At 33.9% G+C, this 144,179-nt stretch overlaps 3 protein-coding genes and 1 long non-coding RNA gene across 6 annotated transcripts; 2 read left to right on the top strand and 2 right to left on the bottom strand.

Annotated features, from left to right (window-relative positions):
* Window positions 1-417: 417 nt before the first annotated feature.
* Window positions 418-3,365, bottom strand: LOC126830269 (uncharacterized). Its single transcript, XR_007683783.1, has 3 exons — window positions 3,282-3,365; window positions 1,419-1,576; window positions 418-803 (listed from the first exon to the last, which is right to left on the bottom strand). It is a non-coding gene; the product is annotated as an uncharacterized LOC126830269 (long non-coding RNA).
* Window positions 3,366-8,070: 4,705 nt separating this feature from the next.
* Window positions 8,071-37,662, top strand: LOC126830258 (uncharacterized). Of its 2 annotated transcripts, none has more exons than XM_050560614.2 (9): window positions 8,071-8,292; window positions 26,498-27,216; window positions 27,429-28,615; window positions 29,085-29,202; window positions 29,881-29,982; window positions 33,035-33,167; window positions 33,757-33,863; window positions 34,563-34,868; window positions 36,033-37,662. In XM_050560614.2, the coding sequence occupies exons 2-9, from the start codon at window positions 26,500-26,502 to the stop codon at window positions 36,048-36,050; spliced, it is 2,688 nt and encodes an 895-aa protein (XP_050416571.1). In that variant the 5' UTR covers window positions 8,071-8,292; window positions 26,498-26,499; the 3' UTR covers window positions 36,051-37,662. The 2 variants fall into 2 exon arrangements, with proteins under 2 accessions (XP_050416571.1, XP_050416573.1); XM_050560616.2 differs by having other exon boundaries at window positions 8,071-8,296.
* Window positions 37,663-76,159: 38,497 nt separating this feature from the next.
* LOC126830264 (vesicular glutamate transporter 1) lies at window positions 76,160-90,622 on the bottom strand. Its single transcript, XM_050560625.2, has 12 exons — window positions 90,360-90,622; window positions 88,356-88,561; window positions 87,184-87,275; window positions 86,479-86,572; window positions 84,471-84,616; window positions 83,659-83,746; window positions 83,352-83,441; window positions 81,054-81,187; window positions 80,507-80,656; window positions 79,122-79,254; window positions 77,711-77,946; window positions 76,160-76,815 (listed from the first exon to the last, which is right to left on the bottom strand). The coding sequence occupies exons 2-12, from the start codon at window positions 88,552-88,554 to the stop codon at window positions 76,657-76,659; spliced, it is 1,521 nt and encodes a 506-aa protein (XP_050416582.1). The 5' UTR covers window positions 88,555-88,561; window positions 90,360-90,622; the 3' UTR covers window positions 76,160-76,656.
* Window positions 90,623-90,689: 67 nt separating this feature from the next.
* LOC126830259 (amyloid-beta precursor-like protein) lies at window positions 90,690-143,738 on the top strand. Of its 2 annotated transcripts, none has more exons than XM_050560617.2 (11): window positions 90,690-90,907; window positions 101,260-101,421; window positions 108,068-108,191; window positions 121,069-121,296; window positions 132,920-133,149; window positions 134,083-134,178; window positions 135,705-135,857; window positions 136,280-136,508; window positions 136,888-136,995; window positions 139,212-139,348; window positions 141,104-143,738. In XM_050560617.2, the coding sequence occupies exons 1-11, from the start codon at window positions 90,833-90,835 to the stop codon at window positions 141,356-141,358; spliced, it is 1,797 nt and encodes a 598-aa protein (XP_050416574.1). In that variant the 5' UTR covers window positions 90,690-90,832; the 3' UTR covers window positions 141,359-143,738. The 2 variants fall into 2 exon arrangements, with proteins under 2 accessions (XP_050416574.1, XP_050416575.1); XM_050560618.2 differs by having other exon boundaries at window positions 90,691-90,886.
* Window positions 143,739-144,179: the final 441 nt, after the last annotated feature.

The following is a 144,179-nucleotide window of genomic DNA, read 5'->3' as shown; positions in this document are numbered from 1 at the left end:
GGTCTGCCATTGAGTCAACTAGCGTGGTTTCGATTTCCCGGTTGTAGGTGACAAGGAGTAGGGTCGCCTGTCAAACCTCGTGGGTTTTCTCTGGGTCCTCCGGTCCCCCCCCCCCCCACTGACAAAGACCCCTACACGCAAGTGAATTATTGAAATAAAATTGAACCATATGTTAGTCTCGAAATGATCTAGTTTGTGTCGATTGGGCGTTAAACCCCATTTCTCTCTCTTCTCTCTCTACAGCAAGTGACACATTTTCTGCCCTTTTTTTTAGCTATAAATATTTCCTTTTATATTTACGAGACTCCAGCTACATCGTGGGGGGGGGGGGGTGTCCTTTTTTAATAACACCCATGCCTTTTTCATCAGAGTACCACAGATGTGTATTATTGATTTTGATAGAGAATAAAACAAAAATTGAAATCAAATGTATTATATTATTACTATAAGCTACATGGATATGTATCAGCTACATTCATTTATTACTAGCAAGCGGTTATAACTATTTGATTTATAATTTAAATCTTTCACAGCTTTTCACCTAATTTTTGTATCGCCAAAACGTGTAATCCTTCGGACTCTTTCCTGGTTTAAATCCCCAATTGTCGCGGACAATTTTATCTTTACCAGCGTGAGTTGACGTTCTATAGCCGGTCAAGATGGCGACATGTTTACCATTTGAGAACACGTCACCTTCTTCCGGTTGGGTTTTCACCAATTCCCAGTTGTCATCGCCCAGTAAAAATTCCGATTTTGGATCTCCCCACTCTTTTACTCCAATGGGTCCTCCTATTCCTAGCCACCTATAAGTGAAAAATGCATATTACATTTATTAATTACTAGCACATTAATCTTTTTATAAAACATCAACAATCAAATTACTTATCAATCTGCTTAACCTACATAGAAAATGCCCATTATCTAACTTCAAACCACGTTTCATCACTCTCGATCAATTCTAATCAGAATTACCGTGTTCCAAAGCATCGAGGTATTGAACTATACGACATGATTCATCACCGTCACTCTTTTATAATAAGCCTCGACTAATTTTATTATCTATCTCTGAGCAGAAAATGTTAATTTTTGAGCTTCGTCGAGGCATTAGGTGTATTAAAACTATAGACCAAGTTTCAGTACTCTCGATCAATTATAATCAACGTTGTCGTTGTCTACGAATATGAATTCATTAAATTTAGACTAAATGATAACGTTTAACAGTAAATCGGTATAGGACCAATCGACACAACTAATCCTGTACAAATAGACCCGATAACATACCCAGTCTCGATAAGGGAGTGATAAAATTCAGGAATTTTATCCATTGCTGCAGCTATCTTTGCACAAGTCAAATTGGGGATGGTGGATATAGTTCAAATCTATCGCTGGGAGTACTGATACTGTCCCTAGTGTCTTACTTTTTAGGTACACTTCCGCCAGCTTGTTCAATAACATCAGCCACAAAAAAGTGGCATTTATCAGTTCCAGGTCCTGTTTCAGACGATGAATCATTACTCCAGTCATCAGAACCAATATGGCTCTCGGCAATAGACGATATCATTTCACCTGTCACAACCTACAGATAATAACAAGTTGCCTACATTTTCTTTATATTTCTATCTGTGATACAGTTGAACACCAAAGTAATAGGGTTTGTTGGTTTAAAATTGTATGCATTGTCGCGTACAAGTTTGACTCATTGACGCCAATACAAGGTTCGTACACTGCGTAATGCTATATATACTATAGAGGTTATTTAAGTTCTCTAAATAATGCTCTATTTAATGTATAGAAGTCGTTAGCTAGTACAATTGACAACGAGAACTGGACTAATTAGATATACTTTGTAGATTAAAATCGGGCAATAACATCTTAACCTAGTAATCAAAATATGGTATCCCACGCTTTAGAAAAGTTGGCACACGTCATTCGCCCCTCCTCCTTGTTGTGTTTAAATCCAGGGTAGCTTATAAGCAGCTGACCAATCAGATAAAGGATGTACCTGGTCAATTGTCCGGGGCCAGTTTACGGCTCACGTATTTATCCTCCTTATAAGAAAGATTGAGGTTTAAGTTTCTTCAGACATCATTCAAAGAGACATCATCGAGATGTGCTAGAGGGACGTTTAGCCGCCTCGGCTTAGAGGCCGGGATACAGACATCATTCAGACATCATACGCAAGACATCATTGGCGTTCCTAGAGGGACGTATAGACGCCTCGGTTTAGAGGCCGGGATAGAGACAGCATGTAGTGTTTCAGCCGTTAGGTCTGAGGTCAACCCTGTTAAATTCAGACTGTCGATATTATGATAACTCATAACGTACTATCATAGATGTTGTAGTTTCCTGTATTTCATATATAAACATAGTTATAAAAACACAGTGCTCCAGAGTTAATTGAACTTTGAAGTTTTATACACAACGTGGAAGTTCAGAGTTAATTGATGCATTTTGGATAACAGATAGTGTCAAACACTGGTGGAAATTGTCGGCTCACAAATAAGATGGACAAGTCATGGACGTTTTTAAAAATATCAAATATATTCAAAACAAATCCGTTTTAAAACATGACATCAATAATTTTTTTAATGATTTGGTTAAATTGGATACTAGTTTTAAAATATCAGAGCAAAAAAAAAAAAAAAAAAAATGCAGTAAATTTTAGAGAAGATGTTGATGTTATGATCTTTAAAAAAGGTTATCCTTTTAAAAACCAATTAAATCATGCGAGGGTTGAAAACAAATAATCTTTCGAACAGTTTTACAGGGTTTGCAATGGAAAGATAGTGTTCTTTTTATTGAACAGGATCAATCCTCTTATATCATACATGTTTCCAAGAACTTCTTCAACAACTTCTTCAAAATGCTAAAAATAGGTTAACGGACATACTTGAAGACAAGTATAAATTTAGTCAAGTGACAAGACGATTTTAAAATGGTGGAGCTACGTCCAGATTATTTAGGGTAGCGCCGAATTAATCATGAAAGTGGGATAATAAACTGACCTTATCATTTCAGAGGATTTTGATCAAACTGATACATTTATATCAAAGAAAGATCATAATTGAATAAATATAAGCTTTGATCGAACTAATATCATAGTTAATATACATCAGTTTTCACCAACCAGTAATATTTATATCAATGAAAGTTCATACTTAATTTTATCAATAGATATCATATTTATATCAATGAAGGATCATATTTAATAGATATCAGATTTGATCAAACTAATAATATTAATAACAAAACAATATCATTAAAATTTTTAATTATCTTACCATCTTAAGCGGTTATACGTGTATAACTTGCTACTTGATTCAAAACTGGCTGACAAAATTATTAATCAATATCATAAATATTAATGAAATTCATTCGGCAACGAGAGGTAATTTTATACATTTTCTATTTATTGATATACTTTATCTACATCCGCTGTTTAGTATTTTAATTTAAAAAAGGCCCTGGTCGTGACTTTAGCGATAAGCTCTTGCAAACTGCATTATTGTAAAAATTGAATTTCTATGCTGCCATTTTCGTAAATGATACACTTTACATTTTCTCTCTTCTTTTTCTTGTCAGAATCTGGCGACAAAACAGATGTATATTTCTGTCAAGTTAAACTTTGCACCATTTAGCAATCTAAGGTAGACTGATCGCCAATTTATTATTACAAGATTGTTCATTGTCGGATTAAGTCATGAAATTCTAACCCGCCAGCAGCCATGTTAACGTATTCACGCAATTGATGAGTCTGTTTGATTTCTTTACTAAATGTTAAATAATCAATCTAAGTACATTAACATGGATAAAGCATTGATCTTTTTGATATTTTCTGAAAATGCAAATTACGCACCATTACTAATTTCATTAACATTTTCCACCAAAAGAAGACTCTGGCGTTCTACGAATTTGGGGATCATTATTTATCCTCCTCCTCAGATCACTTGACTATTAATTTAAACAGGTATTTAGTTTTATATACTATTCAAAAAAAGTAGGGGATATTTGATTTTTAAGTGTTATTAAAGTCACCTAATGAAACTGACGAAGAAACAAATGACAAAATGAAATGAAGTTCACATTCATCGATTTATTCCAAATGATCGTTAGACTAAGTAAGGCACAGACTGACCATTATAAGGGTAAAATGATACCCGGGGTCAAACAGCAAAGTTACCACAGCATCACAACCAAGTCAGTAACGGGTAAATCCTCCTCTGTTTGCCAAACAAGCATTGATCCGACGTGGCATACTCCTAATGAGACGTCTAAGGTCATTTTGGTCCAGATTGTCCCATTCCTGTTGCAACGCAGCAGCAAGTTCTTGGACATTGGCAGGACGTTGTTAACGTTGACGTAACCTCTGTCCAAGCATGTCCCAGACATGCTCGATGGGGGAGAGGTCGGGACTCAGTGCTGGCCAAGGTAATGTGGTGATGTTCTGTTGTTGGAGGTAACCTGTAACGATCCTGGCCCTGTGACATCTTGCGTTGTCATCCTGGAAGATGAAACGGCGGCCATGACGTCGTGCGAACGGCACAACATGGACTGCCAAGATGTTGTCCCGGTAGTACTGGCCTGTAACACGCCCTGCAACAACATGTAAAGCCGTTCTTCCAGCAACAGTGATGCCACCCCACACCATAACAGAACCACCCCCAAATCGATCATGTCTGATGACGTTAACGTCTTGGAAGCGCTCGTTTCGACGACGCCACACCCTCCTACGTCTGTCCAAAAAATCAATAGTGAACCTTGACTCATCTGAAAACATCACATTACTCCAGCGTCGATTATCCCAGTGTTGACGATCCCTACACCAACGACGTCTTGCCTGAATGTGATGATCTCTCAAACAAGGGATCACGCGAGGACGTCGGGCGCGAAGGTGACCCCTATGCAGTCGATTCCGAATCGTCTGGCCACTCACTCTCACACCAGTGTCTGTTTGAAGACGAGCGCTGATCTGATTTGCTGTGATGACACGATTTCTCAAGGCCAAGGTACGGATAAATCGATCCTGGACTTGAGTTGTCGCCCTTGGTCGACCTGAGCGTGGTCTGTCCTGTACAGATTGTGTATCACGGTATCTGGACCATAGCCTGCTTATGACAGACTGAGAAACATTCATCGTCCGCGCCACAACCGCCTGTGTTGTGCCGATCTGTAGCATGCCAAGGGCACGTAACCTTTCATTTTGGGTAAGCCGACGCATATCAAAATTTGTTTTCTGGTCACTAAAACAATTAAACTGATGTTTCCACCCTGGAATTCAATGCCACAAACATTCAAAGTCAGAGTCGTGCAAATCTTGGGTTGGACCCCCATGATGATCCCAAGCATCACCTGCATTCCATGCGGTAGCTATTGGTGCGTTTGGGCGTCACATGTAACTGGAAATGTTTCTTCTGTTAGGTTCTATAGTGACTTTTTTCGTAGTCATTTGCATATTTTAGTATTATGCCCCCAAAATCAAATATCCCCTACTTTTTTTGAATAGTAGATTATTTTCATCTCGTTTCTTTAAATGAATTCTTACAGTAAAGGTCATGCAATGAGGTAATTTTGCCGCGACAGCTGTATGAACGTCCAATGGTTCGTTTACATGCAGGCCAATCTGTCACACACACACACACACACCAGTGTGTACACAGCAACTTGGCTTTTCGTTCCCGACGAGCGGAGACCAGTCTGGAAAACCACGAGGAAGTGTTTCCAACAACACCAACATCGAAAATGGGATTACCGTGCGCACTTTAAAATAATCTTTAAGAAATATATAATAATGATTCATGATTTTGGGCGCCATTTATAATAAACAAAGAAAAACATATCGCAAGAGACAATGCTGAAGTATAATTAGTAATGGTTGTTTCACAAAGGACAAAATAATAATATTGAAACGTGTGAATGGACTAACCAGGCGTCACCGATAAAAAAATTGATAATAAATTACAATAATATTTTTATAAATTGAATATAAATCGCCCATAATACATTCAGATTTACGTTTAGACCCATTTTCGTCTATTTTAACTTTCCGACGAATAGATCCCTGCGCCCTTTATCATTTAATGATAAATATAACCAGAATGTCTTTCATAGAGCTTATATGTATGGTTGCTGCGTTGAACAAAACTATACGCTCACATTTTTTATTAAATGTATAATTATTTCGTAGAGAAATGTTTCTAGATTTCATCAACACCTTATAGAGAGTATGCAGAGCTAGCCGTTTAGATAATAAAAACATTACTTTTGTGTTTACAAAAAAATCAATACGTCCCCAAACATCAAACAATGCTTTTCATTGAAAAATATAGTAATTTATTTTAAATTATCGACAGTTTGTAACATACATAACACGTTTATTATACTAAAATTTGTGATCTAACCACTTCGTTTATTTCCGTATACGAAGTAGCAAATCAAGAGATTGGGAACACTGTTAATCGAGTCACGTCAGCATTTCAAAAACATTACTATGAATCGAGAACCTCGATTTGTGACGTTATCAGTCACCTCGGAATTCTGACGAAAAAACAGGAGTCCAACAAAGGCTGTTATTTTCTTTTATTTTCTTTTTTTTAAAAAAGAAAATTTTACTCGCAGAACAGGCAGAAGGCTATAGACCCCCTCGGAGTGTCGCGCTTCGAGTTCTAGCTGACCTCTGGCTTGCCGTCCTGGTTTCGATCTGAAGTGAGCGTATGTGGCTTGGAGACACCTTCTCAACCTCGTGGGTTTACTCCTGGTACTACGGTTTCCTCCCACCAAAAAGTAGAGGGGGGGGGGGGGGTAACGTCCACTCGACACAAAATAAGTCACTTTGGGACTAACATATGGTTCAATTTTATTTCAATAATTCGCGGAGATCCCAGAGGAAACCCACGAGGTTGGAGACAGGCAATCCTACGTCACGTACAACCAGAGAATCGAAACAAGCCAGTTGACTCAAAAACAGACCTTATGATACAGCGCGCACGTGCTAACCATTCAGCCATCCAACCCCCTCGACAAAAAAGGCCCCTACGCATGCGCTAAGATAATAAAATAAGAATTGACTGCGATATCACCCTTGGTGGAAGTGGACGTTAAACACCAAGAACAATAATCTGGTTGTTCTGACCGGTAAGCTTTATTTAGCCTACACTGATCGGGGACAGCATAGTTAAAACAAGATTAGCTGCTGTTATTATCAATTACATTATAACTGTACCCCAAGCATCTTGTCTGTTTTAAAGCACACCACTATACGTATGCCAGTTAATTGAATTTTAAAATACACTGATATTACTGTAATAACCACACACAGTCATAATAATATAATAATACAAAACCTCCTGATAGCTTATAATTCAAATTTCTTTGAGGATATATTTAGTTACGACGAAAAGGCATGCTATTCATCTATGAATATTTGTAAGAACAGTTGAGCTAAGAGTAAACCCTGTTTAAGGCCGGAGTGACGCAAATGTTTGGACATAATAAGGCCACGTGTAATGAATATCATTCACTAAGTTTTTTAACAGCAAAGTTTCAGTGAAGTTACTTTCATCGTTCTCTTATTATGTATAGTTTAATGGTCGAGTGCGAGGCATTAAATAATATATTGATATTTTACGAGTGCGATAGCAGTGGAAGGAAACCGGAGGACCCGGAGAAAACCCACGAGGTTGGACAGGCAACCGTACTCCTTGTCACGTACAACCGGGGATTCGAAACCACGCCAATTTACTCAATGACAGGCCTTATGATACAGCGCGCACGTGCTAACCATTCCCCCCCTCTTAAATATTGCTAATGCCCTTCAAAGATATTGTCTCTGAAAGTAAGTTACAAAACATTCGATCAAAATAAAGAAAACGATATTTAAAAAGCTTTATGGTAATCTAGGAAAAAAATAATCAAAATCTCACCGACAAAGTGAAAGTGTGTTTAAAGTTAAATTGAATGTTATGTGTCGTCTTTAAATATATTTACGGTAACTGGTCGTATAAAGGTGTTCAGTTATAAATAGTGCAGTATATATTTATCAAAACAGTCATTCGATTCCTCGAAAAGCGTGATGGCTTTGTTGGGTGTGGATACGCGATTATCTAGTCCGTTTTGTGCATAATTTTATATCCTTTAGTATACATTTATAACTTGATCTCGTCTATACGCTATGATATAACAGTACATTTTAAGTTGACACTCCGCACAGTTGACATGATTAACACGGTTCCCCGTTTAACATTGCCTAAGGATTACTTATCGTGAATATGTAAATAGAGGGAATATAAAATAAAGGTAGGTATGTTAGTTTGATACTAATATAATATAACCTAGATAAATAATTGTAGTAATAAATGTATATATTCCTAATGAATTAATCGTACTCGTTGTACAACAATGTCGTGGACTGTGACAAGCCCCATCTACCGTAATCCGTCAGGTATATGAAGACTGCATTCATTCTTTTGGTAGAGATGCGTACCTTTATTAGTAGACCAGTTATCAAACCAGATTACGTTAGAATCTAATTTGGTCTAAGATCATGGCTGCAAACTACTGTATGCAAAGCTAAGACTTTGGCGCTGTTGGAAAAGTATATTATTTAATGTGATTTTGTTATGCTACATGGATATAATTGGATTAAATATATACAGTGATATGGGTATATAATTCCCACATAACGATATATCAATTAATATACCATGTGTCTTATATTAAACAGTAATGATTTATTCCGTGTCTATTTCTTGATAACTGACACAGAATTTAATACTATTTTGCTTCACTTCGAAATCTGGAGTACTCTATAATAATAATAATATATTTATTTCGTACTAAATTGAGTACACAATACACAGATACTTACAAAACTATGAGAAAAGTAATAAATATACAAAAAATATACATTCTCATAGTTAAATGTCTAATATGTGGACAAGTGATGAATAATTTCATTTAAATTGTTTTTATCCGTTTTACAAAACGTTTGATCCCTTAATAAAATCATATCATTTATTGCACTTACAGTTTGCATAGTAACATCATCAACATTATCGATTGATGTTAGTTTCTGTAGTATAGTATGGACACACAATTTACCTATGTCGTACTTATTGATATTATATCTATATGAAATTAAATTCAAGTTATTACATGCAGACGACAAACTACCATTTAAAGCTAACTGACCACATATAAAAGTAGCCTGATTCTTGCTACAAAGTACTGTGTGAATAAATTTAACAAAACGTTTCAATAACTGAACTTTTATAGGATAATCCGAACATATCAGATTTAATAAGTTACTGTGGGCATGTTGAGGTAAATTCCATAATCGTCGAATGCACTTTCTCCATGAACAATACAGCTTACCAATTAACTTATGCGAATAGTCTAACAATTGGGATCCATACAGAGGCATGCAATAAGTTTTGAACAATTTATATTTAAGAGAAGAGTAGGCATATCGAAATTCACTTAAAGTTATATTGACCCGTGATAAAAAATTATTGATACATCTATTGACTTGAGATTCTTTTGTATCGTGATCAAGTAAATCACCTAGGTGAATTTCAGATTTGACTAATTCTATATATTTTCCATTGAACAATATTCTGTCAATATTTATATCGTCATTCCTGGTTCTATCGTGATTCAGAAAAACAAGTTTACTCTTTTCTGGGTTGAAGTTTACATCATACTCTTGAGCATAATCATTGGCTATTTGCAAGAGTTTTGTCAGGGCATGACGAGATGGCGTAACAAGCGTCACATCATCTGCATAAGCCAGAGCTCCAGTATAAACGTGACCGACATGACATCCAAATTTGCTGTTTCTTAATCGAGACAACAATTCATCAAAATATATACTAAATAAAATTGGGGAAAGAACTCCACCCTGCTTAACACCATTTGAGACACAAAAAGGCTGTGTTGTACATTGAGCCCAACGGATTTGAACATTTTGAGTGGTATATAAATTTAACAATAAGCGAGCAATTAACGGGCATATACCTCTTTCGACAAGTAACTTAAAGAGCTTGATAAAATTTAAACGGTCAAAGGCCCGACTATATGGGAACTAGGGGAAACTTCCTTAATCTTTTAATTTATAGTTTAACTTTCCTGTGTCTTCGTTATCTTTGATAGGATAATATAGAAGTCATGTTGAAGGATTTCATTTCAATTTTTATCTATCGACGTTAAACATGTATTAAGATGACCTTTTTATTACATCGGTTTTTAAACTCCTAACAGGTATATTATACTACATCCTTTACCAATAACTTTATCTTGTTCCGGTTCACTACTATAAGATAATGTGAACACGTTTCAGGGACGAATATATGTAATCATACACTGTCAAACATTATATTACCTTAAAGTGAAAAGGGTAGATCTACGGGTATTTAATGCGATTTTTATGAGCCGAAAGTCACTAAGAGCTTTTCTAAACTATGTCAAATTTATAAGCAGTAAAGGTAATATTTTGGGTACATTGGTATCTTCATAGGACGTTCATATCTGTTCATTTTGTGTCCCTGAGTAATGATACTATTAACAAACTGAACAGGCAAATAATAGCTGCCGCAAAGTGTGATTAATGTAGTAAAGTGGTGAAAAAATGAAGCTTATCACAAACGGTTTATCGTCCAACACCGGATATTTGGCTTCTGCTGTTAACGTTGAACATCATGAATTCGTTTCATGGAGGTCTTTAGACTCATTTGATATTTATGTCAACACAACGTTACATCACAATGTTTTTAGAAATTAGATACTAAATTTTCTGATAAATGATATGGGTAATGCAGGGTGAAATATTAAATGTGCGCTGGCTGGGAGATGACATCCAATGATTTTATTTTTCCCAAATTATCTCGATCGATCGACTTAGTTATCTCCATCTATCAAATTAGTTATCGCGAACGATCGACTTATTATCTCGATCGATTGAGACAGCGTATCCCTGTCCGGCTTTGCTCCACTCTCTCCATCGTGAGTAACGGTGACACATTCTCGGCTACCACCCTTCATCTCAAACCTGCGGCTCAACGAAGGTGACGAGAAGAGTAGCCGGGAACTCCAGGAAACGCACTTCGTAGCCTTCACTCAACCGCCATGTACGTAACGCGAATCGCTCGTATCGCGACTCGCGCATCTTGGGAAACTCGCCCAACAAGATTTCCGCCTTTGTTAGCCCCTGTCGCAATGTTGCAAATAGAGAAAGCGTGTATCCGACGTGTTTAGAATTTTGGGTGGAGGTTCATGTAAGTTGTCAATCGTTCGTGACACAGTTGGCATACATTTTATTTGTTAGTAGTTCGTAGGGGATCTCTGAGGTGCGCTAGAATCTGCAGAAAATTTAGAACATGTTTTAGATTTTAAGCCGGCATCCGTCACCGCGTCTCCCTGTCTTAGAGTGAAGGACAGACGAGAAACCTCGAGTGTCGTCCCGAGGAATCCCAGCAGTCGAGAGGGTGGAGGCTACTAGGACGCACTTAATCGCTGTCAACGCGAAAAAGCTCGATAGCGTGGCTCGGTGACGAATCAGGCGCCACCATGAATTCCACGGGCCTGATAGCGCGGGTCGTCTCTTCCACGTATCTCTCTCAAATTTCGAGACTGGCCCTTACTTGTCCTCTCGGCCAACAGTTGGTCTCAAGACGGTCACTGAGTTTTAGAACTTTACTGATTTTTAGAACTGCATTGTGTCATTTCGTAATTCTAAATTCAAACATAACTTTTGAGTTTTTGTGGGTTTGTCCATAGATATTATTGCACATGTATTAATTGCTACCAGAAGCCTTATAGCTTCAATAAAATATGATATTTCTTATCACCTGGAAAGTAAAATGATAAAATGAATAGTAACCTTACATTAAGGAATATACCTTTAGTTAAAATCTCCCGTATGTTTGTTTTTTTTTTAAAACTTTTTAATAAACAAACAACATACTATGTATTCGTCGCGCGCTTTAATTATTTAGCATCAAAATAAACATTAAATTTTGAAAACAATATATTCAGCGTATATTTTCTATATGTGACATAATTAATTTTGTCTGAAATAACCCGTCATCAAACTGTTTGATATATGTATCCAGCTGGATCATGTGATAAAATAACTCTCAAAATATATACGTATGTAACTTTTCAATTCGGTGATTGTATGTGAATCGGGTTGTATATGCAGTTTAATCAAGTTTATTCCAAAAAAAACATATTTTTATTTTTCTGCTAGTGAGTACGTCAGTCCGTCTTGTTTGAATTACAAATGTGGAATCCCTTGTTATTTTGCCGGGAATTATCGACTGGGAGAATTTGCGACTTGTATTAGTAATAAGCGCAGATGCTATAATATCCTTGAGTTATATGGCTTCTTTACCATGGGACAAGGGTTGAGAAATCCAAACCCTAACGTTTAGCCTTGAAAACCTTTGATTTTTGGGGTGTTTTTTGTATCCGTGTGCCCATTAGGATAGAAGATACTATATTTTATTATTTAAAAACCCGAAAAGACATAGATTGTTTTATGCATGGGACACAGTATCTACACAATAATATTACATCCTGTTTAATCAATGTAATTGAATTCAACATTAGATATTGAAAAAAACAAGAATTAGAACAGTATGTTAACAGTCTGGGAAAACTTACTCATCCTTAAAGACCATTGTTTCGAATATTTTTTTTTTTCTGAATTTTGTTAGTCTTCTGGTATCTTTATTATACAAATTACCTTTAAATATAAGATAAACTGCACCCACAGAACAATTCGTTCTAAGAAATACGATTCAAAACATCCTGTCAATTAACTGATACACAAATCCAGTATTGGATCTAAGGGAGGAGGTGAGCAATGTGGGCAAATGCCCCATCCCCACCCAACACACACGCGCGCGCGCCCACACGCACACACCATCACACACACAATTTAATTTGATAAGTACAATATCAAAAGTTTCATTGGATGTCCGAGAGACTCTAATTCAGATTTGAAACTATGACGTTCATGGTCAAATCCCTTCGAGAGATTCTGTATTGATACGAATAACTGGGGTTCGTAACAATCCACTGTTGGCTAAGGGTTTCTCATATAACCCTGTATTAGCGACTGTTTGGCTTTAAACATGACTGACTGGGTTTCAATATTTCCAGAATACACGAAATCGATTCTAGTTTTCAAACTGCGTATTTATTTCCTGCATAAATGATCTACACGTATATTATATGTTTCTATAGATACACGATCTGCAAGAACTTTTGGTATACTGGAAGGGGATGGGAGACAGATCAATTGTTCAGTCAATCTTTTTTTATTATTATTATTATTCTTACAGCATATTTATGGTGTGCCCTTTCATATACGGTGTTTAGAATCATTTTACAAAGTAACAATTAGCCCTATGATTAACATTTAATTAACCAATCATTGTTGATGTTTCTAGTGTGTTACCCACGATGCCGTGCACCTTACGCCAAACACTTGCTTAACAGACCGTTTCATTGGTTAATCCCTCGCATCACCCAGATTCTAGTGTAGTAAAGAGAAGTAAAACGAAATTTTGAACAATAAAAAACGATACGAAGATCAAACTCTTAAAATTGTGATGGGTGACTGAATCTTGATTTATTCTATATATAAAGTAAATAGTACTTGGAAAATATCATCCTAATACTTTTCAAAATCTCTGTTGCAAAAATTGTATAACTAGACGAGAAAATGTATACATTTTTAAAATGAGATGGGTTTGTTTTCAAATTTAAAACATTGTATTGCTTATCGGAATTATTCTAACCCCCGAAAAACATGCAGACACCCCAGTCGGAGTGGCCAGTATCCCAAAGGTAATGTTTCTGTGCTTTCTATCATGGGGGAATCTGATTAGCTATATGGTGTGTTCCTATAAAATGCATGGGTGCCGAGTGTTGAATGGCAGGAGGGATATGTTGACTTATTCCGGGATCCCTGGTAGGGATGGATTGGGGAATATACAAACGCTGTTGGATGAAATAAAGGCGTATTACTGAGCGCAACATAAGTAAATGTTATGTCCAAATTTAATTCTTAAATACTTTTCAAACATCCAATATACACAGTGCACAAAAATGTCCTAAAATCAAAAACACGATTCGAGCATTAGGCTTGTCATAGCTCTTAATCTTGATATACAAGTTTATTCTGTATTTTTCAAGTTTAATAACATGAACTTGTACTATATGTACAAGAAAGTCGAGCGAGGAGAAGAAATGTCTGTGAAACACCACAGACCCCACGAGCTTGTTGGGATTTTTAAAAGAACTGAAATTCTAAAACAGTATATTATATGAATTCATAAGTAAAATGGAAGAAAACGACATCGTATTGCTACTGTAGGACTACTCGAAAGTAACGACCTCAGTTTATCAGACAAATGGTTTGTTAAAAAACACAACACCATTTATAGTGCTTGGACTAGGTGGAAATTAGCAATTTTTCCTCAAATTTAGGAATGCGACCCCCACAGACAATACAGTTCTGTTGAAGAGAATCTTGTCATCAACTTGTCAAAGACAATATGTTGTAGCCTAATTATCTGTTACAGATGATGTGGTGTTTAGGGCATTACACTGCTCTATATTTAGATGGGTTTAGATCAGTTTCTATTTGAGACTTAATTCACATTCAAATTAAATGTAGAAAAAAAACAAAATTAAAATAAAAATTTAATAAATAAAATAACATTTGATTCAAATATTACATAAAGTTATACTAAGCTTTTTATATTTTAAATTTGATGTAATAGAAGAAACTTTATTGCATAAAAAAATTACAAGGTTATCTGCATATACAAATAAAAATAATAGAAAGATACATGCAGTAAGCAAAGATACATATACATGTACATAATTATAAAAAGATACACAAGACATGAACAAGTTGTATACAAAAGCTCCCAAACATTCTAAAATGTCTACATTTCTATTGATCATCAGTATCTAAAATTGTTGAGAGCCACGGTTGCTAAGTGGGTAAGACACTGGCTCGCTAGCCTGGAGGTCGTATGTTCGATCCCTACATTGGTCGAGAAAGTTCGTTGGGATTTTCCGGCCTGGCTTCTTTCTTGTCAGTGGTGCCGGACAAGGACTGACAAAGACAGCCGTCCAGTCGTTCAGATGGTACCAAAACCGGCTGCCAGGGTATACATTAGCGTGCACGTAAAAGATCCCTTGGCAGTAGGAATTCGATATAAGAGTAAGCCATGGTGCAGCTGCCTGGGCAAAATTTCTCTCATAGCACATTGTATGGCATATGTCCGTCTTCATTAGATGGACAGAACAAGCTTACAAAAAGGCGTTTTTTGGTACAATCAGTGGTCATAATCCAGCAAGTTACGGTCTGAAGTATCAACATTAGGAACCCAGATCTTTGGGATATAAATATATAACTGGATGAAAATTGTGACCTCTAGAGGATCCTCAAGCTAAAAACGAGACCCGGTCTGGTACATGTCAATATCGAAAGAAACCAAGATCTTTGGGAGATATGCCCATATTTCGAGTTCTGTCAACATCGGATAACAATTGTGACCTGTTGGGTGTCCACAAACAAATTATGGCCGGACAAATGGACAGTGGCGACAGCAGTATACATCCACAAGAACATGTAGTCGTATGAAAATCAGGACCGGATGAAATGAGCCCTCTCAAATTAAAATAACAGCCCTGGTCTGGTATCTGTGTTCTTCCTTGAATAAAAAGAATATGTTATGTATTGGGTTGGTTAGAATATTGGTTATATGACAATCTCCATATGTAACAGTGTTAAGCTGTTATCTATCAACTTCATCATTAAGTTAATTCACCATATTTAAAATGACAGTTTAAGAAATGTTACTTTAATTTTCAAATGAAATGCGCAATTTAAATTTTATCTAGTTAAGTATTTGCAAATTCTGTACGAAAATACACACTACTACAGCATGTACTTTGTCTCTGGTTTAAACATGCAAATCCTTATCCAATTAAACTAAATAATACATATGTTCTGTTTTCAGAAAGAATATAATTATAAATAGCTCACCTTTATTGAAAGATGTCAATTCTTTATTCTGGCATCAACTACCATTCTTTTTAATGATAAAACTTGGTTTTTGGAATAAATAAACAACTGATTCCCCAGAAATGATACCGATTATAATAAATGATGTCATTTGATACTCCTAATAACAGGCAGGTTTATAGTTGTCAACATATAAGGGTAATAATGCTATCAAGTCGGACATGTTGTTTAGATTAGCATACCAGCCAATTAAATGTCAGTGAACTGGACACAACACAGGCATCCAAAATTTAGCCTCTTTTCTGGAGCTGGTCTATACACTGTATATGGAAAACAATCACTGGTTTATACACATATAGCACGACGTTTCTCTCACGGTCCACTGCCGCTGGTAATCCCCGTGTTATCAGCTCTTGATTTTCTTGGCATTTTTTAAAGGGACAATAACACTCTTACTGGCTTGACAGCTCCAGAAAATAAAAAATAGCCTTATTCTAAGTACTAGATGTGTAGTGTCCTACCTGTTGTTTCAATTATCCATTAAATCCTATTTTACTTGTCCAAAGGGTTCAAAAATATTTTTAAATCCAAGTCACATTTGAATTTTTCCAATTTTTTAAATTAGGTGTGTTAAGATGAAATTTGTATCATCAATTTATTGGAATATTGTAAAATAGTACAATTTGTTGACCAGAATAAAGATTGGAACATATTATTCAGTTACAACAAGAGTGGTATTGAGCCTTTAACCCGATATTTTTAGGGACAAAACCTGCTATTTTGTCTTCTATTGTTATAATAATTGGTAATTAGTTGATATACTATACTTATAAGTTTCGGTCTTGAAAAACGTTTTACATTTCTCTCTTACAAGATATTAGCCTTCCAAAGGTAAAAACGAAATGCTATATGTATTTGTTTCCAGCAGCCATCTTGCCAAAAGGGTGGTGGTGGGAGGAATCATATGGTCTGTTATTGAGTCAAGTGGCGTTTTTTCGATTCCCAAGAATGTTATAAAATGAGAGCTTTGAGACAATGTCTTCTTATTTAGACACATACATATAATTGGGTATATAGTGAAGTGGGGCCCAAACGACGTTACTGGGGGAAATAAATAATGAGGGATACGCGTCTGCTTATTGTAAAAAGAAGTTTTTTTCATATACATACATGTATATGTTTCTTTATCTTATTAGTTTGGTTTGGGATCATTGAATTTAAACATTGGAGGACATCACAGGAACACGGAGGATATCTGTCAGGTAAAGATAGCATGTAGAGTGCCTTGCCTAACCTTGGGAGTTTTCTTGGAATACAGCAAGCGATTATTGACATATAAATATCCCACCTGTCAGTTTCAAATGCTCTATTGATATACACTGCAGATATATGTACAAGAAAATCGTTTCTTCCCCTAAGCATACCAAGGGTCACGTGAAGCTGTCTATAGATGTGATTTGTTGATGTTATGCCCAACCCCTTAACGACACCTTAGCTCACCATTTGCTTCAGATTTGTTGCAAGATTGCTTCATAAAGTGTTGCTGGTGAAGTTGTATGGGCTAAACCATAGTTGATATTATTAAATTATTATACAACAACTAATGTATTTAGTTTTCGGCATAATTCAATAAAAATGTTCTAATGGAGATTACAAAACTAAACACCTGTACAAGTATTAAAAACAAACAAATTCATGGCCATTGTTATTAATTTTGAAATTTACTTTTAACTTTAACCTCACAGAAATAATTACTTCACTAGATGTGGATATTAAACTGTAAAAGAAAGATTTGTAAATTGTAGATAAAATACATTTTACAGGAAAACAAATATCACACAAATTACCAAAAGACGGCAGCTTTTTTCTGTAAATGAGAAATATTTTACGTGAGAAAGAGGGATTGACAATCTTACAATAAAATTATCATGCATCTACTTGACTTTTAAAATAACAGATTCGTTTAACTGCTCAAAATAATAATAATATTTTTTGTGGACAACAACTACAGATCCCAAAAATTATTTAGAAAAAAATGAGCTATCGATTTAGAAATTACAAACTATATCTTTAGTGGGAATATATTAATTTTGGTTATTTTTTTTTATCAAAGAAGCGACAATATTTTATAATATTGCACGATTTTAAATTCTGTTATCGAAATAAGAATTTAAAAAATATCAATTTTTAGATATAAATTATGATAGATTTATATATATTAAAATTAAACTACTATAGTACGCAATTTATTTTTTGTTATGTGGAAATTCACATCTTATATAGTTTTGATGAATAATAATATGTATTATATATTACTCTATTGCATTCACATTTATTCTACGATGAATGTAATTCAAATTATGCTCGTGTATTTTTATAACATTACAAACATTGGTGCATAGTATTTTTTTTTTAAATCGGGTGGGCTGATGGTTGTACCATAACATGATTTTGACAAAATCTCTTGATTAAGTGTGACGCATTTTGCCTACCGACTTTTAATTACCAATAATTTATATGTATTTAGTCATACTTTCCTCTTTGGTATATTTGTAAATTAGGATGGATTATTATTTGAATTTTTTTTTTACTTTTTTATTATTTTTTTTTATTCATATACCGCCTAACGTGAAATGGTTTTTCTTTTACCGTTATCTTTGAAGATTTCCTCGATATATATTCCCCTATAGAGTTTCGAACTACGATTTTGGGATTTTGAATATTGAGTTTATAGCCATACACAAGTTCCGTTTTCATTACTAAATTAGTCCAGTTGAAGCAGAATAGTTGGACGTTAAACCCCATTTCATTTCATTGAGCTTATAGTCTCGTAAAGGTAAAATTGAGCTTAGAATTGTCAAAAAGCGAGTAACTACCCTAATGCCCGCTTTCCATGTACACGTCAATCGGTATAATGAAAATGTAAATGTAAGAGCGTCACGTGGATAATTTTAAAAAGTCATCGTAGACTCGTGTAGCGAAATTTAGTGAGTGTTGCCACTAGTTGACGGAATCTAGAGTAGTGAACTTTGATCCCAATTATTTAATTCCAATCCGTTTCTCACCTTGGTATTATTATATCTACTGAAAGAGAATCGGTTTCAAACGAGTTATTTGCCCCTGAGTTAGAAATTGGAATCAGACCAGTTATTTATTAATCTCGCTTACGAACATGGACGTAACAGACTTTAGACATAAATAAGATATTTATGAAGCTTATTTTAGGGGAAAAAAATCACCAAAAAATCATTCAAGTGTTATAAAATTGACGCTAGCTCCAAACTAGACCATGCGACTTACTACCCGGTTTGGTTTGACGGGTGACATATACATGTACTTAGTCATAGCTTAATAAAATAAAACCAAGTACGAACAATCCAAACCATATTTTACAGGCGCCTGTGGGTTATTATAAAAGGGCGGCGACTGAGCGTTAACAATGTCGGACTCCATGGTGTAAAGAGAAATCCTAACATTTGACGTCATTTACATGGGATTACCTAAACGTTTCAGTTATTTTTCTGTACACATGGAAATGCAAAAAATCGCGAGCGGAAACGCTGCGTTTTTCCGCTGGCGAAAACGCGTACATGCAAAGTGGGCCTAATTCAAAACACAGCAACTCAAAATTTATTCAAATTCGTCCGTCGCTACACTTTATTTATTAGTTTTTAGCGTTTCCCGAATTTTATCCGGGTTAAAATTATTTGACGTTCTAACTCATGACACCAACTGGTAGATTATCGCTATCATTTTTTTTTTTTTTTTATGTTGAATATGTCTGTGTAGTTTCTGTCTTGTCAACAGATTTGTCTTTTCGGTTTGCGTGCAGTGCGGTGCTGGGCTCCTGCACTTACAATTAAAGTTTACATTAGTTTTAGGCAGCTACGGTGGCTCATTGAGTATGACGTTGGCTAGCTAACCTGGAGGTCCAATGTTCGATACCTGCGTTGGCCGAGAAAATTCATTGGGATTTTTCGGTGTTGTTCCTCCTTGTCAGTGGTGCAGGTCTGGCAAGGGACAATGTATAGTCGTTCAGATGGAACAAAAAACAGAGGTCACGTGTACACATTAGCGTGCACGTAAAAAAAATCCCTTGGCAGATGGGATTCGATATAAGAGTAGGTAGGTCATGGTGCCGCTGTCCCGGCAAAATTTCCCTCGTGGCACACTGTAATATAAATGTAATTACTTTTGTTAAACGTATTATACAATTCGTAAACAAAAAGTTAATACATTTACATCGTGGATAACATATTTTAAAGTTTGCGTTTGCAATCTAATTAGGACGTGCTCAATCTATTATCTAAATGTATTGTCAAATTGAATCAAACAAAATATTATCATCCTACGAAGGCTCAAAGATCGTTATTGTCTCGTTTAGAGTTAATCTAACCCTCTCTTTTATTTTTAACACAGAAAATTGTTCAATTGATTGCATAGCCATTTGTAATTTTGACTATGTATTCTCTTTGTTGGCAGTTTATATTTATACGACATGCATCATGGCAACTGATAAGGTCACAAAGCTAGTCACCAGTAAATGATGTTGGGTTTGTTATCTAGATTTATTTTTGTATATTTGTTATTTATCTTCCGTAAACATAGACGTATATACTTGTACTTTTGTACTGCAATATCCTCTTCATAGAATTTGATATTTAGGAATGCTCCGTCATTTGATGACCTAATATAAAATTCTATACAAATCATTAAAAGCATCTGCTATAAATGAAATGAAATGAAATGGGGTTTAACGTCCTATTGTTCTGCTCCGAAATGGGTTAATGAAGACGGGCATACGTCATACATTGTGTTATGAGGGAAATTTTGCCCGGACAGCGGCATTACGGCCTACTCTTATATTGAATTCCAACTGTCAAAGGATCTTTACCGTGCACGCCAATGTGTACACGGGACCTCCGTTTTTCGTCCCATCCGAACGACTAGACTACTCTGTCCTTGTCAGGCCCCCGTCCCGCATTACTGATAACGGGGGGCCACGTCGGAAAATTTGGATGAACTTGCTCGGCCAATGCAGTGATCGAACACCCTTGCTATAAATGATTGAACCAGTTTGATACTGAGCTATCTATTACAATTGCATGATAATGTGATGTTCAAATATTTTCTATTTATCTAGTTTCGTAAGCCGACATTTGATTTTATGTGAGCGGTATTTCACTCTGAATACCAAATGAATTGAATCGTTTTTGTACAGCCTTCATTGTACAAGGTTACAAATTTAGTCACGTGTCACAAATATGACGTTAATCGAAAAAGCGTAGAATTTAGGGTAACCCCCTTACCGTAAAACATTTATAAGATGCACTGCATAGAATATGGCTTATAGTGTCGTTATATTTTCCATTTTTATACTCCCACATTTCAGTGTAGGGATCTTATGTCGTCACCCTGACCGTCGGTCCGTCGGCTTGTGAACGCAATAGATATGGAAAACAAAGCAGCTCTTTATTTCATGTGCTTAATTCTTAGTTCTTAATTCATAGTTCTTCATTTTTATTTCTTGATTTGTTATTGTATTTCGACATTTGTACACTAAAATTAACATTTGTATCTTAAAATCAATATTTGTTTTACAAATCAGGCATTTGTAAATTGTATCTTTGCTTAATTCAATTGTATTTTGATAAAATGATAAAATCATTTCATCAGAAACATACAACGAAAAACAAATTTCGAACAACTAATTTCAAATGAAACGGTCCGTTACGGCAAGTTCTTGGCGTGCGATGGACGGAACTGTGGGTAAACCACTAGAAACGTCAACGCTGGTTGATTAATCAATGTCTGACATCATAGGGTAAAAGCCGCTCGTATGACCTCTGACGCGAACCCTGCTTTGTGTACACAACAGAGTAAAAATAACCCGATCAAGCACGTGTTTTATGTAATTGGCAAGATGTCAACTTCTGCCACTCCAGTAAAAGCGATATATAATATGTGGTAGTGGGTAATATTGCAATACATTCTTTGCCATTGTAAACTGTCTAAAATTTCAATCTGTTTATCTTTCAAAACAAGATTAGATACTCCTAAATTTGTCTTCGCAAACAAAACCGCCTCTGTGAAATTATATTTCATGGGCGCCGCCATATTGAATAATTAGATGACTATTTTGTGATTCGGCTTTGATTAGTTTGACATCTTTCATACACAAAGCGGCTAAATAAACATATATATTTAATTCCATTCAGTATGGACGCTCTAGAGGCTACAGTTAATATCCGATTGACTTTAAATTTATACACAGTGTTTAAGGTCATGAGACGAAGAAGCCTATTGATTTTTAGCGATTTCCGATAATTACTGCCAGAGTTTTGGCCCTTGATCACTTCAAATAATCTTGTGGACGCTCTAGGGGCTAAAGTTAATATATGATTGACTTTAAACTTATAGTGTTTAAAGTCATGAGACGAAAAAGCCTTTTGATTTTCAGCGATTTTCGATAATTACTGCCAGAGTTATGGCCCTCTAGATGTCAAAGTTAATATCCGATTGACTTTAAATGTATACACAGAGTTTAAGGTCATGAGACGAAGAATCCTATTGATTTTTAGCTATTTCCGATAATTACTGCCGGAGTTATGGCCCTTGATCCGTTCAAAAAATCTTGTAAATGCTCTAGAGGCATGTGTACACAGTGTTTTGAGTTCATGAGATAAAGAACCATATTGATTTTCAACGATTTCCGATTATTACTGCCAAAGTTATGGCCCTTGATCACTTTGAAAAATCTTGTGACGCTCTAGAGGCTAAGGTTATCATCCGATTGACTTCAGATTGATACACAGAGTTTAAGGTCTTGAGACGAACAAGTATATTGATTTTCAATGAATTTTGATAACTTGAACAGCTAAATCCATGATATTAAATGTTTCGTACACTAAACGTTAGCATGGGGCAGAACTTTATAAAAACCAAACAAAATCTAATGGTTTTCTGATAATTACTTAATAAGTTGTTATTCGTAATCAGATTTTAATGTATTATAAATGTTTCATTACCGAAAAAAGTAAAAATATGCGACAACTCTTGTTGACTGCCCGAACGATTTAGCTGCTATGGGCGTATGTTTCGTTGACTGACAACCTATCGTTGATGGATGTTTTTAAATATTCAGTGTTTGATGGAGTTACCCCATAGGAAGTTATTAACAATAAAATCAAATCTGGTTTGAAGCTTTTGGGTCATACAGGGCGAACCATATCGATATCAAGCCTTCTGTGACTTTCCGTGTTAGAGGTACCCCCGTTCCTCGTTTGTAAACGCAATAGAGGCTACAGTTTTTGATGGATGTTTTTCAAATATTCAGTGTTTATGGAGTAACCGCCCTTTGGCGAAAACCTTTTCAACACGGTACAGGCTGTAGTTTTTAACGGATGTTTGGAAGCATTGGTGTCATGATTGGATGAACCCTATTGATTTTCCGCTTTCCGCATCGTTTTCATGAGAGGAGAAACACTATCACTATTCAGTGTTGTGCAACTTTTCGTTCAGGAGTTATCTACCTTTGTCGAAAATATTGTCAGGCTATACTTTTAAATGTATTTTTGTAAAATTTCGTGGTAAGCATTGGGGTTATAAGTGGATGAACCCCATCGATATTCAAGTCTTTTAAATTCGGTGGACAATATCGGGGTCATTAGAAAATCATCCCTATCGATCCGCTGCCCCCGCCCCACCACCACCTTGCCGAAAACCTTTCAAAGTTGGTAGGAAGCACTGGGGATATGCGTTCCGCGACTTTTCGTTCAGGGGTTATCCCCCTTTGTCGAAAACCTTGTGGCCGTGATATTCGGTGTTCTTCGACTTCTCGTTCCGGAGTTGTCACCCCTTTTCAAAAACCTTGTGAAACCTTGAGGCTATAATTTTTAACGGAGTTCTTTCAAATTGGGTGGGAAGCATTGGGGTCACGAGAAAATGAAAGCGATCAATATTAAGCGTTCTGCAACTTTCCGTTCCGGAGTCGTGGGAGTCAGTAAATTTGCACAACATTTGCTATATTTTATTTACATTAAATTCTGAATAAATACTCAATATGTGCTTACCATTTTAATAATAAATAATAGATTTATTTATTTCATTTTATTTATTTATTTGTTTTGTTTTGTTTTGTTTGTTTTGTTTTTTTTTGTTTTATTTTATTTTATTTTATTATTTTTTTTATTTTAACGTCCTACTTTCTGCACAAATCGGATAATAATGACAGACATGCGCCATGCAGTGTGTTACAAGGGTTCTTTTACTAAATTAGCTTTAAGCATTTCAAAATATTTGATTAGATCATGATACCAACATCTAGTGAAATAGTAATGGATATTCTCAGTACATGTACATTTTAATATCTCGAGCGTCACGTAAATTTCATATTGTAACTGGATATGAGCCTTAAAATACTAAATAGCCGGATGAATTTATTTCATGGAAAGGTTAGAAGAAGAAAATTTAGGGGAAGTACCGGTAAAATCCTTAGCTACCTATAGTTTCGATGTCATAAAAGAGGTGCTTATACAAATAAACAATGTTATAATTGGATATTTATTATGGCGTTAGCATAGAGAATATAGATGACCAATATTAAAAACATGCGTAAAAGACCCACAAGACGCAGTTTTCTAAAGCGGGCTAAAATATAAGGTATAATATATATGATCAGAAAGTACACATTTGATAAAATTCAACGCCTTTGTAAGACTGTTATACATGTATTCTATGTCGAAAGATTAAATGAAATGAAATGAAATGAAATGAAATGGGGTTTAACGTCCTACTGTCGAAAGATTCAAGATTATGTTTAAGGCAAACGTTGAAAAAATAACACATCGTTTTAATGTTTTTGTATCCCATTTTTAATGCATTTAACGTATGTACATAACAGATAGTATTTAAACCAAATAATTGAATCAAATGAAATATATGTTACAGCTTTATTATTTTATATTTTAACAATTGTTATTATACCTTTAGTTGTTTTTATTTTATGTGCCCTTCTTCATTATATCGACTGGTGCCGTAAAGTAGGTCGTTAAATCCCATTTCAATTATTTATTTATATATGAATTAGTTATTATAGCTTTTCCCGGATAAGGGAAAACGTATAGTTGCACGTACAAGAATCGTTGACAGTTTGAATTCGATATGAGTAGACCGTAGCGCCGCTGTACGGGCAAAATTTTCTGCATAGCACACTGCATGGGCATGTCTAAATCGGAGCAGAACTGTATGGAAGGGTATCGCTGCCAATATTAAATGTTCTGCGACAATGTCGTTTCCATTGATTATATGTAAAATGTACAAGGTACAAAATCCTAATACCGATATTGATAAGGTCAAAATACCTCTAAGGCAAGAGTTTAATGTAAAACGTCAAATGTTAAGTGTAAAATGACAAATGTTTTGTGGGAAAATGCTTTTTTTGACGTTTTTACATTTCTCTCATTAGATTTTACATTTGTGCTCTGCCACATACCATTTGATTTGTCCTTCACACTTTCTACATAGCAACTTTCCACAGCATCAACTTCATATGGAAATGTAGTATATCACGTGACTTATTAACATAAACGGAAACCCGGCACACTAGATGGTCATTTTCATATGCAAATGTTTGATATCACATGACTTATTAACATATACGGAAAACCCGGCACACTGTAGATGGTCCGAACATTGACCTGAAAGTGAAGTGAGCAGTGTGGCCAGCGTCGAGTCTTCCAAGCGGCTGGTTCCTCTGAGCTGACGTGAGTCGTGGCATGCTGCTGACGTTGTAGTGTGAATGATTAAACCGGTCCCGGTGAACAGCAAGTGCAGCATGGAGAACACATTACCATCTCAGAAGTCAGGTTGCGTTTTTGAGAACGTTTCCTGGGTTCAATTCTGTGTTTGGGAAGGAGCCTTATTGCTCAAGTAAAGTTGGAGATGTGTTCACAAATATACAATAAAAACATTTGAGAAGTTTTATGCAATGCGTCTATTTAGAGTAACATACCAACCTGGCGTTTCTTTTGCTGCTTAGTATATTTATATTTTTACTGGTTTTTATTTATTTGTTACTGGTTTTTATTTATTCATATTTTACTGGTTTTTATTTATTCGTATATTGGCTAATTGTTATATCTTTACTGATTTTCATATGTTTGGGCTAATATATAATCTTTACTGATTTTTATTTATCTATGTATGAGCTAATTGTCGTAGTTTTACTGGTTTTTATTTATCTATTTATCAGCTATTTGTTATTTACTTGTTTTTATTTTTAAAAAATACAGATTTAAAGCAAATGAACCTCTATAGATTTATAATGGATTGTTTAGAAATGTCAGATCATGGTTACGCCCAAATAACAATTGTGTTTGCCTCCCTGGACATAAAACTTATTCAACATAAAACAGGTTATTTCTTATGTTAAAGTATGCATGATTTGTTTTTCAGAAATGGAGAATGATAGTGAAATAGATTGCGGCGAAGTTACCCTTGTCAAAAGTCCAATCAATGGATTGTGTGAAATTGAAAAGCATTGGTTTGACGACACGAAGTGCCAGAAGACTTCAGGAGGATCATCTTTGGGAGAATCATCTCTGAGTAGCTCCAATGGATCAAATTGTGACCATCTGCTACATGACGCTTTATTATCATCAACATCTGACTGCGACGACGATAGTCTCTTTGGATACGGGTCACCCACAAAATGTAAAACACGTATTAACAATGGTCAAAACACTTGTGGTGTACGTGACATTCCTGGAGTTATATTGGTAAGCGATATCAATAAAGATTTTACTATGGACGGTAGAGAAGGAAGTATTATCGAGCCAATGAAAACACTAATGAATGATTTTTCCAGTCTCAGCTTAAAGCGAAATGTGATAACCAAGGATGGCTCTGATCAAGTACGTGATGTCAATAAAGATTCCACGATAGAAGTTAACGAAGTAAGTAATTGCCAGTCAATGAAAACACTAAGGAAGGAGTTTGCCGGTCTCGGTCTGCAGCAAAATGTGATAACCAAGCAAAATGAGTCGTCAGAATATAACGACGGCTCAGATCAAGTAGAGACAACCTTAGTAATGAACGAAAAGCCATCAACTCCCGATGAAGAGACTGTCTTTTTGTGCAGAAAATTAAAGGAAGAACTTGATTTAACCAATGAGGTACATACTTTTTTTTTGCATTACAGTTATTTCTTTCTCAGATTTGCGTGGTTAGGAAGTATGTGTAATTTTCAAATTATACTTTAAATAGATTAAAATGGCACTGTCCTGTAGTTAAATTTTTAAAACCAGTTTACATGTGTTACGATATATGTAATGAGTGTCTCCTTAACACAGTATTTCCGTAATATTTTTATTTTTTTGTATTTTAGACAAGAGGGCCTCATCCGATTAATCCCTATCCTAAAACAGGACACCATCAGTCGTCTACAAACGTCAACCTGCGAACTATCAGAGGACGTAACGCACATCTTCCTAATCAATATAACTATAACACTCAACTAGAAACAGACGATGTAGCAACCCGGAATATTCTTGTTAATCACACGAACAGTACTGAATCAATTCACACGCGCCCGTCCTGTCTCCGCGGACCCCCAGACAATGCAATAGCAATCGTGTTTCCTGCCCTTGAAACAGTAGATAAATTTATGCAGGAATATCCTACAAGTGATAATTCATCTAGGTCTGTTGGTGTTACTTTACCGAAAAATCCCCAAGGAATTCCTCCTCTCCCTTCCATTCATTCATTTTTTCCGACAGATATAGACCACCGCCAGTTCACATATAATGGTAGTGGTCTGTCAGCAGGCTGTGGATTCTCTAACCAAAGCATATCACATCCAACAAAATTGATGTCTAACGAACATACGCCATATTTAACAAGTGTTCAAAGCCCTCCCATTTGTTCAGATATTGGGTTCAACACATTTACTAATTCGTCCAATTGCGCGGTAATGCATAACATGACAAATTATGCTTATTGTAATCCAACCATGCTTACTAATAACAGAAATGAACAACGACAAATGAAAATTGATTTCCGGGTTTCTCACACAGATTCTCCTGTTAACCAGAAAGGGTCTAGAAATGTCAGTGTCCAATCAACTACTTATTACACTCCCAGAAATCACGAACATCCAATGGGCAATATACCTAATATGATGCCGGGAAGAACTCGAAGTGGATCAACAAGTTCCCAAAGCTCTTCTTCAACATATCAAAGTTCAATCCGTTCTCCTGGGTATCCATCTGACCCATCAACTGCAGAAATGTCACCGCCTTCCATAGCATCAAGTCATGGTTCGCCTGGTCCTTTCTGTGATTTCGATCCAAATTCGCCCCCTTCTCTTTACAATCCACATAACCCCAATTTGGCCGACTCCCCAGTTAAAACAAGAACGTTACCACTGATAAACAGTATCCCAGTTCCTGCACGTTTTAGGCACATTCCTACGCAAAACAACTGTGCAGAAAATACAGTCGTCGAAGACGAACCGGATAGTATAGTTGTTGAAGACGAATCTGATACTGAAAGTGAACCAGATTATGGCAACAAGTAGGTTAAATGCTTACTATACGAATTCTAAAGGCATAGGAAATCCTCTCAGTTACGCGTAGTCAATTTTAAAATCTTTTTAAAACTTAAATGTATGTTTCTGTTTTTAACACAAAACAGGAACACAAATAATATGGGTTAACTTTCTGACAATGTCTAATCTAGAAAGATACAACATACCATGACAGAAGATGAAGCGGCATCTAGCGAAGTTAGAATATAACACATTTGTGGGAAATGTTTCTACATTTAATAGGCCCATATTGTGGTCGTTTATTCTCATCGTGTTGACCCATTCACCAAATACAAGAAATGAGTTATCCATGAACCTTTTCAATCGTTTTGAGAATCAAAGTATTTCGCAATTATGATAGTTATCGCCTTTGCCATGAACAACTATTAAACGCGTCAGAAAGAAAGTAGGTTAGTCAATTAATTTTTATAAATACCTTTTATGCATATTTTGTAGTCCTCTCCATGACTTATCTCACATCACAGATCCAGTAGAACGAAACAGTATCATCAATAAGCAAAAATGCTGTCCAGATTTTAGAAAAAATATCGACGCGCTCAACAAATTGAATCAGGTATTGTGCTCTCACAATGTAATAACTCTTAAAGGGACAATATCACTCTTGCTGGCTTGAAAGCTCCAGAAAATAAATAATATCTCTATCTAAGTACTAGATGTTTAAGTGTCCTACTCGTTGTGTAAATTATCCATTACATCCTATTTTACTTGTCCACAGGGTTCAAAAATATTTTTAAATCGAAGTTTCATTTGAAAAGGTTTACGTTAGACGTTTCACACCATATGTTGAATTTTTCTAAATTTTTAAATAAGGTGTGTAAAGATGAAATTTGTATCATTAATTAATTGAAATATTCTAAAATAGTACAATTTGTTGACCAGAATAAAGATTGGGACATATTATTCAGTTACAACAAGAGTGGTATTGAGCCTTTAACAATGACGATAGTGGGTATGTTATAATATACATGTACATAAGATAGTAGAGTGCTAAAACTGAATAATCCTTAGAGAAAATATTATTAATTTATGTTTGTGGACAAAGACCATTACAACGAATGTCTCAAAATTATTGCCCAAGGTGCCATACATTAATCCATATTTCAATACAAATCGAAAACTGTTTGGTTCCTAGTTTTGATTATTTTACTTTAATTTCTACACATATCATTTAAATATTAATTATAGCTGTGCCAGTAACGATAGATTAATTTCTCCATATTTTATATTTTAGACACCCCTTTACCTTGCTGTTAAGTGCCAGAATAAGGACGTTTGTGATTATTTATTGACGAAACAAGCAAACCCAACTATATTATGCTTTAGAAGGGACACGGTGAGTCTGGATTTATTTATCACCATCTCCATTGGCCTAGTTGATGAATTATACTTTAGCGTATTTTTTGAAACTTTGATAGTGTAATAATTCTAAAAAGAGTTGTGGCGGTAGTTCGTAATTGAACTCAATTCGTGACTATCAGTATAAATGTCATTTGGAATGCCTGATACTACTCCCTATACCCTATACATGGTCTGGATAAGTTAATTAATGTCTAATTAATAATTTAGATAACATTTCAGGTCTAAAGAAAGACCTGTAATAGACAGATTTAGCTCTTGATTAATGTATGTTTAATGATTGTTTGGAAAGTATAATAAGACTTCATAGTTGTTTGAAATGTATAAAACTTAATGGTTGTTTGAAATGTATATGATTTGAAATGTATAAGATTTGAAATGTATAGGATTTGAAATGTATAAGCTTTAATGGTTGCTTGAAATGTGCAAGACATGATGTTGATGACTGTGACGTTTTATACGCCCACATTTTTATGTGGACGTATATTGTCGTCGCCCCTGTCCGTCCACAATTGTTTGTGGACACTCTACATGTCACAATTTTTATCCGATATCAACGAAACTTGAAATATAGGTTTATCTCCACAAGATCTCAGTTCCTTTCGATTTTTGCATGCATCGGACCGTAGATTGATGGATTATGGTCCCTGATTGTACAAACAATCGCGTTTTTAACTTGAAATGTGATCGTATATTGTGCCCCCCCCCCCCGTCCGTCGCTTGTGGGCGCTCTAGAAGCTAAAGTTAATATCCGATTGACTTTAAATTTATACACAGTGTTTAAAGTCATGAGACGAAGAGGCCTATTGATTTTCAGCGATTTCTGATAACTACTGCCAGTGTATTATAAATGTTTCATTACCGAAAAAAGTATAAATATACGATTTAGCTGCTGTGGGCGTATGTTTCGATGCCTGGCAACCTATCTTTATATGATTTTGTTGAAATTTGAAATTAAGTTTATAACCAAAGGATTTTGGTTGCTTTCGATATTCGCGCATATCGGACCGTAACTTCCTGAATTATGGCCCCTGATTGTACGAAAAATCACGTTTTTTTAGCTTGTGGACCCTATGGAGGTCACAATTTTATTCCGATGTTTTAAAAAAAACCGTTTGAATATATCACCGCTACACCTTAATGACGGTTGAGTTCGAATTTCGCGAAAATCGGACCAAAACTGCCGGAAAAAATGGCCGTCCCTCGAACGCAAACAGTGTAAAAATATTGTATATCAAGGTCGTGGACCCTCTAGAGCTCACAATGTTGATCCGATTTTGATTAAACTTTAAATACATGTTTATAACCCAAAGATTTTGGTTGCTTTCGATATTTGCGCATATCAGATCGTAACTTCCTGAATTATGTCCCCTGATTGTACGAAAAATCGCGTTTTTAGCTTGTGGTCCCTCTAGTGGTCACAGTTATTATCTGATTTACAAAAACGTTCAAATATATCACCGTTACACAGTAATGTTGGTTGAGTTCGGAGTTCGGACCAAAACTGCCAGACAAAATGGCCACCCCTCTACGCAAATAGTGTAAACATCTGGTATATCAAGGTTGTGGACCCTATAGAGGTCACAATTTTGATTCGATTGTAATGAAACTTGAAATGCATGTTTATAACCCAAAGATCTTGATTCCTATTGATATTCGCTCATATCTGATCGTACCTTCCTGAATGATGGCCCTTGATGTTACGAAAAATCGCTTTTTGTTTAGCTTGTTCTCTATCCATCTCTTGAAAAATGTGGGCGTATCCTGCCCTGCCTGGGAGCGGCTGGTTGTTATTTTTCAAGACTTACTGGTTGTTTAAAATGTATTAGGTTTAATGGTTGTTTGAAATGTATAACGCTGAGTTTCGAACCCTGGATGTATATTTTTCCGTTTCCGCCCTTCCCCCCCCCCCCCCACAATATATATTTCACGGCTACGTTGCGACGGTACCAGCATACCCAGTTGTTGACACCCATTACATCACTCCTGTCTAACAAATCATAAAGCTGTGGTGTTACGGTGGCGGCATAGTATTTCACCGTAACACCACAGCCACTCTAACCATTCATAATACATCTAACTATCCCTTTACAGCACTTCACTCCCTACACATTTCCCCTCGTCCTACTTTCCCAAACGTCAACAACACATCTCATACATCCAGTTCGCTGATTAACCCTTGTACCACGTCTACTGGATGACCTGGCGCCTGGTACGTTCGGGCATTTTTATGCGCGAACTCTTAGGGTTTTTTTTACTCTGTTTTTGCGACCAATTATGTGAGAAATACCATACTGACATTCGGTTTTTAAAAGTTGTACGCGAACTAAATGCGTTTGTTAGATACTGACAGAGCAGCCCCGAGTCGAACAATCGCCGCCCGAGCTGTCTTCGTCAGCTAGTTTCACAATATCGTGCAATAGGTGTATTAATGTGATTTTTAGGTTTAACCCCGCAAACAATGCCAAAATAGTGTTTTCACTGCTTACAGAAAACTGAAATTTAAAAAAAAAAATTTTTATGAGGGTGACCCTCCCACACACTCCCTATCGAGCTGCCGCTCGGTCTGCGCAGCCTCATGCCTGGCACATACTGTCAACATTGTATATTTTTCCGTTTCCGCCCTTTCCCCCCACAATATATATTTCACGGCTACGTTGCGACGGTACCAGCATACCCAGTTGTTGACACCCATTACATCACTCCTGTCTAACAAATCATAAAGCTGTGGTGTTACGGTGGCGGCATAGTATTTCACCGTAACACCACAGCCACTCTAACCATTCATAATACATCTAACTATCCCTTTACAGCACTTCACTCCCTACACATTTCCCCTCGTCCTACTTTCCCAAACGTCAACAACACATCTCATACATCCAGTTCGCTGATTAACCCTTGTACCACGTCTACTGGATATTCCAGTTAAGAATCTAGTGACCTAAACGCTCGACTACCACGACCCCTGTTTAAGGCAAAATAACTGTTTGGAATGCATAAGTCTATTATAGAATTATTTATTTTTCTAGAGAAAAATAGAACGTAGTTTCCACGAGAATGCTCTCCATTTGGCTAGTGAAAAGGGATATTATGAGATTGTAGAAATGCTCTTGAAATATTACCAAGGACCAAATTTCATAGACAGTAGAAGAAAGGGAGATGGTATGTTGTATGTTTTAATAGTATTACTTCCATGAGATCGTTTTGTTTTATGAAAACCACAATATTTGTATTACTTCCGATGACCTGACATGATTCCTTATTTGAGATACGAAATGAAACTTCTGATAAAAAAGTTTTAACAACTATTTTGATTTTCCAGTATATTTGACTCCGCGAAGACCGAAGGTCTAAACTAACTAAACTTAACAGAAATGCGTGAAATTTGCTGTTCGTGATTACTATTGTGTCTGATGTTAATATAATATCTTTCTTAAAATTGATATCATGATGTATAAACATCACGAATATCTTCTAAACTAACTGCATATGTCACATATCAATTTTAAATTTATGCTAGTTTGTTTTGATTTTTATAAGCCCACATTTTCACGTTGACGTATTTTGTCGTCACCCTGTCCGTCCTTCCGCCCGCAATGTAAAATTGCCCTTCTACAAGATACGTCTGAAATTACTGGAATTTAAAGAAGAATAAGAAAAGTAATTATTGAATTAGACCATATTGTCAACTTTTTTTCAATTCCGTTTGAATCAGTCTATTTCAATTTCATTTGAACCTGTCTTTTTTCAGGCATGACACCATTACTTTTGGCGATAGCTGAACACAGTTCAACACGAAGAAACCATAGCAATATAATCCGAATCCTTGTTGAATACGGCGCCAATTTATCCATCAAAGTATGTCCCATATATATTTTATCATAACTCAACGAAACTGGATAATTATATGTGGATTACTCGTAGAAACATTTACCCTGACCATGTCTAACTATCTGGGGGTCTATGGGTTTAACGCGTACACTTTAGATCAAAGGGTCGGTCATTGATTCAAGTGGAGTGGTTCCGATCTAAAGATTGTACGTCACAGGGAGTAAGGTCGCTTTTCAAATCTCGTTTGAATCTCCGTTTGCCCCCACTGGACAAGGAGTAGGGTCGCCTGTCCAACCTCGTGGGTTTTCTCCAGTTCCTCCGTTTTCCTCCCACTGCTAAAGACCCCAACGTGCAAGCGAATTAATGAAATAAAAATTAAACCATGTCAGTCCCGACTGGGCGGTTCGATGGCCGAATGGTTAGCGCGTGGGCGCTGTATCATAAGGTCTGCCATTGAGTCAACTGGCGTGGTTTCGATTCCCTGGTTGTACGTGTCAGGGAGTAGAGTCGCCTGTCCATGTCAATCTTTTGTTTAAAAAATTAAGTTGATGGATGTTGAATACATGATTTTTATTTTATTTAGAGGATTCACCCACCTCTCTCTCTCTCTCTCTCCCCTACTGATAAAGACTAATACGCACAAGCGAATTATTGAACAAAGTTTTAGTCCCGAAATGATCAGTTTGTGTCGAATTAACATTTAAAGCCTTGTTGGTTTGCTTTTAGGATAATAAAACCGGCAGTTTACCTTTAATGTTGGCAACAAAGAAACACGAACTAAAGCTTGTCCTCGAGTTGTTGGATGACCTAGATGCAGGGAAACGACGGGAGCAAGTTCTCGAAAAAGATCGCAGTGGTAATACCTATCTTCACATGGCGGCTCAAATTACTAACCACAATACCACAGAAGATTTAGCTAGCGTCTCAGATAGTGATATACAGGATTTTTGTATGAGAATCGTACAGTATGGAGGCGATGTTGAAGCTAAAAATTGTGAAGGGTTGATGCCAAAAGATTTACGTCATAATCTGGTAAGATGAGTATAATGCGTGTATCAGACAAAGAGCTGTTGGGGTTTTTTTTCTAGAATGTAATTAACCAATTTAATTCATTTCATGGGGTATTAAATGAATAAAGAAGATCAAGAATATATTTACTTTCAGAATCTTAAGCGAAAGTACTAGGTCGATTACAGGAGTAATGTCAGATATATTGCACTGAATAAAACTGTGCAATCATGTGCGAACGGCTCATTTAATTTGAAGCTCCAAGATAAGTTTTCACAGAAATATCAATGTCCATATAGCTCAATATTTGACGCTGAAAGGTATGGGCAAGGTGAACGGCATATTCCTGAGGCAATGGCCGGAGAAATCCAACTCTGGTCATTGCTGGATTGGCTTCTGATACTTGAGCTTTTATGGGAATGTGTCTATTCTTCCCGTTCAATCAAATCTATCCCAAGTACAGCAACATGACAGCCCTTCGTTTAATCTGGGGTCTTCCCTAAAACTTTGGACAGTGATTAAAACGGTGAAAGTATTGTTATTCTCCAAACAGTATTGTTTGTATCCGGCATATTCCTGAGGCAATGGCCGGAGAAATCCCTCTCTGGTCATTGCTGGATTGGCTTCTGATACTTGAGCTTTTGAGGGAATGTGTCTATTCTTCCCGTTCAATCAAATCTATCCCAAGTACAGCAACATGACAGCCCTTCGTTTAATCTGGGGTCTTCCCTAAATCTTTGGACAGTGATTAAAACTGTGAAAGTATTGTTATTCTCCAAACAGTATTGTTTGTATCCGGTTTGATAGCATTGTTTGTCACACAGTTAGTTTTTCTGCAATATTCTGCAATGCACTGGTTAAATGGGCGTAATAAAATCGTGAGTCATGACGTAACGTAATTTAAACATATTTGGTCCAATTTGGAGCTCTGTTTAAAGCGTAATGATATTGTTACGCAGTTAGCTATTTGAAACAGAAATTTGCTTCCATTACAGCAGTGTTAAGTGGGATTAGCTCTAATCAAATGAAAAACTGCGAGGAGTATGGGTAAACGGACTCTTTGTAATTTGATTTCTATGATTGAAGGAAAACTGGGACTCCGACTTTAAATTTGGTTTCTTACCCTGCATAAACATTACTTTCAATAAACCAAAGACGGTTAAACGACATTTTGATTTTGTTTTTCAGATGAGACAGATAAGATGAATATAGAGTTAACATATTTTGATACCAACAGCCCCAGGCAAAACGTTTGACAAAATTTTGAAATTTGTATTCATTCATTTTTGATCCCATCTAGCTATCAGATTTTTAGTCTGCTGTCAATGAAACCGATGCGGGCTATAGATTTCAACTCTGTTGGTCTGGCAATCTGTCCGAAACCGTTTTTCGGGCCTTTTCCGCAATGAATCAGTGAATGCAGACGCAGTTCAAGTTTCGTCACAACTGGCATACTTTTACAGGTATTAAGACCATTCGACTTTCGCTTATGCTTCAAGATGTGTAACTTAAATTAATTGTGCAGGGTGCATCTTATTGTATTCAATCAATCATATACTTGTTAGATAAACCAACGTTCAAAATGACTTTAGGAAGACCGGAAGGAAAAACTAAAAATGTTTGTTATAGTGTGGATACTTCGACGTCTGTTCCACTATCATCCTACACATTAAAATTATCGGGTTGATTTTAATACGTTGTCTTGAACACCTGAGTCCGAAATTAACATCGTGTACTTTACAACAATTGAATTAGTAGATATCTTATAATTAGCCATGTTTTTTATCCTTATAGTACTGGAGCTTCAGATAAATCGACTCTCTCGAAGATTTAAATTATAACTATAAAAGAACTGAACATTTTAGGTCAAATGGAAGGATTGATTTGTGATGAATCGGTCTGTTATTTCGATTAAATTTTTGTTTCGGAATATTTCATTTACCATTCTATTTTCTAATTTGGTTAAAATTGTCGATATAGCGGAACACTAATTCAACTATATCTCAGCACTGGCTTTATACCTAAAGCAAATCAGAACATCTAACTTAATTAAATCAATAAAACACCTAATAAAAGTGATCTAGTTTTTAAACGTTGCAGTATTTATTATATTTTGAATAGATGAGCACCAGTGTTACCGTATAACGTGTGTGTCCGCCATGTCGTTTATAAAACTATGTTAACATATCTCCATATATTATCTAGGTTCAGGTGTCCCACTTACTCTTCAAGCCACGGGGGGGGGGGGCCGAATGGTTAGCACGTGCGTGCTGTATCACACGGCCTGTCATTGAGTCAACTGGCGTGGTTTCGAATCCCCGGTTGTACGTGACAAGGAGTAGGGTCGCCTGTTCAACCTCGCGGGTTTTCTCCGGGTTCTCCGGTTTCCTCCCACTGCTAAAGACCCCTACGCGCAAGCGAAGTCTTGAAATAAAATTAAGAAACCATATGTTAGTCCCGAAATGACCTAGTTTGTGTCGAATGGACGTTAAACCCCATCTCTCTCTCTCTCTCTCTCTCTCTCTCTCTCTCTCTCTCTCTCTCTTCCAGTCACGGGCATTTGAATGTATGAATTTGTCTATGTTTTATTGTGCAGTTTTCTGTCAAGATTCTGTGGTGGTTAAAAATAAATAGCAGGACAAATTCCACCAACCACATGACGAATAAGTTGTTTAATAATGTACATATTTAGAATCAGAATAATATACCTGGTTGTTATCAATGTATTGTAAATTAAGTAATTATAATAACACAACCTATAAATATGGATTTATTACACTTGTTAGTGCGTAGTAATAAATTACCTCATCTTTCTAAATGTGTTCATTTACTTTTGGAATGGGATAGTGCATAAGTGATTAAACGTGATCCAGGTGATACTTTTGGAATGGGATAGTGCATAAGTGGTTAAACGTGATCCAGGTGATTTCTAAAATAGAAATTTCAACAACCCTTTGAATTTCGGAAGTGACGCAAAAAAAGTAAATAAGACGGTTTTAGCCACGTGTGTGTGTGTGTGTGTGAGAGAGAGAGAGAGGGGGAGAGAGAGAGATGGGGTTTAACGTCCACTCGACACAAACTAGGTCATTCGGGACTAACTTATAGTTCAAATTTATTTCAATAGTTCGCTTGCGCGTAGAGGTCTTTAGCAGTGGGAGGAAACCGAAAGACCTGGAGAAAACCCACGAGGTTAGTTTTAGCTCATTGATAATTCCTGTGGTGTTTTTATATGCCAGGATATCATTTCGAAACAGTCAAATTTATTTCCACGGAATCACGAAAATAGTTCTACAATGATAGGCTAGTGTCTGTCTTGGGAGAGGGTGGGGGCGGATAAACGACCGAGGCTCGTTTCTATGTACCTCCACATCGTCATCTCTCCAAAGTTGGAGAGGAAGAAGCCACTCCTCCTTAGCCTAAATTGCACCTCGATTATTTGTCATAGCACCAGTTTCATAAATACACGATTTCCCGCGATAAGACGGAAGTAGAAGTGAACATGCGCACAAAGTTATCGTTTCCCGTTAACCGTTGATCTGAGTCAAGCGTGCCACACTCAAATCGTGACTGCGAATAACCCGATTCAGAATAATTGTTTCGGGTGGAATTCGGAAAAATATACGGATTCGTTAATTCAGATTCAGTTCGGTTTTTAGCGAATTGAGTGTGACGTCGAAATCCGGAATAAGACTTTATTCTTAACTCAATTCAGATTAAAGCCCCAGCGTGAACGCAGCTTTTAGATTGTTAATGCGATTTTATTCATTCGATCACAATGTCTTTAATTCAGATTCAGTTAGGTTTTTAGCGAATTGTGTGTGACGTCGAAATGCGGAATAAGACTTTATTCCTAATTCAATTCAGATTAAACGCAGCTTTTAGATTGTTAATGCGATTTTATTCATTCGATCACAATGGCGTGCTTTCAAAATTTCACGTGGCGATAACTCGCGTAGTAATAATCACATACAATGGGCTAGCAAACCTATAAGGAAGTGTGAACAAGGAGCGTTGGATTGCGGAACATGGGGTTGTCAGACAACGTGTCGTATGAGCTAAACGTCAGCTTTGTGGAGGATGGTAAGTTTCTTTTTTTTTAAAATTTTGAAAATTGACAACCGCAAACCCATTTTCCTAGCATTTCAGACCAAAGCAGAAGAAGGCAAATTTTTGATTTCCTGATACAATTAGATAACAGAATGACCTAAGAGCTTATGAAGAACTAAGTAGAGGTTAAAAGATGAATTACACGGTTCTCGGTATAATGAGGTCAAACTCATAAAGTTCTTTCCTTGTAGTACACTTCTTTTTTTGTGTTGTCAGTCATTTTCTTTCTCCTGCCCTGTGCCCTGTCCTCTCCTCCCTTCTTTCTTTTCTTTCCTCCCCCTCTTCTTTCTTTCTCTTTTTTCTTTTTTTTTCTCTTTTTTCTTTTTTCTGTACAGGCTTAGGCCCACTTTTTTTAATGAGCTTAGGCCCACCTGTCACGGACATTATATTACTTATGGAATTGGCATCAAAGCGTGACAACCAAAAGGCATTGAGCAACAGGGTAAAACATAGCCACTAAAACCAGCAAAATCTTTAAAAAGTCTACGAAAGGTTTGCGGGGACAGTGACAAGCCAACGTATCAAATTTCCATATCTATTCAGGGCCGTAACTAGCTCAGAGCAACGAGGGGGTGGGAATTTTTTATGGTCGAAAATTTGTTCACGGGGGGGGGGGGGGCAGGGGGCGAAACTTTGCAGGAGGGGCAAAGCCCCCCCCCCCCTAGTTACGGGCCTGTATCATATTGATCCGAGTGACAGACAGAATGTTATATTACATCCCATTTACCTACAAATCAAATAATGAAGATCACTAAAAATTAAGAAAAAGACAATCACTGAGTTGTTAAATATTAATGGACCAACAACCGACAGAATAAACTGTCACTTGCGACAATAAAATTCATAGATAAAGCCAGTCCTTTTTATATTAAATAGTTTATTCTTAATAGGACATTTTAATTTTAAAGTTAAATTATGAGACACCTATTTAGTATTTTGGGACGAATTACTGACACATTTACTGTTCTACGCAAATCGCTTTACATCCAAACAAAATTTCAGATTACGATATCTTTATACGGTGACTGATTTAGGACACACACAAAAAATAATATCTCGAGCGCTCGCGAGATACTAAGTCGAGCGCTTGAGATACAAGTCGAGCGCACGAGATAATATACCCGAACACGACTCAACCGATGGTTTAAGCTTTACAATTTTGTGCATTATTTAATGATAAACTTGCAGAATAAAGATATTCATTTGTTCGTTTCTTACAGCCCATCCAAAGCTGCAGTAACCGCGATATATACAACTATTGATTAGTATAATGACATGCGATATACTCCCCACTTGGAAGGGGGTAAATACAACGGGAAATATTTAGTGGTGGTGATGAGCATGGGATGGAGGGTGTGCATGTGAGTGTGCGTGGGGGGGGGGGGTAACTGCTCTTTATTATTGGAACACAGTCTGTTTCTGGGAACATCAAAAAAAAAAAAACACTTTACGATCTTAATACTGTCGATCAAGATAACGTAGGCTTGCTTCTTAAATGGAGTTGTCTCCCCTTTATCACTTAATGATATTGGTCAAATAATATGACACAATAATCTGGAGTGGAGTGAACAATGTTTATTAATGGAGTTGTTTTCTTTTCATTGGATAAATCGTGAATTGTATAGAAGGTTATGGCAGACAATACGAAACCTACACGGTTACAAACTTCCACTACCTGGGCAATATCCAATTTCAAACTATGTGCCACCACAATCTTCTTTGTTGTCAACGCCACCTACACCAACGATTATAGTCTGAACATTTCTGCACCCTTTCACTCAAGCCCAAGGAGGGGAAATCATCATTAACCCATCACAAAGAGGCAGAGCGGTTTTGTAAATTTTTAGATACATGTTGTCAAATGCCAATGCTATAGCGGTGGACACACTAGCTGAATACTTCTGCCGATTCGTTAGACTGAATCAATCAGGGCCGAAATTCGCCCAAGTGTTTCCACTGTCATTTGGCTGAATGATTCGCCTGAATCAAACATGTTTGATATATTCGCCTTGTGTGTCCGCTTCGGCGAAGCATTCGCCCGAATGTAGAATTTATTAGCCAATCACCACCCACTCATATCGGGAAGTCAAATGATTGTTTAAAGACATCTGGTCCCCACCATGTTTCATTGTGTTGTGTTAAAGGTGATGCCATCGTGACTGATGAATCTGGCGAAGCAATCGCCTGGTGTGTCCACCCATTCCGCCGAATAGATTTTGCGCCGATTAATTCGGCTGACCCAATCAGCGTCGAAATTTGCCGAGTATTGTGTCCACTGTCATTCGGCTAAATGATTCGCCCGAAACAAACATGTTTGATTCATTCGGCCAAATAATATTAGCCTATATCCCAAACTTTGGTTGCCTGTCTACAGCTAGCTCTGCCTGACAACAGGCCCTAACCTATTAACCAACATTTTAATTCCTACATCGACGATTTGAGTCGAAAACACTGAGTATACTTTTAGAAATTTTTAGAAGTATTTATTTTTCTTCTATTGTCATACTGAATGAAATTAAATATGTTTATTTAGCCGTTATGTGTATGAAAGATGGCAAACTAATCAGAGCTGAATCACAATATAGTCCTCTAATTATTCAATATGGTGATGCCCATGAAAGATAATTTCACAGAGGCGGTTTTGTTTGCGAAGGCAAATTTAGGAGTATCTAACCTTGTTTTGAAAGATAAACAGATATTATTGCTGTTGTCATGGACAATTTAACACAAGATATACAACAAATAAAACTTTATAGAAAATAAAATTTACTTCACAAGACTTTATAGAAAATAAAATTTACTTCACATAAATTATACAATAATCCAACAATTATAAATGATTATTATATGGGTATAATTTGGCGAGAAAGACAAAAGATACATTGTAAACATGTACATGTATGTGTAGTTTAATAGTGCAATAGCGCGAGGGCAATATCAATATATTAAGCAATGTCTTGCAAGAGACCATTAAACAACTTAAAATACAGACACTATCCAGCACATGCATATCAAAGAAATATGTCATGCGGGTCCAATATTGCAACTAGTATAAATAATGTATACTTGACACAATATTGCTTGTACCATTATTTGAATTAATGGTAGTCAACATCAAAGGATGATGTCACATCTGTATTTTAAATATCAATAACATACAATTGACTAGATAAGAATGAGATTCATTAATTAACCATATTCAATGATAAGCCTATTGCATATACAAACCTAGTCTAGAACACTACATATAAACCCCATTTCATTTCATTTCTACACTTAAAATAAGATTATTTGACTTCATTAGTTCTAATTCACTACTTTTAGAAATTTAGTCAGATATAAAAACAAAATAGAAATAATTGAAAATAAAAACAAGATATAAGTAAAAGTGATTATAAATAATTAATTATAATAATAATAGTAAACAGAAATAATTATCAAAAAAAACCCAACAAATAAGTAAAACTTATAAAGTACATGTAATTACAAATAATTATAATTTAATCAATTAGTTACTTATGATAAGTTCAAAAGCATGTAACTAAAATCAGTAAATTGTTTGTCAAGAAATCAGGACATAAATAAATGTATGTAATTAATCTGATGTACACAAATTGGTTTTTCATAATTTGTGATCAATAAATTCTATATATTAGGCTTTATAATAAAAGGTTCTGTCATTGGTTATATACATGTAATGTAAAGATTATTTTTCCTTCTACAATAAGTGGCTTTATTCTGAAAAAAAAATGTTTTGATAAAAGCTCCTGAAAAATACTGACTTCTAATCTTATAAAGTAAATTATAATTAAAATAGCATTTTTTGATTTAAGATATTTTGTTTATGATGAGCAAACCTTTTTTTTAAATACAAACAAAACTGATGTCAAAAAGAAAAAATAGGTAAAACATGTTTTATAAAGAATAATAATAACAAAAATATTATGTTCAATGGAACAAAAAATTACACGTCCTTGTAAATTCTCAGTATAAACTACATTGTGAAATCTTAATAAGATTTTTTATGAAAATATTTGTGAGTATATTTACTATTTTTACTAAGAATTAATACAGAAGACTTCATTATAGATTGAATTAATAGCCAAAAATATTCATCTCTATCTAAGTTATTTACTATATTTACTAAGAATTAATACAGTAGACTTAAAATATTCATCTCTGTTTAATACAATGTAATTATTTTAAGTTTTGTTATTTTGATTATCAAATGTAACAAACTCTAATAAAATTAAATGTGAAAGACAAATAAACAATTATACTTAAACAAAGATTATGTCTAACAAATATTTTACTAAAGATCAAATATATTGATCAATGAACAAAAAAAAATTTGAGATCAATTGATTGATATTATAAATCTGGTGGAATAAATAAATAATTCTTACGAGTCAGGTTTAATTTGCCTAAGAAGACTAGTCGTTGACTTTTTTATATTTGATGTTATTTTTTAGGTTCAAACTCCAAATTTATTTTTAACAAATCATGTACCGGTACTCAACTACAGCAACTCTGATTACAAACTGCAATTGTCTTGCATAGATCGTTAACATTGACCAGGCTATTTTGGAACAGTTATCATTTGCATTAGTCAATCTATCAATTTCTACAATGAGCAAAGAACTGTAGTTGATGAAAAGAACACTTTAGGGCTAACTTGATTTCTCTATTGTAATTGGTCAATGCAAGGCATGTGCATGCATCTTGGGACTATTCACTGCCAAATCACAACAGATAAATTAAATAAGCCCTAAAGGTGTTCTATGCATAACCAAATGGTTTCATACTTTTATACAAAAGTCCTAATGCACAAATGACAAATGTTCCAAAGGAATGTGGCTAAAAATTGGTCTACGAGATCTTAGATTTTAAAGACATTTTTAATTTTTGGCTCAAACAAAAAATTACCCGGAGTAAAAAATAATATAAAATACTCTATGTTTAATACATATTATATAACAATGAATGAATATATCAACAACAATAATATTCATCACAACAACAATAATATTCATCACAACAGTCAAAATATATATTTGAGACAATATATAACATTGATCACATAAATTTTATTAAGATTTAAGTTATTATAGATTTTATAACAATCATTATAATCAGTTCAAAGTTTAGCAGAGAATTATGTATTGAGGGTGAGTTAAACATTGTATAAAATTAACTGTGGATAAAAGTTGGATGTTTGATTGGAATATTATAATGACTAGAAGGGTGGAATGTAAATAATAACAATCATTTCTGATAAAATGGGCAGTATTCAAATAATACTGTCAAGAAGAAAGATAAGCTGTTCTGAGTTGTATAGTTTGATGTAAATTACCTTCCTTGCTACTACTGCAAAACAAGAAATTAATACCACAATGTGACTCGCAGCAACTCCTGCCAACTTGCATTTATATCAGTATGCATTTTTATTTTCTATTCAATAACATTATTTAAAAAAATAGGGTTAAAGTTTACCGAACTACAGATTGTCCTTTAATTTTGTTGATATATTATGTGCACTACAAGCACAGATCACTAATATGTTTAGTTTTGTTTAATCAATTACTGTATGGGTGAACATAACAATATAGGCCTCACCGTGAAAGTACTGGGGAATTCTTATTTCTATTGAACCATCCCTAACAAAATATTATCAAGATATCACAGACTGTTCCTGACGAGAAATTGAGCTGTCAGGGCCAAATGTGTGGGATACATCACCTGCCACACTGATTTCAATACACATTTATGTCAACCTACGACACAACGTATTAATTTTTTGGTTTAAACTACTTAACAGTCTAATTAAAATTAAATCTTCATATATTGTGGACAGACTGTGTCATGAGTAAAATGATTAGGAGTGAAGGTGCGTTGTCTTCAAGGTATAACATAAGAATTTGAATCAAAAAATAAATTGGAAGATAAAACGTACTGTTCCGAGGTAGAAGATTGATCCTGATATTTCAGCTGTTGTCCAAGAAGTTATCTATTCAAAATAACTGTGTCTGATTTTTTCTTCACAATTTGGAGCATTTGTCTCAGTTGTAAGAATTTCAGTTCAGTAAATTTAGAAGGCATGTGACGTTAAGTTAGATTTATTTACCTTTTCCTCAATTCTAGACATATGGGAGTGACTGTTTGACTTTCATGGCAAGGTCTTGTTGTTCATCTCTATCAGTTATCTGAACTTTTTGAAATCTTTGACTGGCTAAAACCATTAATGTCAAATGAAAAAGCTTATTTTCATTGGTTTAATGAGGGATCCAAGTCAAGTCAGTTAAACACAAACTTATTAGGGTTTCACACTGCGTAGCTTGTGTGAAACACTATTGTTTTTGTTAAAATTATTATTAGGGTTTCACACTGCGTAGCTTGTGTGAAACACTATTGTTTTTGTTAAAATTATTAGGGTTTCACACTGCGAAGCTTGTGTGAAACACTATTGTTTTTGTTAAAATTATTATTCTTATTAGGGTTTCACACTGCGTAGCTTGTGTGAAACACTATTGTTTTTGTTAAAATTATTAGGGTTTCACACTGCGAAGCTTGTGTGAAACACTATTGTTTTTGTTAAAATTATTATTCTTATTATTATTATTCTTCTTTTGTTTTGAGTAGATCTCAGCAACTGATTGTCGGATCGTTACGATTTCTTCGGTTTTATCGGAAAAGTGGGTGTGACTTAGAGGATAAAGCTATTTTGAACGTTCTGCGACAATGCGAAATGTCCGGAATCACCGAAGCTATCGTTTTTAGAAATATTGCAGTAATTTTAACAATAATCATTGGATTTTAACTTTCGATGCATTTTGGCATAGCCGGAGACGGGGCACATAGCTACGCTACTTTTGATTTTTGATTTTCGGCAAATCTTCGCAGATATTAGGCGCTAAATTTAGAAAATTTAAATTTTTACAAAAAACTTTTTTATTTATGAATATTTTTTAATCGTGTTTTACACAAATATAACGAGTCCTCTGACTTGGGCAAAAATGTGAAAAATTTTTGTCTCGGTAATTTTCCTTGGCCCCCATTGGCTAATTCAGTTTTTCAGTCCTAGATTAATTATTTATTGTTCGATTTGTATAAAACAAAGTTCATATGCCCCGTTGTCTCAATTGTCATTTTTTTTGTTACCAATAGTGTTATCTGTCGGCACCGGAAGTGGCGTAAATTGACAAAAAACTACAATTTTGACAGTTAGGTACCATTTTTCGAAAGCAAATATTATTTTTTTCAAATCTGGTATAACTGAAATTGTGCGCCCTTTAAAGGCGCACAAAATGTTGGGACCATTTTTTTTAATTTCGATTCCGTTTTCGGGCTATTTCGATTAAAAGGTGAAAAAAGGTGTAAAATTAAGCTATTTACAACCCATCCAGCGTTTTCATATTTTAAAATATTACTTCGTAACTTTCATAAACTCGTAGCAATAATCTATACGGAGAGAATGTATGTGAAAATTAATTTGTAATATGCGCAGTTGCCGAGAAATGGGCAATTTTGCATGAGTCACTTTTTACGCTAGTTTGCCTGTAAAAGAGTCAATTATTATTCGATTTTCATAAAAGTGACACCATTTGATGTGTAATGTCAATTTTAACTAGGTCAAACCAATTTAACATTTTCAATATCACCGGAAATGACGTAATTTGGGCAAAAATTGTATTTATAGCCTTCGAAACCAGTAATTTATTCAAATGAGTCATATTTGTTATTTGTTTAAAATTTTGATATTTGATTCAAATCAACTAATACAATGAACCCTTACGATCATATAGATATCACAAAATGGTTTCTAACTTGTTCAGTTGCGGAGAAATAGGCAATTTTCAACAGGTCACTCTTTAAGGTTTTTTTGTCAAAAAAAGTGTCAATTATTATTCGATTTTCATGAAATTTTCACTGTGTGATACATAATGCCATTTACGATATCATACAAGTAATTTAAGATTTTCATTATCACCGGAAGTAACGTCATTTTGGCAAAAACTGTATTTTTAGCCTTCAAAACAGATATTTTATTCAAATGAATCAGATTTGTAATGTTTTTAAAATTATGATATTTGATTCCAATCAACAAATAGAATGAACTCATTCGATCATACAGATACCTCAAAATGGTTTCTAACTTGTACGGTTGCAGAGAAATAGGCGATTTTCTACAAGTCATTTTTCAAGGTTTTTGGTCTATAAAGGTGGCAATTATTATAGGATTTACATAAAATTTTCAACATGTGATGATGCTATTTCTGATTTCATAAACCAATTTAACATTTTCATTATCACCGGAAGTAATGTAATTTTGACAGGATCACTGACATGTAGCAAATGAATTGATTGCTGGATTTGGTTGTTTCTGCGTCCATTTTATTTCATGTGTGCAATGCTTATGTGGAAACCTGTTTAACGGTTTCATTGGTACCGGAAGTGACATAAGTTCAAGGGTAACGTGGCACCGGTGAAACCCGTCATTACTGCTTCGCAGTTCTAGTTATTCTTATTATTATTATTCTTCTTTTGTTTTGAGTAGATCTCAGCAACTGATTGTCGGATCGTTACGATTTCTTCGGTTTTATCGGAAAAGTGGGTGTGACTTAGAGGATAAAGCTATTTTGAACGTTCTGCGACAATGCGAAATGTCCGAAATCACCGAAGCTATCGTTTTTAGAAATATTGCAGTAATTTTAACAATAATCATTGGATTTTAACTTTCGATGCATTTTGGCATAGCCGGAGACGGGGCACATAGCTACGCTACTTTTGATTTTTGATTTTCGGCAAATCTTCGCAGATATTAGGCGCTAAATTTAGAAAATTTAAATTTTTACAAAAAACTTTTTTATTTATGAATATTTTTTAATCGTGTTTTACACAAATATAACGAGTCCTCTGACTTGGGCAAAAATGTGAAAATTTTTTATCTCGGTAATTTTCCTTGGCCCCCATTGGCTAATTCAGTTTTTCAGTCCTAGATTAATTATTTATTGTTCGATTTGTATAAAACAAAGTTCATATGCCCCGTTGTCTCAATTGTCATTTTTTTTGTTACCAATAGTGTTATCTGTCGGCACCGGAAGTGGCGTAAATTGACAAAAAACTACAATTTTGACAGTTAGGTACCATTTTTCGAAAGCAAATATTATTTTTTTCAAATCTGGTATAACTGAAATTGTGCGCCCTTTAAAGGCGCACAAAATGTTGGGACCATTTTTTTTAATTTCGATTCCGTTTTCGGGCTATTTCGATTAAAAGGTGAAAAAAGGTGTAAAATTAAGCTATTTACAACCCATTCAGCGTTTTCATATTTTAAAATATTACTTCGTAACTTTCATAAACTCGTAGCAATAATCTATACGGAGAGAATGTATGTGAAAATTAATTTGTAATATGCGCAGTTGCCGAGAAATGGGCAATTTTGCATGAGTCACTTTTTACGCTAGTTTGCCTGTAAAAGAGTCAATTATTATTCGATTTTCATAAAAGTGACACCATTTGATGTGTAATGTCAATTTTAACTAGGTCAAACCAATTTAACATTTTCAATATCACCGGAAATGACGTAATTTGGGCAAAAATTGTATTTATAGCCTTCGAAACCAGTAATTTATTCAAATGAGTCATATTTGTTATTTGTTTAAAATTTTGATATTTGATTCAAATCAACTAATACAATGAACCCTTACGATCATATAGATATCACAAAATGGTTTCTAACTTGTTCAGTTGCGGAGAAATAGGCAATTTTCAACAGGTCACTTTTTAAGGTTTTTTTGTCAAAAAAAGTGTCAATTATTATTCGATTTTCATGAAATTTTCACTGTGTGATACATAATGCCATTTACGATATCATACAAGTAATTTAAGATTTTCATTATCACCGGAAGTAACGTCATTTTGGCAAAAACTGTATTTTTAGCCTTCAAAACAGATATTTTATTCAAATGAATCAGATTTGTAATGTTTTTAAAATTATGATATTTGATTCCAATCAACAAATAGAATGAACTCATTCGATCATACAGATACCTCAAAATGGTTTCTAACTTGTACGGTTGCAGAGAAATAGGCGATTTTCTACAAGTCATTTTTCAAGGTTTTTGGTCTATAAAGGTGGCAATTATTATAGGATTTACATAAAATTTTCAACATGTGATGATGCTATTTCTGATTTCATAAACCAATTTAACATTTTCATTATCACCGGAAGTAATGTAATTTTGACAGGATCACTGACATGTAGCAAATGAATTGATTGCTGGATTTGGTTGTTTCTGCGTCCATTTTATTTCATGTGTGCAATGCTTATGTGGAAACCTGTTTAACGGTTTCATTGGTACCGGAAGTGACATAAGTTCAAGGGTAACGTGGCACCGGTGAAACCCGTCATTACTGCTTCGCAGTTCTAGTTATTATTATTATTCTTCTTTTGTTTTGAGTAGATCTCAGCAACTACTTGTCGCATCGTTACGATTTCTTCGGTTTTACTGGGAAAGTGGGTGTGACTTAGAGGATAAAGCTATTTTGAACGTTCTGCGACAATGCGAAATGTCCGAAATCACCGAAGTTATCGTTTTTACAAATATTGCGGTAATTTTAACAATAATCATGGGATTTTAACTTTCGATACATTTTGGCATAGCTGGAGACAGGGCACATAGCTGCGCTACTTTCGATTTTTGATTTTCAGCAAAAATTCGAAGATATTAGGCGCCAAATTTCGGAAATTTAAAATTTTACAAAAAACTTTTTTATTGATGAATATTTTTTACTCGTGTTGTGCACAGAATTAAAGAGTCATCTGACTTGCGCAAAAATGTTAAAATTTTTTGTCTCAGTAATTTTCCTTGGCCTCCATTGGCTAATTCAGTTTTTCAGTCCTAGCTTAATTTTTTATTGTTCGATTTGTATAAAACAAAGTTCATATGCTTCGTTGTCTCAATTGTCATTTTTTTTATTACCAAAAGTGTTATCTGTCGGCACCGGAAGTGGCATAATTTTACCAAAAACTACAATTTTGACAGTTAGGTACCATTTTTTGAAAACAAATATTATTTTTTTGAAAAATTATATGACTCAAAGAGTGTGTCCTTTAAAGGCGCAAAAAATGTCGGAAGCAGTTTTTTTAATTTCTTTTTCATTTTCTAGCAAATTGGATTAAGAGGTGAAAAAAGGCGTAAAATTGACCTATTTACAACTCATTCAGGCTTTTCAGATTTTAAAATATTTTTACGTAACTTTTATAAACTTGTAGCTATAATCCATACGAAGAGAATGTATGTGAAAATTAGTTTGTAATATAAGCAGTTGCCGAGAAATAGGCAATTTTGCATGAGTCACTTTTCACGTAATTTTGGCTGTAAAAGAATCAATTATTATTCGATTTTCAATTTTCTTTCGCCATTGGATGCCTAATGCCATAGTGGACTATGTCAAACCATTTTACCCCTTGCGCTGCCACCGGAAATGACGTCATTTGCTCAAAACTTAAATTTTAGCCTTCAAAAAACAATATTTTATTCAAATGATTCGTATTTGTTATTTTTTTCAAATTATGATATTTGATTCTATTGATCAAATAGATTGAACCCATACGATCATACAGATACCACAAAATGGTTTCTAACTTGTACGGTTGCAGAGAAATGGGCGATTTTCCTTAAGTCACTTTTCAAGGTTTTTGGTCTATAAAAGTGTCAGTTATTATTCGATTTTCATAAAATTTTCACCATATGATATCTTGTGTCATTTATGATTTCATAGAACTAATTTAACATTTTCATTATCACCGGAAGTAACGTCATTTTGGCAAAAACTGTATTTTTAGCCTTCAAAACAGATATTTTTTTCAAATGAGTCTTATTTGTATTGTTTTTCAAATTATGATATTTGATTCCAATCAGCAAATAGATTGAACCCATACGATCATACAGATACCAGAAAATGGTTTCTAACTTGTACGGTTGCAGAGAAATAGGCGATTTTCTACAAGTCACTTTTCAAGGTTTTTGGTCTATAAAAGTGGCAATTGTTATTTGATTTACATACAATTTTCACCATGTGATGCCCTATGTCATTTCTGATTTCATAAAAGTAATTGAACATTTTCATTATCACCGGAAGTACAGTACACTTACATGTAACAAATGTATAAAATGAATTGATATTGCTGGATTTTGTTGATTCGGCGTCCATTTTATTTGATGTGTGCAATGCTTATGTGGAAACCTGTTTAATGGTTTCATTGGTACGGGAAGTAACATGTTTAGGGTAAAGTGGCACCGGTGAAACCCGTCATTACTGCATCGCAGTTCTAGTTATTCTTATTATTATTATTCTTCTTTTGTTTTGAGTAGATCTCAGCAACTGATTGTCGGATCGTTACGATTTCTTCGGTTTTATCGGAAAAGTGGGTGTGACTTAGAGGATAAAGCTATTTTGAACGTTCTGCGACAATGCGAAATGTCCGAAATCACCGAAGCTATCGTTTTTAGAAATATTGCAGTAATTTTAACAATAATCATTGGATTTTAACTTTCGATGCATTTTGGCATAGCCGGAGACGGGGCACATAGCTACGCTACTTTTGATTTTTGATTTTCGGCAAATCTTCGCAGATATTAGGCGCTAAATTTAGAAAATTTAAATTTTTACAAAAAACTTTTTTATTTATGAATATTTTTTAGTCGTGTTTTACACAAATATAACGAGTCCTCTGACTTGGGCAAAAATGTGAAAAATTTTTGTCTCGGTAATTTTCCTTGGTCCCCATTGGCTAATTCAGTTTTTCAGTCCTAGATTAATTATTTATTGTTCGATTTGTATAAAACAAAGTTCATATGCCCCGTTGTCTCAATTGTCATTTTTTTTGTTACCAATAGTGTTATCTGTCGGCACCGGAAGTGGCGTAAATTGACAAAAAACTACAATTTTGACAGTTAGGTACCATTTTTCGAAAGCAAATATTATTTTTTTCAAATCTGGTATAACTGAAATTGTGCGCCCTTTAAAGGCGCACAAAATGTTGGGACCATTTTTTTTAATTTCGATTCCGTTTTCGGGCTATTTCGATTAAAAGGTGAAAAAAGGTGTGAAATTAAGCTATTTACAACCCATCCAGCGTTTTCATATTTTAAAATATTACTTCGTAACTTTCATAAACTCGTAGCAATAATCTATACGGAGAGAATGTATGTGAAAATTAATTTGTAATATGCGCAGTTGCCGAGAAATGGGCAATTTTGCATGAGTCACTTTTTACGCTAGTTTGCCTGTAAAAGAGTCAATTATTATTCGATTTTCATAAAAGTGACACCATTTGATGTGTAATGTCAATTTTAACTAGATCAAACCAATTTAACATTTTCAATATCACCGGAAATGACGTAATTTGGGCAAAAATTGTATTTATAGCCTTCGAAACCAGTAATTTATTCAAATGAGTCATATTTGTTTTTTGTTTAAAATTTTGATATTTGATTCAAATCAACTAATACAATGAACCCTTACGATCATATAGATATCACAAAATGGTTTCTAACTTGTTCAGTTGCGGAGAAATAGGCAATTTTCAACAGGTCACTTTTTAAGGTTTTTTTGTCAATAAAAGTGTCAATTATTATTCGATTTTCATGAAATTTTCACTGTGTGATACATAATGCCATTTACGATATCATACAAGTAATTTAAGATTTTCATTATCACCGGAAGTAACGTCATTTTGGCAAAAACTGTATTTTAAGCCTTCAAAACAGATATTTTATTCAAATGAAACAGATTTATAATGTTTTTAAAATTATGATATTTGATTCCAATCAACAAATAGAATGAACTAATTCGATCATACAGATACCTCAAAATGGTTTCTAACTTGTACGGTTGCAGAGAAATAGGCGATTTTCTACAAGTCATTTTTCAAGGTTTTTGGTCTATAAAGGTGGCAATTATTATAGGATTTACATAAAATTTTCAACATGTGATGATGCTATTTCTGATTTCATAAACCAATTTAACATTTTCATTATCACCGGAAGTAATGTAATTTTGACAGGATCACTGACATGTAGCAAATGAATTGATTGCTGGATTTGGTTGTTTCTGCGTCCATTTTATTTCATGTGTGCAATGCTTATGTGGAAACCTGTTTAACGGTTTCATTGGTACCGGAAGTGACATAAGTTCAAGGGTAACGTGGCACCGGTGAAACCCGTCATTACTGCTTCGCAGTTCTAGTTAGGGTTTCACACTGCGTAGCTTGTGTGAAACACTATTGTTTTTGTTAAAATTATTAGGGTTTCACACTGCGAAGCTTGTGTGAAACACTATTGTTTTTGTTAAAATTATTAGGGTTTCACACTGCGTAGCTTGTGTGAAACACTATTGTTTTTGTTAAAATTATTATTAGGGTTTCACACTGCGTAGCTTGTGTGAAACACTATTGTTTTTGTTAAAATTATTATTCTTATTATTATTATTCTTCTTTTGTTTTGAGTAGATCTCAGCAACTGATTGTCGGATCGTTACGATTTCTTCGGTTTTATCGGAAAAGTGGGTGTGACTTAGAGGATAAAGCTATTTTGAACGTTCTGCGACAATGCGAAATGTCCGAAATCACCGAAGCTATCGTTTTTAGAAATATTGCAGTAATTTTAACAATAATCATTGGATTTTAACTTTCGATGCATTTTGGCATAGCCGGAGACGGGGCACATAGCTACGCTACTTTTGATTTTTGATTTTCGGCAAATCTTCGCAGATATTAGGCGCTAAATTTAGAAAATTTAAATTTTTACAAAAAACTTTTTTATTTATGAATATTTTTTAATCGTGTTTTACACAAATATAACGAGTCCTCTGACTTGGGCAAAAATGTGAAAATTTTTTGTCTCGGTAATTTTCCTTGGCCCCCATTGGCTAATTCAGTTTTTCAGTCCTAGATTAATTATTTATTGTTCGATTTGTATAAAACAAAGTTCATATGCCCCGTTGTCTCAATTGTCATTTTTTTTGTTACCAATAGTGTTATCTGTCGGCACCGGAAGTGGCGTAAATTGACAAAAAACTACAATTTTGACAGTTAGGTACCATTTTTCGAAAGCAAATATTATTTTTTTCAAATCTGGTATAACTGAAATTGTGCGCCTTTTAAAGGCGCACAAAATGTTGGGACCATGTTTTTTAATTTCGATTCCGTTTTCGGGCTATTTCGATTAAAAGGTGAAAAAAGGTGTAAAATTAAGCTATTTACAACCCATCCAGCGTTTTCATATTTTAAAATATTACTTCGTAACTTTCATAAACTCGTAGCAATAATCTATACGGAGAGAATGTATGTGAAAATTAATTTGTAATATGCCCAGTTGCCGAGAAATGGGCAATTTTGCATGAGTCACTTTTTACGCTAGTTTGCCTGTAAAAGAGTCAATTATTATTCGATTTTCATAAAAGTGACACCATTTGATGTGTAATGTCAATTTTAACTAGGTCAAACCAATTTAACATTTTCAATATCACCGGAAATGACGTAATTTGGGCAAAAATTGTATTTATAGCCTTCGAAACCAGTAATTTATTCAAATGAGTCATATTTGTTATTTGTTTAAAATTTTGATATTTGATTCAAATCAACTAATACAATGAACCCTTACGATCATATAGATATCACAAAATGGTTTCTAACTTGTTCAGTTGCGGAGAAATAGGCAATTTTCAACAGGTCACTTTTTAAGGTTTTTTTGTCAATAAAAGTGTCAATTATTATTCGATTTTCATGAAATTTTCACTGTGTGATACATAATGCCATTTACGATTTCATACAAGTAATTTAAGATTTTCATTATCACCGGAAGTAACGTCATTTTGGCAAAAACTGTATTTTTAGCCTTCAAAACAGATATTTTATTCAAATGAATCAGATTTGTAATGTTTTTAAAATTATGATATTTGATTCCAATCAACAAATAGAATGAACTCATTCGATCATACAGATACCTCAAAATGGTTTCTAACTTGTACGGTTGCAGAGAAATAGGCGATTTTCTACAAGTCATTTTTCAAGGTTTTTGGTCTATAAAGGTGGCAATTATTATAGGATTTACATAAAATTTTCAACATGTGATGATGCTATTTCTGATTTCATAAACCAATTTAACATTTTCATTATCACCGGAAGTAATGTAATTTTGACAGGATCACTGACATGTAGCAAATGAATTGGTTGCTGGATTTGGTTGTTTATGTGGAAACCTGTTTAACGGTTTCATTGGTACCGGAAGTGACATAAGTTCAAGGGTAACGTGGCACCGGTGAAACCCGTCATTACTGCTTCGCAGTTCTAGTTCTTATTATTATTATTCTTCTTTTGTTTTGAGTAGATCTCAGCAACTGATTGTCGGATCGTTACGATTTCTTCGGTTTTATCGGAAAAGTGGGTGTGACTTAGAGGATAAAGCTATTTTGAACGTTCTGCGACAATGCGAAATGTCCGAAATCACCGAAGCTATCGTTTTTAGAAATATTGCAGTAATTTTAACAATAATCATTGGATTTTAACTTTCGATGCTTTTTGGCATAGCCGGAGACGGGGCACATAGCTACGCTACTTTTGATTTTTGATTTTCGGCAAATCTTCGCAGATATTAGGCGCTAAATTTAGAAAATTTAAATTTTTACAAAAAACTTTTTTATTTATGAATATTTTTTAATCGTGTTTTACACAAATATAACGAGTCCTCTGACTTGGGCAAAAATGTGAAAAATTTTTGTCTCGGTAATTTTCCTTGGCCCCCATTGGCTAATTCAGTTTTTCAGTCCTAGATTAATTATTTATTGTTCGATTTGTATAAAACAAAGTTCATATGCCCCGTTGTCTCAATTGTCATTTTTTTTGTTACCAATAGTGTTATCTGTCGGCACCGGAAGTGGCGTAAATTGACAAAAAACTACAATTTTGACAGTTAGGTACCATTTTTCGAAAGCAAATATTATTTTTTTCAAATCTGGTATAACTGAAATTGTGCGCCCTTTAAAGGCGCACAAAATGTTGGGACCAGTTTTTTTAATTTCGATTCCGTTTTTGGGCTATTTCGATTAAAAGGTGAAAAAAGGTGTAAAATTAAGCTATTTACAACCCATCCAGCGTTTTCATATTTTAAAATATTACTTCGTAACTTTCATAAACTCGTAGCAATAATCTATACGGAGAGAATGTATGTGAAAATTAATTTGTAATATGCGCAGTTGCCGAGAAATGGGCAATTTTGCATGAGTCACTTTTTACGCTAGTTTGCCTGTAAAAGAGTCAATTATTATTCGATTTTCATAAAAGTGACACCATTTGATGTGTAATGTCAATTTTAACTAGGTCAAACCAATTTAACATTTTCAATATCACCGGAAATGACGTAATTTGGGCAAAAATTGTATTTATAGCCTTCGAAACCAGTAATTTATTCAAATGAGTCATATTTGTTATTTGTTTAAAATTTTGATATTTGATTCAAATCAACTAATACAATGAACCCTTACGATCATATAGATATCACAAAATGGTTTCTAACTTGTTCAGTTGCGGAGAAATAGGCAATTTTCAACAGGTCACTTTTTAAGGTTTTTTTGTCAATAAAAGTGTCAATTATTATTCGATTTTCATGAAATTTTCACTGTGTGATACATAATGCCATTTACGATATCATACAAGTAATTTAAGATTTTCATTATCACCGGAAGTAACGTCATTTTGGCAAAAACTGTATTTTTAGCCTTCAAAACAGATATTTTATTCAAATGAATCAGATTTGTAATGTTTTTAAAATTATGATATTTGATTCCAATCAACAAATAGAATGAACTCATTCGATCATACAGATACCTCAAAATGGTTTCTAACTTGTACGGTTGCAGAGAAATAGGCGATTTTCTACAAGTCATTTTTCAAGGTTTTTGGTCTATAAAGGTGGCAATTATTATAGGATTTACATAAAATTTTCAACATGTGATGATGCTATTTCTGATTTCATAAACCAATTTAACATTTTCATTATCACCGGAAGTAATGTAATTTTGACAGGATCACCGACATGTAGCAAATGAATTGATTGCTGGATTTGGTTGTTTCTGCGTCCATTTTATTTCATGTGTGCAATGCTTATGTGGAAACCTGTTTAACGGTTTCATTGGTACCGGAAGTGACATAAGTTCAAGGGTAACGTGGCACCGGTGAAACCCGTCATTACTGCTTCGCAGTTCTAGTTATTCTTATTATTATTATTATTCTTCTTTTGTTTTGAGTAGATCTCAGCAACTACTTGTCGCATCGTTACGATTTCTTCGGTTTTATCGGAAAAGTGGGTGTGACTTAGAGGATAAAGCTATTTTGAACGTTCTCCGACAATGCGAAATGTCCGAAATCACCGAAGCTATCGTTTTTAGAAATATTGCAGTAATTTTAACAATAATCATTGGATTTTAACTTTCGATGCATTTTGGCATAGCCGGAGACGGGGCACATAGCTACGCTACTTTTGATTTTTGATTTTCGGCAAATCTTCGCAGATATAAGGCGCTAAATTTAGAAAATTTAAATTTTTACAAAAAACTTTTTTATTTATGAATATTTTTTAGTCGTGTTTTACACAAATATAACGAGTCCTCTGACTTGGGCAAAAATGTGAAAATTTTTTGTCTCGGTAATTTTCCTTGGCCCCCATTGGCTAATTCAGTTTTTCAGTCCTAGATTAATTATTTATTGTTCGATTTGTATAAAACAAAGTTCATATGCTCCTTTGTCTCAATTGTCATTTTTTTTGTTACCAATAGTGTTATCTGTCGGCACCGGAAGTGGCGTAAATTGACAAAAAACTACAATTTTGACAGTTAGGTACCATTTTTCGAAAGCAAATATTATTTTTTTCAAATCTGGTATAACTGAAATTGTGCGCCCTTTAAAGGCGCACAAAATGTTGGGACCAGTTTTTTTAATTTCGATTCCGTTTTCGGGCTATTTCGATTAAAAGGTGAAAAAAGGTGTAAAATTAAGCTATTTACAACCCATCCAGCGTTTTCATATTTTAAAATATTACGTCGTAACTTTCATAAACTCGTAGCAATAATCTATACGGAGAGAATGTATGTGAAAATTAATTTGTAATATGCGCAGTTGCCGAGAAATGGGCAATTTTGCATGAGTCACTTTTTACGCTAGTTTGCCTGTAAAAGAGTCAATTATTATTCGATTTTCATAAAAGTGACACCATTTGATGTGTAATGTCAATTTTAACTAGGTCAAACCAATTTAACATTTTCAATATCACCGGAAATGACGTAATTTGGGCAAAAATTGTATTTATAGCCTTCGAAACCAGTAATTTATTCAAATGAGTCATATTTGTTATTTGTTTAAAATTTTGATATTTGATTCAAATCAACTAATACAATGAACCCTTACGATCATATAGATATCACAAAATGGTTTCTAACTTGTTCAGTTGCGGAGAAATAGGCAATTTTCAACAGGTCACTTTTTAAGGTTTTTTGTCAATAAAAGTGTCAATTATTATTCGATTTTCATGAAATTTTCACTGTGTGATACATAATGCCATTTACGATTTCATACAAGTAATTTAAGATTTTCATTATCACCGGAAGTAACGTCATTTTGGCAAAAACTGTATTTTTAGCCTTCAAAACAGATATTTTATTCAAATGAATCAGATTTGTAATGTTTTTAAAATTAAGATATTTGATTCCAATCAACAAATAGAATGAACTCATTCGATCATACAGATACCTCAAAATGGTTTCTAACTTGTACGGTTGCAGAGAAATAGGCGATTTTCTACAAGTCATTTTTCAAGGTTTTTGGTCTATAAAGGTGGCAATTATTATAGGATTTACATAAAATTTTCACCATGTGATGATGCTATTTCTGATTTCATAAACCAATTTAACATTTTCATTATCACCGGAAGTAATGTAATTTTGACAGGATCACTGACATGTAGCAAATGAATTGATTGCTGGATTTGGTTGTTTCTGCGTCCATTTTATTTTATGTGTGCAATGCTTATGTGGAAACCTGTTTAACGGTTTCATTGGTACCGGAAGTGACATAAGTTCTAGGGTAACGTGGCACCGGTGAAACCCGTCATTACTGCTTCGCAGTTCTAGTTATTAGGGTTTCACACTGCGTAGCTTGTGTGAAACACTATTGTTTTTGTTAAAATTATTATTAGGGTTTCACACTGCGTAGCTTGTGTGAAACACTATTGTTTTTGTTAAAATTATTATTCTTATTATTATTATTCTTCTTTTGTTTTGAGTAGATCTCAGCAACTGATTGTCGGATCGTTACGATTTCTTCGGTTTTATCGGAAAAGTGGGTGTGACTTAGAGGATAAAGCTATTTTGAACGTTCTGCGACAATGCGAAATGTCCGAAATCACCGAAGCTATCGTTTTTAGAAATATTGCAGTAATTTTAACAATAATCATTGGATTTTAACTTTCGATGCATTTTGGCATAGCCGGAGACGGGGCACATAGCTACGCTACTTTTGATTTTTGATTTTCGGCAAATCTTCGCAGATATTAGGCGCTAAATTTAGAAAATTTAAATTTTTACAAAAAACTTTTTTATTTATGAATATTTTTTAATCGTGTTTTACACAAATATAACGAGTCCTCTGACTTGGGCAAAAATGTGAAAATTTTTTGTCTCGGTAATTTTCCTTGGCCCCCATTGGCTAATTCAGTTTTTCAGTCCTAGATTAATTATTTATTGTTCGATTTGTATAAAACAAAGTTCATATGCCCCGTTGTCTCAATTGTCATTTTTTTTGTTACCAATAGTGTTATCTGTCGGCACCGGAAGTGGCGTAAATTGACAAAAAACTACAATTTTGACAGTTAGGTACCATTTTTCGAAAGCAAATATTATTTTTTTCAAATCTGGTATAACTGAAATTGTGCGCCCTTTAAAGGCGCACAAAATGTTGGGACCATTTTTTTTAATTTCGATTCCGTTTTCGGGCTATTTCGATTAAAAGGTGAAAAAAGGTGTAAAATTAAGCTATTTACAACCCATTCAGCGTTTTCATATTTTAAAATATTACTTCGTAACTTTCATAAACTCGTAGCAATAATCTATACGGAGAGAATGTATGTGAAAATTAATTTGTAATATGCGCAGTTGCCGAGAAATGGGCAATTTTGCATGAGTCACTTTTTACGCTAGTTTGCCTGTAAAAGAGTCAATTATTATTCGATTTTCATAAAAGTGACACCATTTGATGTGTAATGTCAATTTTAACTAGGTCAAACCAATTTAACATTTTCAATATCACCGGAAATGACGTAATTTGGGCAAAAATTGTATTTATAGCCTTCGAAACCAGTAATTTATTCAAATGAGTCATATTTGTTATTTGTTTAAAATTTTGATATTTGATTCAAATCAACTAATACAATGAACCCTTACGATCATATAGATATCACAAAATGGTTTCTAACTTGTTCAGTTGCGGAGAAATAGGCAATTTTCAACAGGTCACTTTTTAAGGTTTTTTTGTCAAAAAAAGTGTCAATTATTATTCGATTTTCATGAAATTTTCACTGTGTGATACATAATGCCATTTACGATATCATACAAGTAATTTAAGATTTTCATTATCACCGGAAGTAACGTCATTTTGGCAAAAACTGTATTTTTAGCCTTCAAAACAGATATTTTATTCAAATGAATCAGATTTGTAATGTTTTTAAAATTATGATATTTGATTCCAATCAACAAATAGAATGAACTCATTCGATCATACAGATACCTCAAAATGGTTTCTAACTTGTACGGTTGCAGAGAAATAGGCGATTTTCTACAAGTCATTTTTCAAGGTTTTTGGTCTATAAAGGTGGCAATTATTATAGGATTTACATAAAATTTTCAACATGTGATGATGCTATTTCTGATTTCATAAACCAATTTAACATTTTCATTATCACCGGAAGTAATGTAATTTTGACAGGATCACTGACATGTAGCAAATGAATTGATTGCTGGATTTGGTTGTTTCTGCGTCCATTTTATTTCATGTGTGCAATGCTTATGTGGAAACCTGTTTAACGGTTTCATTGGTACCGGAAGTGACATAAGTTCAAGGGTAACGTGGCACCGGTGAAACCCGTCATTACTGCTTCGCAGTTCTAGTTCTTATTATTATTATTCTTCTTTTGTTTTGAGTAGATCTCAGCAACTGATTGTCGGATCGTTACGATTTCTTCGGTTTTATCGGAAAAGTGGGTGTGACTTAGAGGATAAAGCTATTTTGAACGTTCTGCGACAATGCGAAATGTCCGAAATCACCGAAGCTATCGTTTTTAGAAATATTGCAGTAATTTTAACAATAATCATTGGATTTTAACTTTCGATGCATTTTGGCATAGCCGGAGACGGGGCACATAGCTACGCTACTTTTGATTTTTGATTTTCGGCAAATCTTCGCAGATATTAGGCGCTAAATTTAGAAAATTTAAATTTTTACAAAAAACTTTTTTATTTATGAATATTTTTTAATCGTGTTTTACACAAATATAACGAGTCCTCTGACTTGGGCAAAAATCTGAAAATTTTTTGTCTCGGTAATTTTCCTTGGCCCCCATTGGCTAATTCAGTTTTTCAGTCCTAGATTAATTATTTATTGTTCGATTTGTATAAAACAAAGTTCATATGCCCCGTTGTCTCAATTGTCATTTTTTTTGTTACCAATAGTGTTATCTGTCGGCACCGGAAGTGGCGTAAATTGACAAAAAACTACAATTTTGACAGTTAGGTACCATTTTTCGAAAGCAAATATTATTTTTTTCAAATCTGGTATAACTGAAATTGTGCGCCCTTTAAAGGCGCACAAAATGTTGGGACCATTTTTTTAAATTTCGATTCCGTTTTCGGGCTATTTCGATTAAAAGGTGAAAAAAGGTGTAAAATTAAGCTATTTACAACCCATCCAGCGTTTTCATATTTTAAAATATTACTTCGTAACTTTCATAAACTCGTAGCAATAATCTATACGGAGAGAATGTATGTGAAAATTAATTTGTAATATGCGCAGTTGCCGAGAAATGGGCAATTTTGCATGAGTCACTTTTTACGCTAGTTTGCCTGTAAAAGAGTCAATTATTATTCGATTTTCATAAAAGTGACACCATTTGATGTGTAATGTCAATTTTAACTAGGTCAAACCAATTTAACATTTTCAATATCACCGGAAATGACGTAATTTGGGCAAAAATTGTATTTATAGCCTTCGAAACCAGTAATTTATTCAAATGAGTCATATTTGTTATTTGTTTAAAATTTTGATATTTGATTCAAATCAACTAATACAATGAACCCTTACGATCATATAGATATCACAAAATGGTTTCTAACTTGTTCAGTTGCGGAGAAATAGGCAATTTTCAACAGGTCACTTTTTAAGGTTTTTTTGTCAATAAAAGTGTCAATTATTATTCGATTTTCATGAAATTTTCACTGTGTGATACATAATGCCATTTACGATATCATACAAGTAATTTAAGATTTTCATTATCACCGGAAGTAACGTCATTTTGGCAAAAACTGTATTTTTAGCCTTCAAAACAGATATTTTATTCAAATGAATCAGATTTGTAATGTTTTTAAAATTATGATATTTAATTCCAATCAACAAATAGAATGAACTCATTCGATCATACAGATACCTCAAAATGGTTTCTAACTTGTACGGTTGCAGAGAAATAGGCGATTTTCTACAAGTCATTTTTCAAGGTTTTTGGTCTATAAAGGTGGCAATTATTATAGGATTTACATAAAATTTTCAACATGTGATGATGCTATTTCTGATTTCATAAACCAATTTAACATTTTCATTATCACCGGAAGTAATGTAATTTTGACAGGATCACTGACATGTAGCAAATGAATTGATTGCTGGATTTGGTTGTTTCTGCGTCCATTTTATTTCATGTGTGCAATGCTTATGTGGAAACCTGTTTAACGGTTTCATTGGTACCGGAAGTGACATAAGTTCAAGGGTAACGTGGCACCGGTGAAACCCGTCATTACTGCTTCGCAGTTCTAGTTAGGGTTTCACACTGCGTAGCTTGTGTGAAACACTATTGTTTTTGTTAAAATTATTATTAGGGTTTCACACTGCGTAGCTTGTGTGAAACACTATTGTTTTTGTTAAAATTATTATTCTTATTATTATTATTCTTCTTTTGTTTTGAGTAGATCTCAGCAACTGATTGTCGGATCGTTACGATTTCTTCGGTTTTATCGGAAAAGTGGGTGTGACTTAGAGGATAAAGCTATTTTGAACGTTCTGCGACAATGCGAAATGTCCGAAATCACCGAAGCTATCGTTTTTAGAAATATTGCAGTAATTTTAACAATAATCATTGGATTTTAACTTTCGATGCATTTTGGCATAGCCGGAGACGGGGCACATAGCTACGCTACTTTTGATTTTTGATTTTCGGCAAATCTTCGCAGATATTAGGCGCTAAATTTAGAAAATTTAAATTTTTACAAAAAACTTTTTTATTTATGAATATTCTTTAATCGTGTTTTACACAAATATAACGAGTCATCTGACTTGGGCAAAAATGTGAAAAATTTTTGTTTCGGTAATTTTCCTTGGCCCCCATTGGCTAATTCAGTTTTTCAGTCCTAGATTAATTATTTATTGTTCGATTTGTATAAAACAAAGTTCATATGCTCCGTTGTCTCAATTGTCATTTTGTTTGTTACCAATAGTGTTATCTGTCGGCACCGGAAGTGGCGTAAATTGACAAAAAACTACAATTTTGACAGTTAGGTACCATTTTTCGAAAGCAAATATTATTTTTTTCAAATCTGGTATAACTGAAATTGTGCGCCCTTTAAAGGCGCACAAAATGTTGGGACCAGTTTTTTTAATTTCGATTCCGTTTTCGGGCTATTTCGATTAAAAGGTGAAAAAAGGTGTAAAATTAAGCTATTTACAACCCATCCAGCGTTTTCATATTTTAAAATATTACTTCGTAACTTTCATAAACTCGTAGCAATAATCTGTACGGAGAGAATGTATGTGAAAATTAATTTGTAATATGCGCAGTTGCCGAGAAATGGGCAATTTTGCATGAGTCACTTTTTACGCTAGTTTGCCTGTAAAAGAGTCAATTATTATTCGATTTTCATAAAAGTGACACCATTTGATGTGTAATGTCAATTTTAACTAGGTCAAACCAATTTAACATTTTCAATATCACCGGAAATGACGTAATTTGGGCAAAAATTGTATTTATAGCCTTCGAAACCAGTAATTTATTCAAATGAGTCATATTTGTTATTTGTTTAAAATTTTGATATTTGATTCAAATCAACTAATACAATGAACCCTTACGATCATATAGATATCACAAAATGGTTTCTAACTTGTTCAGTTGCGGAGAAATAGGCAATTTTCAACAGGTCACTTTTTAAGGTTTTTTGTCAATAAAAGTGTCAATTATTATTCGATTTTCATGAAATTTTCACTGTGTGATACATAATGCCATTTACGATTTCATACAAGTAATTTAAGATTTTCATTATCACCGGAAGTAACGTCATTTTGGCAAAAACTGTATTTTTAGCCTTCAAAACAGATATTTTATTCAAATGAATCAGATTTGTAATGTTTTTAAAATTATGATATTTGATTCCAATCAACAAATAGAATGAACTCATTCGATCATACAGATACCTCAAAATGGTTTCTAACTTGTACGGTTGCAGAGAAATAGGCGATTTTCTACAAGTCATTTTTCAAGGTTTTTGGTCTATAAAGGTGGCAATTATTATAGGATTTACATAAAATTTTCACCATGTGATGATGCTATTTCTGATTTCATAAACCAATTTAACATTTTCATTATCACCGGAAGTAATGTAATTTTGACAGGATCACTGACATGTAGCAAATGAATTGATTGCTGGATTTGGTTGTTTCTGCGTCCATTTTATTTCATGTGTGCAATGCTTATGTGGAAACCTGTTTAACGGTTTCATTGGTACAGGAAGTGACATAAGTTCAAGGGTAACGTGGCACCGGTGAAACCCGTCATTACTGCTTCGCAGTTCTAGTTCTTATTATTATTATTATTCTTCTTTTGTTTTGAGTAGATCTCAGCAACTGATTGTCGGATCGTTACGATTTCTTCAGTTTTACTGAAAAAGTGGGTGTGACTTAGAGGATAAAGCTATTTTGAACGTTCTGCGACAATGCGAAATGTCCGAAATCACCGAAGCTATCGTTTTTAGAAATATTGCAGTAATTTTAACAATAATCATTGGATTTTAACTTTCGATGCATTTTGGCATAGCCGGAGACGGGGCACATAGCTACGCTACTTTTGATTTTTGATTTTCGGCAAATCTTCGCAGATATTAGGCGCTAAATTTAGAAAATTTAAATTTTTACAAAAAACTTTTTTATTTATGAATATTTTTTAGTCGTGTTTTACACAAATATAACGAGTCCTCTGACTTGGGCAAAAATGTGAAAAAATTTTGTCTCGGTAATTTTCCTTGGCCCCAATTGGCTAATTCAGTTTTTCAGTCCTAGATTAATTATTTATTGTTCGATTTGTATAAAACAAAGTTCATATGCTCCGTTGTCTCAATTGTCATTTTTTTTGTTACCAATAGTGTTATCTGTCGGCACCGGAAGTGGCGTAAATTGACAAAAAACTACAATTTTGACAGTTAGGTACCATTTTTCGAAAGCAAATATTATTTTTTTCAAATCTGGTATAACTGAAATTGTGCGCCCTTTAAAGGCGCACAAAATGTTGGAACCAGTTTTTTTAATTTCGATTCCGTTTTCGGGCTATTTCGATTAAAAGGTGAAAAAAGGTGTAAAATTAAGCTATTTACAACCCATCCAGCGTTTTCATATTTTAAAATATTACTTCGTAACTTTCATAAACTCGTAGCAATAATCTATACGGAGAGAATGTATGTGAAAATTAATTTGTAATATGCGCAGTTGCCGAGAAATGGGCAATTTTGCATGAGTCACTTTTTACGCTAGTTTGCCTGTAAAAGAGTCAATTATTATTCGATTTTCATAAAAGTGACACCATTTGATGTGTAATGTCAATTTTAACTAGGTCAAACCAATTTAACATTTTCAATATCACCGGAAATGACGTAATTTGGGCAAAAATTGTATTTATAGCCTTCGAAACCAGTAATTTATTCAAATGAGTCATATTTGTTATTTGTTTAAAATTTTGATATTTGATTCAAATGAACTAATACAATGAACCCTTACGATCATATAGATATCACAAAATGGTTTCTAACTTGTTCAGTTGCGGAGAAATAGGCAATTTTCAACAGGTCACTTTTTAAGGTTTTTTGTCAATAAAAGTGTCAATTATTATTCGATTTTCATGAAATTTTCATTGTGTGATACCTAATGCCATTTACGATTTCATACAAGTAATTTAAGATTTTCATTATCACCGGAAGTAACGTCATTTTGGCAAAAACTGTATTTTTAGCCTTCAAAACAGATATTTTATTCAAATGAATCAGATTTGTAATGTTTTTAAAATTATGATATTTGATTCCAATCAACAAATAGAATGAACTCATTCGATCATACAGATACCTCAAAATGGTTTCTAACTTGTACGGTTGCAGAGAAATAGGCGATTTTCTACAAGTCATTTTTCAAGGTTTTTGGTCTATAAAGGTGGCAACTATTATAGGATTTACATAAAATTTTCACCATGTGATGATGCTATTTCTGATTTCATAAACCAATTTAACATTTTCATTATCACCGGAAGTAATGTAATTTTGGTACCGGAAGTGACATAAGTTCAAGGGTAACGTGGCACCGGTGAAACCCGTCATTACTGCTTCGCAGTTCTATCTTATTATTATTATTATTCTTCTTTTGTTTTGAGTAGATCTCAGCAACTGATTGTCGGATCGTTACGATTTCTTCAGTTTTACTGAAAAAGTGGGTGTGACTTAGAGGATAAAGCTATTTTGAACGTTCTGCGACAATGCGAAATGTCCGAAATCACCGAAGCTATCGTTTTTAGAAATATTGCAGTAATTTTAACAATAATCATTGGATTTTAACTTTCGATGCATTTTGGCATAGCCGGAGACGGGGCACATAGCTACGCTACTTTTGATTTTTGATTTTCGGCAAATCTTCGCAGATATTAGGCGCTAAATTTAGAAAATTTAAATTTTTACAAAAAACTTTTTTATTTATGAATATTTTTTAGTCGTGTTTTACACAAATATAACGAGTCCTCTGACTTGGGCAAAAATGTGAAAAAATTTTGTCTCGGTAATTTTCCTTGGCCCCAATTGGCTAATTCAGTTTTTCAGTCCTAGATTAATTATTTATTGTTCGATTTGTATAAAACAAAGTTCATATGCTCCGTTGTCTCAATTGTCATTTTTTTTGTTACCAATAGTGTTATCTGTCGGCACCGGAAGTGGCGTAAATTGACAAAAAACTACAATTTTGACAGTTAGGTACCATTTTTCGAAAGCAAATATTATTTTTTTCAAATCTGGTATAACTGAAATTGTGCGCCCTTTAAAGGCGCACAAAATGTTGGAACCAGTTTTTTTAATTTCGATTCCGTTTTCGGGCTATTTCGATTAAAAGGTGAAAAAAGGTGTAAAATTAAGCTATTTACAACCCATCCAGCGTTTTCATATTTTAAAATATTACTTCGTAACTTTCATAAACTCGTAGCAATAATCTATACGGAGAGAATGTATGTGAAAATTAATTTGTAATATGCGCAGTTGCCGAGAAATGGGCAATTTTGCATGAGTCACTTTTTACGCTAGTTTGCCTGTAAAAGAGTCAATTATTATTCGATTTTCATAAAAGTGACACCATTTGATGTGTAATGTCAATTTTAACTAGGTCAAACCAATTTAACATTTTCAATATCACCGGAAATGACGTAATTTGGGCAAAAATTGTATTTATAGCCTTCGAAACCAGTAATTTATTCAAATGAGTCATATTTGTTATTTGTTTAAAATTTTGATATTTGATTCAAATGAACTAATACAATGAACCCTTACGATCATATAGATATCACAAAATGGTTTCTAACTTGTTCAGTTGCGGAGAAATAGGCAATTTTCAACAGGTCACTTTTTAAGGTTTTTTGTCAATAAAAGTGTCAATTATTATTCGATTTTCATGAAATTTTCATTGTGTGATACCTAATGCCATTTACGATTTCATACAAGTAATTTAAGATTTTCATTATCACCGGAAGTAACGTCATTTTGGCAAAAACTGTATTTTTAGCCTTCAAAACAGATATTTTATTCAAATGAATCAGATTTGTAATGTTTTTAAAATTATGATATTTGATTCCAATCAACAAATAGAATGAACTCATTCGATCATACAGATACCTCAAAATGGTTTCTAACTTGTACGGTTGCAGAGAAATAGGCGATTTTCTACAAGTCATTTTTCAAGGTTTTTGGTCTATAAAGGTGGCAACTATTATAGGATTTACATAAAATTTTCACCATGTGATGATGCTATTTCTGATTTCATAAACCAATTTAACATTTTCATTATCACCGGAAGTAATGTAATTTTGGTACCGGAAGTGACATAAGTTCAAGGGTAACGTGGCACCGGTGAAACCCGTCATTACTGCTTCGCAGTTCTAGTTAGGGTTTCACACTGCGTAGCTTGTGTGAAACACTATTGTTTTTGTTAAAATTATTATTCTTATTATTATTATTCTTCTTTTGTTTTGAGTAGATCTCAGCAACTGATTGTCGGATCGTTACGATTTCTTCGGTTTTATCGGAAAAGTGGGTGTGACTTAGAGGATAAAGCTATTTTGAACGTTCTGCGACAATGCGAAATGTCCGAAATCACCGAAGCTATCGTTTTTAGAAATATTGCAGTAATTTTAACAATAATCATTGGATTTTAACTTTCGATGCATTTTGGCATAGCCGGAGACGGGGCACATAGCTACGCTACTTTTGATTTTTGATTTTCGGCAAATCTTCGCAGATATTAGGCGCTAAATTTAGAAAATTTAAATTTTTACAAAAAACTTTTTTATTTATGAATATTCTTTAATCGTGTTTTACACAAATATAACGAGTCCTCTGACTTGGGCAAAAATGTGAAAATTTTTTGTTTTGGTAATTTTCCTTGGCCCCCATTGGCTAATTCAGTTTTTCAGTCCTAGATTAATTATTTATTGTTCGATTTGTATAAAACAAAGTTCATATGCTCCGTTGTCTCAATTGTCATTTTGTTTGTTACCAATAGTGTTATCTGTCGGCACCGGAAGTGGCGTAAATTGACAAAAAACTACAATTTTGACAGTTAGGTACCATTTTTCGAAAGCAAATAATATTTTTTTAAATCTGGTATAACTGAAATTGTGCGCCCTTTAAAGGCGCACAAAATGTTGGAACCAGTTTTTTTAATTTCGATTCCGTTTTCGGGCTATTTCGATTAAAAGGTGAAAAAAGGTGTAAAATTAAGCTATTTACAACCCATCCAGCGTTTTCATATTTTAAAATATTACTTCGTAACTTTCATAAACTCGTAGCAATAATCTGTACGGAGAGAATGTATGTGAAAATTAATTTGTAATATGCGCAGTTGCCGAGAAATGGGCAATTTTGCATGAGTCACTTTTTACGCTAGTTTGCCTGTAAAAGAGTCAATTATTATTCGATTTTCATAAAAGTGACACCATTTGATGTGTAATGTCAATTTTAACTAGGTCAAACCAATTTAACATTTTCAATATCACCGGAAATGACGTAATTTGGGCAAAAATTGTATTTATAGCCTTCGAAACCAGTAATTTATTCAAATGAGTCATATTTGTTATTTGTTTAAAATTTTGATATTTGATTCAAATCAACTAATACAATGAACCCTTACGATCATATAGATATCACAAAATGGTTTCTAACTTGTTCAGTTGCGGAGAAATAGGCAATTTTCAACAGGTCACTTTTTAAGGTTTTTTGTCAATAAAAGTGTCAATTATTATTCGATTTTCATGAAATTTTCACTGTGTGATACATAATGCCATTTACGATTTCATACAAGTAATTTAAGATTTTCATTATCACCGGAAGTAACGTCATTTTGGCAAAAACTGTATTTTTAGCCTTCAAAACAGATATTTTATTCAAATGAATCAGATTTGTAATGTTTTTAAAATTATGATATTTGATTCCAATCAACAAATAGAATGAACTCATTCGATCATACAGATACCTCAAAATGGTTTCTAACTTGTACGGTTGCAGAGAAATAGGCGATTTTCTACAAGTCATTTTTCAAGGTTTTTGGTCTATAAAGGTGGCAATTATTATAGGATTTACATAAAATTTTCACCATGTGATGATGCTATTTCTGATTTCATAAACCAATTTAACATTTTCATTATCACCGGAAGTAATGTAATTTTGACAGGATCACTGACATGTAGCAAATGAATTGATTGCTGGATTTGGTTGTTTCTGCGTCCATTTTATTTCATGTGTGCAATGCTTATGTGGAAACCTGTTTAACGGTTTCATTGGTACAGGAAGTGACATAAGTTCAAGGGTAACGTGGCACCGGTGAAACCCGTCATTACTGCTTCGCAGTTCTAGTTCTTATTATTATTATTATTCTTCTTTTGTTTTGAGTAGATCTCAGCAACTGATTGTCGGATCGTTACGATTTCTTCAGTTTTACTGAAAAAGTGGGTGTGACTTAGAGGATAAAGCTATTTTGAACGTTCTGCGACAATGCGAAATGTCCGAAATCACCGAAGCTATCGTTTTTAGAAATATTGCAGTAATTTTAACAATAATCATTGGATTTTAACTTTCGATGCATTTTGGCATAGCCGGAGACGGGGCACATAGCTACGCTACTTTTGATTTTTGATTTTCGGCAAATCTTCGCAGATATTAGGCGCTAAATTTAGAAAATTTAAATTTTTACAAAAAACTTTTTTATTTATGAATATTTTTTAGTCGTGTTTTACACAAATATAACGAGTCCTCTGACTTGGGCAAAAATGTGAAAAATTTTTGTCTCGGTAATTTTCCTTGGCCCCAATTGGCTAATTCAGTTTTTCAGTCCTAGATTAATTATTTATTGTTCGATTTGTATAAAACAAAGTTCATATGCTCCGTTGTCTCAATTGTCATTTTTTTTGTTACCAATAGTGTTATCTGTCGGCACCGGAAGTGGCGTAAATTGACAAAAAACTACAATTTTGACAGTTAGGTACCATTTTTCGAAAGCAAATATTATTTTTTTCAAATCTGGTATAACTGAAATTGTGCGCCCTTTAAAGGCGCACAAAATGTTGGAACCAGTTTTTTTAATTTCGATTCCGTTTTCGGGCTATTTCGATTAAAAGGTGAAAAAAGGTGTAAAATTAAGCTATTTACAACCCATCCAGCGTTTTCATATTTTAAAATATTACTTCGTAACTTTCATAAACTCGTAGCAATAATCTATACGGAGAGAATGTATGTGAAAATTAATTTGTAATATGCGCAGTTGCCGAGAAATGGGCAATTTTGCATGAGTCACTTTTTACGCTAGTTTGCCTGTAAAAGAGTCAATTATTATTCGATTTTCATAAAAGTGACACCATTTGATGTGTAATGTCAATTTTAACTAGGTCAAACCAATTTAACATTTTCAATATCACCGGAAATGACGTAATTTGGGCAAAAATTGTATTTATAGCCTTCGAAACCAGTAATTTATTCAAATGAGTCATATTTGTTATTTGTTTAAAATTTTGATATTTGATTCAAATGAACTAATACAATGAACCCTTACGATCATATAGATATCACAAAATGGTTTCTAACTTGTTCAGTTGCGGAGAAATAGGCAATTTTCAACAGGTCACTTTTTAAGGTTTTTTGTCAATAAAAGTGTCAATTATTATTCGATTTTCATGAAATTTTCATTGTGTGATACCTAATGCCATTTACGATTTCATACAAGTAATTTAAGATTTTCATTATCACCGGAAGTAACGTCATTTTGGCAAAAACTGTATTTTTAGCCTTCAAAACAGATATTTTATTCAAATGAATCAGATTTGTAATGTTTTTAAAATTATGATATTTGATTCCAATCAACAAATAGAATGAACTCATTCGATCATACAGATACCTCAAAATGGTTTCTAACTTGTACGGTTGCAGAGAAATAGGCGATTTTCTACAAGTCATTTTTCAAGGTTTTTGGTCTATAAAGGTGGCAACTATTATAGGATTTACATAAAATTTTCACCATGTGATGATGCTATTTCTGATTTCATAAACCAATTTAACATTTTCATTATCACCGGAAGTAATGTAATTTTGGTACCGGAAGTGACATAAGTTCAAGGGTAACGTGGCACCGGTGAAACCCGTCATTACTGCTTCGCAGTTCTAGTTCTTATTATTATTATTCTTCTTTTGTTTTGAGTAGATCTCAGCAACTGATTGTCGGATCGTTACGATTTCTTCGGTTTTATCGGAAAAGTGGGTGTGACTTAGAGGATAAAGCTATTTTGAACGTTCTGCGACAATGCGAAATGTCCGAAATCACCGAAGCTATCGTTTTTAGAAATATTGCAGTAATTTTAACAATAATCATTGGATTTTAACTTTCGATGCATTTTGGCATAGCCGGAGACGGGGCACATAGCTACGCTACTTTTGATTTTTGATTTTCGGCAAATCTTCGCAGATATTAGGCGCTAAATTTAGAAAATTTAAATTTTTACAAAAAACTTTTTTATTTATGAATATTTTTTAATCGTGTTTTACACAAATATAACGAGTCCTCTGACTTGGGCAAAAATGTGAAAATTTTTTGTCTCGGTAATTTTCCTTGGCCCCCATTGGCTAATTCAGTTTTTCAGTCCTAGATTAATTATTTATTGTTCGATTTGTATAAAACAAAGTTCATATGCCCCGTTGTCTCAATTGTCATTTTTTTTGTTACCAATAGTGTTATCTGTCGGCACCGGAAGTGGCATAAATTGACAAAAAACTACAATTTTGACAGTTAGGTACCATTTTTCGAAAGCAAATATTATTTTTTTCAAATCTGGTATAACTGAAATTGTGCGCCTTTTAAAGGCGCACAAAATGTTGGGACCATGTTTTTTAATTTCGATTCCGTTTTCGGGCTATTTCGATTAAAAGGTGAAAAAAGGTGTAAAATTAAGCTATTTACAACCCATCCAGCGTTTTCATATTTTAAAATATTACTTCGTAACTTTCATAAACTCGTAGCAATAATCTATACGGAGAGAATGTATGTGAAAATTAATTTGTAATATGCGCAGTTGCCGAGAAATGGGCAATTTTGCATGAGTCACTTTTTACGCTAGTTTGCCTGTAAAAGAGTCAATTATTATTCGATTTTCATAAAAGTGACACCATTTGATGTGTAATGTCAATTTTAACTAGGTCAAACCAATTTAACATTTTCAATATCACCGGAAATGACGTAATTTGGGCAAAAATTGTATTTATAGCCTTCGAAACCAGTAATTTATTCAAATGAGTCATATTTGTTATTTGTTTAAAATTTTGATATTTGATTCAAATCAACTAATACAATGAACCCTTACGATCATATAGATATCACAAAATGGTTTCTAACTTGTTCAGTTGCGGAGAAATAGGCAATTTTCAACAGGTCACTTTTTAAGGTTTTTTTGTCAATAAAAGTGTCAATTATTATTCGATTTTCATGAAATTTTCACTGTGTGATACATAATGCCATTTACGATTTCATACAAGTAATTTAAGATTTTCATTATCACCGGAAGTAACGTCATTTTGGCAAAAACTGTATTTTTAGCCTTCAAAACAGATATTTTATTCAAATGAATCAGATTTGTAATGTTTTTAAAATTATGATATTTGATTCCAATCAACAAATAGAATGAACTCATTCGATCATACAGATACCTCAAAATGGTTTCTAACTTGTACGGTTGCAGAGAAATAGGCAATTTTCTACAAGTCATTTTTCAAGGTTTTTGGTCTATAAAGGTGGCAATTATTATAGGATTTACATAAAATTTTCAACATGTGATGATGCTATTTCTGATTTCATAAACCAATTTAACATTTTCATTATCACCGGAAGTAATGTAATTTTGACAGGATCACTGACATGTAGCAAATGAATTGGTTGCTGGATTTGGTTGTTTCTGTGTCCATTTTATTTCATGTGTGCAATGCTTATGTGGAAACCTGTTTAACGGTTTCATTGGTACCGGAAGTGACATAAGTTCAAGGGTAACGTGGCACCGGTGAAACCCGTCATTACTGCTTCGCAGTTCTAGTTCTTATTATTATTATTATTCTTCTTTTGTTTTGAGTAGATCTCAGCAACTGATTGTCGGATCGTTACGATTTCTTCGGTTTTATCGGAAAAGTGGGTGTGACTTAGAGGATAAAGCTATTTTGAACGTTCTGCGACAATGCGAAATGTCCGAAATCACCGAAGCTATCGTTTTTAGAAATATTGCAGTAATTTTAACAATAATCATTGGATTTTAACTTTCGATGCATTTTGGCATAGCCGGAGACGGGGCACATAGCTACGCTACTTTTGATTTTTGATTTTCGGCAAATCTTCGCAGATATTAGGCGCTAAATTTAGAAAATTTAAATTTTTACAAAAAACTTTTTTATTTATGAATATTTTTTAATCGTGTTTTACACAAATATAACGAGTCCTCTGACTTGGGCAAAAATGTGAACATTTTTTGTCTCGGTAATTTTCCTTGGCCCCCATTGGCTAATTCAGTTTTTCAGTCCTAGATTAATTATTTATTGTTCGATTTGTATAAAACAAAGTTCATATGCCCCGTTGTCTCAATTGTCATTTTTTTTGTTACCAATAGTGTTATCTGTCGGCACCGGAAGTGGCGTAAATTGACAAAAAACTACAATTTTGACAGTTAGGTACCATTTTTCGAAAGCAAATATTATTTTTTTCAAATCTGGTATAACTGAAATTGTGCGCCCTTTAAAGGCGCACAAAATGTTGGGACCATTTTTTTTAATTTTGATTCCGTTTTCGGGCTATTTCGATTAAAAGGTGAAAAAAGGTGTAAAATTAAGCTATTTACAACCCATTCAGCGTTTTCATATTTTAAAATATTACTTCGTAACTTTCATAAACTCGTAGCAATAATCTATACGGAGAGAATGTATGTGAAAATTAATTTGTAATATGCGCAGTTGCCGAGAAATGGGCAATTTTGCATGAGTCACTTTTTACGCTAGTTTGCCTGTAAAAGAGTCAATTATTATTCGATTTTCATAAAAGTGACACCATTTGATGTGTAATGTCAATTTTAACTAGGTCAAACCAATTTAACATTTTCAATATCACCGGAAATGACGTAATTTGGGCAAAAATTGTATTTATAGCCTTCGAAACCAGTAATTTATTCAAATGAGTCATATTTGTTATTTGTTTAAAATTTTGATATTTGATTCAAATCAACTAATACAATGAACCCTTACGATCATATAGATATCACAAAATGGTTTCTAACTTGTTCAGTTGCGGAGAAATAGGCAATTTTCAACAGGTCACTTTTTAAGGTTTTTTTGTCAAAAAAAGTGTCAATTATTATTCGATTTTCATGAAATTTTCACTGTGTGATACATAATGCCATTTACGATATCATACAAGTAATTTAAGATTTTCATTATCACCGGAAGTAACGACATTTTGGCAAAAACTGTATTTTTAGCCTTCAAAACAGATATTTTATTCAAATGAATCAGATTTGTAATGTTTTTAAAATTATGATATTTGATTCCAATCAACAAATAGAATGAACTCATTCGATCATACAGCTACCTCAAAATGGTTTCTAACTTGTACGGTTGCAGAGAAATAGGCGATTTTCTACAAGTCATTTTTCAAGGTTTTTGGTCTATAAAGGTGGCAATTATTATAGGATTTACATAAAATTTTCAACATGTGATGATGCTATTTCTGATTTCATAAACCAATTTAACATTTTCATTATCACCGGAAGTAATGTAATTTTGACAGGATCACTGACATGTAGCAAATGAATTGATTGCTGGATTTGGTTGTTTCTGCGTCCATTTTATTTCATGTGTGCAATGCTTATGTGGAAACCTGTTTAACGGTTTCATTGGTACCGGAAGTGACATAAGTTCAAGGGTAACGTGGCACCGGTGAAACCCGTCATTACTGCTTCGCAGTTCTAGTTAAAGATGTTGTTACACCTTATTGTAGTGCAAATACAAACAAACAAATATAAAAAGAAACTTAAATACAATCTAACTTGAATTAGACTGAGTATTCAAATACATGGACCATGTATTGGTAACAACTGAGTTAAAGGGAGAAAGAATATGAAATGAAAAGTTGATTTATCTGTGGATTTTCTACAGTTTCTAGACACAAAAATCAACAGCAGTCAAAAGACATGAATATTAGAGTACAAGTGAAATACCATCAACGTTGTATTCAAGGTTGTTTATCACAAATTCATCCTTAAAATAATGTAAACCTATTACGAACAACTTGAAAACCTTTCCATATATCCTCAAAAATAATCTAGTCACGCTCAGGGTCATCGAGATGAGGTTGATAGCCAAGAGGTATCTCCGCCCATTTTTGCCGGTCTCCAGAACCGAAGACTCCAAATATTACACCGCCTAAACCATATATACTGGCAGCTAGATAAAATACTATCCTCCATTTGTCTGTTCCTCCCTTAAATAAAGAGAAAACACATTTACAGAAAACTGGAATATAATTACTGTTTTTAACTGAGTGAGATTTCGAAAAAGATTCGCTACTCTTTATCAAGCAAATGATGCGACTATAAATTGGATATTATATAACAATAACTTAGTTAATGATTTGCCAAAATCAATCCAGTTTAATTTGGGTCAATTAGAGGTTCGAGTTAACTACACATGTTTAAAGCTAACTGTTTCCAGTGGTTTTAAGTAAACCTTCTGTTTAGATAGCCAAATTAAGCCATTTCTTTTTTTAAAAGTTTTTAAAAGACATGTAGCGATCGTCTTTGATTGGCATGTAGCGACCTGTTTGGTTTTTCTTAAAATAGGTTATTTGCCTAATCTTTGCTTACCATATTTAAGCCTCTGAGATGCATTAGGTAATATTTAAAGGGCCATTATGCAAGATTTAGATAAAGAGCTGGCTGTTTCAAAACTAGATAATGCAAAATTAATATATTGAATATGTCATTCAAATTACTTTATTATCAGCAAAGTTATGCAATTTTTGTAGTTTTGATAAGATGGGTGCATTGATCGTAACCACAATACTGGTCATTCCGAGTCTTAGCCTCACTTCTCCATTTTTAGATTAAAACTACTTAAAATCAGAGGCAACCGATAGCATCAAGAGTTGATTACGCCCATAGAAAGACCTGCATAGGCAGATATAACTCTTATCTAATGCCTGCTTAATTAAAGAATTATATAATCCTTGAGTGGCATTTAGCGATTGAACACATTAAAAACACAACACAGTTTATCACCGATAGCATCAAGATTTGATTACGCCCATAGAAAGACCTGCATAGGCAGATATAACTCTTATCTAATGCCTGCTTAATTAAAGAATTATACACGCTTACCTCTTGAACTATAACACCTGTTAGACTAGGACTGACTATTCCTGGTAGTGTAGCGAATGTATTAGATAATCCCATCAATATACTAGCATACTGTGGTGCTATATCAAGATGGTTGACGCCTATTCCAGCCCAGGCGAATCCACCTAAACCTACAGCTATTGTTAGACATGTTATAGCAGCTACAGGAGTCAACAGATAACCAGCAGTTATCATAAACACTGCCTGGATGGCAAATGCTGAAATAGTTCAATAAATAATTATATGGAATTTTAAAATATTGAAAGAGAATAAAGGAATGGAGTTTAACACCTTATTATTAACACAATACTTTGGTCATTTTTAGTTTAGATCAATTAACTTAAATTCGCTGAATGGCATTTACATTTTTCAGACAATATATAATTTTTCACAACTCGATGCTAAAATGCACTCAAATTGATTATTCAACATTTTATTTCTAACCAATATAATGATGGTAGATAATCCCTCTCTATGTAGATTCAGTTGCATTTATAGGGGAGAGGGATTATAGAGGCTCTGACTGTTTCCTAATCCTACACTTTAATCAAATTCGCTTTTATAAAAAAATTGCATTATAAAGAGCCCTATCAAAAGATTTCCACGTAATTGACAGGTGGTGCTGATTGTTTTTGATCATGCTATACAGCAGATGCCTAACACTGACAAATTTAAATTCATATCTTTTTGGACCGACATCCCTTTTAGTCTCTATCATCCAGACAAATATTCTATGAATATTAGTCTGGATGGGTTGTCAACATTTGAGAATAATATGTCATAGGCTAGATTATCTGCTCTTTTACATTATCATGATGAACAACGGCTAAGGGAGGTAACTAGTCCTAAAACAAGACATCAACACCCATAAAATTATTTTAAGAACTGACGTTTCAGAAAATCTATTTACATTGCCGGTTCAATATCCAACACTCTTAATTTTTTTTTATTGTAAAATTTCTCTCTTCATGGGCCATATCTTTGATTTTTTTATTTATCCTAATTTGTCGTCATGATTCATGTGATTTGTTTATAATAATGCATAAAGTATGGGATTTATTTCGGGAAGGGGCACAACTCTTACTTGACCTGGATAAATACATGTACATGTATACTGGATAATCAACCACATAAAATACCAAAATCCCAGTTACACATGGGCAATGAAACTTTTCATCAAATATTGACAACAGTCCCAGACCCTTCATACGTTGAAGACGAAGAGGTTCTGGGTGACCGAGACTATATTCCTTTTAGAGATTACACTTTCACAATATTGTAGTTTCAAAGTCTCCCGTAAGACAATCAGGGAATTTAATGGCCAATTAAACTACCCTTAAAAATATTTACAAACAATAATTGTAAACTACAAAATTTAGAATGTGATATTTACCTCCACATGTGAAGAGCTTTCTAACTATGGTTGTTGAAACACCAAAAGTATTTCTTAACATGTCTGCTAGTTGTCCACAAAATATAACTACAAAACCCATAACTAAATATGGTAATGCTGAGAGGAAACCACTCTACAAAATTTTCAAAATAAACAAAAAATTATATTTTAAGATTCTTTAAATTAAAGATACATAATGGGAGATTCGATAACGAGTTGGTAGTTCTCAATATAATACAGTGCACTCTGTCACATCCGACATTGTACGGGATCGTTACAATATGTCGGATTACGCAGAGTGTCGGAATACCCAGTTTTCTCAAAACCTCAAATATTGTAACTTCGAAAACCCGAAGTATAATTATAATGTAGCTTCGAACATAGAACTTCGAATCACCAGAATGTTATTCCCTTTAAAAATGATAAACCTTTCTGTACATTCAAAATTTTATTACATTAATTTTTATTTCATTTAACATGCGTAGGCATTTTGAATAGGTCAAGTCTGTCGTTAATTTATCTTCTTCGCTGTCTTCAGTTAATCGCACTCTTGTCTTTGCTATCATGTGTTCATTGAATGGGCGTACTCGATTGAACGTTCCGGAATTGAATTCTCTCAATCCCAAAAATAGTGACAATCGAGTGAAAATGGGTAATTAGGGCTACAACGTGTGCGTCAACTGTATATATATTGGGGATGCTCGATTCACAGTCCGGAACGTCCCAAATTGACAGAATTGCAATCGAGTGACATGGAATTCAGTTCTGTCACAGTTCTGTCAGTCCCGACGACGGAGGTGGTGTGAGTAGAATTGTGACGTAATTAAACACGACAAACGGGTTTCGGCTGCATGGTCGAATTACCCAGAGATTTTTTGGCTGAAGTAATAAGGAAATAAATCGGGACATGAAAATGGTGTCGGATATAACAGATTTCCGGAGTGATCAGAGGTCGGATCTGACAGAGTGCACTGTAGTTAAAAACTAGATAATGTAAAGGCAATTTGCTGAAAATTTCATTCAAATTGATCCACTATGAACCAAGAACTAAGCGATTGAAATTTCCACCTAGCCTCGATCATCATTACTAAAGTCAGTACGATAAACAGCATCATCTCGATTATCCATTTAATTCTTAAATCGTGAAGGAAAGTTATGCAGTAAATCGGCTCATAATCCACCAAAGGTCGCAGACAAGCGATGCCATCTAGAGTTGATTATGGTCTGGGTAGGTTAATTAATGTCTAATTAATAATTTCGATAACATTTCAGGCCGAAAGAAAGACCTGCAATAGACAGATTTAGCTCTTGCATAATGTATGTTTAACATAAGAATACTCTGTTTGACAGCATTTCCTTTCCATATACTATTATAAATTACTCACACTTTCAATATTGAATCTAAGAACATTATTCATGAAGGTCGGAAGTTCAGCTAACCAGGTGTAAAACCCCCAATTCTCAGCAAAATGGGCTGCAACCAGCGCCCAAACAGGAAGTGATGTCAGAAGTTGCGACCATGGTGGGTGGATTCTCTAAATAAAATAAAAATCATGTATTCAACATCCATCAACATAATTTTTTAAACAAAAGATTGGCATTAACTTGTCGATCCATGTCTGGTAACCATGCAGGGTGTTAAAATCAAACTTAATTAAACTTCCGTTTATTAAAAGGGAAAATATTCCTTGTGCACTGACTTTTGTTTGGCAAAGACCCCCCCCCCCCCCCCAAGTATGCATCTGTCTGCTTGCATAATGGAGGTGTGTCCTTTTGTATTTTGTCTCACCCATCGAACAAATTTTGGAAAACAGTGCTGGTTCCATCTAAATTTATGATCGCCTGTAATTAAATTTACAAGAGGTAGCTTTTTCATTCAATAAGTAGTGCCATCAGGTGTTCTAGAAATAGTACCTGCTCCGTTACACTAACCTTGGTTTGTTCATCAGTATAACCTATATTTTGTTGAATATATTCTAATTCAGCATTAGTTATACTCTGATGTTTAGCTGGACTTTCTGTTATTATAATACACCAAACCATAAACCATAGAACAGCAAGACTTCCTGATTGTTAAATAAAATATATAACAAAACATATGTATGGCCATAAACAATAGAACAACTCAACTTCCTGATAATTAAATATTATTTTAAAAAATATACGACATAACATATGGCCATAAAGTACAGCCATATTTTTACACCTCTGGTTTTCTGTAAAACATTCACAGATCTTCAATCTGCTATTCCTTTGGCAATAACAGTCTTAGTCAATCACAGTGACTCAAATAAGACTTAAAAGATTCATAATGCAAGAGCTAAATCTACCTATTGCAGGTCTTTATTTTGGCTTCAAATGTTATGTACTCTACAAAAAAGTAAGGGATATTGAAATGCAAATACCTATGCAGGTTGTGATATGATAAATAGTCATGAACACTTGACATGCTTTGAGAGTATCTTCACAGATGAAGAACTTATCGCCCGAACAGAACAACTGGGAGGGGTTCATTATCAAATTTGACACTTCAAGGAAGGGTTGATGAAAACTGCTGTGTGCTGGTTTATCCTATCCATGTTCACTTTCCTATCGGTTCTTGCATAAGATTTATTGTTTAGCATATCTTTGCTTTAGTGTGTTACGTTTAATTTCCAATGAGACTTCTTCAACATGATGAATGTCTATGTGCTATTGGCATGCCTTAAATGGGTTCTACACAGAGAGCAGTAGCCAACATGCTTAATGTGTCACAGTCAGTGCAGACTTTGGAACCGGTACCAACAAACACACAATGTTGATGATAGATCTCGTCCAGGTCGTCTTAGAGCCACTACACAAGACAAGGATCTATACATTGTACACAGGTCCTGTGAAATCGAGGACAAATGGCCAATCAGCTCTCTGTAAATTGGTACCAAGTTACAGGAATTGGAGTTACACCCCAAACGATTAAAAAATCAGCTACATGCAGCCCATTTGCATGCACCACGACCGCCTGTTGTGCCTCCATTAACCTGCCAGCACATGGCAAACAGGCGTCAATGGTGTAGTAGCGTAGAAATTGGGGTAATTGTCAATGGGCACATGTAATGTTCTGGATTTTACCGAGAGGTATGTATATGAGCGTCATGTTAACGTCAGACAGCATGACAGAATCGGGCGTGGGTCTGTTATGGTTTGGGGGGGAATCACCATGACTGGCAGAACGGACTTGCATATTGTTCAAGGAAGGGTCACTGGTGTGTACTACCGTGACCACATCCTGGCACTGATAGTTCTGCCCTTTGCTTAACATGCAGGTCAGTGTTTCATCTTTCAAGATGATAATGCCCTTGGCCACCTCCAGCGTCACCATATTGTCCATATGCCTTGGCTAGCCATGAGTCCTGACATTTCCCCTAAAGGTCATGTCTGGGACATGATCCGGAGACGTGTTCGTCAACGTCAACCGATAACACTACAAGAATTGGCCATGGCACTGCAAGAGGAGTGGGTCAGATTGCCCCAAATCGTGATTGGATGGTTGATTAGGAGCATGCCACGACGAATTGCTAAATGTCTGAGGATTGGTGGAGCAATTACTCATTATTAAGACAAAAATCAAAAATGTCACTTTTGACAGTGTATCTCTTAGCGAGTGAAATGGGGCCATCAGATAAGCCGCCCATATGAACTGTTTATGTTCATGTGTAGGCAATTGGCCTGTTATTAACATACACTGGTTACCTCTAATAAAAACAGCAGTGCATTTCCGCAGTTTTGTATTGTTTCTGAATATCCCCTACTTTTTGGGAAGAATATATAAACTATTATTTAGATATTCATTCACATGACAAGCCTATATATATAATCAACTTTTTAGACCATCTGTTGGCCTAGATTTAAATGGATTTGAACACCTGCCAGTTTTACAAATTTAAGAATAAAATGGATGATTAGGACTTAGTCTCAATTGTCAAATACCATTGCTACGATAATAAATATTCTACACTACATCTTGTCAAAACTTCAAACACTCAGAATAAAATAATCTGAATGAAATTTCCAACAATATTCATTTGTCATTATTTATTTTTGAACTATTACAGCCCGAATGGCCAGCTCTTTATTTAAATATTCCATAATGCACATTTAAGGGGAACAGATAACCAGTACTGAAGCAATTAGATCTTATGATCTAATGTAGAGCAGATCAACAGACTAATCTAGTTTAATTAGACTGCTTACCAAATACATAGAAAATGGAAGGCCATCCTGCTGCACTTCTACCTAAAGCACCTGATATTGGTAATGCTACTACTGTTCCTATATATGAACCTATAAAACAAATCAAAACAGATTGTAAACATTTTTTATTTTAAACAATATTTTTGTTTAAAAACTTTTTTTGAAGCTTAAATTAAACATTATCTGTAAAGCATATTTGGTCACAATCTTAATTTTCCATATAAAATCATCGGAACTAGTCATATAACACATTTTGGCCAAATATTCTAAGAACTTCAGGATTAAAAAGAAAATTTGCAATGCTCACCTGAAAATGCAAATAATGCCAATTTAGTCTTTTCCTGTGGTGGAGCCCATTTTGACCATATAGCATGTATAGCTGGATAGGTTACTCCCTTTAATAAATATTGAGAAATACATAAAATCTTGAAGAAATGTCGGCTAAAATTAACCTTTACCTGTACAGTCTGAAATTGACACATGATGTAATGTGGTCACACTTTTTATTTAAGGGCTTATAACTTTATGTGACCATTTGGTAATTATGACTATAAAAGGCATTAAGCTACAACGTAACTGTGTGTCCAGGGATTAAATATATATTAATCAAAAGATTATATTTTTCTACCAGTTTCAATTTGTTTATACCGAGAAAGTAAAATGAAATGAAATGATATGGAGTTTAACGTCCTACTTTTCTGCTCCTAACCTGGGCTAATGAAGACGGGCATACGCCATACAGTGTGCTATGAGGGAAATTTTGCCCGGACAGCGGCACTACGGCCTACTCTTATATCAAATTCCAACTGCCAAGGGATCTTTTACGTGCACGCCAATGTGTACACGGGACCTCGGTTTTTCGTCCCATCCGAACGACTAGACAGCTTTCCTTGTCAGCCCCTCCGTCCTGCATCACTGACAAGGGAGAACCACGCCGGACCGAGAAAGTAACTGCAAGGGATACACTGTTTCTCTCTCATATGATGCTACAGATTTTCTTTTCACAATGAATTATACCAAGTTTTGCTGTTAAGCTTTTAATAATTTTCTATATCTTTGGTAAATGCAGGTCAATTGCATATTTATTCTTCAAAATTCTAGGAAATTGGAATTACCTACCTCACAAAAACCTTGTAGTACTCTAACAGATATCAGTAAATATACACTCCATGTTACAAATAATGGTGTCAATAATGCTAATACAGCTGTAATAAATATTCCTCCTCCAAAAAAATATTTACCTCCATAATGATTGGCTAAAAATCCTGTAAAAACAGAGTGACTAACATTAAAGTATTACCCATATTATGTTTCTTCACTTGCAACAAAAAATGTGTTCATAAAAATCCATTAACAATTAAATATCTTATGACTAAGCAGGTAATATTATTATCATTATTGTTTTTTATAATATTTGAAATATTTCTGGAAAAAAGTTTAATAATCTTAAAGATTACTTTATGGAAGAGCTAAATCCACCTATTGCAGGTCTTTATTTTGGCTTTAAACCTGAATAAAGTAATTTCAATGAAATTTTCAATATTCATTTTTGTTTAATAATCCCTAAATATCAAGGTACATGTAGGTGTGAAGTAACTGTAAATAAATGTGGAAAGTGTACCAAAGACTTTTTCAGTGGCAGTGCAAGTGGTTAAAGTTTGTCATATCCAAGCTCATTTAGCCAATTTTCCCCCTAATCGATGCCAAGATGCAATTATTTCTGTTAATTGTGTCATAGTTCATACCCCAAATTGCTTAGTTCAACAGGAATTTTTGAAAATTATCTTGTTGCTATTTTATACTAATCCAAGATCATCAAAATGATTTAGTAATATTAGCAAATATTACAACATGTACTTGCTCACCCGCTTAAATAACACAATTTTTTATTCAATAGTATGCAAGCAGTTAACCCACACTGTAGACCTTTAGTTTGAATCACAGGAAAAGGTATATACATGTATGTCATTTGAAACTAAAAATGTAATAGTCACAATTTTCTGTCACAATGTATTTTTAAATAAATAGGTTAATATAAATTCATGTTATAACCAATGTTCCATCTAATTTTAAGTAGTCAATATGCGCACAATGATATGGTCTGCAAATTTTATTTCTGTGATAATAGTACCATATGTACCCAAGATATTTGTACAAATGCAAACCTGAAATTACCTATTTAAACTGTATGTTTGATGAGCTTGTTTTAATATAAAATATGCAAGATTGCATTTTTGAAGTAATGTATTTAGTTCAGAGCTTGACATTTTATTTTGTACATGTACTTTGTTCAGTTCCATCCTGTTTTTATATGATGCAATGTTGAAATAAATAGATAACAGACTCGCCCATCAATTCACAGTTGTTATTATTAAAGTTTCTATAAATGGTTAAATAGTATTTCACATTTTTAACTTTGTGTCGGACATATGAGACAGTCACCAGTGGATTGTGCCTTACAATATCTGTGACAGGTGTCTTATTTCCTGTCCTCGCTATTCCCAGTGGTCTCAATCCATTCAACTCCACTAACCCCTGGGTTCATCTACGGGGAAGAAATTTATTCAAATTATCTGCTCTTAATGATTGTGCTATTTTTATCAACCAATACGCTTGGTAGCATAGCGACTTGCCACTGCGTGTTTGACTGACATATAAACATTTTCCCATTAAAAAGTGGTTTTAGGACATCTTTTGGTGTGCCTGTCACTTCTTTTACATTAAATTTCTTGCAATGCAAACTTTCTCATAATCAAGCGAACAAATGTACCATATTGTTGTGAACATAAACAATGAGGCTAAGAATGGTTTGTAAACTGTTTTTTGATTGGTTCGTAGAATCAAGCTACTATCAAGGGCAGATAATTTAAATATATGTGAATATCCTAAGGATGAATCAAGGGTATAGGGGAGTAGAACGGAATGAGACTACTGGGGATACTGTGGATGCTTATTTCCAGGCTTGCTTTGTGTACTTGTTGCAAAACATGGATAATCCAAGATACTGAGTGGGATATAAAAATATACTCAATTTTATCATGTTTTATAAGAAACATGAAATCTAAAAATACATAGGCCTACACATACACAATGGATTAACCTATCAAAATAAGTAAAATGTATTTACCTCCAGGTAATTGTGTAATAATATAACCCCAGAAGAATGAAGATAGAATATGTCCTTGTAATTCTAAATCCCAATCATAATCAGGCGGCTTTACCTAGCAAAATGTAAACATGCACATATAAATAAGACATAATTAAAGATGGATTAAAAGATTTAGATAAAGAACTGACAGTTCTCACTATAACAGCTAAAACATAGATAATGAAAAGGGAATATTTTGAAAATGTCAGGCAAATTACTTAATTCTTAGCGGAGTTATGGCCGTCTGAAGAACAGTGTAGTCTTGATTATCATTGCTAATATACAAAGTCTCGATTATCCAATTTTAATTAAATTATTAACCAGGCAATTGTGCTTAAATCAGTTGAAAATCAAAGCCATACGATAATCTAGAGATTTGATTATGGTCTTGGCATGCGAATAAATGTGAATAAAACGAAAGATCTGCATTAGGCAGATTTAGCTACTGAATAATGCATCTTTAAACCGATCAGCACTCCTGATAATTTCAGGTATCCCTAAATTTAAGACAAAAGACGAAAGGTAAACTTTTTAAAACTTGATTTTAAAGAAGCTAAACTATTTATTACAATACTATTTATTTTACAAACAAAAGCATCATTACTTCTTTGATCTACACCAATTTCAAACTGCTGTATTTAACAATGTTGATTTTTGTAATGTATATAATATTATTATACTTACGACTGTATAAGTGTTATTAATATGAATTGTTTTATTATTAGTCATGGCAACAATAGCTACGCTCAAATTCACTCGTAAAGCATATGTATTAGCTGAAAATAAATAAAAAATTTAAAATATGGTGATACATAATTTAACAGTTCAACAACAGCAGTGAAATATTCATTTCCCATGTTTTACACAGGAATCTCGATGACCATCCTACTAAACTGCAGTAGGCTAGGGTAAAACTCAAATATATGTCCTTAATTATCCAATAGCAACAAATGAACAATGCAGTGATCTGTTACAATGACTACAATGATTACAATGATTACAGAATAGATAAAAGAAGATTTTTAATGATAGCTTGTTCCAGACCCTCTAAACCATCAACACAAGCAGCAATAGTGACTTAAATATGCTTTAGGTATTAGCCCCACCAATTATTTCACAGTGTTTTGAACACAGGGTAAGTTTCTGATATTTAAGTTGGGACAAAGACAAAATACATATATTACTTGGTAAACAAAATTGAAATATATTTCTTAAACTATTTTCCTCCAAATTAACTTCCTACAATTATTTTTAAAAACCTTTAAAAAAACCAAACAGGAGGTGAGAAGGGGGTACCTCAAAATATAAAACTGATTGACTAAGAGTGGGATGGCAAAGATGTGGTGAATCTAGTCCTTGAATTGCATGAATCAAAAAACAGAACATAAATCCACTTCCAAAAATAAAAGGAAATAGATTGTAAAACCTAATAATGACAACTTAGGGAAAATGTTAAAATAATATATAAATATGCAACGAATTGAAATGAAGTTTAAAGTCCTCAGTCCTTACTGTATCATAAGGTCTGTCATTGAGTCAACTGGCGTGGTTTCGATTCCCCGGTTGTACGGGACAAGGAGTAGGGTCGCATGTCCAACATCATGGGCTTTCTCCAGGTCCTCAGTTTCCTCCCACTGCTAAAGACCCCTACGCACAATCGAATTATTGAAATAAAATTGAACGATATGTTAGTCCCATTTCTCTCTCTCCTACTTTTCTGCACCAACTGGGCTATTATATATGCCATACAATGTGCTGTGAGAGAAATTTGCCCAACTGTCAATGTATCTCTTACGTGCACACCTTACTCACAGAGTCATATCAGCGATAAGTGTGCATCTTTGATTTATACTCACCAAAACCTAAGAAAGCCATAAAGGCAACAATGTAGCGTTTTGGTACAAGACAGGATAAACTGTTCTCTGATTGGTCAGGCGTCGTATCTCCATGTATTTCTTCATATTGATGGTTAAATGTTGGTTTACTAGACTGTGCTTCTTCTGCTTCTTCGGGTCTTGCTGACTGTGGTTCCAACTGTTCTGTATCATCAGACATCTTGGATCTTTAACAAAAATTACTGTATTTCATTTTATAATGGACAATAACAAGGGCGGATCCAGAGGGGGGGTTTGGGGGGTCGAACCCCCCCCCCCCCCCCGCTACATAATTTGTTTTGTAAATCAACTCTTTTTATGAGAAAAATTTCTCAGCCGTGTGCTTTATCCTTTATCGTCAGTTGTGGGACAGGATGGGCACTCAAAGCATGAAATAATGATATAGACATTATGTGATATCACAATTAATGCTTTGCATCCATGAAATTGAATCACATCATTGTATTAATTCATAATAAAAATTGACGTCAAACGAGGTGTTGAATTTCTCTGTTTAAAAAGCTCAATGTGTATGTACATGTATATACGCCAAAATGACGATAGAGACCATGCGGGGGGAGGGGGGTATACATTGTCTCAGGAACTTGGTAAACCCCCTCCTGCAAAAATTCCTGGATCCGCCCCTGAATAATGATACTTGAATACAATTTAAAAATAATACCTCTCACATTCTGGTTTTTTTTATTATTATTAATGCTAGTATTTCTTTTTTAAAGCAACAGTTAAAGTAGCAATATTGGAGTGACAACATTATACATTATGGTCATTGGCAAACTTATTTCTCAAATCGTAAACAGGTTGGAGTCCAAAATAATGTTTGTTTTCAGTAAGTGATGGTACATGGGCATTCGTTAAGAATATTGTAAGCACTTGAGCTTAAACACTTAAAACTTCTAAATCAATATGCATATTCAATAATTAATATGATCAAAAGCTGATTAATAACAACAAATTATTCTGTCTTGCATAGATTCATTGTGGTTTACATTGTGTTATATTGATGTATGCTATGAAATAAATATTGGTATTTATAGTTTCTTCTATGGCTATAATTCACAGTTTCAAGATATTGATACAAGCAATGAAATAAAGATCAGTAAACATGAAAGTTACAATAGCAATATTCAGATATTCATGTGGTATATTGCTGTAAGCCATGAAATATTGAAATCGGGAGAAACAAGGTACAACATAATGATCAATTGTAGAAAGCTGATGTCAACTGCCTTGTAAGGTCATAATACAACATAAAAGTTACACAGTATGGCTCAATTTAGGTTGATTTTTTATATTAATTTTCATAATGAAAGTAACCAAACTTTTTTTTAAATATACCTTGTTAAGACTATCAATCATCTATTTCATGAAGTTTTTGCACATATTTTTGTCGTGACATTACAGTAAGTGGCATTTACAAGAGTTCTCAATCCCTTAATTGACTTTTAGCAAACAGATATGGTAGGAATAATTCCTATGGGAAGTCACTGGTCAAGCCATATCGTCTGTTGGACATACTGAATATAAATTTCTCAATATATGAATTTTGTTGGGGATATATACCTAATTATAATAAACATTTGCAAATTCTGCACTTCCCAATGGGGTCCCATCAAATATTTAGTCACCATAAACAGGTGTAAATAAATATTCAAGAAATAAAATAGTGATGGCAATCATTTACACTTATATCTCTATAAACTAATACTAAATTATTTCCCATTAAGATAAAGCTTAGATTATTCATTATTGAAGAAAATACAAGTGTCAACGGTAATAACTGTCAACTGTCAAATATAATATGCCATATGTTAGGTTTCTAAAGTCTGTATAATTTTGCAGATATAATTAAATTCATTAACTAATTTATTACCGCATGCTTATCAATGCATTTAAATTACATGACAAATAAGATATCGATAATCATTTACAACAAATAATCTGATAGTGCACTGTTACTGATATTACCTTTCAAATAACGGTACAAAAAGGGGAAACACTTCTTTGATCAAGCCGCCAGTCGTCGTTCCCAAATACCTCGACCTTATTATGCAAAATATTTGTTACGGATCATTTGATTGGATGCGAAATTTCTTACCAGCTGTCACTTTCGATACCCTCTTGTCGGTAGAGGAAATGAGAAAAGCAGAAATAAAACATAAAGAGCTGTTAATATTTGCTGAAAGATTAGGCTTTTTGTATTAAATAGCAGTGAATAGTTTTATTTCCTGAATGTGATCGGCTTCCAGTTCCGCAAATTTAACATAATTGCATGTTTCCATAGTAGAAGGGGGCCAATCAGATACATGGTCTCAATGTGAGTTGTGACGTCACATCCTTCAGTCGAGAGAAAATCAGTCTAGTTTCAGTCGTCCATTTTGCGTCAACTGGATATTATTTTGCCGTGTTAACCGCCTAAGTGGAGTAATAGAAATATCAAAATGGGGCCAAACTACGGGCCGAAGGTGTTAGCCATCGTTTTCAGCCTTGTGCAGGTCAGTGTTGCTTATATGGAGGTAATTTCTGCTCTTTCTAGAAGCCTAACTTCCCATATCCATGTTACATTTATTTCGGTTTTCTCATCTGTCGCTTGTGAAATTCCTGTCCATTGTTATTTTTACAGTAGATTAGCCTTTAGTGGATGAATTCAGGAGACACTGGGAACATCCACCGTTGGGTTGTTTATTATACGTTTGTTCTGAAATCATTAGCTTGGCGTTATTTTAATTGGGTGCGCTTATTACTGTTCATGCGAATATTATCTGAAGCCATAGTTCATACCTTGCGGGCATTGTGTGCCCTTTGTAGTTTATAATGACAGAACTCTCGTACTATACAATGCCGATGTGATTGGTCTATATTGTTCTTAGCCTGGCAGACAATCGTAGGCGTTTGACTGTTATTTTACAGATTTTCATTTTCGTTTAAGTTGAAAATTGCAAAGTGAAACAGAACAAATTTATTTGAGGAAAATATTTTTGAGTCATAACGTCACCTTTAATAAGCATGGTTAATATTGAGTATTGGAACGCCCGAATACACAATATACCATTATTCATGAATTGATAGGGTGTGTATTACGCATGTAACTGCTTTTAAGATGGTCAGTATTGTCTGTGTGGAAACCTCCACTTTTTAAAAGATATTCAAATTATAGTCTTTTCTTTGATGGATACTACAGTACATGTATCATCAATTTTATTTGTGGTGCAATAATTATATGGTACTATTGTAGTACATGAATAACCAAATCCAAAATGTATAGATTACAGCTGGCTACTAATTACACAATGTGCAATGTACTGAATAATTTAGTAGGTATATCATAGTTAATGAGTGAATTATTTGATACTGAGGTTTATTGTATGACTCATGAAACCCCAACTGAACATAATAATGTTGGATATTATGTCAAATAATCCAATTTGATTAAAAAAAAGAGCAGACATATGAATAAGAATAAGAATAATAATATTCATATCCTGGCTGGTTGAATGGATTTATTATTTCTAAAAACAGTTCTTCCCAATTATGATATTGTAACCTAAAACTTGTAAGTTCAAACAAGTACTTTTAAAAAATAGAACCTGTCAGGGCTGTAGGTACATAAAATGATACCTTGTAAAACAAGTTTTGTTTTTCAAATTGTCTATGAGATCATTCTGTTGTACATGTACATGTTGTTCAAGCCACTGATTGTCATTAGCTTTTTATGGACGATATTAAAAATTTCACAGAGAATCTGGGTTAAAATGTACATGCATTTCATTGTATACGCAAACCATATAGTAGTTTGCACGGGTTCCTTATGTATCTTTTACTATCCGACTATTTGCTTTTAAAACATGTTAAATTGTTGGTTCCTTATTTTTACTGTCACACTACAAACTTCCAAAAATCAATCAACAACTAAATTTAATAGGACTAGATAGTTATCACAATATTCACAATCTGCCTGCTTCTCACATTCACCTGCAGGCAACATTCGGCAAACTCTGGTACCTTACATCTAACCTTGGCTGTATGATTAATTCCGCCATTGGAACTACGTGTACTTTCAATTTCCTGGATTAAAAATGGCGATGCCCATGTACATGTAGGCGCCTGTGAAGAGTGTTTTATCTCAAGAAACTATATATTGTTTGTTATGTACTTCCGATGTCTGAAACTGTTTTTCTTTCAAATTTATCCAATTTTCTTTAAATGAAGACCATCTTTGCAATAAAAAATCTACACACTCTTCGAATTACGCCATTTTGAAAGCGGCAAGTTTTCCTAAAAAGTAAACTGGTAGCTGCATCACAATTGTATAAGTGCTACATATCACTTAACTTAATAAGCAGAGGTTACATGTAGATGGCAGCTAGTAATATGGCACATACATGTACATTGAAGGTTTGGTGTAGAAAATACTAGTGGACAGATTCTAAGTGTAAAATTGAGGCATAATGATCAAATCAGGAGAAACCCAAATGGAGAAATCATAAAAGACGTAACCTACTATAAAGTGTCTGGCCATTTCACAAATCAATGTTTCTGATACATGTACATGTATAATACAAAATAGTGTCTACCAGATACATGTACTGCTTACTGTGAAACAGATTTTATTGACTACATTCTTAGGCAATTACTTATTTTGTAATACAGTGTCCATGGAAAGCATACATGTATGTATATCTGGTAATAAATACATGTATATATAGATACAATGTAGGATCATTCAATTTAAAACAGTGTAAGGACTTTCGATTAAGCTAGGCGCCATTCACATTGAAATTAGTAATCAGGTTAAATCTTATACAAATTCCTTAATTTAGGTGAATGCATGCACATTATACGTTGTACTTCAAGTAAATTGGTTAAAGGATTATGATCCAAGTTTGCTGGTAAAATGTGAATTTGTTTCCTTTATTCATGTGCCATCTCCCTGTATCATTCATACATACAAAACCACCAATAAACAGTTTGTTTATTCTTTACATTGTATACCCAAATTCTAGGCCTGTCACTGCAAAAACAATATTTTAATATTTGGACAGCCTTTCAGAACTTATACATGTACATGTACAGGCAATAGTATGAAGGTATTACAGGGATTTTATTTTTAGACTTTCAGTGTAATGTAAGTAATAAAATGGGTATTACTTTAATAAAACTAATAAATGGCCAACCAGTTGAATGGTAAACAATGCATGGGTCAATGTAAGGTCACAACCATAAATGGAATTTCTTTATTGGACTAATACACTGAGTTAAATGTTGTAGAAGTAGAATTTAAAAAGGCATCAGACCAGTACATGTATATACATCTACATGTAAAATGTTCGATGAAAGTTACAGATTGTGTAACCCTTTATAGTTGAGAATAACCTACATGTACATTCTAAACAAGCTATTAAATATCGAAGTGGAGAGAAATGTGGTTTAACGTCTACTCGACACAAACTAAATGTACCGGTAGTTCATTTCGGGACTAACAATAACATGGTTCAATTGTATTTCAATAATTTGTTTGCGCGTAGGGGTCTTTAGCAGTGGAAGGAAACCATAGAACCGGGAGAAAACCCATGAGGTTGGACAGGTGACCCTACTCCTTGTCATGTACAACCGCCTACATTTTCTGTTTCTTGTTTCATGCAATTCAAGGACTAGATCCACCACATCTTTGCCATCCCACTCTAGTCAATCAGTTTTTATATTTTGAGGTACCCCCTTCTCACCTCCTGTTTGTTTTTGTTTGTTTAGTTTTTACTAAACATGCATTATGCAAGAGCTAAATCTGATTATTGCAAGTCTTAATTTAGGCTTCAGATGTTATAGAAATTATAAATTAGATCTTTATTTAAACAACAATACCAAAATCAACTCTGTAGACCCACGGATGGCTCGGCTACAGCTCGGATTTAAATAGGATTTCACTAATTGATTAAATCAGATAAGGGGTAACCTGATGAAAATACGTCAGTTAGATTGAGGCTAAATGATAGAGTACTTAGCGAGGCCGCTGTAAAGCGTTTCCGTATGCCATTGAAAACTTTACTTGATAATCGAGATATGTAGGTGGAGTTAACGCCTGTCAATCAAACGTTCGGCGAAGGTGAAGACACATTTCGCTACCATTTCTAGGCAAATATTACAACGATGATAACTATGTTCAGAATAAAGTAATTTGACTGAATTTTTCAATATATTCTTCTTTCATCATCTACTTTTGAACTGTTATAGCAAGATTGGCCAACTCTCTATAAATATCTCCCATAATGTATCTTTAAGTTTCCATTACATTTACAGTGTACTACTATTTCAATTCTGTATGTACATGTACCTTTATTCACACGTTGAGTTCAATATAAATTTACTGTCAGACTTTAAATACATGTACCTGTAGCAAGCAGGTCAACATAAAGTTCAAACTTTTACATGCCTGTTCTCTATGATCATTATACTTTTTATCAAGACTATTTCCTCCATGAAAACATGACATGGTGATAAAATAATTATATGGTTTGGGCAAAATGTATACTTTTTAACATTTGACAGAAGAGTGGGTCCCGGTTGTATCACAAATCCTCTGTCCCTTCCCTCCCTTTAAATGTGTACCTTGCAACAATAACAAATTTATCTGATACACTATAACAGATTTACACACTCTCTTTTAGAAGTAGGTGACAAGATCTGGTTGGACATCTCTTAACACTAAAATATTTCTTAGACAATGAAGTTATCTCTCACTTTCTACATACTGAAATTCAATTTTATGAAGGTTTGTGTTGTTTTAATGTCAGCCTGTCTATTCTGACTAGACTATAAACCCAGAGAAATCATCACTTTATACAGTAGCAACAAGAAGTTAAATGTTAGATGTCATTCTGTCTGTCTATTATATAGACCAGGCTTCATTACTGAACGGAACCAGTCAAACCTGCAGCAATAACAAACTTGACTGGGTTCTAGATCTCCTTCTCAATCAATTCTATCACAAACTCCATTTAATCTCTGACACATTACTGACACAGTTTGCTTCATTTGATCTTGAATGTCAAAGGTTACCTTTTTTTTTTTTTTTTCACAAGGTGTACATTTATGACATTCATAAACATTTATACAATTTCCGCCAATTTAAATGTTATGAAATTTGAAAAATGTTTTTTTTTTGCTTTGAATTCTAATCAAAGTTTGCTTTGTCCACTAATTACTTGAATTTGGATAGCAAACAAAATTTACTGCAATTTTGAGGCAGCAAGATCTTGTATGGAATCCTGACCTCTTAAATCAATTTATGGAATATTGCAACTGTGGCTTATGCTCACAATTTTCCATGGAAACAATGTTGATGTGAGATTTGTATTATGTATTACCCACACAAACCAGTCATCACCAATGATATTTCAATGTACTTGTAAAATCACAAGGTCAGCAACTGCTTATGCAGTACATGTATGTATTGGATTGCCTGATCTTTAAATTATTTGGTAGGTACATGTACATGTACACCAAAGGTTATTTTGCATACATGTATTATATCATATGAATTTAATGAACATTTATTTTCTTGTTAAAAGTGATAGAGTATCTTTAAATTTTGATATTATTATGCGACTACACCCTATACTTACATGAACCAATAATTTGAATTTCAAGAAACACACATGACATAGACCTTTTACCCCATCGATCATTTGAGCAACATACATGTACATGCTGTACCGGTACACATGTACATGTATATTGATGATTATGTAGGCTTTGTAACCCATCAATCAATCAACATGGAAATTAAATGTATAAACATGTACATGTATATTCCACTGCATCAGAAATAACAGTCAATGTGACTAGTATTTCATCACATCAGTGTTTCATTGTTCAAAATCGCCCATATTATAATACATGTAATAAAAATATGGTGTACATTTGTACATGTACATGTAGATCAGAGAGAGAGAGAGAAATGGGGTTTAATGTCCACTCGACACAAACTAGGTCATTTCGGGACTAACATATGGTTTTAATTTTATTTACATAATTCGCTTGCGCGTAGGGGTCTTTTAGCAGTGGGAGGAAACCAGAGGACCCGGAGAAAACCCACGAGGTTTGACAGGCGACCCTACTCCTTGCCACGTACAACCGGGGATTCGAAACCACTCAATGACAGACTGTATGATACCGCGCGCGCCATCCAACCCCCCCCCCCCCACATGTAGATCAACATGAGCTAATTTACCAATACATGTAGATACACTGAATGTTTCACAAATTGGATTGATAGTGAAACTAACATCAAGGAAAACAGACTCTTGAACAAAAATCCCCAACTTCTTCAATACAAAATAATCACTGCATCCATACATGTACCTGTGCAAATTTAATTTGTACATGTACATTGTACCATAATTATGAAAAGCATTCTAGACAGGTTCAAACATTCAGTCATTATTGGCTTGTTTATAAGGCGTACTACCAGTTCTCCATTGAGTATTTTGACTTTCTGATCAAGTCTAAATGTATTTGAGTTTGCTTTTAGCAACATTTACTATATTGATCACATCCTGGTCATATTATACAGCTTGTAATTGTCGAGTGTGATTTCCTACAACATGCATGGCAAGTACTATAATATGGTAGTCATTATCAACTACTTTACCCCCAATGATCTTTATTTTTAATCTGCAAGATTTTAACTTCTGTAAAAGATTGTGGTTCATATTTATTTGAGAAATGATTAACCTTTAAAAAGTTTGAAACTTGGGCAAACACGTATCAGAAAGGGAAATACATGTACATGTATATACCATACGCGATAAAAAAAATTAGCTTACCAAATAGCATAGTCATCACAGAACAGTAGGTTAAACCCACTTCATTTCACCAAAAAGCATCATATTTGTCAAAAAGCGCACACATGTACATGTACATGTATGTCCAAAAATTATGAAAACCAATAAATTCTAACCTTCTATATTGGTATGACCATCTAAGGTTCACATTACTTTTTAAATCTAATCATTTCAATGCAGCCACCCTTATTGTTACTGAATGCCTGAAGGATACATGTACATGTACCGGAAGTTACATAAATTTCAATGTACATGTATGAACATCAAGCCAAAGGTTTTTTGTTTGATTTGTCTAAATTACTATCTACATGTAAATATTACTTTTCAGTCCTTATTCTTGTTCATTGTTAGGTATGAAAAAGGAAAATGATTATTGGTCTTTTGGTGCATATTGAGGCTTTGAGCTCTGTGGTCAGATTCTTGTGATTGAAAATAATATTTCTGACATTTATACTTAAAATTAAATTCATGTACTGTACCTTACTTGGAGATGTACATCTACATGTGAAGGGGTCATTGCTACCATTGAGAACACTGTGATATTCTATCTTTATTTGGTGTAATCTTTGTAGCCAGAGGGGGGCAATGCCCCCTCCCCCCCCCTGAAAAAAAATTTGCCGAGCATACTGTAGCTCTAAAATACCTACTGTAGACTGTCCTGGGTGTGCCCCCCTAAAAGCTGGCTACGGGCCTGATTGTTACACCAACATGATAGGTAGTTTACTATGACCAAATCACTAATTGGGGCCAAGGCAGTGGTCTTTCCGCATACTCTTCTTGAAATTCTAACTTTCAAAGATTCTTTTACATGTACATGTATGTGCTTACCAATGCTTACATACGTACATGTAGGTGGAGGTCAGTGCTTTGTTCCATCCAAACAGCTTTGCACACATTTCTTTTTTGGCACACATGCACTTCTCACAATTAGAAACTTAAGTCATTGTATGAATTACAGATATAAAATTTTAGTGGATAGTTGTGTTCTAACCGGTGGATGATTGCTGGCCAACTTACATATAAATGTACATGACATGTACCTTCCACTGAATAAAACAGCTACATGTACATGTAGTGCCATGGCGGCATAAACAAATCAAAAATTGATGTCTGTACATTCCAAGCAAGTCTTATCCAAGCTACAAGTGTATTTCGCCAAGACATTTTGAAAATTTGTGATGGAGAAGCCCCCCCCCCCCTTCTGGAAAATGCTGACACTGCCACAAGGCTAGTGTACTGATTAATCTTGTCTTGTAGAAAATGAATATCCTGATGAATTGTATACATGTAGTTTGATTAACAACACAGTTTGTACAGAAGATTGTTCTCAGACAGGATAATATGTCTGATTCTCTGTGTTCCATTTATTCTTGACTGTTGTATTACTTTCCATGGCAGGCTATTGATCCCAAAGCAGAAACATCATAATTCATAAATATGGCCGGTAGATAGGATGACATTAATCAGCTTGGATACCATCTAGTATGATACAGACATATAATACACTCTGGTTTATTTCTGAGTTCAATATATCTAGTTTTTTGTTGAATATTCAGATTTTTGGTAGAGTGTCTCCGTTCTATTAGAATCACAAGATGAAGTTTGGAATATTGGCTTTTTTCCAGAATTGAATAATCGATTATAAGCTGATAGAAAATATATACAATCATAATATTAATAGTTCGTGAGCGAGTTCTCATATTCAACCCAAGTTTATTTAGCTCTATTCATAAAATATGATCTTGAGTTACATGTACATGTATGTCTTATATTTGGCCTATTTATTGTATTCAAAAGCTACTTAATAAACATAGATTATATTTATATGTACATGATTTAACCATCATATAAACGTACATGTAATGTTACTTGTTACATGTATTTGAGATTAAAAAAGAATTGACATATTTACTCTGTGGTGCTAGCACCATACAGGGCCATCTAATCACTGCTCTCTTCTCTATTTCTGGACAGTTCGTTTGTGACCAGAATCAGCCATTCTTGGATTCTCGAAACTTATATTTATTTTAAGATGCATGTAAATGTATTATCTTTGTAATGGCCAAGGGAACAAAATTATACACTTCTTTTGCATAGATCTGATATCCTACAAATAATTGCTTGCATCAAGTTAATTACTAAAGACGGTCAACATACACGACAGTTCTCATCCCTTCATCATCTTTCAAGTGTACTACATACATGTATGGCAGTTGCATGTTGTTGCTATTTTCGGTAACATGTACATGTACATTGTATATAATATACATTGTATTTTCCTATCCATGATAATTTATTTAGGAAGACTACAAAGTACATACATGTGTAGGTCAAACCTTATGCACCATTTTATATGCCCAGAATTTCATGTGGACGTACATGTACAGTATATTGTTGTCGCCCCTGTCACAGGTCACAATTTCTATCCAAGTTTTTGACGAAACTTGAAATATAGGTCTATCTCCCAAAGATCCCAGTCCCTTTCGATATTGGCATGTCTCGGTTCGTAACTTCATGGATTATGGCCCCTGATTGTACGAAAAATCATGTTTTAGCTTGTGAACACTTTAGAGTTCACAATTGTTATCAGATTTTGATAAAACTTGAAATGTATATTTATAACCCAAAGAACTTGGTTCCTTTCGATGTTTGCACATGTATGTATCGGACTGGAAGTTCCTTGATTATGGCTCTTGATTGTACGAAAAAATCATGATTTTAGCTTGTGGACCCGCTAGAGGTCACAATTATTATCTGATTTTAAAAATTGTTTAAATGTATCATCGTTACACCCCGATGATGATTGAGTTTGAATTTCAGACCGAAACTGCTCGACAAAATGGCTTCTCTTTGAAAGCAAATATTGTTAAAGATGTAATACAAAGGTTGTGGACCCTTCAATATTCTTATCTGTTGGTTCCCAGAATCCTTGTAGTGAAATTGCAGTTGGTTTTCAGCGCAATCTGTCGATTTTACACAGAGACATTGATTAAACACTAGCGGAAATTTGCCCCAAGAACTACAGTTTAAAGTTGTATTAATGAAAGACTTGATAAACATAAACATATACATGTACAGTATACAGGTCTAAAATAAACAAGTTGCATTCATCTCTCTAATCACCTTGAAGTTTTTTTATGCTTGCTTTCCTGCAGAGTTTACTTCCTGCAAAGTTTCAAATGTTTTCACTAAATGGAATTGATTTTAGACCCGTTTTCCTTTTGGCTATCTCTTGTTCTGTTTTCTCAAAGACTTTAAACTTAATTTGTTTGACAAATAGCTAGAATTGACTTTTTTACAGGCAGTGGAACACTTAAAATTCGGTTATAAAAAGGTTGTAATTATTCTGACAGTTTCTTGTGCATTTGCTTTTGGAGTTGGCATTTTGTCAGGTAATTTGCAGCTACTGGGAAGTCCATCAATAAAACATGTGCACACATGTCTACTTTGAAAGAGGCATGGTTATTTTAAATGGAAAAAAATTAATGTATTTTTTATACATTTTCAAGTAATACATGTTCAAATTTTGAAAATAAAGAAAACTCTGGGCAGAATAAGATGCTGCAATAATCTTGTTTTGTGCTGTCTGTTGAATACATTCCTACATAACCTGGCAATCAAAACATTTGAGCAGATGCATTACATTTTCTCTTAATATCATGACTTCAACTTTTTTTGTCTTTGAATTTTGGTCAGCTGCTGTATTTCTATCCATAAACATTGAGGTCATGATGGCATTTATCTAAATTACTATCTAAAGAATGTATTGTAACCTTTGTTTTGGGGTTTTTTTTGCATTGGAGCTTTAAAAGAACTGATAATTGACAGAAAATTGCTGATGAACTGTAGTTGTGTCACCTTAAAAATGACATTCAACAAAGAAATAGAATGTACGTACATGTACTGTGGTGTGACTAATGACCATACTGTACATGTACACTGTAGGTAAAAACAACCAAAACAATGTAACAGGAAATGGCTTAAAATTACATACAATATTACTTACTTCTTTTTATTCTATTTTTCAGGCTTTAGCAGCAAATGCTGATGTTGAGGATAAATTTGAACCCATGGTTGCCTTTATGTGTAACAAACCAACCATGCATAAAGTGGTGAATGGTTGGGAAGCAGACTATAAACAAGAATGTATTACTGAAAATAAAAGAAGTATTTTGGATTATTGTAAAAAGGTGAGTTCTGAATTCCAGCATTCCAAATAATTAGCAGGAGAGACATTTGCAATGCACATCACATTCTGTTTTAATTACCTACAAAGTAAAAATAAAGAAAATTTCCATGGGGTTATTTTGTACCAAAGATGTGTTAAAAATTACAAAGATACGTGTACTTGAACATGAACATGTACTATACATACATGTACATGTAATAGGCCTGCCTACAACATTATTTTAAAAATGTGAATTTTATTCATTGAAAACTTTATATAGACAAAACTATTATAAACCAGCATTCTAAACCCCTTCTATTTAAACAACATTCAAAATGCTGAGAATTAAACATTGAAAAAAATGTTGAACACAATCATTCAGGTAATGCAGAATGGAAGTGACTCATGGGTAAGGTGTGCACTTGTTTGACATTAGTAAATAGAGAAATATATGTCAGACTTACAGCTAATATTTATCTTGGCTAATGAACTTCATCTATCTATTTTAAACCTTTCACCTGTATACACACTTACCTCTTTCTATGTGAAATAAAATAAAACCTGTAATAGTTTGTACATGTACATATGAACACCATTATGTGCTGTTAGTAGACCAGAAGAAACCTAGTACCTAATTACGGAATTTTAATTCCTTTTAACAGGAGGCTGTAAGAATTTTTATTTTAATTTTCCTAATTTTATATTTCTGTGTATATTACTTGGAATGTACATGTATTTTGACATGTGAAAGCTTATCCACACTGGCAAACCCTTAAAGGTGATTCACATACAGGTACAATATACATGTAGGCTACAATGCACTCAGAATTAACACGTGGATTATTTATGGCAACAACTAAATGTACGTGTACATCGAAAATCATACATGTACTAAATGACTTAAATATATCTTCCTGTGTACAAACTGGGTGATTTGATGATATTTGGGCTAAAACATAAATGTATTCAAACTAATTAATCTATCAAAATTTTGCTTCAAATCCTTCTCAAAACATTGTATATGTATTCACCAGGGAATACCCCTGCTATAAAAAATCTATTAAAAGAAGTCATGTTTGTTGTGTCATTAACTTGGCTGATGGCGGTACCTACAGTGTAGCAACTGGTCCGAAGCCGGAGGAGAATTCATTGCATATATATACAAGACGATGTTGTATTTAATCATTGTCCATTTATCATAAATATTGAAGCCTAATTAAATTCTCAGATTATCCACGGTATTTTTCTAGTAAGATTGGATGTTTCTACTTTCCATATATACACAAATGTACCAAAATTGCTATACTTTTATTGGAAATAACCACCTGATAAATAGTTTTGTGGGAAAGTAACTTTAAATATTGTTTATACCAAAACAAACAGAATGAAACTCAGATTTGATGTATTATGAGCATGGTATCAATTATTGACAGTTGTTCAACTTTTCTTTGTAATTTGATCCAAATGTTCTGTTTATTCATATGATCATAAAATAATACTCTGATTTCTTGGATTTTTAAAAAAAAAATTCCTAATAATATAAGGAAAAGAATGGACCATAAATATGTTTTTCATCTGAGTAACATGCATAGGAGACTGAAATTAACTTTTCTGTGACAAGTTCCAAATTTTGCTTAAACCGTGCAAATTTTATTGTGTATCATGGCTGGGAATGGTTCCAGAATATACCATTTATCGTGGTCAAGTATAAATTTTGACATCAAATCTTTATGTCTATGACAAGCTGTTGTTGTCTTCCTTGTAATGAAATAAACAACCAAGGAATGAAGCAAAACAAAATGTTGGTATAGTTTTAATTATACTGACAACATTTCAGTATAAAGTGTAAATGTATTGGCACATACTGTAATGAAATAACACACAAACTTCAATGAAAATGAGAACTCTTTGTAGAAACGTGCTTGCTTATTGATACAAATTTGGAGGGTTTATCATGCCAACAGCTTATTGACTGAACGTGGAACAAAGACAGGTTTTGTGATCAAGTGTTTATAATGGCTGAATCTATATAATGAAGTAAGCAGTTAATCAAGTCTAGTTGTTGTAATTGAGTAAGATTATATTGATTGGGACGATGTAATAAAGTTATACATGTACATGTATCTGTATTTGACCTTTTGGTAAACCTGACTATTATGTACATGTACCTGCTACGTGTACATGTAGGTTTTGATTTACTTATTATTTTATTAGTTACTACATGTAGTCATATACATGTATAATGTCACAACGAGACGAACACCCAATATATAAACGGTTGCTGTCATAGAAATCAGAATAAAATCTCAGTTAAAGTATATAACACGCTGTTTAACTAGCGAAGATGTCCCAGGTTTCGATTCTGGTGTAGAATATATAGTGCTGGCACGATATATCGTCGAATCGATGTATCATGATTCACCTTTTCATGATGCACACGTATTGAATTGCGAGATCCTGAATTGATGTATCGCGATTCTTTTTTGTGCTTTTTTTTTTGTCGCTTCAGTAAGTAACCTGCTACTCTTATTAGTTATCCATGTCACAAATTATCCAAAGGTACACAAACACTCTTTTAAATTACTTTGGTCCTTATTTTGAGCCACACCCAAATCGTGAAAAAAAAATAGATTTATAAAAATACCAATTATTCATTTATCCTGTTGTTTTCTCGGTAAATATTGACCTGGTTAGGAATAGTGATACGAGTCGTATCGTGGCACCCAAATCGGGATACATATCGTATCGTGACTGCAGTGGCAATACCTAGCACTAGCGTAGACAGAGGAAAGTTCCTCTTGTCTGTGGTGCAGGACGTACATGTAGGGCCTGGTAAAGTACATGTACAGCGTCTAAATGTTCAGATGTGACCAAAAATCGTGATTCTCTATACATGTACCAGTACATGTAAAAGAAGCCTTGACAGTTAGAATCGGATCCAAAGTAGACGAAATTACATGGAATGTGCCTGTATTTTCATTTTATCAATTGGTGTTAATACTACTGAAAATTAATGCTGTGATATAATATACATGTACATTGTATAATTCCAGAAACACGATACTAGTGTTTCATAGTATTGTATAATTTATAAAATATCTTGTTTTATTTTATATTGATTTTGATATTGTGGAGTAGTTATAAGGGTTGATATCTCTTATCTAATGTCTACAGATCCAGTCTTCAATTGATGCATATAATCAATGGTTGGTGCTGACAAGTTCCATAAAAATCAATAGCTAGATTATAATATTGGTATGGGTTTAATATTAATGTAGGTTTTCAGCAGATCGTAAACAATATAAAATATAGTCTTGTAAAGCCATTAATATACGAAATACATGGAGATGGATGTCACAAATGAGCAATAATTATTCTGAAATAATTATGCTTTATTGATAAGAATAGAATAAATTCATCTTTAATTTAAGGAAAAATAAAATGAAATGCCGCCATGTTACAAAATGATTTCAAAGATTTACAGAAATTTTATTCAATTAATATTTTTCTAAATCCAGATTAATTTATTGGGTTAAATGTAACATTAGAAACAGTTCTTATAAAATTTGTGTACATGTAAATGTACATTGTAGACTACTGAATTTGAACTTTGCTTTCGAATCCCCGGTTGTACGTGGCAAGGAGTAGGGTCGCCTGTCCAACCTCGTGGGTTTTCTCCGGGTCCTCTGGTTTCCTCCCACTGCTAAAGACCCCTACGCGCAAGCGAATTATGTAAATAAAATTAAACCATATGTTAGTCCCGAAATGACCTAGTTTGTGTCGAGTGGACGTTAAACCCCATTTCTCTCTCTCTTTGAACTTTGCTAGTTCCAGACATGTCCTAAACTGACCTAAACACAATATTCATGTTAAAATTTCCCTATGGTTATTCATTTTGATGACAATAGATTTAATAATAGGTGAGCGTATACATTTCTCTATGAATTTAACATGAATACCTCTGAGTTGATGTTCTGTATGTAAGCTGAAAACAATCTCTATAAAGGCAAAACTAACATCTTTCTTCACAAAGTTAAATTTCCAGTTCAATGATCACATTAGCTGTACATGTATATCAATATAGAAATATAACCTACTGTATATATTACAGGGGGGTTGGGATGGCCTAGTGATCTAGAGTGTCATGTTTCTAGCCTCTAGCTGGCCAGTCACCTCTGGCTTGCGGTCATGGTTTTGATCCCATGTTGAGTGTACAAGTAAACGGCTTGAAGATAGGAAATGAACTGGGGTTTTACATCCTACTGTTCTGCTCCAACTGGGCTAATGAAGACGGGTATACACCATACAGTGTGGTATGAGGGAAATTTGGTCCAGGCAGCGGCACTTTTGCCTACTGATGTATCAAATTTCAACTGCCAAAGGATCATTTACATGCATGCCAATGTATACACAGGACCTTGTTTTTTTGTACCATCCAAATGACTAGACAGCTGTCCTTGTTGTTGGCTATATTGGGAGGCTGGCTGGCCGAATGGTTAGTGAGTGCACGCTGTATCATAAGGTCTGTCATTAAGTCAACTGGCGTGGTTTCGGTTCCTTGGTTGTACGTGACAAGGAGTAGGGGTATCTGGTTTCCTCCCACTGCTAAAGACCTCTACGCGCAGGCGAATTATTGAAATAAAATTGAACCATATGTTAGTCCCGAAATGACCTAGTTTGTGTTGAGGGGACGTTAAACCCTTTTAAGAGCACATCCATTACCATTACCTATTGAAAAAAGCAGTTTCATATGGTTATTCATTTTATTAATCTGTCCCCTCTCATTTATGGAAAATCAATTGTTGCTAAAAAAGACAGTTAATAGATAATAGATTAATAATGAGAAAGAAATGTCATATTTTAATTGATTAATACTAACTGCCTTGCTTTGATAATTGATTATCAATTGATTAGTACATGTAGGTAATGGTTTAATCAATGGGCACTGAATATTGACTTTGATATCTACTTAATCTACCAAGAAAGATGTTTATGTACATGTACCTTAACCTTATATTCATACAGTAAAAACACTTAATTTCTCGAGATTTGTCCTTGACTTTTACATAACCAGTTCAGTGTATGGATTTATTTCATTCTGAATTCAAATTTGTTTTATTGAAAACAAGTTTTCATAGATTTTGAAAGTCCACAATTTGCATTATATTAAGTTATTTGTTAATCTCAAAAACAAATAACCAATTGCATTCTTTAGGTTATTTATTGTTAATAAAAACAATAATTTAAAAGAAAAGAATAAAGTCCTCATAAAACATTTTGTTTTCAAGTGCAGATTCATTATCAGTCAATTTTATTACTCTTATATACATGTAGAAGATAAGCTTGACTTATGAAGCTTGAGACATGACCAGGAATACGAATGAATATTAAGTTGAAATTTATGTAGCAAATCATCCTGCGTCAAAAGCCAATACACAATAAAATTGTCTGAGCTTTTATGTACCCGGGTATGCTTCATTAACTATAAAAAGATTTTACCTCATCATGTCATTAAAAGTGAGATTCTTTGTCAAATTTGCTTAAAGGAGCTAAATCGCTAATATTTGGGACTTAGAAATTGACACAAATGGGTCGCAACACATATAATAATGTAATATGAATGTGTATAAACTGATTTACATTCAATCATTTCTGTTTTTACTCTAATTTCAAATCAGTTATGTTGGGCGAAATATGCCAGAAGTCTCAATCGAATGGCAATCTCTAGCATCTGGTTATTCCAGTCTACACTGATAACTGGTAGTATTTATTGCATATGCTCTCAAGTTAAGAATATGACGTCACCGTTTGACATGATTAGTGGAATATGTCTAACCTTGTTCTTCGAATCCCTAGTTACAAATTTTGCTGAAACGCATTACCGATGGTAAAATGTTTATTTTGTCTTAAATATTGGATATCAGAAGCCCATCTTTTCCCAGTAAGATCACAACATCAGTGTTCATTTGAATTGACAAATTATTTGTGTTTTTAATGTCGAAGACTTTGGATAATTTTTGAGTTAGAGACTTAGCTATTTTAAGCTACATGTATTTCGTACATTTGGCAATAACGCAAATATTTCTTTGGTGTATGAATCACAAATGTGATCTTCTATTCTGGGAGGTACATGTATGTTGTGGAAATCTTTTTTTCTGCCAAAGTCATCTAGTCATGAATCGTTATTTACATGTATGTAACCCCTTGTGCTTATGTTGCAATAAGAAATCACTGTTGTAAATAATGTATAAAAAGGACTACAAAAAAATATTTATGAGTTATTTGATTGTACAAATATAATAAATATTTACACTTCTGCCATTTATCGTTAATGTTAGTAAAAATGTTGGGTTGGTGGAGGAAGGCAGATGTGCTAGTGAAACTATTTGGTGAGGGGGGGGGGATAAAACTTCAAAAATTAAAAAAAAAAAAAAAATAACATAATGGACTATAGTTCCTTTTGCCTACCACCGCAAATATTATGTCCTGAAAACTACATCCATATTATGTCAGTAAAATGAATTGTACTGAAAGTATAAGATAGAATTGTTGCTCTGTATTTAAGTATTGTTTTGATTATTTCAGTTATGTTTTGATTATTTCAGTTAATCCAAATAAATTTGTCAATATAAAATACTTTGTACAAAATATTTTTTTTTTCTTTGTAGATGTACCCTGATCATGATATCACAAATATTGTAGAGACATCTTACATGGTCTCTATTCCAGAATGGCCAGATAAGGACGGCAAAAATACCCATACTCATAAAGTTCGACCATACAGATGTATTGGTGAGTACAAAGTTCAGTGTAGAAATCAACATCTAATTCAAAAGTCTTATTTTACCCCTGCAAAAGATGGCATGTCCTTTAAATTCACCTCCAGTATACATTAGTTATGTGGGTGATGTTACATGTACATACAATTGTGTACGCAATTTGGTACGCACAAATGATAAAAATGTGGATCAAGTTGTAAAACACTGAATAATCTATTACCATCTACAGCTGCTGTTCAGTACAATAGGGAAATATTTCAATTGAAATACAAACAAACGGTTAAAAACCATCAAATTGATAGTTATGTGCTTTGTTTACATCAGGCATAATCATACGAACTGGTTCGGACAGAATAGTTGACTGGTTACTCATTTTATGCCTCTATGTAGACCTACTACATGTACATATATTTAATTTATCTATTTACACTACATGTACATTTAAATACACAATTTTTTTTTAATCCAAACATAATTCAAATTCCCTTATTTCTTTAAAAAATTGTTTTAGAATTAATAAAGGCTACAGAAAGTTAAAAGTTGATATTGACACCTATTAAATTGTCCCTACTTTATCCCTCTCAATGATAGTAGCATTTGAGCGAATATTTCCTGCTGATCAGTTTGGCATTTTACTCCTGGTTAAAATTTATTCAGCTGCTTCATTTATGCAGAATATTTGATTTTCAGCAGTCTTTTGTTCTCAAAGGTTTTATAAACAGGTTCTGTTGATTGAAAATTGATATGTTAAAGCTCATGGATCCAGACAGTCACAAACACATTTCTTCTACAGAATTCACTTACAATAATGTGTTCCAGATTTATCTTTTTAGTTCTGACATTTAGAAGACATACATATTTTTGCAAAATATGAATACAATGTCTGTAAAATGTAACTAACATATTTTTACATTTGTACATGTAGACATAGGGTGCACCTTGCCTTCATTTAGATACAGTAAGCATGTAGTATGCCTTAATTATAATAATTATATTAGTTTTTCATCTTTGTTCTGGTTTTAATGTGAAGTTCTTATAACGTTTGTTTGACCATCATGTGGAAGATGTCCGCAAATGTCAGACTTTGTCTGGTCATTTTGACCTATGGTTAAAATATTTCCGAAGGTCATTAATACATGAAAGTTTGCACCAAGCCTCCATGGACATAAGGCACCTGTTACAGACGTTGTCAGGTAGAAATTATCAGACATTGTATATAATACAAGCCGGGACATAAGGCACCTGTCACAGATATCATCAGGCACAAATTAGGACACAATGTATATTATAATATATATCTTGTGTGATAATACAATGTACAATGTATGTGTCTGACAAAGTCTGTGATGATGCCTTATATTGTATGTCCAGGCTTGGTCTCCAAAAAAATCATCAATGCCTGATAGAACCCTCCAAAACCACCCTGTTAAATCTCCTCGTTAGTTTGATGATGTAATTATCAATTTCTGTTAATTTTAAATATTTTGCGGATCCAGGGGTTTATATATTCAGATTGCAAGGTTGTTGTATGTTGTCCTTCCTATATGCAAGTAATCCTTAGTTTCTTGTGAGCACTCTACAGACTGCATTGGCACCTAATTAATTTCAACAACAATTTGTCCAATCTACATGTATTTGAAATCTTTACTGTCTTGGCACCCCACAATAAGTAAGGGCAGATATGGTAGCGAGAGGAATTTTTTTAATTTTTATTATTTTTTTTTTTTTTTTTTTTTGGACTTATTGGCTAATCTGTTTGGCAATTAATCACATTGACAATTTAGTTGGGAAGGGGGAGAGGGGCTGCATGTACATGTAGGGGATATTTGATTTTTAAGTGTTATTAAAGTCACCTAATGAAACTGACGAAGAAACAAATGACAAAATGAAATGAAGTTCACATTCATCGATTTATTCCAAATGATCGTTAGACTAAGTAAGGCACAGACTGACCATTATAAGGGTAAAATGATACCCGGGGTCAAACAGCAAAGTTACCACAGCATCACAACCAAGTCAGTAACGGGTAAATCCTCCTCTGTTTGCCAAACAAGCATTGATCCGACGTGGCATACTCCTAATGAGACGTCTAAGGTCATTTTGGTCCAGATTGTCCCATTCCTGTTGCAACGCAGCAGCAAGTTCTTGGACATTGGCAGGACGTTGTTGACGTTGACGTAACCTCTGTCCAAGCATGTCCCAGACATGCTCGATGGGGGAGAGGTCGGGACTCAGTGCTGGCCAAGGTAATGTGGTGATGTTCTGTTGTTGGAGGTAACCTGTAACGATCCTGGCCCTGTGACATCTTGCGTTGTCATCCTGGAAGATGAAACGGCGGCCATGACGTCGTGCGAACGGCACAACATGGACTGCCAAGATGTTGTCCCGGTAGTACTGGCCTGTAACACGCCCTGCAACAACATGTAAAGCCGTTCTTCCAGCAACAGTGATGCCTCCCCACACCATAACAGAACCACCCCCAAATCGATCATGTCTGATGACGTTAACGTCTTGGAAGCGCTCGTTTCGACGACGCCACACCCTCCTACGTCTGTCCAAAAAATCAACAGTGAACCATGACTCATCTGAAAACATCACATTGCTCCAGCGTCGATTATCCCAGTGTTGACGATCCCTACACCAACGACGTCTTGCCTGAATGTGATGATCTCTCAAACAAGGGATCACGCGAGGACGTCGGGCGCGAAGGTGACCCCCTATGCAGTCGATTCCGAATCGTCTGGCCACTCACTCTCACACCCGTGTCTGTTTGAAGACGAGCGCTGATCTGATTTGCTGTAATGACACGATTTCTCAAGGCCAAGGTACGGATAAATCGATCCTGGGCTTGAGTTGTCGCCCTTGGTCGACCTGAGCGTGGTCTGTCCTGTACAGATTGTGTATCACGGTATCTGGACCATAGCCTGCTTATGACAGACTGAGAAACATTCATCGTCCGCGCCACAACCGCCTGTGTTGTGTCGATCTGTAGCATGCCAAGGCACGTAACCTTTCATTTTGGGTAAGCCGACGCATATCAAAATTTGTTTTCTGGTCACTAAAACAATTAAACTGATGTTTCCACCCTGGAATTCAATGCCACAATGACTGTAACATTCAAAGTCAGAGTCGTGCAAATCTTGGGTTGGACCCCCATGATGATCCCAAGCATCACCTGCATTCCATGCGGTAGCTATTGGTGCGTTTGGGCGTCACATGTAACTGGAAATGTTTCTTCTGTTAGGTTCTATAGTGACTTTTTTCGTAGTCATTTGCATATTTTAGTATTATGCCCCCAAAATCAAATATCCCCTACTTTTTTTGAATAGTATATTATGTAGAAATCTCCATTTAGTTTATAATTTCAAATTAAAGGACAGGAAATGTTGTCTGGCCATTTTCTAATATAACTGTCAACTGTATAATTAGAGCTGTCAATGACCCTTTGTTGGTATGACCTACAGGTTAAAATCATTTTTGCATGATTTATAGATTAGGCTGTTCTTGTCTAATGGCCCCATAAGCACTGGTAAGTCTCTCTTCATGCTTAATTTATTTCTCAAAGTAAGCTGGTAAAAGTGTGATATTGATTATATTTGCTGTAATATTACCCAGTAACAAGTCAGCAGTGGGAAAAGCCAGATAAGATCGAACTTCTACAGACTCTGGCACACTAATAATTGGCAAATCTACTCTACACCACTTTTGACTAGTAGAACATATTACAGTGGTTTAACTTGATTGACAAATTGTGTGAAAGTGAAAATGTCAAAGCAATTTGAAGTTGATGATTATCTCTCTCCTACATGTTGCTACAGTCCATTCTTCTCAGGCAATTCAGAATGATATTGAACACAAAGACCAGATCTGTGTTCACATTTGGGAATTTGGGAATTTCTCATAGCTACAAGTGATCAGATCAACCAACTACCATATGATTTATTATATTTTAGAAAATATCACAACAGAACTCAAATTTAATTTACACATACATGTATATAAATATAAACAGATTTCATAACATTTACTAAATTTGGAGTACTCTGGAGTTAAAGTATAATTAAATTTCTTTAGTGCTGGTATTCAGACAAGTAGGAAAACATGCTTACTAGCTTTACTTTTTGTAAAGCAAAACTAATACCATTGTCAGGTACATCCCAGTCACGCATTTAATTAAATCAGGAATTTCAGGGTGTTTTTGTCTCTACTTAAATAATTTGCTATTATCTGTTGGTCGATAATTGACTTCATCTAGTTTTTTTGATCATTTGTTTCCATAGCAATATCAAATGTCTGGAATCCAAATGTGGATTTAATTCAAATGTCTGGATGATGCAATTGACAATAAGTTGAATTCGTCTGCTATTGTTTCTTATTGCTTTAATTTACAGAAATAAACCAAAATCAGTTTGGAATATTAAAGACTTTTTCTAAGATTTTACAATTTGTTGAACTAATGGTTATAAATTGTTTTATTTTCTTATAGTTTGAACTTGGCTGCATTCCATCAATTTAAGTTGACCTTTTATTTCACTTGATATAAAACAACAGATTGCAAAGTCAATATAATAAGTGTAAATTGTTATATGTCCACATTGAAATATTGTTGTATATTGTCATTACCCCTTTGTGTTCATCTTTCTGTTGTCCTTAATAACTTGAGGACACTCTAAAGATTCAAGTCATCATTCTACTGAAATTAAGACAGTGCTTATTTTCATCATACAATGAAACCTATTGCTTTTCAGCAATTTCCAGTAATTACTGTTAGAGTTATTGGCCTGAATTGATCTGAAAAACTTTGTGAGATCTCTTGAGGCCAAAGTTAACATTCGATTGGCTAGAAATTTATACACAGTTTATATGTTCATGGGTTGGTTTCTGATGACTAGTGAACAGCTAATACATGTATTACTTTATATAATAAATGTTTGCATTCTAGGAAGAACTAAAAGCCATCCAGATTTAAGTTATTTCTGATAAATACTTCATTTGTTGTTACTCTTTATCAGTTTTTAGTGTCTGGTGAATGTTCCCATTGTCTAAATAAGTACATGTATGCAACAACCTTTGTCAACGGCTAGTAGGATTCAGCTACTTTGGGTGTATGTTTTGTTGTTTAACAACCTATCTTTATATGAATCTAGGGTACCAGAGTCTGCTGAGGTTTGTCGAATGAGCCTTTAAAGTTAGTGGCAAAAGTGTGAGTGTTGATCTTGGTACCATTGAAGAATTGTGCGTGCGCATTCCGTCTATTATTGAAGTGTATTCTCCTGAAAACTTTTTTAATTGTAATGAAACAGGTTTTTTTTTATAGAGCATTACCCGACCGATCATTGTGAGATAAAAATGCGAGCGCTGTAGCAATGTAAATATTAATTTTTGCCACCAAATACATAGAACCGAACAAGATTATACTTCCGATATTTGAAAGTACAATATACTTCCGGTATTGAGAGTATTCCGTCATGCTGTCTAATCCGGCATATTTGTACAATGTCGGATGTGACAGAGTCCACTGTACATACAAAAAGCAAAATACTTATTTTTATTACGTTACATATTGTACCTTGAATGCTAAATGTTAAAGGAACCCTGGTGGCTCAATGGTAGAGTGGTTCACGGCCAATTAATTGTCATAAACATGCACAGTTATCTGCCTGACTGCACCGTCCATGAGATTTTCTGAAGTGAGCAAAATGTAGTCTTGTGCACGTGAATTTGGAGGACGCAACAAATATACGTCATAAATAGCATTCCACGTGGTATTTTACAAACATGTATTGTTATATAAAGCCAAGTAAAAATACACTAATTACGCGCTTCGACTTTTGGGTTTATTGAATAGCGAATGTGAGCAAAAATTTCTATTGCACTCTTTGATTTAATATTTGATTTGGGCGATTTGGGCGATTTTGGTACAGAGCTTCTGTAATAGCTTTCTTTCATTTCTAACTTTTTAAACCATGAGCGTGGCAAGATAAACTCATTACAACATTTTGGGATTTAATTTTATTTAGTGGTTACAACCTTCGTTTACGTGGCGCTTTATTTACTTTAGGAAATAAATATTTGCTAGCTCTAAATACGCAGAACTATTTGAGACCGTAAAATAAACGAAACAAACTTTTTATTGGTAGTCTTTATTTTCCAGACCCTTTTCAATAACTTGGTGTAAATTATTTTCATAATCATAATATCTTATTTAATTATTCTGTAGCGGGTCTAAAATCTAATTACACTCCTTCAAAATCTACAGTTCAAAGAATATCATGTGAGCTCCTCGGTGTATATTTAAAACATGTTTCAAAAACCTTAAAGTCAGCGAAAAATGGCACCCTTTATACAGACGAAACTACAAAATTTGGCTCTAAATTCGGCACATACACATTGTAGGCCACTTATTCTTGGTCTTCGTGAAATGGCTGATAAATCTAAGCAAACTACATTTACGCCATTAACCGAAATTTTGGCAGATCTCGACGAAATTGCTGGACCATTTAGTAAATCTGTTATTTTCGAAATTAAAAATACCATGTCAGGCAGAGCCAGCACCGATAAGCTTTTTTATTCTTTATTTACACAATACAGAGGCAGTATTTGCGCTAAATCAGTAGAAAACTGGTCAGATTTATCAGATTCAGAGTGAAATATTCATATGAATATTAATCATTTATTTTGTGGTTTTCATATATTAACTGGTTTGGCAGATAAAAGCATTCTGGAATTGAATTGTAAAACGTTCTCGGCCCAAACGATTAAACCGCTACATCATTTTCGTCAAACGAATTGGTGTGGTGTTCTATTGGTTCGAACCATCTGTAAGGCCTTAAATCAGGATAAAGACGAAAAGTTGGGTTGTTATTTTTGTCCCCCGCTTTTCGAAGAAAGCAGCGGACTATTAAAATGGGTTCATCCGTCTGTCTGTCTGTCCAATTGTCCGTCCGTCCGCCTGTCTGTCCGTCACACTTTTTGGGACACAATAACTCGTTCTAATTGAGCTAGAATGTTCAAACTTAGTGTAGGTGTTTATTAGGCCAATGCCTTGATGGAGTTCGAAGATGAGCATTTTCCGCTTAGGGTAAACAGAAATAAGCAATTTGATTGGTTGATCCTTTGAGACACGATGGAGTTCGAAGATGAGCATTTTCCGCTTAGGGTAAACAGAAATAAGCAATTTGATTGGTTGATCCTTTGAGACACGATAACTTTAGTTCTAATTAAGTGAGAGTGATGAAACTTGGTGTATAGTTTCATTACACCAATACCTTGACTAAGTTCGATGATGAGTATTTTCTGCACAGGGTAAGCAAAGCGTTAAGCAATTTGATTAGTCGAGACTTTGGAACACAATAACTCTCATTCTAATTGAGGTAGAATGTACAAACTTGGTGTAGGTGTTTATTAGGTGAATGCCTTGATAGAGTTCTATGATGAATATTGTCTGCCTAGGGTAAGCGGAGATAAGCAATCTGATTGGTTGATGATTTGGGGCACGATAACTTTGGTTATAATGAAGTGAGGGTGATGAAACTCCGAATATAGATTCATTACATCATTAGCTTGACTAAGTTAGATGGTGGGAATTTTCTCCTAAGCTCAAGAGCGATAAGCTTTTAATTGAGGTAGAATGCTGAAACTTGATGTAAATGTTCATTAGGTGAATGTCTTGAATGTTCAGTGATTAATATTTCGAGCTAAAGCTAAGCAGAGCTAAGCAGCAATTTCATTGGTCGATGCTTTGGGACAAGATAACTTTGATTCTATCTGATACAGACTGATGAAACTTAGTGTATAGTTGATAATCAGTTTGATTGATCGATACTCTTAAAAAAAAGATGTGCGAATAATTAATATGGGTCATCTATTTATTTTGGGATTTTGGCGGGGGACATCAGCCTCACTGTTGGCTTGTCCTTTCAAGTTATATTTAATATTACTTAGGGATTTCAAAATTACCGCTAACGCCATTTCCTGTTAACCGGTTTAATATCATTTTTCACAATGTCACAATATAGGCATGGGTATATTGTTAAAACAACTAAGCATTTGCGCATTCGCACACATGTCAAATTCAATCGTCTCATAAAGTGTATTCCATTCCTTCGCAGCAAGGAAATAAACGATGTTTTCCGACTGCGATAAAGTAATTTCGTTTCAGGGGCATGCGTTACACATGTCAAATTCAATCGTGATGTGGCATGTAGGGTCTGACAGGTTAAAGCATTTACTTGTTTGGATGGCATGAACAAATAGGTCCACCTTTAGTTTGTACTCATTAACTTAGACTGAAGAAAAGGCTTAAACACTGCTGTCCAGCCAGTATTTCCTTCACAAAACATTGCATGACGGTCTTCTTTATCCTGCTTGGCGCAGAAAAGGATGTTAACCTAATTTGATTTCATTTTGAATGCAGGAAACAAGCAACTTAGCTAAAAAATAAGAGTTCGATGACCCTTGACCCAGTTCTGTACTCCAAGGAAATGTCAGATTGTTGAAGCTAATAGAAAATAGACATCTGAGCTGCATAGCTAAATCCTTTCAGTCGTCCAGGAGGCAGTGTTTCTTACTCTGTCAAGGCAATAATTATTTGGAGCTGAGCCAAAGATATTTTCAAGATAAAGTAGATGATATCAACAAGTGGGGGGATGGCATTAAAGATAATGAAGGGCTGTCATACTTGTAAGGTGACTTATTTATAACTCTGACCATTGCAATTTATGAATTGAACTAAAATAGAATACCCTTTCCTATACATGTAGATGCCAAGTTTTGCTACTGACAGATTTTCCTGTTGTCAGCAACTGCTGTAGAAATAAGATTTTATTCAAATTCACTATGACAAATTTTTTTTTTCAGAATGTGCAATATTTAGTAAGGTCTCTAATTTATTGAAATTTAGTTGATATTGCATGTGACTTGTTTGGTTTGTTTATATTTTACAAATCTATTTAGGAAACTTACTATGTCTCACTTTTCTTCCACTGTATCATGTATGATTTGTACTATGAGGTATTAAGGAAGCTTAAATTTTGTAGCAGAACAAAATGCAAAAGATATTAAATTAGGTATTGTCTTTCTATCCATCATTCCATAGATCTCTGTTTCAATTAAATTTATGTATCCAGAATTGTGCTAGAAACCTTACAAAACTTTTCATTCTATATAATATAATAGTTCCATACACTTGGTAATCTTGTTGTCAATGCTCTTCAAATAGACTAAGGTTCCACTACAGGTATTTCGACAATCAAACACCGATTGGCAAACTTCAATTTTTAATATGACATCACAATTTCAAAATGGCTGCAATGATATGGACTGTTTCTGGTTCATATACATGTAATATGTTCAAACGTGATACTTTTCCCACAAAGTATTTCTCAATCATTCTCAATTTAAAATAACATCATAGCATGTACAGTACACCAATTTTTTTTTGTAAGGTTGTTGAAGATTCGTTTGTTAAATTCTCTCATTTTCCTCTTTAATCAATCTTTATTTTACATGATGGTCAAGTCGATCCCCAATCCTTGTAAAAATATTGAACTAGATTAGAATGCAATAGAAATGGGTAAATGTATAGATTTAATGATACAGAGTACATTAATCACAAGTCTAGAAAAACTTATCCTGGCATTTTAAACATAAGAGCAATAATTACACCATGCTTTGATGTACTGGGAGAGATTGCCAACAGTGTGTGGTGCAGTGTATGATCCATGACCCAATCAATTGGTGATTCAAATGTTATTTATTCCTATTATTTCTGACATTTCTGTGAAAGTGAGAGAACTTTGTATCAGAATCTCTGGTTTTTGTTTGGCAGCTTGCCATTTCTCATCTTAACCAATTACCACCTTAGCAGACATTTTTCAACAATAGAATTGTGGTTGTAGATCTGTTACTAAAAGTGAATGTCTTCTTACAAGTGTGATATGATAAAAAATAGATACTATGTCCAATATACCATTCAGACGCTTATATTTAAACCAGTACAAAATCGCCAGGGTTTTTAAGACAGGATCATGTTGCGTTAACACATACTATAATCCAAACCAGTTTAACTATTCTGACCTCTTTGGTCGGAGGTTAGAGTTAACTATGCATGGGTAGCTTCATATTCTTTATTCGGTTCTCACACGCTTTCGATAACACTGGCACTGCCTGACCCCAATATTTTCCCAGAGTTTTTAAGCCAACCCGTTCAGACAGCCAAGATGAACCAGTTTAAAATAAAAAGCCTACTCGAAGACAGGTCCCAAACTGGTGTTTTTAAACTGGTTTATTGGCCCCACATTTGCATTCAGGCAACAAAGTGAAACTGGTTTAAAGATCCCCAGGGTTTTTAAACCAGTTCAACTTAAGCGTCTGAACAGGCTACAAGACTGTATAGTTATTAAGAATTAGTTAGTCTAATCGTCTGGCCAAAGATCTATTTTGTCACTTTAAAACTTGTAGCTAGACAGAGTTATGAATTTATTTCTCCCTTTGATTTTGACTGTTCTTGCAGAGACAGTTCTTGTTGAAGAGTGCAGGAACACTGTTCAGAGTACATGTTTAACACATATTTCTATAGGATGCCAGTCAAATCGTTCACAAGCAAAGTTCTCCACAGTTAAGTCGTCACATCCATTGGTGGAGTCGTGTACAAGGCATTGGTGATGTCATCCACTCATCCACAACTATTGGTGATGTCGTCCACAACTAATACTAAGACTCGTACACAATTTAATTGTATGGAAGAAATAGCCAATACCTGTTGACTGTTTTGTTATATGATTTTAGATCGAATCACCAATGTTTTTGCAATAAAGTCAATCGTATTGTTTGATAATTATATGGAAGAAATTATTTATAATACTCTTTTACTGTTTTGATGTTAGATCAGCGTTATGATTTTTTTTTTTAAATTATTATTATTAGTTCACCGATGGTTTTGTAATGAAGTATACTTGTATTGTTTGTTAATTGGCGTTAGCCACAATTGGTCTGAAGATTAGCTAAATTTAACTCACTGTCATATTAATTGCAAATTGGCTTCATAGTTTGAATATATATATTGACCGTAAAATTTAACATACAATCCTTAATTTATTATGGCTAGTGTTTGTGTGGTTTGTTCTAAGGAAGTGCGTCCCTGACAAGAAAGATTAACCACAAGGCCGCAAGAAATAACCTCAACGATGGCACTCTTTCTATATATACATATATACATTGTACATCAGTATAAATCTATATGTACTTGTACCGCAGATTCATACTTTATAGAGGTTGAATATTATCAACATTACAAGAGGCTGCAGTGTATTTCATTCAATTAATCATATAAATTGCGCAAAAGGTAAACATGACATGATTTTAGATGAATGGCTTACAAGTTGGACGCAAGTTACGTGTAGAATACTTTTCGGAACTGAATTTGTCCGGCAAGTATATTATAGCAGAGACTTCTTTCTGATATGTGGCATTACCTCTTTCAGTTTAACCCATAATGACATTAATGTATCTCATCTTGATAATGGGACTAAATAAAAGCATAGTTGATTGATAACCATAGAGTAGAGATGGTGAAATGAATGACTGTTGTTTGTAAAGAGAAATTCTCATCATACAACATTGTGAACATATTCAATAGTGTACCATTGTTAGTTTTGATGAAATATGAGTCTGGTAATTTTCTCTGATCATTTATTACCACTATTTAATGTACATGTGGGCTATATACTTTCACAATGATTCACTTAGTCATGTAATAAATTTCTGACCCATTTTACCAATGTGAAGTTGAAATCGATTTTATTTCTTATGATGACTTTCTATAGCTACACATCGTTGTTTGTAAGATGTCTATTGATTGGCTGACTGGTTTAAGGCATGAGTAACCTACAGCAGCAAAAATGTCTGCTGGTAGCTAAGCAGAGAGGCACATATTGATTGGTTAAAATAATCTTTGTCCAGATCAGTAGGTATTTTCTCAGTTATGGTTTATAGGTATTGTTAACAACTTGTTGCGTCACTGGCAGTATAAAAGACTGATTTAACAAGGCTATTTCATGTACTTCTAAATGACTAACATGTAATGAGAAAATTGAATATAGGACTTTGGTTTAAAGAAAGCTTGAGCCTTTCATCAAATTCAAAGGTTCATGTTTTTCCATATCTTATTTAATCAAATCACTGTCATTATTAGAAAAAAAGTAAACCTAAACCTACATTCAGTCTTTTTTTTCCCATCAAAGCTGCAACTTGTTCTGTATCTTATTTTATTAAATCACTATCAGTACTGGATAATCATTTCCTTTTCATGGGGATAAACCTGCCAACCTCAATCAAAACCAAGTAGTCCAGAAGATATTAATTATTACTTACTTGTGGTAATCCTTATGATTTGTTGGACAGGTGTATTTCAGTAAAGTATGTTGTATGAGCTTCGGTGCAATATAGACCCGATTAGATTATTGAATTTTCAAACAAAAAATGGTTCTGTTTTTGATAAATAGAAACATATTTCAGTTATAAAAAAAATCCTGAATGTCTTGACTGAGTTCTGTGATGTATTTTATTTATAAGCTAAGCAGCTGTCAGTGTGTCCTTTACACCTTTTGGAAACCAATAACTCTGCTTTTAATTTCGGGGTTCGCAAATAAGGGGTCATTATATACTTTTAACAGGGTCACCCAGTTACCGTGGGGTCGCAACTGATTTTGCGTTTCGAGCTAGTGTTGTGCAGGGATGTGTTGTCGTTCTGCTGTTTCTTCTTCTGAAATGCTCGCTAATTTTAAACCGCATAAAGCGATTGTTGCTAAGAGAATTGTAGTCCGTATTTTTGCTGGTTGTTCAAATGAAGCATCTATAATAATGTATTTGGATTCTTTTTTATTTTTCAGTTGGTGCCTTCCAAAGTGATGCTTTGTTGGTTCCACAACATTGTGTTTTTGACCATCATCATGATACAGACATGTGCATGGATTTTGACTTCTGGAACAAAACAGCCAATGACAAATGCAAGAATAGACATGATCAGAAGATTCTCAAAGAAAGTTTTGCCATGCTTTTAGAGTGTGAGGTTGATAAATTCAATGGAGTTGAATTTGTTTGCTGTCCAGAAAAGAAAGGTAAGAAGTCTCAAAGAAGTATCCTAATTTCAGTCAGTTTCTTTATGTCTGAATTGTATCAAAGGGAGATTTCTAAGTGGGCAGTAAATTAACAATTTGTGGACCAATAAAAGGATACTAAATTTACAAATAAAACTCAGATGGCTTTGATTTTCTCAGATTTTAAAGAAGCAAAATCTTCAATGCATCTGTAATTTTTCTTTCCTTTTGACATTTTACCAGTACTAATTATGCGATGGTTATGTATTTTATGCAAAAGGAAATATTATGCATAATAAAAACTATTTGAGTTAGAGAAAAAAGTCCATTACCATTTATGAGGTTTTAGTAAACTTATGTAAAGATGATTAGAATTCTTGTACCATGATTATACGGAGGGAACAATAATAGAAAATGACAGGAGTTTTTGTAATCACCGAAGTAAAATTATCTTAGAAGTTTTCAATGATTCAACACAAGTTATATACATATAGATGTCTAATGGAGATAGTTTTGATACATAAAATAGATATTCAATTATCGTAATGCTCTATTAAAGTATTGAAGATTGCGCTGTGCTGGCGCCAGTGTTGGCAAAAAGATAGATTGTGTTTTGGAGACAAACACGAGACTTGTTCCTACCAAGCAACCTGCAGTAAATCCATATAATCAATAAGCCATATAGAAGGAAAATGAATAATGAAACTTAATGATACAAAAGTCTACAGACGAACACCTCAAACTAACGCAATGATTCTATAGTCACTATTGACCAGACTGATGAAGTAGATAAGAATAGGGTTAGATGTAATTATTATAGATTCCTTACCCTGATAATAATGGTATTATTAGAGTATAACGCTTATAAAATACAGATCGAAATATATGTCTCTAAGAAAATAGAAAGAGAACTTAATGAACTCACACAATGTTTTATTTTGAAAAATAGTAAATTTAAATCTTACTGTCTACATAAACCCATCAAAAGTAAAAAATAGGATATTTATGCACATTAGAAAGCTAGAATTAAATTAAAATACTTTGCATGTTTGAGTACCAGTACATATGTAGCACCTACATGTATAAACTTACATTTTATCTATAAACTAATTGATTTTGGACATTCTTGTATTAACATATTTTTGTTATAACTTTGTTTTTGAACTATATGAATGGATTATTCAGTTACCGTACACATACATTGATGACTCACAACCTGAGTAACTCAAATGAGCTCATCGATGTTCTAGCAGTTTTCATTCACTCGCTTTTAGATCTTGTCACTTTTGATAACAAGTCTCTCATCTTCTAAATTATACTGATGGTGCATCATTAATAGAAGCTGCTCCCTATCGAAGAGTGAATTCCCATGGTGGACCGATAAATTATATCCGTCTAATAGGAGACATTATGTTTGTCACGATTCTGGAAGGTCGGTGTGTACCGTTGTCCTAAAAATTTTGCTTTGACATAGTAGCGATCTTGTTATAACTCCATCTTGTCATTAAGTATTCGACTTCTAAATGTACCTTCTCGTCAGTAAATTAGTGTTAAGATAACTTAATTAGTGGAGAACTAGATATGATTCTAAAAGTAACCAAAGGGGATGTGAAAATCTTTGACAAAATAAAATTTAGACTCTCTGGCATAAAGAAGACAAAACTACAAGTAGAAATGCAGCTTTTTAATTCTGGGGATATTGCTGCAGGTAAATGTATTTTAAACACAATGAGACATTGTTTGCTATTATCTGTAACATTTTACCTGAAAAAATGTTCCTAAGTTGAAATGTCAGCATTGAATTTTATCTTGAAATGTAAAGAAATTAATGGATGAATTGTTTTTGTTGTGTGCCATATCTCTAGAATCAATGATGATTCATACATGTAGTTATATTAGTACATTTTAACTTTATACATGAATAACTCATAATCAATAATCTCAAATGGCTTGTACAGTAAGTTGCAGGATGAGTTATATGAAGCAAGCTGAATTCTGATGTCATTTAATTTGTAAATATTTTATGTTATATTTTTCATTAAATTTTTGGAGTAGATAAGAACAATGTTGAAAGACAATTAATGTTGATATTATGGTAACATCATAATGTCATTAGTTTTCGGATTATAAAAAGAAATGTATGTGGCCGTACAAAATAAAAATATTCTGACTCGGACAACCATCCCATAAACATCACATTTCAAGGCACTACATTTGTCTCACCACGTTGTTGAATGTATGATTGTCCATTATCATTTATGATGTGCTCTACATAAGTATGTGTTATAGTTTAGCAATATCATTTATAAGTTTGTGCATAAAATGGGGTTCTTCTAAATCTGATGTATATTGCTTTTTGCAACATTTACTTTTTTCCTGGGTACATTGTAAGTAGAATATATTTTTTGATCACTAATAATTTATATGATCTTAAAGGAGCTAAGTCGCTAATATTTGGGACCTAGAAATTGACACAAATTGGTAGCAACACATACAATAATGTAATATGAATGTATATAAATTGATTTACATTCAATTGTTTCTTTTTTACTGTAATTTCTAATCAATTAGGTTCGGCGACATACACCAATATTCTCAATCGAATTTCAATCTCTAGCTTCTGGTTATTCCAGTCTACGCCAATAGTATTTATTGGGCATGCTCTCCAGATAAGAATATAGTGTCACCGTTTGACATGACTTGTGGAATATGCCTAGCCTGGATATCAGAAGGCCATCTTTTCCCGGTAAGATCACAACATCACTGTTGATTTAAACCGACAAATAAATCGTGTTTTCAATGTCGAAGATTTTGGATGATATATATTGAGTTAGAGACTTAGCTACTTTAACTGTCAAAGAAATATTTCATCAATTTGATAATCCTCTATTAACGTGTAGAACAGTGTCTAATTATTAGTTAATTGCCCCAGACAGAATTTGTATATAAAGATGTAGATCTGATTTACACTGGGGCCTACAGCTAAATATTATATAAAAATTAAAACTAAGATAAATAATCTAGGTGATTTTAACTGTATAACTAACTGTATAGTTTGAACTTTTTCTGAAGATTAATCTACTTGTCTGGCTACGATATTGAGACTCCTTGGTGTATATGACCGAGAAGAAATTCACTCAATTATTTGAAGATGTCATAATTCTGTGATCCAGACGCAACTAACACGGTCATAGAGATGATGATCTGAAATTACGACTCAAGGAAGAAGAAAATTTTAAGCCGAGTCCAAAATCTTTTTTTTTAATTCCTGAATGTGGGGCCTGGATAAAAACTTGTTACTTCATGATGCCATCATTTCATCAATAAATCTATCTGATTGTAGAAAGCAAATAAGTAGAGATTGGGAACAAGCTGAAATGAATTAAGGTTTCCCGGTGCTCAGATTTTTATTTCAGAAAAAAAAAGTTGTTGATGACATCTAATGTTTTCTGTGAAATCAATACTTGAGTTTAGAAACCAAACCTAGGATGACGTCAAACCTGAAAACATTGATAAAGGGAAGCTCATGTTGCACGATGACTAATGGGAAATCCGAAGAAAAGCAATAGACTATTCTTGAAGGATGTTATTTTAAGGAGAATTTGATTTGAGATGGTAAATCATATTGATTCAAACCTGAAGATGCGGCAAGTGCATTGAATCCCATCATGAGAAATAACATACAAATTGATATACATGTTTTTAGTTGATCTTTAACATGATATTACACATTGGCTGGTTGGGGTTCTAATTCACACGATTCTTACAATCTGTGGGCAAGTTATTCTATATTATAATGCTAACATTCATTTATAGTTACATCTCTGGCTTCTTTAAATTCAATAACTTTATCTGGGTTTCATCTCTAGGGGAAAAACTGGTTGAAGTAGAATCAGTAATCAAAATAATTAATTAATCACCATTCTTTTAGTGTTGTTTCATTGATTAGCTACTATTTACTATTATTCACATACATATGTCATATATATATATATATATATACTATTCAAAAAAAGTAGGGGATATTTGATTTTTAAGTGTTATTAAAGTCACCTAATGAAACTGACGAAGAAACAAATGACAAAATGAAATGAAGTTCACATTCATCGATTTATTCCAAATGATCGTTAGACTAAGTAAGGCACAGACTGACCATTATAAGGGTAAAATGATACCCGGGGTCAAACAGCAAAGTTACCACAGCATCACAACCAAGTCAGTAACGGGTAAATCCTCCTCTGTTTGCCAAACAAGCATTGATCCGACGTGGCATACTCCTAATGAGACGTCTAAGGTCATTTTGGTCCAGATTGTCCCATTCCTGTTGCAACGCAGCAGCAAGTTCTTGGACATTGGCAGGACGTTGTTGTCGTTGACGTAACCTCTGTCCAAGCATGTCCCAGACATGCTCGATGGGGGAGAGGTCGGGACTCAGTGCTGGCCAAGGTAATGTGGTGATGTTCTGTTGTTGGAGGTAACCTGTAACGATCCTGGCCCTGTTACATCTTGCGTTGTCATCCTGGAAGATGAAACGGCGGCCATGACGTCGTGCGAATGGCACAACATGGACTGCCAAGATGTTGTCCCGGTAGTACTGGCCTGTAACACGCCCTGCAACAACATGTAAAGCCGTTCTTCCAGCAACAGTGATGCCTCCCCACACCATAACAGAACCACCCCCAAATCGATCATGTCTGATGACGTTAACGTCTTGGAAGCGCTCGTTTCGACGACGCCACACCCTCCTACGTCTGTCCAAAAAATCAACAGTGAACCTTGACTCATCTGAAAACATCACATTGCTCCAGCGTCGATTATCCCAGTGTTGACGATCCCTACACCAACGACGTCTTGCCTGAATGTGATGATCTCTCAAACAAGGGATTACGCGAGGACGTCGGGCGCGAAGGTGACCCCTATGCAGTCGATTCCGAATCGTCTGGCCACTCACTCCCACACCAGTGTCTGTTTGAAGACGAGCGCTGATCTGATTTGCTGTGATGACACGATTTCTCAAGGCCAAGGTACGGATAAATCGATCCTGGGCTTGAGTTGTCGCCCTTGGTCGACCTGAGCGTGGTCTGTCCTGTACAGATTGTGTATCACGGTATCTGGACCATAGCCTGCTTATGACAGACTGAGAAACATTCATCGTCCGCGCCACAACCGCCTGTGTTGTGCCGATCTGTAGCATGCCAAGGGCACGTAACCTTTCATTTTGGGTAAGCCGACGCATATCAAAATTTGTTTTCTGGTCACTAAAACAATTAAACTGATGTTTCCACCCTGGAATTCAATGCCACAATGACTGTAACATTCAAAGTCAGAGTCGTGCAAATCTTGGGTTGGACCCCCATGATGATCCCAAGCATCACCTGCATTCCGTGCGGTAGCTATTGGTGCGTTTGGGCGTCACATGTAACTGGAAATGTTTCTTCTGTTAGGTTCTATAGTGACTTTTTTCGTAGTCATTTGCATATTTTAGTATTATGCCCCCAAAATCAAATATCCCCTACTTTTTTTGAATAGTATATATATATATATATATATAAGTACAGTCTACCAAACATTGTATTGTTATTGATGAACTGAAAACTTGTGTGTCATATCACAGATCCTGTAATTATCATATATAATTTAAGGAAACTGTGTGATGCATTAAGTTGATTGTAACTTGTATTTACTCAACATACACTGTACATGTATATACACAAGGGTAAGAAAATGGTCCAGTCTTGTATTGTTTGTATATTGATTTCTGGCAACTGAATTCCAGTCAGTACCGGTAATTGTGAGTCAACCATCAATCATAAGATCACGTAACTGGTGAAAAGCTACTACAATTTCTGGTATTAAATATTAGATTTAATATCTCTGGTGTTTACTTAGAGGTCTGGTAGAGTACAGTGATGGCAGTGGTTTAAAATTATACTAATGGTATTGATACCATACAAAGAGCCAAAAAGACAGACATTTTCAAACAAAGGTGTAAATATGTCTTTATTGTAGTCAGATACAGGATTTTCCCTGGTATAAGGATTCTGTTGTCCAGAAAATATTTACAGTTACCAGGGGAAAACACAGATATAGATAATGACTCAAGAATTGCATCTAAAACAGTACCACATTTTTATATGCCCACGTCTGGGCGTCCGCCCGTCCACAATTTGTTTGTGGACACTCTGCAAGTCACAATTCTTATCCGATTTTGACGAAACTTGAAATATAGGTTTATCTCCAAAAGATCTTGGCTCCTTTCTATATTGGCATGTATGGGATTGAAACTTCATGGATTATGGCCCTTGATTGTACGCAAAATCACGTTTTTAGCTTGTGGACACTCTAGAGGTCATAGCTTTCATCTTATTTTGATGAAACTTGAAATACATGTTTATAACCCATAGATCTTGGTTCCTTTCGATATTCATGCATATCGGATCGTAACTTGTTCCTTGCAATATAATTAATACTTTATTAAAAATACCTTTTAACTTGAGGCAATTGAATACACTGAAGTCAAAAGAGAGTGTGTGTTAAAATATCATAAATGTCTATGGAAACCTCGATGCTAGAGTTACTGGTCTTTTGGGTTCGGGATTCATGGCAGCTCTTGCATAATGTTTTGTCTGTGCTGAATGGCCACCAAGTGAAATGATACAAGTTGTTTTAGCATTTCTCAAGAATAACAGCTGTCCATTTTATGTGATAATAAAACAATTTATGTGTTTAATTAACTTAGATTGTTGTTGTGTATCTGGTAAAATACAGCTGTTGAAACACTGTGGTTTGAATGGTGTTACATAAAGAATAGTTTCTCCTCCCAGCCATTGATTTTATGAGCTATATAATATATACTGTTGCAGGTTCACCCTGGCTAATGTAATCATTAAAATAATCTGCTACCAGAATACAAATTGTTCTTTATGTATAGCTCCTAGATTGAATTAACGAAATTATTCTTGTTATACACTGACTGCATTCTTGTTGGAATTTATTGTGCAAAATATACATGTATTTTAGTCTATGTCATGTGGAGTTGATTTACGTCTATTAATCATTTTCAGATTTTTTAAAACAGGATATGGAAATTATAATTTATTATAAAGATTTCAGAAATATGTTTTCTTTATGTAGGCAATAATGCTAGTATATTTAACTGTTGGGATCTCTAGTTGTTAGGAGGGGATGAACAATTAAGGTTCTATGTGCACGTAAAAGAACCATTGACAGTTGGAATTGGATGAATTGTTGGGGAAGATGCAGCTACACAGGCAAAGTTTCCCTCAGTGCACTGCATTGCGTAAGCTTGTCTTTATATGCTTGTTTGTTGCAAAATCGTTGGATCTTTTTTATTATTGGAAAAGGGTGGTGGGAGATTAAAATGCTATTGTCATGTACCATTATGACCATATAAAAATTTGTTGAGAAGATTAATTATTACTTACAACATGAAATATTATTTAGGCTCTAGGGTGTGACTCAAATAATTATTGTAATTTTCATACATTATTTCTATTAAATGTTGACCTTTTCCTCATAGTGTTTATACTGATTGTTTTAACATGGTGTTATTTCTCATTTCCTCTCTGTATATGTCTATAACCTATTTTTTGTCTGGTGTATTTCCTAATCTTATAAATAGAAACTTTTAACTTCTTTCATTCACATCCCACAGGTTTCCAATCATCTCAATATTGACAAATCTTGAAAACACTAGGTACATGTACATGTAGACCAGGGACATGTCACTAGACTGACACTCAGGATAACCAGGTCTTAAAGCAACTCTTATCTCTTATGTTACATGTATATATAGCAATAATTTTACACGCAAAACAGACTTTCTGTGTTTAAATTTTAAGGGAAGTCTGTCTTTCTGCAGACTGGGGACTTATACCAAAGTGGACATAAAGATTTTTTAAAAATAAAATGGAGTTTAAAGGCCTTCTTTGCAGTAGATGCTTACGGCCATCTTCCAGATCCATTCACTGGCTTGATACCCTTATCATTTATTACCTACAGTGTATTTCTGTTGTATGTGTGCTTTGCACAAGTTTCTCCTCTCTGGTGCAGTTCTCCTACACTAGGGGAAAGTGGACAGTTCAGCAAGTAGATTTTTGGAAGATAAATACCTCTATAATTATGTAGTGTATAATGGTACATGTGACTGGAAAGATATTTAATAGAATTACAATTTAATAAAAGTTGTTAACAAATATGTTTTAGAGTTAAAACGTAATGTACATATTAGTTTATATAATTAATTGTGATGTGAGGAAAAAGGTTAGGTCAAAAAACAAGAATTAACAGTTGTGAATCTTGACATACTGTAGGTTTTATTGACATTGATGTGGTGAAAAACAATTTGAAAATAAAATTTAGCAGAAAATAAGATTCTTTTTTGGAATCTCCACAATTATGTGATGCTGTTTTTATGATAGAGTTCACAGATCTTTCATTATGGCACTAAAAATGGAAACTTGTGTTGAAGGCGATAGACCTTGTATTATAAAATCAATGATGATTCCATTTTGATTTTGTCATCGAGTGGGTGAAGATTAGTTGGAAAAATATGTTGTCGGAAGCAAACACCGGTGTCTAGGGAATATTTTAGTGGAAATTGATGAGGACAAATTGTGTCTATTATAATAGTTTTATCAAACCTCTCCTACTTTTGTATGAAGAGATACCTGAGAAATGTAAATAAAAAACAAGACTTACAAGGTCAGGTTAACAGGTGTGCAAAATAATCTTTTAAAAGTGGTTAATGAGAAAAATATGATTAAAGAGACATTTTATTTATGAGATTTAAAAAAATCACCTAATAAATGTATATTTTAAAATAAAATTTTGAAAGATCTTGGATTATTAATCCACATCTCCAAAAGAGACATATTAGGACTATTGGTCCATACATGTATTTGTAAAGTCAACCAGTGTGGTTTGAATCTCTGAATGGCTCGATGAGTAAGACGTTGGCTCGCTAGTCTGGAGGTCCCATGTTCGATCACTGCGTTGGTCTAGAAAGTTCAACAGGATTTTACGGCGTGGTTCCCTCTTGTCGGCAAGGAACAATGTATAGTTGTTTCGATGGAACGAAAAATGGGTCCGTGTACATATTGGCATGCACGTAGAAGATCCCTTGGCAGTTGGAATTCAATTAAGCCATAGTCTTCCTTAGCCCAGTCAAATCAGAACAGTAGGACATTAAATCGCATCGCATTTCATTTCATCTTGAATCTCTGAATGCATTTAGAAGAACCATTGAGAAATTAAGTCAGGCTCTCACTGGTTTGATCTGGGTTTGAAACTGTGGGATTGACAAGATAATTGTGTTTATTTGTTCAAAAAGGACGATAAACCAGGGTCCACTCATGTATGCTTTGGCATGCGCATAAAAGAACTCTTTGCAGTTGGTGTCTCTCCCACACACTAGTAACCATAGAAACAAAAAAGTATAGGTTAGTCTCAAAGTGATGAAAGTATTGTTATATTGTGTGGACAAAGCATTAATCTTCATCCATTTACAATATCTTGGTGGTTGACACCATTTTATTTACTCACTGTCTGCTGAGTTAGTTTGAAGAATATTCTAGAAATTGCAGTTCAATTCTGTTTAGGTCTTAAATAACAGAAGTCATTCTCGGCATCTCTCTTTAAAAAACTTCAACTCCATTTTATCAATGTTACAACCATGTTAAAATTCTCAACATCAATTTAACACAAGCCAACTAAAAGCTTCTCTTTCTGTTTGAAGATGGGTATTAAGAATTTTTACTGGTTCATCATAAACTATTTGATGTTGAGAACTGACTATAAATGATAGGAATAAAGTCTGATTAGCTCAACATGAAGCGTCCATGAGGTTTATTTTATTTTTGTTACCACTTTGCTTTCCTGAAATAAAAAAAATAAAAAAACCAAAACATTTTGAACGGGTGTAAATGAACTGATGAACGAATGACAGAGACAATTTTTTATGCACTTCCCATTTGTGTCGATATATTTAACGTACAATACCAGTTAAAATTGTTGTTGTTCAGTTAGAAAGATTAAAAGTAACAACACATTAAAGACATTTAAACAGTCAAACGTGAAGATTACAGATTTGAATTATTTAAGTTAACCAAAAGGAAGGATGAAAAGTAATATTTTCAAGATTAAATCAAAAAGTTGTATTTAAAACTAAACAATGTAGGTTAAATAATCTCTACTTGGTTGTTAACAGATAGAAATTAAATTAAATACATTTCAAAGCATCACAGACAGTGTGATCAATAGAAACTTCAAATGGCCCAAACTTAGGTTAAAATTGATCTACTGAACTAAATTGTGACCTAGCATTATATTTTGTAAGGGGTATACCTTTGATTGTGTTGCAGAATCTTAAAGTCTTTATTAGCATTTTTTCTGGCTATTCCCTGAAATTGATTAAATTTTCAATGTTTTAGTTGGATCAGGTAGAATTTTACTGGGTTATTCGCAGCCAAAAAATTGTCAAAAGAAATATATATCCAAACCAAAAGGGTATATATATCCTATTGATAAAACAAAGATAGAATAATCTCTCCATAAAAGACATTTCATGTATCTGGTTTTTGTGTAAAGCTTTTTAATCAATGGAACCGAGAAAATTCTTTTCATGCTTATTGCTAATCTTCCCAGGACACATTGCTTTATCCTATATTCCATACAGCTCAGAATGTCTGGTAACTGCTGGTGGCTATATCTATTGATCAATATCCATGGCAATAGATACTTGCAGCATGGAGGCAGCCATTTTGTATTTTCAGTGTGTGTCGTTATAAAAGGTTATTGATACAGTTATTATACGAAGCAGATGATAATTTAGGTGGAAATGATACGCTTGACCACCTTTTAATACATCTTATTTACGTTTTATAGACCAGCAAAAAGATCTGAAACCAAGTTACTACATAAAATCCATTCTTTTTACAACCCACTTGCTTTATTCTTGATATTTTTTAATTATTTCCGTAGGTTTAGGAGGTAATCAATGTAATTTGTTTTAGATAATTATTATCTCTTTTAAACACTAAATAAGAACTTCCTATTTGAGTGTGCTCAATAAAAATAATACTTCAATTTAAGTGATTTTGTTTGAATCTTCATTCAAATGGAGTTGATTGATTTTGCTAAAAGAAAAGTACATGTAAGCTGCTGTACACGAAATTGATTGATTGATTTTGCTAAAAGAAAAGTACATATATAAGCTGCAGTACACGAAATTGATTGTATTTTATGTTGCCATGATTATAAACATACATAATGTAATTATTGTATTTGAGGTAACTATGTTCCAACAAACAACTTTATGTGTGTTACTGACATTTGTAATTGTGTCATGAACATACATTTTCCTTAAAGGTTATTTAAGTGAAGATGTAGGTCCTTTGTTAATACACAGTATATAAACAGCAAAAAATATGAAGGAATTTAAACTATTTTTGAAAATTCTTTTATGTGAAATTTCTGTAATGTATACTATATATAAAGTGTATATGTATGTATTTTATAAAAGACTAGATCTCAAAGAAAATTGTTGAATATTTGTCATTTGATCTTTTAAATGTTATAAATGAATTCATTCTTTATAGATGTCTGTATATTTTTGTACTTTCAGATGATCTTGAGAAGAAGAAAAAAACTGATAAAACTATCATCTATGAGGATGAGGATGATTCTAACGAATCGGCTGAAGATGATTATCCAGCCATTACATCAGATGATAATACTGATGCATACCATGCCTACCTCAACATGGGAAAACCTAAATCTGGTAAAAACGAACATCAAATATTTATCAAAGCACGTAAAGATATGAAAAAGCAACAAGAAGAAAAGATGACCAAAGTAAGTAGGAATATGTTTTTAAAAAATATGTGACAAATAATCAATTTTCTCAATGTTAAAAGACTTTAACTTTGGGTAAACTGTAGGATTGTTTTCCGAATATTCCAAAAATAATCCAGTTGGACAAAGGTAGGATAATTAAGTGCCAGTGAAATTTCATTCTAGGTTTGAAGTTATGAAGACAAATTTTGTGGAAGGGCACATGAATATCAAAGCGTTATATTAATAACTTAACAGAAGATTACAGTTTACAGAACTTTAATTAACTATGTGGACACAAATTATTATTACGGTGCAGATACATAAAAGGTCTTTAGTCATCAGCAGAGTAAAAAAAGTGCATTCATCCATTTGAGAACAATACTTTTGATCAGAAAGGTTTTATGTAAAGTCGATTTACCGTATTGTATATCTGTCTACTGTTTTCACAAATAAAGTTCAATACAATATGCTAGTTAGCCAATAATCATTTTGCTAAATTAATTTAAACAAAATTAAGAGCTGAGAATGGTTCTTCAAGTACTAATTTAGACAATTAAAAATAAACAACCAAGGTTAGATACAATCTTGACTTCCACTTTCATTGATAGAAGTATGTTCTACTATGGTCGTTAACAGACTGTTCTAAGACAATAAAGATGACAACGTGAAATCAATAGAATTCACTTTAAATCACATAACTTATGTTAAAAATGGTCAGTTTTAATAACATATGGACCAAAATACTTTTTGGTAAGACTGTGTTTTAACATGTATGGTCTGCCTTTTAGTCTGGAATGTTAAACACATGAATAAATAAACAAGTTCTCACATTGTATTCAATTTCATGTAATTAAACTAATTATATTTCCGTTTGAAGTCAGATCTGTAGTGTTTGTTGTTTCTAAAGGTGTTGCCTGTGTTTAAATCTACTTTAATATTGGTGCATTTCAGTTAATGAAAGAATGGCAAGCTGCCCGAGATCACATCGCTGAACTCCGAAAAACTGATTACAAATCAGGTGATAAACTAGAAAAGGAAATTACTGAGGTAGATTATTATTTAATGCATTTTCAATTACATGTATTTGGTTGCTTGTAAGTCGACAGTAGAGCCCACTTTCTAGTACTGGTTGTACACATTTTCTATTTACCTTGAGAGACTAAGGTAATTCCATTCCATTAAACTTAAAGCAAAGTAACCCAAAAGTATCTGTTGAATGAAATGAATTTGAGCTTACTGTCTGACGTTTCTGCATGGACCAGGCTAATGAAGGACATACACCATACAATGTGATGTGAGGGCTTACTTTCCAAATGTCAAGGGTTCTTTAACAGTAGGGGGGGGGGGGTTGATGGCACTGTATCACAAGGTCTGTCATTGAGTCAACTGATGTGGTTTCGATTCCCCGGTTGTATGTGAAAAGGAGTAGGGTTGCCTGTTCAACCTCGTGGGTTTTCTCTGGGTCCTCTGGTTTCCACCCACTGCTAAAGAGCCCTACCGCAAGCAAATTATTGAAATAAAATTGAACCATATGTTAGTCCCAGAATGACCTAGTTTGTGTTGAGTGGATGATAAACCCCATTTCTCTCTCTCTCTTTTACTCTATGTCAAGATGCACACAGGACCTCTGTTTTTATTTTCATCTGAATGACTAGATTGAGTTCCTTGCCATACCCTGCGTCCTATTCGACTGACAAGAGGAAATTCTGAGTACCTGTCTCGACCAAACCCTACACACTGAGCCACTGCATCCTTTAAGACCATGCTATTTAAATTTGTTTGATTTATCTTGAAGTCTATACCTCTGGAAATGTTCAAATTTACTTCCACTTATGCACGTATATTACTGGGCGAGTTTTATATGATTATTATTCTCAAATTATGCTGATGTCTTCAGTTCCATCTCACAATGAATAATTTATTATATACTGTCGAATCTGTCTGGAGAGCCTGATAGAGTGTTATTTATTACATGACTTTAATAAACTATCATGATAGCAGAGTTACTGACTATCCGGTGGATAGATCACTTAATAAAGTTTCCACCAGCTTCGACATACAATTAACCCTGAAACCTATTTGCTGTATTATAGTTTAAAAATAAATACTAAATGGGTTTGAAAATTAAAGGGATAGTATGGGAAATAAGATAAAAGAGTTGACAGTTCTCGCTATGATAGTTAAAATAGATGATGTAAATAGAATATGCTGAAAATTGCAGTCAAATTGCTCCACTCTGAACCAAGATATTAGCTTTTGAATTTTAGGCTAGCTTCGATCATCATTACTAAAGTCGGTAGGATAAAAAGCAAAGTCTTGATTATCCATTTTTACGTTTAATTATTTTTTAAAAGATGTATTCCAATCCGCTAAATATCACAGGCTGGCGATGGCATCGAGAGTTGATTATGGTCTGTATAAGTTAATTAATGTCTAATTAATAATTTAGATAACATTTCAGGCCTAAAGAAATACCTGCAATTGGCAGATTTAGCTCTTGCATAATGTATGTTTAAATATTGTTAATAGCCCAGTTTTATTCATGTTGAATAAATTGAATGTAAATTTTTCAGAGATTTAAGAGATTGTATAAATCTTATCAACAAGAAGGAGCTGCAGAGAAAGTTCAACTTATTGCTCTACATCAACAACACATCCAAACAGATCTTAATAATCGTAAACGTGTTGCCATGGATAAATATATCGCAGCTTTACAAAAACAAGATGTAAGTATTGTTATATATAGAATTATCAAAGACGTAGATAATCCATGTGTTAGAATATTGAAAAGCTTTTATTCCTTCCATTTCTTTATATCAAGAAAGTGACTGACATGAATATTTTGTGAACCCTAAACAAGAGAAATCTTGTTGGGGGTAGCTTATTTTGGTGTTTGTAGATATATTTGTAGGTTAAGATGTTGTTTCAAATGTAGGGATCAAAACTGAATAAAAATGTTGTTGCCAAATGATGTGTGTTGATTCTTAGTGACATTTGGACAGTTGATCAGAAAAATGTCCGGGAATCTAGCATAATTCCATATCTGGTCATTCTGAAAGGATTTTTAAACGTGATCACATTTACATTGTTGATTTTCATTGATGTTATCGATAAATATTGAGAGTGTAATTGGTATCTATTTTTATAGGCTCACAAAATATTGAAATACCTCAAAGCGTACATCCGTGCTGAAGAGAAAGATAGGATGCATACAGTTAATCATTATGAACATACTGTCTACACCAATAAAGAAGAAGCAAAAGAAATGTACCCTCACATGCAGGAACATCTAGATCTCATCACACAGAGACTGAACCAAACAATGACAATGTTAGCAAAATTCCCAGATATGCAACGTAAACTTCTCCCTGAAATCGGTAAGTTAACTCTTTTACAAAATAAAATGTAATGCTTCATGCATTTGGCTGCTCCTTGAATGCAAATAGTGTAAAAGTATGTAATACCAAGGTTGTGGACCTCGAGGTCACAATTTTTATCCGATTTTGATGAACTAAAGATCACAGTTCCTTTCGATATTTGCGCATTTCTGGCCATAACTTCCTGGATTGTGGCCCCTGATTGTACAAAAAAACTCATTTTATTTTTTATTTTTTTAGCTTTTTCTCTATCCATCTCTTGCAAAATGATGACATCCTGTTCTGTTTGTGTTGCTGTCTGTATTCTGTTTAAATTCATTTAAGACAATCTATGGTATCCTTGTGTCAATAACCAAGAAATTGTTCTTTAATCTTTCAGAGAAATTCCGTCAACGTTATCGAGCTGTTGATCAGAGCATCTTGAACATCGTAATGGGACCACCAAAAACTGAAATTATTGCTAAAACAACTAAAGGTGATGAAGAAAGTAAGTGTGTTTTCTGTTTGCAATATTTGGGTGTGACTGCTTTATTTTTCAACAGTTAAGATCTTTTGAATTGCTATATTTGATTAATGCAGAGGAATATAAACCTCTTTAATTACCATTAAAAGTTGTCCAAACTTTGGTTTCACTCCATATGTTCAAATAATAATCTTTGGCAAAGAGATACATCTCTTTCAACAAGAGAATATATATCTGATTTTAATTCATGTTAAGGGCGTTGAGCACATTTTAAAGCTACTAGCACTGTATTTTTTTGTTGATAAGATATGACATATTTTGTTATTTGGGGTGATAAACTACATATCAATCACTAAAAAAATGCCAATTTTATTTACAATCTATGTTCGAAACTTGGCCTAAAAGCATGATAATATAAAGGGTGCTGATGACAACAAAAGTCAAATTTTCTGAGTTATGTCTTTATGGATTTTCATCCAATTTATCACAAACAATTCTAATTGCAATCCCCAAAAAGCCACAGAACCATTTTCATCCAATTTGTCACAAACAATTCTAATTGCAATTCCAAAAAAGCCACAGAACCATTTTAGGCTATAGGCTGTAGTTTGTCTGGTATCCATGGAAACGTCAAAAAACGATGAGTTTTCTTGGAAACTCTATTAGTACATGCTAAACAGAGATATCGATAATCCCTGCCATGGATCGAAAGTAGAGGTTAAACTCAACATTTTGACACCAAATACATTATAAAATATCAACTAAAGTATTTTAAAATCTTTGTTGATTATTTACCTTCAAACAAGATTTTGTGATTTCTGGTAAATTCTTTGAATACGTCCACAACAAGTTTTGAAATACAACAATTCAGATGTAAAAAGTAAATATTTACTTAAGTGCACTACTCCGCCGATTTCAAAATCATTTTATACATTCAAAAATGGTAGTCTGACTTCGATCATCAAAAAAAATAATCAGCCAAGTTCCAGTCGCGATAGATGGTAGACCTGGATAATTCCTTCTGATGTCATATATAGATAGACGTCAGTAATCCAGTACAGGGCTCACGCTGGCTTTCATTTTTTTCCCGCCAAAATGGATGATAATTTTTATATAAAAAAAAGGGTTCATATTTTTTTCCGCCAACTGGAATATTTTATCTGCCAAAAATGTGTGATAAAAAAGACAACATGTAACAGTTTTATGTCTCTGGTAGAAATAATTACCGAATATATACAATACAATACACAATATAAATTTATGTTTTGCTTGTACAATAGGCCTATTGTTATTTTCAGGTACCGTAAAGGTATCAGAATCTGAATCCCTGATAGAATGATTTAAGTTTCAATTATATTTGTATATGAGATGCTTAGAATTATATGTGTCGTTCACTTTTACAGCATTTTGGCTATATAACCCGTTCTTATGTAAACGAAATTCAACTATCAAAATATTTCATTCTCGTTGAAAAGAACTGTCGGAAATTTTTGTTAAAGACGAAACGAAACATCAAATATCACCGCTTGGATTTATCATTAGGAGGAAATAATGACTTGAGATAGGCTTTTATATATATCATTGACAATTATATATTATCAATCAACTAATCATGAATCTAAGACAACTGATTAGTATTACTAAATTATCAGCCAGTTGATTAATTTATAAAATCTGCCGGCACGTGATTGACACTCAATGTAATTGTAATAGTTAATATACGATTAGAATTTTAAGATTTTTTTCCGCTAGTTCTCAAAAAGAATCGCCAGTACCGCAAAACGTTATCGCCAAAATCAAATTTTAACCGCCACTTTCATACTTTTATCGCAAAATTGCAACTTTGGCAAACGACAGCGTGAGCGTTGATCCAGTGTGAAACTATTGCTAGAGGTGGCCATGATTGTTTATTGTGGATGACTTGAACAGTGTGTAGGGCGTCATAATTTATTCAAGAACTGATCTAGGTCAGGGAAATCTTCTCGTTTGCTATAAATAGTTTTTTTCTTTCCGCTTACACCTCCTGTCGGACAGTTATGTGTCCTCTGGGTTATTTTACACATGGAACAAGTGTGCAAAGTCTTAATAAGATTGGTGCTGAAAAGTTAGGGCATATCTTAGACTACTCAACTCCCATGAATCATAATTTATTCTCTTATATTGGTATTATAGTTGTTTTTAGTTTGACATTTCTAATTCATGTTGAAGCATAATTCATGATTATATAATTGTAATTTCAGCTGTTGTTATTACCAATGAAAGCCAGCAACCAACATCTGTATTGGATGAATATGATGGAAACAGTGAAACAAGTGAAAATGAACATGAATATCATTTCCAGGCTAATGCTCGAGATGATACTGTTGGTATTGATCAGGTAAGTAAGATTCAGGTTTGATACAAGAAAGGATATGTATCAGTAACCATGCTGATGAACAAAACAAACAGTTTAGCATGTTCATATGAAAGGCACTTATAAAATTCAAAGAAGAGTCTTGAACTACAAATATTTTTATGTTATGTAGCATATGATGCCTGAATACAAAAAATAAGTGCACCTCGCTATTCTGCATACTTAATTCCCATACGGTATAAAAATTTATGTCAGTATTATTCCTACAAAATTACATGTCTTTATACAACAGTATTTTAAAATACGCAATGCAGGCATGGTCGCAATGTTATTGCCGATGTGGCTTGTTTTTCCCCCCAAAATGAACCAAGTTCGTTATGCGTGAGCAAGTGCCATTTTACCCGCAAAGTAGTTTGTTAAACAGAGAAATATTAAACTGGTGGATACATTTTTATATGCCCACATTGAAATGTGGTCGTATATTGTTGTCGCCCCCGTCCGCCCGCCTGTCCGTCCGTATAAATTTATACATAGTGTTTAAGGTCATGAGACGAAGAAGCCTATTGATTTTCAGCGGTTTTCGATAAATACTGCTAGAGTTATCGCCCTTGATCACTACAAAAAATCTTGTGGAGGCTCTAAAGGTCAAAGTTAATATCCGATTGACTTTAAATTTATACACAGTGTTTAAGGTCATGAGACGAAGAAGCCTATTGATTTTCAGCGATTTCCGATAATTTTCGCCAGAGTTATGGCACTTGTTCATTTTGAAAAATCTTGTGGACGCTCTAGAGGCTAAAGTTAATATCCGATTGACTTTAAATTTATACACAGTGTTTAAGGTCATGAGACGAAGAAGCCTATTGCTTTTCAGGGATTTCAGATAATTACTGCCAGAGTTATTGCCCTTGATCACTTTGAAAAATTGTGGAAGCTCAAGATGCTAAAGTTAATATCCGATTGACTTTAAATTTATATTTAAAGTCATGAGACGAAGAAGCCATATGATTTTCAGCGACTTCAGATAATTACTGCCAGAGTTATGGCCCTTGATCACTTTGAAAAATCTTGTGGACGCTCTAGAGGCTAAAGTTATCATCCGATTGACTTAAGATTGATACACAGAGTTTAAGGTCTTGAGACAAACAAGTATATTGATTATCCATGAATCTTTATGGCTTGAACAGCTAGATCCATGATATTAAAAGCTTTGTATACTAAGTGTTAGCATGGGGCAGAACTTTATAAAAACCAAACAAATTCTAATGGTTTTCTGATAAAGAGTAACAACTTAATGAGTTGTTACTCTTAATCAGATTTTAATGTATTATAAATGTTTCAATACCAAAAAAAGTAAAAATATGCGACACCTCTTGTTGACTGCTCGGACGATATAGCTGCTGTGGGCGTATGTTTCATTGCCTGGCAACCTACCTTTCATATGATTATAGCCTACGGAATATTTTGTTGTCCAGTGAATGGAAAATGATTAAAATATTGTGTGATGGCAAATGGGGTGCCCCAGGAAAATTGTATAAATGTATCATTATTTCGCTTGGGAAGAAACTTTAGAACCACTGAGGCGAAAACTTGAATTGTACAATCTTGACATCGATGCAGGGCTCTCACTTCATAATTATGTCAGCTGGTTAACTTGTGTTTCATTGATGATCTTGAGTGCCAAGCTTTATCTTTTCACCTGTTATATATAATATACTTCTTGGTGTATGTAGACATGTTACATTACATTAAGTCATCACACATATTTCATTGTTTCAGGAAATGAATGTGGTGTCTGCCGTTGCTACCAACAAAGTAGGAAGTACTTTTGGTATCGCCATTGGTAGTGTCTCAATCTTTGTCATTATTGTTGTTGCCATAGTAATGTTACGCCGAAGAGGAAGCAGACAGACAGTTACCCATGGTTATGTTGAAGTAGATCCTGCTGCCTCCCCAGAGGAACGACATGTAGCCAATATGCAGATGAATGGCTACGAAAATCCAACATATAGATATTTTGAAATCGCCACATAATCATGCTTGTTGTTATGCAGAAATGTGCATTGTGGGTAGATTTTTTAAAGATTCATTTTGTAAATGCTTGTGGCCATCATTTGATATTAGTTTCTTGTCTGTATTGCTCCAGTGATAAAATTAACTATTATTATTATTTTGGTCCTAGATTATGTAAAATGCCACAAGTGTAAATTGTCAACACGCTCTAGAACAGACAACACAAGGATGTTTTTTACTTGTAAACATTTGAAAGCAGTTTCAAAATTTGATTACTTTGGATTGATAAATTAATGTGTAAATATGTTTGTTTATTTTAAATGTTGCATATTTAGCTTCTCAAGGGCGACATTTTAATCGATTTTTACACAATTTTTATTGAATCAAAATATATGTTATCCATACAGACAGATTGAATTCATCTTGTGTTTGATATTTTAAAAAAAGAGTAATTAAACTGAAAAGGAGATATTTTAAAAATATATCACTACCCCTTCTCCCTTAGAAATATGTGATTGCTTGTACTCAAAACTTACATTTAATAATTTAAAATGACAAGCTAGAAAGAAGGGAAATAACTCTTCCTTCCATTAAAGTCGAGATAACTTTTCTTTTAATATTTTCAACAATTGAAAACTTATTGAAGTTGTGTTAACTAATTGAAATATAATGGTAAAATATGCTTGTTGAATTGTATTTTAGCAAGTTGGCGAAAAGTCATTTATTATTGTAAAATGACTCTCCCCACCTTCATTGTATATTGCTACATTCACTGAATGCACTTGTAATGTGCACATATATGTTTATTATTATTATATTAATCATGTCATATATTGTATATGTATTCGGATGGAATGATACTATAATATTGTAGTCAAGCAATTACTAATTAAATGTTATCTGGTATTTTTGGTGAAATTTGTCAAAGTAAGTATATGTACATTTTTTTCTCTTTTTTTCTTATTTATATTACAAATTTTTTCTCTGGTAGAAATATTACGCTGGATGTTTCTAACAACTTTTATAGTTTTTAATCAAGATATTTGACTTCAAATATCATTAGCTAATTGATAAGATCTCTGCTCAACAATAACAAATCTTTGAAATGTAATTGGGATATCTATTTACAAAAATAACCGTGTTTAGTTCACAACTAAATTGCTGCCCATAACGGTGGGGTTTTGCATTTGTTTAGTAGATTTTATTAAATGGCTGGTTTATTAAGACTGCCAAGCAATCAAAACCGTAATTTTTTAAATTTGAGATCTGGCTACTGAAATTAAGGTCTAGTAATTTGAATGTGTATATTGCCAGCTTTTATTATTAGTGTTGTAATATTAATGTTTAATATGTGTTCAGTGTAATGGTTGATATATATATACATATATATATATATATAGTGATAGCAAATACACTATTCATATAGTCAGTATACTCTTAAGAACATATTAATTTCATACTTTGGTTAATTTATATATAAACTTCTTTAATAACTTTAAATATTTTATTTTATATGAACAAATCATTTTTCCCCCCCTTGAAGCTGTTCAAAAGAAAAGCCAGGGCTCGGTTACTGGAAATCTTAGATTTTAGTAACATTTTACCAGCAAAAAATAATCAATCTATTATTTTTATCCTGGTATAGCATTGAAGCAATCATACCAATAACCTAAGCATAAGGTACAAACCTAAGATTTTTCCAGGAATCGAGCTCTGGAGGTGTCACTTTAGCAAAAGATGTTCTCAATATTTAAAGTTATTTTAAAGTTTTGAAAGATAAATTTTTTAACATTATGGGTTGCTATTTTTTTTCCAGCCTACTTAATTAACTATGATATATATTATTTGTAATAATTATTATTAAGAAATTAATTGTACTAGTACCATGTTTCCATTTTGATATTAAGTATAGGTATGTGTTTAAGAAACCCCCATCAATGCCATTTAGTTTCTCATTTTAGAAGTAAAATGAGCATTTTAAGGTAAAAGATTATGAATTATTTTGGTCAAATTTTCTTTTGGGATGACAGTGAAATTATCAAAAATTCAGATTTGCATAAACCACTCAAATGAGATTTATTTTGTTTGTTTATCATTAGTTTGTCTATAAAAGAAATACTGGATCAACGAACTGGCTCAATTTTACCACCAGAGGGCTCTCAACATTCCATTCTAATGATTGACCAATCAGGTTGTGTTGTGATGATCATGTGATAAATTTTCTATCTTTAGCTTTGTTGTGGTTGGTCAATTATTATCTGATGCCATTCCATTGGCTGTAACAGTTGACACCAGTCCTTATTTAGACATGCAATACATGGTAACATTTTATTTTAGAATTATCCAGTCATTTATTTGCTGTAGTCAATTCACTCTTCTAATAAACACATTTACAATAAAACATTTGTTCACTTATGTGTATTTGCCAGAGATAACTTGTAAAATTTATGTATATACTATAGGCGTTTTTACGAGGAACCGATTAGGGCTAATCGATTTGCATTTCCTTTCAAACACATTTACGGCAAAAATTAGCCTAATCGGTTTCACCTAATTGTCGTATTTACCACGATTTGCCAAATCGATTATGCAAATCTTCCAAACGTGCTCGCCTGCCGGATTGACGATTCGATTTCCAAAGATGGCGTCCCCAACAAGGGACACGATGTGCAGACGTTAAATCATTTTCTTTTGAATTTCACATTAAAATATGAATATTATGGACATTCCTAATAAAAAATACTGGGCATTTGGGGACAGTCAACTGGTACAACTTTTCGTTTTTATTTTTGGGCGGTGTCGCCAAGAACATAATAAAGAAAAGTTAATTTTTTTAACATTT

This window comes from Patella vulgata, chromosome 8, assembly GCF_932274485.2.
Source record: "Patella vulgata chromosome 8, xgPatVulg1.2, whole genome shotgun sequence".
NCBI lineage: Eukaryota > Metazoa > Mollusca > Gastropoda > Patellidae > Patella > Patella vulgata.
This window is presented reverse-complemented; position numbering and strand designations above follow the sequence as displayed.

Bases quoted from the DNA above. Each gene is read 5' to 3' on its own strand.
- LOC126830258 (XM_050560614.2), top strand. From the start codon at position 26,500: ATGGAGAATGATAGTGAAATAGATTGCGGCGAAGTTACCCTTGTCAAA. The intron at 27,217-27,428 runs GTACATACTTTT...TTTGTATTTTAG, and splicing joins AACTTGATTTAACCAATGAG to ACAAGAGGGCCTCATCCGAT. The intron at 33,864-34,562 runs GTATGTCCCATA...GTTTGCTTTTAG, and splicing joins GCGCCAATTTATCCATCAAA to GATAATAAAACCGGCAGTTT.
- LOC126830264 (XM_050560625.2), bottom strand. From the start codon at position 88,554: ATGTCTGATGATACAGAACAGTTGGAACCACAGTCAGCAAGACCCGAA. The intron at 86,573-87,183 runs GTAAGTATAATA...ACATTTTGCTAG, and splicing joins TTAATAACACTTATACAGTC to GTAAAGCCGCCTGATTATGA. The intron at 83,747-84,470 runs GTAGGTAATTCC...TATTTATTAAAG, and splicing joins TACTACAAGGTTTTTGTGAG to GGAGTAACCTATCCAGCTAT.
- LOC126830259 (XM_050560617.2), top strand. From the start codon at position 90,833: ATGGGGCCAAACTACGGGCCGAAGGTGTTAGCCATCGTTTTCAGCCTT. The intron at 101,422-108,067 runs GTGAGTTCTGAA...TTTTCTTTGTAG, and splicing joins TTTTGGATTATTGTAAAAAG to ATGTACCCTGATCATGATAT. The intron at 134,179-135,704 runs GTAGATTATTAT...TAAATTTTTCAG, and splicing joins TAGAAAAGGAAATTACTGAG to AGATTTAAGAGATTGTATAA.